This window comes from Simochromis diagramma, unplaced genomic scaffold, assembly GCF_900408965.1.
Source record: "Simochromis diagramma unplaced genomic scaffold, fSimDia1.1 OVJJ01000753.1, whole genome shotgun sequence".
In the NCBI taxonomy this organism is placed as follows: domain Eukaryota; kingdom Metazoa; phylum Chordata; class Actinopteri; order Cichliformes; family Cichlidae; genus Simochromis; species Simochromis diagramma.
The window spans coordinates 12,936,503-13,077,964 of NW_024387523.1; the positions used below are offsets into that span (position 1 = coordinate 12,936,503).

Consider the following 141,462-nt stretch of genomic DNA (forward strand, 5'->3'; position numbering starts at 1 on the left):
GTAGCTTTGCTATAGTTCGCTGATAGAAATCACTGATAAAAGCCTGACTTTAAAATGCAGAATCTAAATCCAGTGGAAAACCTCAGCATGGCTCTGTCTGTGTTTTATATGCAGGTGTGGTTTATATATGTAATTTTCTTTCTTTTTCTGGTACATTTTTAGCTGACCTTTATGGATGGAGCAAAAGCTGCGTTCGCTAAAAATGGTTCCTAAAAGTGAACATGAACCCACACAGTGTCTATTTAATTGACTGCCACCTAAAGGCAATAATTAATATCAGCACTAGTTTCTCACAGTGTTGAATTCCCCCATCATTACTCATGAAAGATTTTACCTCACAGCTTTCAAAGAAGAAAAAAAGACAAACGTAATGTCTTAGGAAACGAAAGAAATTAAAAGATACACAATCTTAGATGATGGGGAAAAAACCTTTGATAACAACTGAAATTGGAGGTTGGAGGTTAACGGGCTTCAGCCCTGCTTCAGCAGGAGTAAGGATGAGAAGGTGGGGAGACCAGCAGAGATGGAAAGTAAAGAGAAGCTGAGTTTTAGAGTAAGGAAAGAAGAGAGAGACAGAGTGCATTGTGCTGTGGATGGGGCGGGTCATCCTGGTCAGGGCAAAGAGGAAAGCCTGCTCAGATCAGCCCAGAAGCTGACAGCTCTCTGACAGGGATTAGACGACTGCCTGTAAATAATAGGGGTTCAGACCTGGGGCACTTTGCTCTTTGACAAAGTGTTCATTTCTCATCCATCACTCTTTCCTTCTCTCTGTTGCCTGTGGGGTCGAATTCTCACAGACGTTTGGTTATTCTGGGTGAGACTCAGCAGACTAAAAGCAAAAGGTGCTGTGTTAAAAGGTGCAGCACTACTCAAATACAAGAGAGTTTCCATATGGCGCATTTGGTGCTCACCTGCATCTCCTCAATGTGACACATTCAAATTTCCAGAAAAAAGAAAGGAAAGCAAAGTAGCAGACTGTGAGATAGATGACATCATTTGATTTAAACTAAACATCTGGAGGCCAGACACAGTCGGAGCCTTAAAATAGACACAATGGGCGAGAGGTAGGCGACCTGCTGTAGTTACAGTGGTGTTAAAAGAAAATGCTCTCATGCAATGACAGGCGCATGATAAATAATTCCAAATATGTTTGCTGAAGTAAATAAGTTCAGAGGAAGCCAAATCGGGAGCATTACACAAAGTCCAGGCCTCAGTGTAAACTACATGATTGTATTTGTAATGTCTGTGTATGTGAGGCCTATCTTAATAGGAGACTCACATGCAACAAAGACAGTAACTTGAATCTCTATTTTGCATGTGCATGACCCATTAACTACACTGAAATCCTCAAAGGAACTTATTATGACTTGTGGAGTAGAGGGCAATGATTCTGTAGCCTACGTAAGCACACGTGCACTGCTTTTCAGACTGACTTGGAAATATCTGGAGCCTTTAAATTAAGCAGCAGTAACAGGAGTGTCAGAGTCCTTCCAGAGACTATTCCAGACACGCCCTAACCACCACAGCTGCCAGCGCTCTGGAGAAGAGGAGGTTCGGGTGAAAGTGGAGCTGAGGGGAAGAGTGGAAACCGTGAGGGCAGGCTATGCGGGTCCGGACTCTTATTAACAGGCTGTCAGCGCAAACCGAAGGGCGCCGAGATGTCAGCGAGGGGACGAGGATGTAGCACACCTGAGGAGAGCGGCGTGTGGCGCGTTTGAGAGACGGAACTAATTCTGGATTCAATGCGTGTGCAGTTCCTCACCAGTGATGAGTTGGCTCCTGTTGTGGATTCTAACAGCAGCCGGGATTCAACAGGTGGGATGGAGGACAGATTTCCCAAAGTACCTTTTTGTCTTTTGTTTTTCTTTCTTTCTTTTAAAGTCCAGGTTGCATGTAACTCAGACGTTTAATGCAAGTTGCAGAAGACATAGGGGGTTATTTTAAAGTTAGTAAGGTAGGCTGAGATTCTAAAAAATACTCTATACGACAAGCTCATTTAAACGTAATAAACGAAATCAGTGTTTCCTCCGTTTTAGCCCCCCCCCCCCCCCCCCCCCATTTATTCGTCAGGTTATGTGGCCCTGGCAAAAAAAAAATAGTTTTTTTAACCTTTGGCTGAATAAATATTTCCATTAAAATCTGCTTAAAAACTGATTGTTGTCCTTTATTATCCTATTATCCTTTATTTATTATTATCCATGATCTGGCTTTAATTTTGCACTGTGGGATGCTCAAAGTTGTGTCTAGACTCGTTCGGTTATATTTTAGTGCCACCTGGTGGATATTTGGGGGTACTCATGTGCTTTCTTGTATCCCACTGCCTCCTCACAGCCTTTCTACTCATAAAGACACCAGTTTGTGGTCTAACCTCAGAAACTGAGTGTTTAAATGAATGATATTTTGTGTTAAACACGTTAAACACGGCGATATTCTTAGTTTTTGTAAGATTTGGGTTATTCAGCATCAATGTCAAATATACCCCTAAACAGTGTGGTTGTGAATAGTCAGTATTAAATATATTCTCATTATTGCATAATAAACTCATGTGGTTTGGAGGGAAATAACAACAACGCCTGAGTGACAGTTTCCCCTGGGAAAAGTCCTTTCTCCTCTGCTCTGAGGAAGGGTAAATCAAGCCAACACCTCCCCGCGGGTCATCTGACCTGACTGCAGGCTGACAGGAAGAAGAGATTAAGCCAGGAGTGGAGCCAGGGTCATCAGCACTTGTAATCTCTTTGTAACCAGCTGCCACAAAAATATGACAAGTATTTGAGGTTACGTTTAGAAAGCATTCAAAAAGGGGAAAAAAAGATGATGATGATAACCACAAATAGCTCACTAAATAATCTCTCTGTCTTGGTATTGTTAAATGTCCTACATGCAAAATGTGTTCATCAGAGATAAATGATTTCAATAAGATGTTTGTATCAATCCCAGCCCAGCTTTTATAATTAATTTATGAAGCACTCACATCTTGATTTCCTTTTTCTGTGTCAGGGTGATGATTTCCTTAGAGGGAACAATATGTATGCCACTTTGCAAATTAGCCTCATGGCTGCAGAATAAATTAAGTCTTTTGATAAAACAGCTTTGTGGCACGACTGTGACTAAAAGTCGTTCATCTGCATTATCTTTAATATGACCATAATTCTACTGAAGTGCTGAGAACAAGCCGAGGAAAACGGATCCACCGTGCTTAAGATGATTAAGCATCTTTTCGCACAGTTAACCGCGGACAGAGTGTGCACGCACGTGTATCTTTCAAGCTCCCATTTAAGAGCTCTGCTATAAGTATTTATGGCTGTAGAGACAATACTGGAGCTAATTTTATATGTTTCACTTCTCTCCCAGCCCCGACCACATACTGTACTTGTAATTAGGATGGACACGGTATCTGCTTCAGCTGAAGTCTTATTCATAAAGAGCCTTTGTGGTTTATTATTGCTACAAAACTGACTCATCTGCGTTTGAAGTTTTGCTCGATTTGCATCATAAATGCAACGTGACTTCACTTTCCCTGAGAGGGAAGTTTCGGTTTCTGTCACACGAAGTAACAACCTGGAGATCATTTCCTGCTCCTTTCTCAAGCACACCTCAAAACAAAAATAATTCAGTTCAGACTCAACCATTTATTATTTTTTACAAAAAACAACAACAAAAAACATTCACATTCCCAAACTTTCATCAGCTGAGGCTCATGCATTCTCTGTCCAAAGCTAACCTCTAAGCTCTGGGTTGTTAATGTGCCTTATGTGCTGCGTTGCTGTGAGAACATCTGCTTTTAAGAGCTGCAAAGCTCTTTACTGTGTGATCTTGGCTACACAGAGCAGATTGTAAGAGTCATAATGCCAAGGGAGATGAAGTTCATTTCATTGGCAGGATTTTTATAACTGTAAGTAGCACAGTTCTTGTTTGAAATATGGCGACGGAAACCAGTGTTAATACATAAGACACCAGGGCGCGATGGTGATTTAATAAGATTATCTCCACTGGGTGTTTAATTCATTTTTATAGTCTTATTTAATTTATTGCACAGCACGAACACATGTTAGCACTGAAGCAGAAGTGTACAAGTAAGGGATTTTAAACCTTTCAAGTCCATTACTTGCTGAGACATGGTTACCAAAGAGGGCTAGATGAAAAAAAAAATCACGATTAAGGGCATTAAAAATATTGCCTCCACACAAGGGGTCAAATACCTTTTGTGCAATAAAAAAAATTCCGGATAAACAGGTTGAAAGAGTAGCTGCAGATGACTTATTTTGTGCAATCACTGTAACAAAGGCTCAGGCTTGATGATGTGACATAAGCTGTACGCATGATGTGAAAGCTATTGGACATATTAGATTAATAAAATATAGAGTATATGAACTGGGAATCTCATTTTCTTTCCCCTTTCCTCTCTGCAGGCCTACTCCCTGAATTCCACCACCATGCCGCCTGCCACAGCTGTCACATCCCCATTTGTAGACCTGTACAACCGCACACAGTACTGCAAGTGGCCCTGCGAGTGTCCAGAGACCCCCCCTAAAGTGCCCGCCAGGTGTAAGCCTCCTCATGGATGGCTGCGACTGCTGCAAGACCTGCGCCCGGCAGGTGGGCGAGGTGTGCAACGAGGCAGACATGTGTGACTACCACAAGGGACTGTACTGCGACTACAGCTCAGACAAGCCTAGGTACGAAAAAGGAGTGTGTGCATGTAAGTGTCACTCACCAAAACAAACTACCGCTGTACACCGCATCAAAAGTTCATTTTTGTAATGTTGCAAGTCACGTTCATTGTCCAAACTGCACACAAACTGCAGCATAGCACAGACTTGAGTAGAGAATATTAGAAAAAGCTATTTTTGGTTTGGTTTCATGGCACAGGCAGCATGTGCACGTTCAACAAAGAGCACAGAGCACACATGGAAGAGAATTACTGACCTCAGTCTAGGGACATATCTGCAAGTTTTATATCCAAGTCTCCAACATGCAAATAACTTTTTGTGTTATTCATGTTTTCATTTTATTATTTTGCCTTTGTTCTACATCCTTGCAGACTGCGCAGACTTAATCGTTGCCTGATGTCGAGATCAAATCTATCCCAGATATTGCACAGCACTAGCTTCTAATGTAATTATTGCATTACATGTTTTTTGTATTTTAATACGTCTATGTGTTGTTATTTTCATACCATTTATCATTTTAGTTTCACTCACACCATTTTTTCCCCTTTTTTAATTATTCTCTTTTGTTCATTCGTTGCTTGTTGTGCTCACTTTTAAGGACTTTATTTTTTGGAATAAGCTGTGGAGAAATGAAATACTTACCTCCCACTAAATGATGTCTGCTGCTAAAAAAAATAGTAAAAACAGACCTATGGTGTCACAGATTTTCCATCTCTAATAGAAGTTTCATTTAAAACCTACCTACACATGATCTGATGACAGTTTGAAGATGGAATAAGAAAATAAAAAATGGAGACTAATATAACAGTTTTCAAACATTTCTGAAGTGCAAAATGTTTCATTTATCGATTGCTTTTATTTTCCAAGCTCTGCAAGACAAATGTCCTCCTAATAATGGCGGACGCAGTTCAGCAGCAACGCACAAGTCCAAGCTTTTGTGTGTTTGCCCTGCTTTTATAATATACTCCTGCTTGTCATCCCTCTCTGGCAGACATGGTGGGAATCGGCTGCGAGCACAATGGCGTGATCTACCGTAACGGGGAGAGTTTCCAGCCCAACTGTAAATACCAGTGCGTGTGTGTTAACGGTGCTATTGGCTGTGTGGGGCTGTGCACAGAGTCTCAGCCTCCCCGTGTTTGGTGCCAGACCCCACGACGAATCAAAGTCCGGGGACAGTGCTGCGAGCAGTGGATCTGTGATGAGCCCAGGAGAGGGCGCAAGACAGCGCTGCGACATGCAGTCGAGGGTAGGAAGCTTTGGATAAAAAATATTGTATGTTTTAACCCCTAAATCTAATGTTCAGAGTTGATGGCTGAGAGGTCATTTAAATGGAAGGGAATGCTTCAAGTACAAATATAGTGAACAAATTACTAGGAAGCCCTCAGTATTCTTAAAAATGTGAGGATTTTACATGACTAATTGGAGCTCTCTTGGACAGTATTGTTTGCACAGAAATGTAGACATACATACAGTACACCGTGAATATTTCTGATATTGAGTGTTATTTACACCAGTATAAGTCTTTAGAAGTAACAGAATCTGCTCTGTTTGAAACTGCATCTCACAAAGTAGCTGTGCAAGTAAAGCTGGTAGTCCAGACGCATCGTGAAGTATGTGTTTGTCGTAAGCGTGTGAGTGACAAATCAATCCTTTCCTGTGGAAGCCAGTGGAGGCAAGAATGTGAATGAAGATCTCTTTGTGGTGCATAAGGAAACAAATTAGATCCAGACTTCTAGGCAGACACAATTTAACAATTTGGATTAAAAACAGATGCGACACGAGGGGAGACAGTGCTTCTCGTGTTCTCTCCGACATTACATGTGCAGGATCTGAATGGTCTGAATGTTAAACAAGTATATTCATGTTGCTAAAAGACAACTTTAAAACAAGAGGATATATGATTGGTTGATTGAGTGGAATTGTTCTCCTGAAATTCCTTAATTGATCCGTTTATTTATTGATCCAGTTATTATAAAGCTGACTCCTGTTACATCTTTTATCACTGCTCTGTATTATGCTGGGGTCTGCCGGGGAGCCATGCTGCTAAATTTAACTGCAGTCGGAAAAACAATCCTTGTTTTGACTTTTTTTTTTGTCTCTAATAACCAAACGATTGATTGAAATATTGTGAATTTTTAATTTCATTAAAACTTTAATTAAAACTGTCTATATTTAACTCTTGGTTTGCCAAATGGAGTAGAGTTGTAGCGACCTGGAGCACTTTGACAATGAAATGGCGCTGAACGTAATGTAGTTGCACACCTCTCTGTCTATGCTGCTGTCTAGTTTTCCCAGCCGAGACCACGAGCTGGCACAAAAACTGCATTACCCAGACTACCTCATGGAGCCCGTGCTCAAAGACCTGCGGCCGCGGCCTGTCCATGAGGATCTCCAATGCCAATGAGCGATGCGAGCTGTTTAAAGAGTCTCGTCTCTGTAACCTGCGGCCGTGCGAGGTCGACATCACCAAACACATCAAGGTAGTAGTCTCACAAACACGCACAATAACTGATCAAACTGAAATGCTTTAATATTTAAAATCTTCCGGTTTCTTTGCTCCCTCAGCCAGGGAAGAAATGTCTTAATATCTACAGGGAAGATCAGCCAACAAACCTCACCATCTCCGGCTGCACCAGCAAGAAAGCGTACCGGCCCAAATACTGCGGCGTCTGCACCGACGAACGCTGCTGCATCCCCTACAAATCCAAAACCATTGACGTGGAGTTTGAGTGTCCCAACGGGACGGGATTCACCTGGAAGATGTTGTGGGTTCAGGCCTGCTTCTGCAACCTCAGCTGCAGAAGCCCCAATGACATCTTTGCTGACCTGGAGAATTATTACGGTTATCCAGAGGTTATGAACTAAGAAGCGACCTGTCGGTTTGTCCCATCTGTAAAGAGCTTTAGAACTTTTTCCTGACTTTCATTTCCTATGCAGTTTTTTTCCTTTCCTTTTTTAGTCCAATCATGTACAAGGGATTTTGTTCTGTTTTCTTTTTCCTATTGGAAAAATCTGTAAATATCACATATGTGTATTCATAAAGCATGGTGTGCTTTTGAAGACTATTTAAAGAACTGTTTGCAAAGGAAAATATTCAACAAAGCATGTGAAATACTGAAGGTTTAATTTATTTATGAGGCTTTTGGCATATGTACCGGCATGCTATGTTTTTTGGACGACGTCTCACAAGGACATTGCTTGCCTGCCTTTAAACTCCCAAATCAATGGAGGTTGTAGGTTTTTCTTCATCTATTTCATTAAATTCTCCCTATAAGTGTTAAGAGATGAACAAAGATCCCCAAGACTACATATTCATATGAAATAAGGATAATCAGGGAAGCTCTGTTACACATTTTTTTGTCATTTTTTAATAAATACAAACGGTTATGTCATTTTAATGCTTTTCTACAGCATTAGAAGGTTGTGTATTTACAAAGCTGTATGTACGTGTTCTACAGAGCCAAATGTTTTTGTAGTGCAAGTAAAATACAGAAGAAAGAGTAGAAAGTATCAGGTAAGTTCTATGGCTATCCTCGTGTTTACATGTGGACCTCTCTTTTATCACTCACTCAAGAATCCACACACATAGGAGCAGCACAATCTAACAAAGGTGAACAATTTCATGGCACATTGATTGCATAGAAATCATCATAAAAATCATTAAGCGAGAACCGTTTTTGATCCATTAATAAACCATGTGATCCTGAAGCTTTAGCATTGGTTTTTCAGTGTTTTGATTGACGACAAAGCATACAATTTAGATTCATTTTAAATTCACCTGCAAACTGCTATTTCAACAATCTTTTGGGGGAAAGAAAATTCACAGGGGGGGAAATAAATGACATTTGCAAGGTCAAACAATTTGCTGTGCATGATATACTTTGAGTCTGCCCTTTCAATTTTCAAAGATATATATGTGTAGTGCCTCCCCATTCACTCTCCACATCTACAAGTCTGCTCCTACATACGAACAATAACTCATACATGAAAAATAAACGAATAAATGATCGAACAATTACAGTGAGAACAGGAAACACATTTACAGTCGGGTAAATTTGAGAAAGCTGCGTCAGTAGGGTAAAAATGGACAAAAAAAAAATGAGGCTGGAGGGAAAGATGAAGGGGAGGTTAATTTTTTTTTTTGTATGCGAGATTATGAGGGATATATCACAAGCTGGTGTACTCTTAGCCACAGCTTTCTCCGACATTCTCTGCTTCGATGTCCCCAAATGCTGCGTTGCCTCCAATTACACTATGACCCCAAACATTTTCTGCTTGCAATCAATAAACACGACCTCAACCTTCTTACTCAAACATATTTCCAAACTAGGGCAACTCATCTGCACTGAGAAATCTGCAGGTGAGTGTGTATTGTGCGTTTTTTTATTTCTTTTTTTCCCTCTCTTTTAAACAATTGCAGGTACATGGGCCAGGTGTGAATTAGAGGTAGCGCAGCAGAGAGTGAAGGGGATCCTTGAGAGGTTTGGATGTCTGCTGAGTGGAGGGTTATTTAGCAGGACACTTCGGCGGACTTGCTCACGCCTTGGTCCACGTTGTTGTTGGCCGTGGTGTCCATGGAGCTGTCTGTGTGGGAGCGGCCGTGCGGATTCTCAGTCGTGTGGCTGCGGCTGCGGCTGCCCTCGTTGGTGTGGGAGCGGGAGCGGTTTCCCTCGCTGGTGTGGGAGCGGGAGCGGTTGCCGTCGAACGAGGTGACGCTAGAGCCAGAGGCAGTGCGGGAGCGAACAAGGCGGGTCATGCTGGCAGCAGGCACTGAGGGAAGAGGAAAAGAATTTACTGACGTCTACTTTCCCCATTGCTCTCTACCTTTCATCACAACCTTCAAGAAGATTTGCAGAATTTTGTAATAAATGTATGGCGAGCATATAAATTGCTACGTGTTGTTACAATGAAAGCAAGCCATCCAAACAGATGCAGACAATTAAAATTGGTTCTACTTTCATCAGCAAATGCAAACGTGTCCGTCAAATGAAAGTTCACACTGACACCATTTAAACTAAAGCAGCGAATACTTTATGCTTGAGAGCAGTAGTGCAAAGTTGTCAAATTCAATTCGACCTTCAGCAGGCTGTCTTGACCATGTCTACATGCCCAAATTAACTGAACTGTTCCCGTGTGATTGGCTGATTAGTTATTAAATCAGCTGAATGGCTGTGTATAATAAAGTTGCCAGTGGGTGCACATATGGTCTGTCCTTTGAGCATTAGTTACATCATAGTGAGTACATGCCCTAATCAATCATAAACACAAGGGGTGCGAAGGCTGTGTTGGGGCATTATTATAATCACCTTATATTTGTGTGTACATTGGTACAGTCAAGCATTCCTGTTCCCAAATTCATTAATCACATTACAGTCAGAAATCAAACAACTGAGTCACCTGCAAGAGTTACACAAGATCCTAAAGTATCTGAATAATCAAACATGCTTTGAACTCACTTTGTGGAGCGCATTTGACCAATTGCAAAAATTCTCAAAGGGGGCATTCTCAGTGCAGTTCATCATAAATAATTAATTTTGGCACGCAAAGAGACAAGAATGTGACACTCGAGTGCTCAGATCTTGTGCATGTCCTTCTTAGGGTAGCTGTTTGTGCTGATGTGTGGGAATATGTAAGGTTTAATGTGCTATTCTAAACTAGAAATTATATTACTGGTCTCAGCAACGTAATGAGGAGCCTAACAAAATTAATTAGTGCATTAATGTGATTTGATTTTCAACACTGGATGAGGTGAACTCGAAGGCTAAGAGATCTTTCTCTCACCACAAGGTGGCAGAATATACATCTTTTACAGAATTAAATCTGTAAGCACCGGTGATGGCAGGCATTTTTTTCTGTGTCGTTTTTATTTTCATGCACGTTGGAAGAAGAAAATTTAATCTGAACATATCTCAGCAAAACAAAGTGAAAGTATGTGATACTTACTGTATCCCATGCCCTGAATGAAGTACTTGAACGCCTCGGTCAGCTTGCCAGGCTGCAGAGAAGAACATAAAGATAATCAGTCCTCTTGTCAGTAATTATTATATTTGTTTGCATAACATTGACAGGTTCAAGCTCTCAGCCAACAGCTTACTTCCCAGGGTTTGTGATATGACAGCTGTTATGAACAGGTGCTGTGCAGTTTGGAGGATTACAACCTGACAACTGTGGTTCATGTCTGGTACTTGTTAATGCTCTTAAGTGCCACCCTCCTACACCATCCACCCCTCCACCTGACCCCGTGTGCCGATTATCCAGCCCTGTCCAGCCTGCTCTACAGCATCAATGTCTCTCATGTCATTTCCCCCTCCCTATTTTCTTTCTCACACATACACACCTGGTCAACCTGGGGCATGCCACCGCAGTCGGCCATCTGGGGAGAAGAGTAAAAGAACACAAAATTAGAATTTTGCATGTTGTCACTTGTGTATTCGTGCAGCATCGTGCACACTCCATAACCCCCCACAGCGCTCATTAAGTCCAATTTGAACACGCAGAACCGTTAACCCCAGTAAAAGGCACCACTTTAAGTCAAACAGCCTTTTGATTTGAGATGCGGTTCATAAAAAGCTCGCCACAGGCCAGCCGAAGTAGGTCAGTGAGCTCTGGGGAAACGTTCAGCTGTCATACCACTGGTTAATATATCACCAGGTAAATGCTGAGCCAATGGAATCTTATCAGCAGATGAGTTTTCATCAAGGAGGTTATAATCTGGATGAGAATAGGAGACAGGAGGTGTGGGGTAAAGGCCACAACAGAGGGAATGAGTGGGGCCCTCACCTTAAGAAGGGTGGCCTTTGTGGGGTCCAGCTTAGTGTTGCACTCAACCTGCAGGAACAAACGCAAAACATTTATTAGGCAAATGATGTGTGATGACCAACAAGTTTTTAATGTTGTGTGCTTAATCCAGTTATTCCTATGGATAATATATACTAACAAATACGTTTTGGATTTGGGACCTGTTTGCAGCTGAAAGCAGCAGCAGTCACACAAATCTCTAAACTTTAACAGATTAAAGCTGATCTGCATCACTCCGTTTCTGTTTCCAATTCGGTTCTTGCCTAAGACATGCTAAACTGTTGTCCTTAAGCACTTAGCCTTGCATATCTCTTGGGCTTAAGCAGACGACTGAAGCGAATGGAAAACACGTCCAGCACAAGTTGAACCGTGTTAACGGCAGTGGGAAGTCTAATCATTAGCACTTGAGCCGTGTGAACTCACCACGGCCTCCACGGCAGGAGAGCTATCGCCAACCACCAGCAGAGAAGGGCACCTGGATAAAGGACACACAACCACACAGTGAATGTTTCCGTGTTAGAAATAACATTGTTTCATTTAAGCTGATGCCGTTTTTGAGAACAACTTACTTGAGGGTTCTGGCATGGCTTCCAGGGACTGGCCTCTCAATTTCCAGATCCCTTCGACTGTAGACAGACACATCTGTTAGTGTGCAGAACACGCTACTTTCGGCTGCTCCCTAATTTTTGCACCCGATGGCCTCCCTGACTCAACTCCACAGGGATCGGTATCTCAAATGTGTACAGCACTACACTAAGGAGCCACCACACTTTCCATTAGAGTGTATGAACTCAAACACCAAGATTATATCGTTAGCTTCATAGCATAAGTGCCTAAGTCATTTTTTTGTGTTTTCGGAAAACAAGAAGAAACTAATTTTCTAAATTTTAGAAAATTTGTTTTTTCTTGTTTTCCGAAAACACAAAAAAATGACTTAGGCACTTATGCTATGAAGCTAACGATATCATGAAACATTTACATAAACTAGATGCTGTGCTTACCTTTCATAGGACTTGACAAAGAGATGCAGGTTAAACAGGTTCATGTCATTCATGATGTGGTGGCGGTATGTGGCAATTAGATCATGGTTGTGGTGGATTTCCTCCTGCGGTACCCAAAACAAAAGACGGGTTAAACCCATGACCTACAAATTAATCTAACTAAAATCCTAGTTTCAGTTTACAGAGATACTTTAAGCGTAATGAAGATATTAATTAATTTAATAATGAGAATTTGAATCTTTACCTTTCCAAACAGGTGGGTGATGATCATGTCGGGCTCTGCGTGAGTCCAGCCACTGATCTAAAAAACAGAAAAAGCTATTTTTAGCTTTAATGGTTCTGCAAATCCAAAAGTCAAAGTTACCACAGTTTTTGGAAATGGTTTGAACAGTTGTAGGTGCTCATATACGCGCATTACCTTGTGTGCAGCCCAGTCCATCCATCCCTCAGCACACGAGTTGATGTTGATGAGAACAAGGCCTTCTACCATATTTGGGTAATCCAGCTAAAAGATACATAAATGAACTTTAGAAATAAACCACGACACATTTCGCTAAATATGTGCCCCACAACTGATTTAAAAAAATATTTTGTATAGCCCATCTATTTATTTATTGTTGCCCAATTTGGTGAGGGTTAGGTTTTAATCTAAAGCTCTTTAATGTTATATTGTGCCCTGTTGAACAATATAGAACTAGTTAAAGTAAAGGCTGCAAAGAGTTAAATGTTGCATCTTTGCCAGCTTTGTGTCAGCGGGGAGGGGGGCTTACTATTGAGCACAGTGTTAGTGGTGAGCTGATCTTGTACATTCCTGAGGCTTTCATGGCTCTGCAGGCTCAAGCAATAAGCGGCGGTGTGTTGCCAAAAATCAGCCAAGAGCAGAAACCCATTAGCCAGCTCTGCTAATCCAAGATTGATTAATACTGAAAATATTAAGTGTGACTGAGAGAGCGTGGGGTAAACTCACAGCAAATCTGGACAGAATGTAGGCCCCGGCTCCCATGCCCATGCCAATCACACTTTTCAGGCTAGAGTGCACAAAAGTAGAGGGGTACTGTTAGAACAACCGGTTAGAAAGTGTCTCAAATATAAAGGGTGAAGTGTCAGGCTGGGAACTGGAGCTCAATTTACCCAAAATGCTTTAAGACCAGTGGGAGAGACTCAGCGAGTTGGTCCATAGAAGGGTACTCATATCTGGGGAAACAAAAAGAGTATTGTTACAGACACTATCTAATCAGCAATGGTCTTATATTACCGTTATCAACTCCTGACGGCAGTTTGTGTTCAGGTAATCTTAACATAAGGCAAAGTCTCACCATTAAAGCAGAGATTAGGCTGAACAAGAGATAATACTTGTCAAATTAGGTCACCTTAAGCACATTCGCAGTGATCTACCTGTTGATTCTGAGGTCACAGACTGCTTGACATACATTAAGTGTCTCTCTGTTTGTGACTGTGTGCGCGCATGCATGTGTGCATCTGGCTCACCCAGTGGAAAAGGTGTTTGCTCCTTCATGCTGCCCCGGGGCATCGACGTGACACACAGCAAAGTGCTGCATGATTTCCGCCATGTCCTCATGGTCGAAGAGCGTGTTCCAGCAGGTTTTGTCTGGAAAACAGTGAAAAGATGGTGGAGTTGGATGAGTGGTTCTTAATAGAGAGGGGAAGAAGAACTCAAACTCAAACAGCCTGAATAGATGAGCAAATCTCAGGTTTGGAGGTGCCGTGAGCAATCTTCTTACAAAATCTGACTTCATTACAAAAAAAAAGAAAAAATAAATCATGGAAGACTCCACGAGGAGTCTCCACACCTCCTCCTACAGATACACAAACATGACCGAGCCTAAAATGATAGCGTGGATACAAGGGTTATAAGTCCAGCTTAGACACTTAGACTTAATATAAAGGTAGTTCAGAGAAACTAATTTCATTTTAATTGGTACGATCATTCAAAACACACAAGGCCTTCGGTACCACAGCACATGTTTCACCAAGATAAAGGAAATAATGAGGTAGGCTTACAGTTCAGGCCGATGTCATGAAAGGTGAGAATGACTGGTCTGTCCCCCTTGGGAACCCCCTTCATTGTACAGTGAATTCTTCCATTAGGAGTCTCCACATCGTGCTCCTATAGATACACAAACATGACCATACTTTTATAGCTCCAGGTTACAAAAGATACATAAATATATTTATATATATTTCTTTAAAGTTACTCCTTGATGCTGGTGCAACAGGGCTGCATAGTCAATATGACAACGTAAAGCTGTTGCAGTAATATTTGAAATACTTTTGTTAAATACAACCTCCAATAATTAGCCTGTTTTTTTGATGGAAAATCTGATAGGCTCTTCACCAGGAATAATTAACCCAACCATGCCGCATCTCATTACAGAGGTTTATCATTCCATTAAATATATTAGCTTTTTATCTACTTTACCAACTGAAAAGTAAGCAAAGCCATTTCAAAAGGCTGGCCACTTTAAAACACAACGCATTTTTTCCACATGAGCCACAAAAGAAGAATATTTTTTTCCCCGTTTAGCACCTGTGCAACAACTCCAACTTTAGTATCTATTGTCCAGCAGGCAGCATAATCCCACAAATCTGCTGGAAACTACAGCAAACATTTTAATAAAGCTTTTAGTCTACTCACGCTCACTTCAATCTCAGCGACAATCATTTCCACATCAGGATCCTCCAGAACCATGTTTGCAGGAATAGAGTTAAACACCGCTTGCTACTGAAAACTGTAGTTACAGTGGCTCTCTGAGCTATAGATCCAAGAGCTGGTAAGCCTCTGAAGTCGTTCAGCCCTTCAGTGAGAACGGCGTTTTATACCCCTGCTGCTTACCAGTTGGCCTAAGCTCCTGGCCTCCCATGGTGCCTTGCAGGCTGGTCAAAACAAGCTAATTCTAGATGAAGATATCCTTAAATTGGATCAGCCAATGTCAGAGAGGGGCATCAGCTACTGCGCTGACATGATAAGTATGAGCATGTGATGAGTAGCAAAACATGATGAATAAATGAGGCAGCAGCTATTATTCAGTAATATTTAGGGGAGAAGATTTACAAAAACAAAGACTTAACTTAGTGTTGGTAATTAAATATAGATCCTGCACGATATACGGCAGCAAACAGTCTTTCGAGACTAGACTGAGCCCTTTTGATGAAAATCATTGATTCGTTTCTAAATTACACATTCAGTACTTGGTTAAAACTCACCCATAATACATTAAAAATTTAGTTAAGTAGTGAAACGAAGTTTTAAAAATTTCTCCAAACATAAATACTGCCAAAATCCATGAATAAATCAGTTTTAAGAACTAGACTAAAAAAACATTTAACTCCTTTAAAAAAAAGTTTTTTTTCTATAAAATCTAAATATGTAGAGTGATTATTAGCTAAAAATTGCTTTTACATTGTCATTCATTTCTTTATTTCTACTAATTTTAAACTTAAACTGTTTATATGAAGGTTTATTATTAACCAACAGCAGCTCTATGGTGATCCATCACCAGGTCAAGGGTATGTCACGAGACAACCTATTAGGTAGTTTGTTTTTTACCCCCAAACCAGTTCTAACTGCATGGGATCTACTTGTCAGGAACATCCAGCAAGGAGGTAAAACCTATTTACTAAATGTAATGTACAGGATTCACCACAGCTCGCTCCACCCACGCTTTGCAGGGCACACTCAAACGTGGAGACTACGCAGTGGAGATAATCCTGCAAGGCAGCGAGCATGTGTCTGTGTGTACAGACTGTTCATAAGCACACACGCACATCTGTGAAACTTACAGTGGAATTTCTTTTTTGTGTATGTGTGTGCGTCCAGGTGTCATGAATGCATTCGCTAATAAAAATCAGGAAATATCATCAGAGTCAACCAATCCTGCGCGACTGACTGTTGGAAGCTTAGTCCCCACAGAGACATCAAACACTTGCCCTGGATACTTTAGGTCAACCAATCTGTCAGTGTCACAGCAAAGAAAGTCAGAAGGACTCTGATGGAGCTCAGACTCTCAGTAAAAGAACCTCATCCACACACTGCCTGAGCACAAAACCCTTAAATTCACATGAAGTTTGAAGAAAAGATTTTTTTAAGTTGAAACCAATGCACTTCTCACACCTACTGTTATTTAAAAACAACACAGATTCAAGAGGCAGCAAATGTTTTCTGACTATAAGGAGCTCTGTACAGGGTGTTAGGATCGCCCCCAGACTCAGCAGCACCAAAACACATGCGGTTTCTCCCGATAGGCTGCATCATCAAATCCAGTTCAACATGCGTTTCATCACTTCCTGTAGCTGACTCAGTTAGTGGAACCCTAATTAGGTTTCTGTCCTAATAAAATCACAGCAGATAAAAGGTCACTGAGGTAGTGCCACAGCTATGTTAATAATTATCAAAGTATTTCATTTTATCAGCCACTAGATGGTACTATTCAAGGTAAGGTTATGAGATACCAAGCAGTGGATTTAACTGCTAAAACAAAACGTTGCAACTTGTCAGAATAATGAAGTATTTAATGTGTGTTTATGCAAACATACCTTGGTTACAAGCTGCTGCACAGCCTCTCTCAAGCCCTGGAAAGAGAGAAAAGAGGAATGAAAACATAAAAGATAACATGATTACGGTGCAACAAGCTATAATCTAATATCCCGAAGTCGGTTCCCATCACTGAACCCAACCCGAATCAAGTATAATTGTAAATAAATCAGCAAAAAGCATGCAAGGCTTGACAGCATAGAACTCCAACAGCTTAAGATTTATCTGAGAGTCACCGTTAAACAAAACTTTGCACAAAACATACCGGCAGCTCCCTGTCAACCAGCAGGGGTTTGGACTCAACAACCTGGATATCATCCATTTCAAAGAGCTGCAGAGCCTGGGAGAGATCGGAGCAATTAGTTAATGACTGGTTCAGCATATTTCTGTATACGAGGATCAAGGTTTTTATATGCATTACTGTATTTTAAAATAAAAGAGTGATTAAAGGCCTGTTAAAGTACAGTTTTCTCCCTTGCTTTTGCTCTTAAGCGTCTTTAAGGGGACTGCTGGGAGACTTTTGTCAGAATTGAGGAGTTGCAGACAATAGAATGAGGCCTGCTTGAACTTTGGCTGGGTGTGTTTCTCCACACGAAAGTAAAGAGGGCTTAAGTTTAATATAGTCCAAGACACACTCGCAACATGCAGAGGCTTGCAGCAGTTATCTGCAGTAACATGCGGCTCACATAACGGACCACACCTGCGAACCGCCTACATGAGAAACACGTGGATAACCTGAAAGACAGGGCGCAAGGTGGCTGACAGGCACAAAGCAAGGTTTGGCTGTAAGGGGAAGAGGAAGTGTGATTTTTGGGTAATTCTCACCCTGCTGAAAGATTTAAAAGAAAAAAAAGATCTACTACACATGCACTTTGAAGATTGGACTCAAGTTAATTATCCACTGAACTTAGAGCTGAAAAAGACCCTCCCTAAATCCAGGTTTCGGGATTGGGAAGACATTTCATAAAAGAACATCAAAGTGGGGCTTAATGACAACATTAAAAGGAAAAGAAAGATGAAGAGTTGTACAGAAGGGCAGAAAACTGGAAGAGAAGCCAGGCTGTGCAGATCATGATGCTGTGTTGGAATAGAGCATGTAGGCTGTGACTCTGCATGCAAATCAAATTAGCCAGTTAAGAGAGCCCTTTGTCCACTGGCCCCAGCAGGCCAGGGGCTTGCCCACTTCTCTCCCACAGCTGAAGCGGGGGGGCCATGATGACCAAGACACACATCCATATACAGGAAGCAACTGACACCCTGGTTCCCATCTAAACTTCCCAGCTTCTTTTCAGCGCCCTGCTTGCGCTTCCTGTCACTTTCTGTGTTTATCTTGGTTTCTGTTTGGGTGAAGTCTCTCCGTTTGCCATTTCCAGGCTTTGACAATGTCTTTTGTGCTCTCGTGCCTCTCTTTGTCTTAACCAACATCCCCAGCAAAAATAGAAAATAGAAAAAAAAACTTAATCACCCTTCAGAATTGCAGAGTGCTCATCAGAGCAAGTTTGCCATTTAGAGGAAGCAACTCATGTTTCAGATATGGGTGTCTGGCAGAATACGCCCTGGGTACACACAAACACCTGTATGCCTGTGTTTCTCTGATGAGGAGAACACACACCAGCGCCAGGCAGCTCTCACAGCGCCGCAGAGGAAGAGGAGTATCAAACAACAGGTTCGTTTGTTCACTGCGGCCCTTCCAAAAACATGGCTGCGGTTACACTGCAGGAGCTTTGTTGAAGAGGACAAGAGAGCAGCCCCCGCTGAGATTCCACAGCCATGTAACAGAAACCATGTTTATGATTTTCATAATATCGAAAGAAAAAGAAAATGCTCAGGCCATTTTTGATTATATAATTTGAAAAAAATGGAGGGGGGGGGGGGGTGTAATTTCCCATGTCAACATGAGCAAACCTCTCGGCCTGTTTTCTGTTTTTAAGCCTTTTTTTGCAAACAGCAAAAATAAAACCAGACAAGTAAGTTCACCCATATGGAAAAGTAACATTTATCATATCTGGTGTCTCTTTTTCTTTTTGTAAATCTTATGGGACTTACAGGTGTGCTGTACTTTGATTTACTCACTTTGGTGAGTAAATGACAACGTGGGGCCAAATGGAAAACAACAGAAACTAAATTAATGAAATAAAAGGACCCATCTCTTTTCAAGCTTGGCTACCAGTCGCTACCTGCCAGCATGTCGACATCAGAGAGAAGCTCTGACAGAGCAGCAGGCTAAGACAACTAGGTCACCTGCTGTTTACACCTGTGGTGTTAGCCAAGCTGAGCTAATGTTTCACCTCTTTGAGAGGAGTGCAGAAAGGGGAAGTGTTAGTTTACCCACGCCAGATTCTGAGCCTAAGCAACACGATAGGAGTGCTGCTGCTGTGACATGTTTTATGAAATGATTTCAAACGACTGTCATGGAAAGAGATAAATATTCAACAGTGGCCCATTACACTTAAAATGTATTTATAATGTCGATGAATAACATGAGATGGAGTGAATAACACTGAACGCAAGGCTGCTCTGCTGCTCTTAATATTGTGGCACACCGAGCACAATCGCTTCCTCAAATTTGGCCACATTGGGTAAAAGACTATTCTCAGATTTTAAGATGAGCGTGTTCCCTCACAGGAATTTTGCTGCAGCACGGTGCCTTCTTTAAAACCGGCCTCAGCACAAAGCGGTGCCAGTGGCAGCAGTTGTCCCTACATGCAAAGGCTCCTGTTAGAAAGATGTCATTGCAGAAGGAAAGAAACGAAACAAAAGCGGTAACTGAAACAGCTTCGGCTTGGCAGAAGTGAGACTGTTATGCAATCTTAAACAGGAAACAGTGGGAGGATATACGTTTCTAAGAGATGATCCTAAAAGTGTAGCTCAGAAAAAAAAAAAAAAAAAAAAAAAACACAAACTCGAAATTATTTGAAGCATTTTTATTTGTTGACAGTTTGACTTCATGTCAAGGTTTTAGTTTTTCAAGCTTCGACACCGACTGGTTTCGATGACTGATTAGGGCAGTTGTTGGCTTTCTGAATATTAAAAAATATCACCTGACAATGAGATGCTGCGGTTTGAGCTTTAGAGGAAAACAACAACTCTGGCTCAGGTCTACGTAAAACATCAGCGCTTGTTTTCCACAGTAAATCCAGGAGATGGGGTGCGCTGCTTTAAGCCACAACATCCAAGTTACAAAACAAGCATGGGCTCAAACTCTCTTTGTTCACTGACAGAAAGAAGCATATGTAGTGATTAGATTTGGACAGAGTCTCAATTTCAGAGAGCCAGAATCAAGGGCAGGTCATCCCTTCACTCCTCTGCCTCCATATACTTTTAAATCCACGAGCCTGCTGCATCCATCTGCAGAAACAATGATTGCTTCCCTAATCTTTGGGAACTCGCTTAATCTGTCAAATCCCTGGTTCTGAAATATCAGCAGAGCAGCAGCAGGCCTGCTGGACTAAGCTCATACAGACCTACATTTTCACTGTAAGAGATAGCAAATTGTGGGCGTCTTCCTCTCTAGAGTGAAGTTGGTGAGGAGGGGTCACGCAGATCTGATGGGGATCAGTCTTGTTTTTCTAGCAAAGATTTATTTATTTATGCATTTTGAACACTTGCTGTTAATACCTTAAGTCAATAAAGAAAATGTTTAATACTTCGATCAGCATCAGCCACAGCCCAGTCTCTCTCCCTCCTCCAGCCCCCACCCTCGTGCATGTTTGTTTGTTTGTTTGTTTGTTTGTTACATTAATACCAAGGCTAGAAAGCAAAGAGGATTTGTTATGCAACTATCTGGCCTCACGATGAGTGCAACATTTGACATAAAACTGCATGTTTCCCGTGTGCTCGCGTGCCACCAGTGTCACGTGTGACATGAACGTTGATCTGCGAAGATCTTTTACGCTTTGTACACATGGCACCTTCCTTGCTATGAAACACATGCCACAGATTATTTTATCTTTTTTGAGAAACATGCCCAAAAGTGCGAGAAAGCTCTCTCGGAAAATGCACGTGGACATGTAATAGAAAGCATTTTTTTAAATGTGCAAAAATAAAAATGTGGTTCCAGTTTCTATAAAGGGGTTAGAAAAAGGAAAGAAATAATGCAGCCTTAGTTTCTTATTTTAGTTGTGTTTCAGCGGTTGCGCACAGACAACGTCAATAACGGGGAAACTGAGTAGGAAGTGAGCGCACAGTTCCTTGGAACCCATAAAAAAGGAGTTCATAGTAGAGTTCATAATTCCAAAAAGAAACCTACCTGTTGGTTTAGCAGATGATTGTCCTGAAATGAAAACTTCCTGAAGAGATGGAGAAAAAAAGTCCTCAAAACTTTTGCAATCTCTCTCTCTCTCTCTCTCCTTCTTTCTCTTTGAAACAGCAGCGTTGCTTTGTTTACGTGTTGCGCCAGGCGGATGTATGAGGGAATTTTATAAAGCTTGGGGGCGTGCAGCCCGGCCCACTTTCCCCACTGCCGCCTCTATTGGGCAACACCAGCTGTGGGATTTGAGAATGCAGCTTTCCAGCTGTTGCATGACCAGGAAGCTGTGACTCTCGGGTGAGATGCACGAAAAAAGAACGCCCACCCGATTTATCCCCGGTGACAGCCGACTTTATTTTAGGACTTTTGCCTTCCTATTTTTAGGAATTTGGGGGGCTACCCCCCAGCTCGAATGTTAAAGTGACTGTGTGATATTTTATCTCCCTCTGATCTGTCCTTTGTATACATTCTCACTACGTGCAATGCAACTTCTAAAGACCCACGTTGTCCTTTAATAGTTCTGTCAAGTGCGCCCCTTTTCTCCGCTGTGCAAAGACTCTAACATGCATGCTTATATTTTATTTTTTATTTTTCTTAGACCAACCTACAAATTATCTCTACTGTAACTAAGCGAGTGTTTCCACATTCTTGCAGTCGCAGCATGTGACCGTTTTTTAAGATGTGTCTGAGCCATTGTCCGCCGAGTTAGGAAAGCAGCCAGGCCTGCAACCTTGATTTGAGGCCAAGAGGAGATAAGTCTGTACAAAGGGAAGCCCTTCCCTCTCGTTAGATCATAACGCCTTTCCTTGATAACGCATGGATGTTGACTAATCAAAGCTGGTCTGTCCTATATAATCAATAGCATAGGTGGAGGATATTTTTTTTTCTGTGTGAGTAGATGTGGAGATGTTACTTCAAGAAACTGCGTGAAACATCTTTTAAGCCCCCGATACAAATGATTTCAGACACATCTGGTGTGAAGTCTGTCTTAAAAGGTTTTTCATTCATGGAGCATAGTTAAACGTGGAGGGGTCTTTTTTTCGTGTGTGGAAATTTCCACATCTGCAAAACTGTGACTGCTATACTGTGGATCTGCTAATAAGTGCTAGTATTGGCAATGACTGTGTGAAAGGTCCTTGTCAGGATACAATAGCACTACTGTGGACTTGTAATGTGAGGCCCTCAATAGGAACACATCGGATAATAGGCGCATTGGAGGGGGGAAAAATATGAGCACTATGCTAATTTCAGGTCAGTCACTTACACTGCAAGACACCACCAAAAGTGCTGATGGGCATAGTTCAAACAAGAAAAATATATACCCGACACCTTAATGTGTATAAACAGTATGCAGCATTTCCTGTATCTGTGGAGCATCTTCCTAGTTCTGTATCTTCATCCCACTTATTATTTTGAAGCACTGACAACCTTTGAAAGACTGCTGTGAGCGATTTAGTGCAGCATATGTAGGTCGTGGTGTCTCGGTACACGATAAAACCAGTGGACTTTCACCTGGCTGTGTTTGTGGGAGCAGCTGGTGACTTCTTTCGGCAATATAAATGAAATAAAACTCTTCCAGCACGTCCTGCAACCATCCACGGGTTGTTTGAAAGGATTAAGGTAATTAAGATAAATGTTTAAAAAAAAACACTTGTTTTAACAGTCAGGTTCACTCTCTTTCCATTTTGCTGTTTGTGTTGAGTGAGTTTGTGTTCGTTCATTCTTTTTACACAGCGTTGAGGAAAGAACAATAAAACTTGAGATAGTCTAAGGAGACAGAGTGTAAGGCCTGTCATAAAGCAAAAGACTGATATGGGAATAAATAACGTAAACAAAGGAGCACTCAAGGACATTAGATCTTTCCATTCTTGTTTCTCTTTTACTTTTAGCTCTATTTCTAATACAGTAGGACTATACAGCAGTGTCATAGGGGAAATCTGTTTTGTGCCCTCTGTCTTTTTGCAAGGCTTTAATGGGTCAACGGGTTGAAGAGTACTTGATCTCTCAGTTCATGGCTGCTGTTCAGTGCAAACAGAGCAGAAAGTTAGCTTTCTGTGCTGAAAGTCAAAGATCGCCCTGACAGCTGTTGGTCAGCAGAAGTGTATTTACACCATACACAGCATGACTGTAGGCTGTTTCCTCACATCTGTTTTTCCTCTGCTTTATTCATTTCGCACACCTAAACCAGGTTGTTTGCATGACTCTGAGCTAGATTCAACTGGTCATGAAAATTGAGATGATGCAACAAGCCTGAAAAAAAAAAGGTGATTCAGACACACATGACATGTGTTTGTAGGTCACGTAGTAAGAGACTGTGAATGTGTGAGTAATGCATTATATTTTGGAGAATAATGGGTGTGGACTCGAGCGGTAAATGTTTATAAACTTTTTCTAAAATTATCAAAGTGGAAAAGTGACTTTTCAAAGTTACCAGTAGGGTGCAGATGAATCATTAAACGCAGTGTGCTGGCTACCTTTGCCTCTCGTGGGTCAAGGAGAGCTTTAAAAGAATAGTTCAATATTTGTGGAAAATACACCTGAAATAAAAAATGAAAAGATTCCACTTCAAATGTTCTGCATTTGAAGCTACGATCACTTTGGTAGCTTAGCATAAAGACTGAAAACACAGGGAAATGACTGACATACACTGCCATTAAAGTACGTATTTGCACATTTCAGTTCATATTTGGTCCACTTTTCTTTGCATAGTTGTTTTATTTTAGCCACACTTTAGGATTTCTGATCATAAACATCCTGTTAATGGTCATAGCAAAGCGTTTAAATTTGGTTTAAATCTAGACTTTGACTTGGCCACACTCACTGCTTTTGAGTGGACTTGAGGCTGAGTTTCAGATTACTGATCATCGGATTAAGTGCTTTTGAATTCAGGGCATGAACTAATAGCTGCATATACCACCACCATGTTTAGCTGTTATGATGTTCTTTTCATGAATTGCTGTGTTAGTTTTATGCCAGGTGTAAGAGGACTTGAATCTCACAAAAAGTTAAACTTTTGTCTCATCTGCACATCTGCACAGGCTTTTCCACTTTTTTGGGGAGAGATTTGAGACGAGCCTTTGTGTCCTTCTTGGTCACCTTGTTCTCTCTCGTGGATGCCATTTTTGCCCAGTATCTTTGTTATTGTTGAATCATGAACTCTGACCTTTACTGTTGTTTAAATGTTGTTCTTGGCTCTTTTGTGACCTTCTGGATGAGTCATCAATGCACTCTTAGAGTAACCGGTAGGCTGTCAACTCCCACAAGATTCACCACTGTTCCAACGTTTCGCCACTGGTGGATAATGGCTCTCACTGTGGTTCACTGGAGTCCCAGAAACTTGGAAATGGATTTGTGTTGCGTTTTCAGATCTTACAGCGTACCTTACTTAGTCACACAGATGCTTTTCAAGTGATTTGTTGATTCAACAGGTATGACAGTAATCAGGTCTGGATGTGTTTAGTGAAACTGAACTCAGCTTCCATGATAATTGACACAATCGCTCCCTGTCTAATATTAACATTTGTTTAAAGATTTGAAGCATTTAAGTGTAAAAAATGAGCAGACTTGCTTTGTGTGGTTATCGTTTGAGTCCTTTAAAGAGAGCATCCACATGTTTAGTGAATTTGTGCAACTGCTATCACACATCACACGCCAACAAACAAAACAAACTGTTGCATTTTATTTGATTGTAAAGAGATGTTATCAGTAGTCATGTTCTCATCTCTTGAATCATAAATTTGAGCCTGACCTGTATTCAATATTGATTGTCTCAATAGGGTGCAGTAAGTGCTCTGACAAGACCGTCCTCTTGATGTTGATAAGGTTGTTACTGAGTGACTAACCAAGGCAAACGTTCCTGATATATAGAATCAGGGAACATTAACATCCTAATGGCACTGTTTGTCTCTGCCTGTGACCTCCTGGGGGCAAAAGTTAAACCTTGCCCACTGAAGTATGCCTTTGTCTTCAGGTATTTATAATTGTCAGCAAATTTTATTGCAGCTTAAGAGAGAGAAGGAGCAGTCTTCTTTCACAAAAGCCGTTTGTCAGACATTGTTGAAAGTAGTTTAGTCACATAGAGAAAGTCACAACCAGACAGTCAGCTGACTCATTCTCAAAGGAGTGGGACAAACCACAATGTGTAAATATGACAGACTCTTTAAAACGGAATCAGCAACCTTTGGCTTTTATCTACACAAGCCGAAAGCACAAGACTGGTAACATATCAAGTTTAACAAATAACCAGTTATGTGCACTGCCCTTTAAAGTCAACCATAATTTCATTAAATTATTAACAAAAGGCAAAACAGTGGCCACCCAACTATGCAGCTCGTTTAAAAATCGTTTATATGAACCACAAGCACGTACCTGAGTACACTTGGTTCATATAGAACAAGATGCAAACAGTGAGCGTAATTGAGCTAACCCTAATCCCCTCAAAGCCACAGTAACTGTTCGTCAAGCTCTCCATCATAGGCCTAATATCTTTATCGCCAGCACCAAGTTTAGACACAGTAAACATGCCAGGGCACAGTGGGTACTGATGACACAGCTAAACAAAGCTGCAGTAACACTCTCAGTGGGTTTTCACACAGTGCCACACTTAAATCGCAGTTGTGTACAGGCTTAGGATTGGTGCAACCCCTTTAAAGCGTCTCTGTTGCCTCTTGCACTCTATTACATGGCGTCTCTCCCACAAATGTAACTTTTTCAGGAATGTGGAAATCCCACCTAATTCTTCTTCTTTTTCTTTTTTTTACAGTGAATCTTGGCAGCAGCATCACATTCCAGCAACAGCCACAGATCAGCCTCGACTGACAAAGTTGGACCGCTCGCTAAAGTGGAAACTGCACCTTAACCAGCCTGTGTTTTGGTTCCTGAGTAAAATACGTGAGGTCAGAATGCCAGGATATTAGCTGGCAGGCAAGACTGCACCCCACTAAAGGGATGCATGCGGACTGTTGGGCAGATATTCATTCCACTGCACAATTTAATTACTTAGTAAGTTTGCGAGTATTGTTGGAGGTAATGGCTGGAGTAATATCTTTTAATGGGAGGGTCTGTGGTCTGTGGCATACTGAGGGGAGACTGTGATAACAGCCCCTGCTGTGTTGCGGGTGGGTTTCAGCTCTAACTTGCCCTTCACACAGGAAAAGTTGATGCGCAACAGGAAAACTGTGTTTATATATAAACAGCGTGCACGGCTGCTTGGATAACTGGGTTGTGGTTAAGGTGGTGTCCAGCAATATAGATAAGGAAAGGATGGATGGGTGTAGCTGTTGATATAGGCATCAGTAGAATGGAAAGTAGGTGAGGGTCACTGGTGTGGGAATTAAAGAAATTATGGACTGCACTCACTCAAAATTGTGACTATTTAGAGAACGCACCTCATTCACCTCATGTCAAAAGTCAGAGCCGTGTTCACTATCTGCCACCACTGGAAATAGTGGACATGGCTATATAGTTTCAATGCTGTATAGGATGTAAAAGCTAAACCCAAAGTGGTCTTCCAACTCACACCTTTAAGGCTAGTCTAGTCTTGTCAGGCAACCAGTGGCAATTGCAGGAAATTTCGACTCCTCTTTAAGAAACATGTTTCGTGGGGGGTTGACAGCAAGAGTCGCTGATGAGGGGGTTTTGTTATCTTCTGACAAATGTCTGGCTGCTTTGATATATATTTAAAAAAACATCTACAAGAGATGCAATGACACTCTCACCCATCTTGCGGCATGAAAACAAAGAATATATTTCCCAACTAGCCAAACAGCTTTACAAGGTACTTAAAAGTTGATGGAAAACCTTTAAAAGGAGACTCTTGCATGGCTCTGTGTCTCTGAAGGTTGTTTTGGTTAAGCACGTGCCCTCACGCGTAATGGAAAATTTACAATTGATTAACTCGGCTCTGGCTAAATTACACATGACTACTTGAAGGAGAAAATTGTCTGCCATGTTTTCAGATCAATGATTGTCAGTTCTGGAGTGGGTAAACCAAGGAGAATGAGGAGGTGACCCAAATAGCCCAGATGTTAATGATCCCTTGTTAGGCACACGGTGAGGATAAACAAACACCGCCCTTGAAAAAAGCAGGTCATGTATTGCCAAAATATGACCGCTGTAAATCAAAGGTCAGTGCTATGCTCAGTACTGTTGATAAAAGTTATTTTAAAAGTACTATGAGGTGCAAAGGACTTGAACGTGCAATTAGCACATGGAATGGGGACTTTGTCTGAAGGTTCTCGGTTATCCAGGTCACTGTAGTTTAAGGAGACTGGAAAGAAAAGCGTCTGGACTTCTTTAAGTTTCTTGAAGACATTTCACCTCTCATCCGCGAAGCTTCTTCAGTTCTAAGAGCAACTGGTGGGGAGCTCTCCACCAGCTGGCACCAGTTGGACTTTCTTTCCAAGCTCCTGAGACAATGGGGACATTGGTTTTTCTGCTAATATGCCCCTTGCAACAGGTGTCCTCCCCAGAGCCTTTTCTCTGATAAATCAAATTTTTTTAAAAACAAAGACCCATGGAGTCATGCTTTACTTCTGCACTGGATCCACCAAACTGTAAAGTCAGACCTCAACGACTAAACTGAAACTGAAAAAGTAAAGAGGAGAAAAGTCCTGAAAAGCAGTAACACTAACACAAACATGTCCGTATAGCACGTCCCCCATGTGTTCATGAGAAAACTTTGAACTCACATAATATGTGACCTGACCCACTTGCCCACCCACCGTGGCACTCTCCACTGCTGCTGTGTGCAAGTCTGACTGAAGACATGAAAATCATTAACATGAATAAAAGGAACTTGTGTTTGAACAACATAATGCTGTAACCTTTTTTTTTTTACCACACTCATGAAGCCATGAAGTTATACATGTAATGATTTCAAGGAAAAATGTCAAATTTGGATTCATCACCCAATCAGATCTGTTGCCACTGATTTTCAGTCCAGTTCTTGTATAATGTGGAATACCTCTGCCTTTATTCCCTGTTTCCCTTCCTCAAGAATGGCATCTTTACAGCCGTCCACTGAGACCATTTTATTTATGTAGCTCAAAATCACAACCACAGTGGGCACTTTTATTGTAGGTCAAAGACCCTAAGAAATGGGGCTTCAGTGAACAGCAGATGGCTCATGTGAACGGCATTTCTTAGGTCCCATGTCAGATGTTTGTGGGATTTGTTTCCCACTTTCTTAAGGACATGACTTTCAGATACTGTTCATCTGTTGTAGGTAGTTTTTCAGGCCTAACAATTCTTCTTTTGTCCTCCACCTGCCTAGTTTCCTCATTATTTAAGCACAAACTCCACATCATGCCAAGTTTGGGTTTTTTTTTAATGTTGTTGTTGTTTTTGGCTAACAGCTCTTTAAGGATCATCTTGCTGGTTGCAAAAATACTATTTTATGCCTCTTAAACAATATATTTCTCATTTTTGTCAACAAAAAAACAGATTAGTAGAAAAACGTTTCTGAAAATACAGTTTAAAACTTGTCTTTTGCTTGTTATGTTGTCGTGTGTATCACAATGCTGGTTGGTTCCTTGAGTTGGGTGCCCTTTTTATGCTTGAATGGTTCAAAGGTCAGGGTCGATTGGCTTACCAAACAAAAACAACATACCTCTGAAATGGTCAGGTACAAGGACGGGACTGAAAAGCAGCCAATGTCGAAATAAAAAACTTTGAAAGACCTTCAGAAATCCTGAAGAACTATTGCTCAAGACAAGAAATAAAGGACTACTCAAGACTTTCACAACTTCCTGTAGTGCTAAACACTGTATTTCGTCACCGCTTTTCACACAATTCACACGGAAAAATGAAAGATTAGGAATATTTCTTTTAAAAAAATGTAGGTTAAGGCCTATTGTTTACATCTTTTTAAACGTCTGCGTAATTCTGTGTAGTCCATACAAACAAAGCTTGTGCTTGCTTCACTTTCACAAGAATCAGTGCACAACATAAGCAAACAGTCACAGGTTAAACAGGGGCATGACCAAAATATCCGCATATGGGTGTTTTGTTTTGTTTTCTACCCTGTCTGCAGCGCATCTCCGCGGGCTGATCCGACAGGATGACAAAGTGCTTCGAGGGTGACGCCAGCTGCTGTGGGCGGAGCTAGGCGTGACCCCAGACGAGGAAGACGAGTGCGACGTGACTGCCCAGCGCTGTGAAAGGATGTCTACGTTGTGCATATTTATCCTCTTACGTCAGAGTGACACACCTTCAGGAAACCTCAGTAGCTGCTTAGTCGGGACGACGAGCAGGTTCAGAGGACTCATTAGCTGCTCTCTGCTAAACTTCAGAGAGGTTCGAAAAGGGGCGAAGCTCCAGGAAAAGGCGACGCAAAACTCGAGGATTTTTTAGTCCCACACATGTGAAATCAGTGATAGTGACAGGGGTGTAATGTAGCCTCACCTAACCTCAACTTTGAAACAGCCTATCTCATGTAAAGATGCTATATGATTTGTTATTATAAACCATGGGTGTCAAAAATAAGGCCCAGGGGCCAGAATCAACCCTGCAAAAACTCCAGTCTGGCCCCTTTGCATTGCATTGCACTGTATTTTCTTTCTTGGGTTTTACAGCTTTTGCTACATTGATACTACACTGAAGTAATAAGTAACAGAAAACAATAACATTTCTGTATTTTTTTTTTTATTTTTATTATTTCTCACAACACTATAGTGCTGGTACATGTCTTTCATTTACTAAAGAAGCATTTCTTTATTATCTAGAGAAACTAGTATTAACTAATAAAAAATAATATTAACTCAGCAATTAGTTAATGTCTTTAAACTTATAGAAAGGGGGGTTTTGCTGGCTTTGAGGTTACAGTTATGATTTGTTGCTATATAAATGAAATAAAGTGAGTGGGTTGTAGTTGGCCCACAGTGAAAAATTAGTTTGACACACTATTACAGACAAACCAGTGAAAAACCCCAAAATAAAAACAAACAGCTGACTATTACAGAGCCATTTGAATGGCGTGACTGATCTGCCCAGTTAAGTAGGTTTAGTAGTCTTTAATGGAAAAACTAAGGCATTAAGCAATAATGACAGTAAAATATTTGTGTAATACACTAGAGGCAGGCAGTCTTATGAGAGGATGTGGATGTATGAGGGCTAATATTAGCTCATTTTTCCCTAGTGGAGCGGCCATGTGTCCTGGCCTACTTGTAAACAAGCGGCAGAAAAACCGTGTGGAGATTAATCCGGTGCATCCTCACACACACAGACATGCAGTTTGGTTTTGTTAGTGAAACAAGTCTTCACAGCTTGGTGGGATTGGTATGTGTGTGTGATCCGATATGTTACGTTAGTGTAAAGTAACGAAGTCCTCGACACCCAGAGATCAACGTATCAGTACTAGTTTAATATGCCGGTGAGGATTCTCTGCACGATATAGCGTTCAGGGGATTAAAGCTTGAACCAGTTTACTCAATCAGTAAACAGAAACCTGCAAGTTAATCCTTCACAGTCGACGAGCTGACGAGCTCCAGTTTCCTCTCACTGTGCACTTATAACAACAAATCTTGCCACTCCTTTTGTGTTTTGTTTTGTTTTTTTGTTTGATATTCATATGAAACTTTGCCTTTTGCTGTAAAATCCGGAGCTTAAAAACACAAAGTGCACAAAATGAAGCATAAATTAGAGAAGAGATGTGAGGCAGTGAAGAAAGAGAAATGCTGTTTTGTCTCCCGTCCCTCTGTGTGTCACTCAGTCACATGCTTAGTGATTCTGTCTGACTGCCAGGCTCATTCTCTGAGTGTAATCTCTGTTGACCAGTCAGAGGAGGGAGCGAGGGCAAAAAAAAAAGATGGAGGACTGTGTCGCAATCTAGGTCGTCCACTAGTAATCCCACAGGGTGGAGGTTCTGTTGTGGGCATTCACTGCCAAATGCTGAGCTCAGCCAACTCCTCTTCCTTGTGCCTCTGTTCGCTAAATTCTTGTCTCATGACAGACCTCCCTCAGTTTGCCCTCGACTCACATGCTCCGATGATATCTGCTAGAAATTCCCCAAGTAGGGGGTATTAGTTGATCATTCAGTCCATCTGATAAGTTTGTAATTCAAAAGTACTGCGTAAGCCCTGAAACAGAGTTCTTGCCAAGCTGATGATTCAGGATGGAGATACAAAGGTGTGAAAAAGTATATAATGCCCTTCCTGATTAGTATTTTATTTAATATTTCTCAAGTTTCATATCAACATACCCATTTAAAAATTAGACAAAGACAACCTGAGTAATAAAAAATGCAATTTTGAAATGATGCTTTCATTTACTTATTGAACCCGAAGAGTAATAACTGGTTGTGCCAGCCTTGGCAGCAAGAACTGCAATCCAACATCTGTGATAACTGACACCGATGTTTCACATCGCTGTGGAGGAATTCTGGTCCACTCTTCTTTGCAGCTACATTGGAGGGTTTGGGGCATGAACATCTGTTTAAGGTCATATTAAAGCATTTTGATTGCTTTTAAATCTGGCCTTTGACTAGGCCACTCCAAAACCTTTGTTTTGTTAGCGCTGAGCCCTTGAGAGGTGGACTTGCTGGTGCGTTTCAGATCACTTTCCTGCTGCATGACCAAGGTGCTCTTGACATTCAGGGTATGAATCCATAGCCAGATATTCATGGTAGCATCAATTACTGCAAGTCATCCTGAAGCAGCAAAGCAGCTCCAGACCCTCACATGACCACCGTGATGTTCTTTTCATGAAATGCTGTGTTAGTTTTATTTCAGATGTAACGAGACTCAAACCTTCCAAAAGGTTCAGCTTTTGTCTCTCCACAAAGTAAAGAGTCTTGGTGTTCATCAAGATGTTTTTTGGCAAACAAATAATGGAATTCTCCCATTATTGTTATTTTTTGCCCAGTCTGTTTCTTATTGATGAATCATGAGCACTGACCTTAACTGAGGTGTTGTCCTGGCTTCTTTTGTGACCTCATGGATGAGTATTCAATGTGCTCTTGGAGTAATTTAGCAGGCCGGCTAATCCCAGGAAGATTCACCACCATTCCAAGTTTTTTCAGTTGGTGAATAATGACTCTCACTGTGGTTCACTGGAGTTCCAAAGGCTTTATAACCCTTTTCATAGATGTCAATGATTGAGTTTGTTTAGATCAAGTTTGATGTGTTGCTTTTTGAGATCTTTTGTCATGCTTTGTCAGACAGGTTCTATCAGATTTGGCAATAATCAAGACTGCGTGTTTTCCAGTGAAATTGGTTTCTTGCATTCCAAGAAATGTGATTAATCATCATTTCATCATTCATCGTTTAACAGGGGGACAGTACTTTTTAACACAGGGCCAGTTAGGTTTGGATTGCTTTTTTCATTTTAAAATTGTGACAAATATGCAAAAAACTAAATCAAAATCAGGAAGAGGGCAAATACTTGTTTACTGTTTTACTTTAAAGGCTATGTCGTAAATGTTCTTCATTTGAAGAGGATGCAGTTTTTTATTGTTGACCTGATATTAAATGTTTGCTGTGTCAGGAATCTGCACAATTCTTGTGTTCCGTCATAGTTTACAGCAAAAAACTAATGTCGAAATAAAAACATCACCTTCACTACCTTCATGGTTCCATGTGGGCTTTCTTCAGTTAAAACTCAAAACATTTCTGGCAATCTCAATTGCTTGCACATCCTTTTACAGTCACGCTTCACCTGTTCCCAGAAAAAGCTGTTTGGAAGCATCGCGTTTGAGAGGGTCACGCAGCACCCGTCCTGCCTGGGCTCATGACTTGCATGATCTGCACGACTTGGTGTCCTTACAGTAGGACATGGTGGTGGAGACTGAAATACTGTCCTGCTTGACCTTCAGTTTCAATCACTAGTACAAGGATTGTGTACCCTTGAGCATTTGCACTGCACGGTTTGTGTCAAAACAATGTAGAGTAGGACACTCATAATCCCTGATTCTTTGCTTTTTATGTTCTATTGTACATGTCTGAACTAAAATCCACTCTGCAGCCCAGAGCCTGTTTGAAGCTGCAGGGTCAGGGTGAATAATGGCAAAGGGTGGATCTCTTTCCTTACCGCACTGAAAAGTATGCAAGCTGCTTGCATCATGTTGTATGCATTGATTATGTTTCGGTGATTTGTGACCGAAACACTGTTTTTCTCAAGTTTCCTCCATTAAAAGGTATAAAGCTTGACTCACTGCATGACATCTGACACATGGACACCTGCTGCAATGTAATGCATTTTCAGAGTGCAGATGCAAGGGGCTGCACCTGCACTTTTGGCCCATTCCAGAACTCTTGCCTGACGTGGACGCTAATTCACAAGTCCAAACTGACCTAAGCATGCGCTCGGCTATAGGAGAGGTTCTCAGTCCCAGACCTCAGTGACCTGATTGCTGGCTACTGACATGACTGCACAGGGCACATGCTTTCACGTTATGGTCTTTTTCCCTCTCTAAATAAAAAAAAAATAATAATAATTTCAAAGCATACTACTCTAGCAACCTCCAGTGTTAACCATGCTAATCATATTGCCAGCTAGGTTATGGTTCAGCAAGGTGCAGGTCATGTGTGCTGAAAATAGAAAAGCAAACAGATTTCATGCGCTGCATATTTGCCCAACTCAACCAACTCTGCAACCTCTGGGAACAAATGAAAGACCTGATATCTTGCATGATTAATTGTATCTAGATTTTTCCCCACTTACAGACAAAAATTTTCACAACCTAACAAAGCATTGTCTATGGTATATGCATTCTGTTAGAGTATCTTCTGTAGTGTAATAAAGACTTTTGTAATGGTCAGCAAAACTGCATTAAACACCACAAAATGGACATATATATAGGTATAAAAACAAAAAAAAAAAACAACCACACTTAATTGTGTTGATTTTAATACAAGGTAGTGCGTTTGGGAGTTCAAAGTAAAACTCTACTGCCCCCTTGTGGTCAGTCTGTAGTGACTTCAGACACATGTATAAAACGTAGTGGCCGCAATCACACAAAAAACCGTGATAAGCCACTTTTTTTCTTTTTTCTTTTTTAACTCCAGGAAACATCAGTATTTTCCCTAAACCATCAATTATCTACAACTAAAAAGTCTACAGCCAAAAATAAAGACATATTACAAACACTCGACATTAAACTACATGACCACTTTGATATAAAACTATATTTCTGTTTTTTTTTTCCCCAATAAAACTAGCATGTCCCCTTCAAAACATGAAACATGGAAGTGTATTTTAATAGGAAGATTTTTTTAACTATCAAAAACGGGGAACACCGGGGGTAAGTGCTGGGAGGGTGTAAGTGATGCCACTGCTCTGTGGGCTGGTGAACAAAGGGACAGCTCCCAGGTGAACCTGGAGCGAGGGAACAGAATACACAGGTATCCGTTTGACGGGTGTAGTAGTTCCATCAGCAGTGGCCCAGTGGTGTGTGCTGCCCCCTCCCGTGCAGACAGGAGAACATCCAGCTGAAGCTTGTAGGATGAGATGCTGATCTGTGTCCCAGCCGAAGCACCTTTTTGTCCCAGTTCGTCGCTGTGTAGGCTGAGTAAAGTGCTCCACCCGGACTGGCAGACTGAGTGTGGGAGTGTAAGCTTGAGCAGAGGTGCAGTCTCTCTTCAGGATTGAGTCAATAGAGAAAGGGCCATTAAACTTCACCTCAGGTTTGATCTGAACAGTACTGCGTGGTGCGGGCTCTAGAGAGTGGAGAGGCCTAGACGGACAGCTCAGGTTCTTGGTCTCCAGTCTGGAGGCCAGAACAGGGAAGAGATGGAGAATTTCCAAGAAGTGTTCATGCACCATCTCTGTTGTTATCTCCCTGCAGTCCAGCGTCCAGTACACAAGCTCACGATTCATTGTGCCCGGAACTAGAATCTGAAAAGCAAACAGTACACATGAGTTATATTTACAGCCCTTTGTGTGTTCGATTTAAATAAATTTTGGAAAAGATGCTTACCTTGACGAAACATTTGTAACCTGTTAAATACCAACTGATGTTGTTGTAAGCATTCCTTTCATCCTTATCAATCACTGAAATCTTGTTTTTCATCTATAAAAACATCAAGTGGAAGGCTTTAAAATGGAAACTTGTGTTTCATATTGGGTGCTTGCATTTATCATAAGGGCAGCAACAACAAACACCACACTTATTTCTTACCTGAGTAAAAGTCAGCATCTTATGTGGAGAATACTGGAGAAGGATGGCAAGCTTAGCCAGGTAAGTGGTATTTTTGCTACAGAACGCACTCAGAGGGTTAGATAGATCAGTCAGAGATTTGTCATCTCCAGACTTCTCATCTTTGTTCTGCATCTTCTTTGGAGAGTCAAGTCGAGTCCCCTTCAGTGTCGTCATAAACTTTACCAGTTTGCACCTGAAGCGGTCAGCTCTGGAACAAAAAGGGGATTTCAGAGTGGACAACTTCAGGCAAATGAGCATGTTTTTATAAGATGATAAACCAGGTCCACAAGTGCTGGAGTCTGGCTCCATGCTGAATGTTTCACTGAAGTTTAATCAACTTCAGCAAACATTTAATATTAAACTTTTCATTTACAGAACTGTTAAAACTTCAGACCTCAACCAAATCAGCAAAATTAGACAAAAGGAAAATACAATTTCTTGCCATTAGTGTAACACTGAAATTGTGCAAATAACTCAAATTCTTCTTGATAAGAAAAAACTAACTTGAAGTAATTTGTCTTGTTTTGAGGAATGTTTAATTTTGCAATGACTTAAGTGTCCAGTAACATGAAGTTAAAACCTGGCAAATCTGTTGAGTAAATTAAATTGTGAACAGAAACTGTATTGAAATGCTCTGGTTAGATTGTAACACTCTTTTTGTCTTCGCCACGTTGCGTCGCCTCAGAAGTAGCCAACCTTTTAATTAAATACAAGCCTAGCAGCACAGAACTCACTTTGAAAGTTGTTTCAACGTAGAGGAACAGCCTTCCAGCAGCTGAAGGTTAATTTCAGAAAATCTTCCCCTCACCTATAGTCGTTTCCCCTTACACTTAGTTTAGTTTCTAAAGTTGATTTGAGACACACCACATGCACGCTGGTGGTTCAATTACACAGAATACATAATCGAGTAAAGTTGTCAAACCAATAAGCAATCTATTCACATGCTAACAGTACAATTTACTGCACCTCTCATTTAAAGTCAAACCAGCAGCCTTTTGCTCCACAGCCGTTATTTAAATCAACGACCCCTTTTCAGATTCCTCCACCCATAACCTGCACTGAAAGCAGGATTACAGCTTTACTCTGGTGGATGGTTGTAAGGCTGCAACCCTGACCCATGTGTTTTCACTTGTCTCTGATTAAAGGTGTGCTATTCAGCTGCTCTGGGGTCTGGTCCAAGGAACAGACTCACCAAGGGATCTGTAAAAGCCCGCTGACCCTCAAGATTTCCACATGTATTTTAGAAAAGATAAAAAATATAATTTGGAGAAAACAAGCTTAGGTTCGACTGAAACAGTCACAATTACATGAAGGACAGCATCATACACAGACCAATTCTGATACAGCCATTCAGAGAGGGACTGAAGCATTGGGGGAAACAATAAGAGGCAATAAAATATGTCCTTCTGTTGTGAAAGAGCAATAAATATATATTGTGTATAAGTGTATAAATATACACTGAATTTAGATCTGAATTTAGGTGAAAATTTTTATCCAGGAGCTACTTTTACCATATTCAATTAAATGTAGCTTTATTTATTATAGCAATAACAGAAAGAAGCTAAAAAGGACAAAACTCTGGGGAACTTTGTGACTACCGCATTTCTTTTAACACCCACAGTGTTTCCTAATCGCTGCACCAAATCTTTGTGATTGGTGGAATCAAGTGCTGCACTGAGGTCTAACAGGACAAGCACAAAGCTGAGTCCACTGTTAAAGCCCATAGGAATATAACTTGTAACCTTTATCAGTGCTGTTTCTGGGGTGTTGATTAATTTCAACTAACATATATTCATCCAGCTATTACAAGGTCTCTGAAAGGCCAAGTAAATCACTGTGTTGATCAATTATTAAATCATATTAACACAAACTTAGACTGTGTCACGGTCCTGGGTCATTTGACCCAGTGTATTACGTTTTCTTATATTTTGATATTCATTGTTTATGTATAAGTCTCATTTAGTAATCTAAGCTCATTTCTATTTTGCCTTCCTTGCCCTGTTCTAGTTTATTATCTATTAGATTCTCCTTGTGTCTTCACCCCTTGTGTTTATGTCTTCCGTGCCCTTCATGTGTTTCAGTAATGTCGTTGTCTCCCATCTTCTCCTCTTGTTTACATGTTTTCCCTCGTGCTCCTTTCCGCCCGTCATGTGTGTTTTTCCGCAGCTATGTTCTGTTTTGGTTATGTCTGTCTCATCTCCAGTACCATTGTTTCCTCTGTGTGTTTATAGTGCATGTTTTAGTCTGCCATGTGTTTCATGTCTGCGTGTTCCATGTCTGCGTGTTCCATGTTGTCTGCCTCTCATTATGTTTCCTGTTTTATTGTGAAGAGTCTGGTGTTTCCATGTTCAGTTTCTAGTTTCACTTCCACTGTGGCGTCATTATGTTCAAGCTAATCAGCTGTTTCCACCGTGTGTTTCCACTTCCCCTGATCACCTCCTGTGTGTATTTAGTGTGTTATTTATTCCTTGTCTGTTTGTCCTGCTATTCTGCCATGCTCTCCAGGGTTTTCATGTACTCAGGCTAAGTTGTCACAGTTCATGTTGTTCCTGTCAGGATTTCCATTTCCATGTTCATGTTCAAGGTTTTTTATGTTTAGCCTTAACCTAAACTGGGTGAACTAAGTGTTTAGTTTTGCCTTTGCGTCTTGTTTCATGCAGCTAAAACCAGCCTTTAATAAATGGCTCGCTTTCAGTTAATTTTAAGTTTGTTTCTACACTTTGTTTTGTCTGTATTTGCGTCCTCTATTCTCCACTCCACACAGTCTGCATCCACTGAGTGTGACATGTTTAATACTCCACCTTTAATTTATTTAGGTGTAGTTCAGGGTATTATGAGTCTTTCTTTGTGAATTTTGAATGTTTAATTTGTTTTGCCTTTCTTTTGTTTCTATGGTGTAGTCTCTATGGTGATGAGGTTTGGGGACAATGACAGGAGAGAGAAATATTATATTAGATAATATTCTAAATGTCAAAGATAATAAATTGAATGGATTGCACAGCAGTGCACCATTTAGCACTGTTGCCACATGTTGGGAAGGTTCCAGGTTAAAACCTTAAGGCAGTCTGTGTTGACATGTATAAAAGGTTATTTGTTAATTCAAAATTTGTGAAAAATAGTGTGAAATGTTGTCTGTCTCCTTGTCTCGGCTCTGTAAAGGTATGGAAACTGCCCTGGAAGTAGCACCCCTCTCACACAGTGACAATAGGGATAAGCAGATGACTGTTATAATTATTAGTATTAGGAAAAGTTATTTAATAGTGTTAACATAATCTTTGTCATCTAACATGAATTCATGTAGAAATAAAAACTGTGTTAGTGCTGAAGAAGTCTTTTGAGTGCACCGACCTAAATGTGTCAGAGGCCCAGAATTTCTTCCCACCCGAGTCGTAAACCGCTGGAATGTAACTTTATACTCTTTCTAGTCACATTCAAATTAGACACACTGTTTGTGATAGTGAGCCATTTTAACTAATGAATACCAGTGACAGTGATATCACCTCACCCACACAGCCTCGGTCTTCCAGTGATTTTTATATTTGTTAACGAGGAGGGTTGTTTAAGCCTCTAAAGATGTAGCCTTCAGCAAACTTTGATTCAAACATTCATCATAGACGGTCTCTACTTGATGTCTTGAACAAGAAGGCCTCAAATCAGTAAGAAAATTAAGAAATCTCCTAAAACATGAACATGGACATCCTGATGGCCTTATTCACATTTAGGATTCCCGCAATGGCTGCTCCTCCAACATTAACGACTCATCTTCACATGAAAAGGCGATCGTCGGGAACACCCTAATGAATTGTTCCAGCAAGACATATAGCCTGGGCTGACCACTTCAGGGACACATCATCACCAAGTGAGGACTGCGACAACACTCTCCTGTGCAGAGCTTTACTCTCCAGCAAACGAGATGGAGAACCAGACAGGGAACTTGGGCACTCCGTTGTCTCTCTCGGATCCAGCCAGCAGTGCTCAGAAGGCTCTGCTCAGCAACACCACCACCTACCTGGCTAAGATTGCCATTGTTCTTCATGATGCTCCAGACAAGATGCTCACCTTTACTCAGGTAACAAAGATTCACAGAATTACAAAGCTATTTGCACTCTGCACCCTTTTTTTCTTCGCTATCATGTTGATTGCTGCTGTACACGGCCTGTGTGTGCTGATGTAAACAGGAAACAGAAGGGTGGTTGCTTGCAACCAGCAGTAGGAAATGCTATAAAAAAAAGAGAGTGCAATGGCAAGAAACTAGACCAGAAATTTGTTTGCTTCAAAATGAAAGTAGAACTGGAAATAGGCAAAGAGTAGCAATAAAGCTGCATGTAAATAAAACAGACGAGAGGTCGTGGATTGGCTTTTTTTCCCTCTCAATCAGTCAGACAGGAAGGGTCATTTTTTTTCTAAATACATCATGAGGAGAATCTAAAAACATAAGATAGTGGGGATTTGAAATTGCTATGCTCAACAGTAATGTCTTTCACATGTCAAGCACTAACTTGCATTGTGATGTATGTGCAGCTGATGGACAAGCTGACCCTGTTCTTCTCTGAGGATCGGAAATCTATTGAGAACAACGTCAGAGTTTGTTTATCAACAAACAAATGTTTTGTCAAGGTAAGATTTTACATATTTAATAAATGATGTTGTAAGAACTACTTCAAGAAGCAAGTTTCTGTTCAGTTGACTGAGATATTTTTTTTCAGGTTCCAATTGTGCCATATTCACTCAATAGTAAGAGAAACTACTGGAAGTTGGACTTGACTCAGATCACAGCGAAGATGATGCGCCGGCACTTCAGAGGCATCCTGCAGCTCTTCCCCGATCTGGCCTGCAAGATGCAAAAGGAGAACCTGAGCAAACAATCGCAGCATTGCGCAACTCCCAGCTCCCATGAACTTGAAGCTCGCAGATCTGTTCGTATCCAGCGTGAGGTGAAGTTCAGAGGTCCTTTCTCCATTGATTCCCTCCTAAAATCTGATGAACACTCTGCTCAGAACCCCGGAGCTTCTCCTCTCTCTGGTGTTCCTCTCAGAGTGGAACAGCCGCCTTATTATACACCGTCCAAACAAGCTGGAACAAAGAGAAGCTTCAGCTGCGACTCTGAGGAGTCTCTCACCCTAAAAACTGCAGCTGTAACTTCCCCCATCTACTTAGCTGATGGCAGAGGTTATTTTGGATGTGGAGCTGTTCACCCCATCAAGACGATGCCTACTTACCCTGAGCCCACAGCCTTCCCCAGACCCAGTGCCTCTTATTACGCCACCCCACATGGCAGTTATGCAACATCTGTACCAGCATTCATGCATGATGCTCGAGGTTTTTGGTTGTAATCCTTCTCCCCACCCTCTGTTTCTCCCTCCCTACATCTCTCCTCTTCTGTGCTCAGTCATTTGTAGATGCCTCTGGATTTGCGGTTACCAGCAAACCACTCACCTGGAATATTTAAGAAATAGTTTCTCCCCTTGATTTTCACTAGGTTGTTCTGCCCTCTCTAGCGGTCACGTTTGAAGCTAGGACAGGGACAGAAAAAAGGCAACTTCTCGTCTCCAGGAAGCTGCCGGTGTGTTGTCTGCTCAGTAGGATTTACCCAGTACCCACTTCGACTTAATTCGACTTTGATTCAGAAACCTTGGATTTCTTTCCTGCCAGCCCCATCATCCGTGAGCCTTGTAGCTCTGAAGGTAACCCCTTTGCCAAATTTCCATGTTGTAAAAAATCCTTTGAACTGCTCCTGTCTGTGTTTAGATCTTTCTGCCCTTATGAAATCATCACATTCTCAAGATTGTGCCCTGAACTCTGCCTCTCTTGATGTATGATGCAGAGGATTGTGGGTACAATTCTCAGGAAAAGGCAGGATAAGCTAGCTGGACATTGTGGTAGCGGGCATATTTTACTGTATTGTAAATACTATGTTGTGTTACTATATTTTTTTGTTCTTTACTGTACAAGTTACAAAGTATAATTATTAGGGGAATTGTAAACCATTGTTTTGAACATAGCATGTGTAGTGTACGGGAATGCCCAGCTCCCTAGAATGTCCTAGGGAGAATAGTGATTGAGAATAGTGGGCGTATTAAAGGGAAGGTGCTTGGGTAACAAAAGGCCATCCACCAGGTGTAGCAGGCTTTTGTCTTGCTCAGCGTACGGGTTGATTCAACACAGTCCTCTAAGCTATGTGCAGTAAATGTCTCTTCTAAGGCTACATGAGTCACTATAGGTGATTAACTGATAACTTGGGGGCTGTATGATTTTCTTGAAGGTATGTCATAAACTTTAAGGAAAAAAAACAAGACAAACTAGTGTCAGTAACGTACCTTTCGACTCATTGTGTTTGTATTTATACAGATCAATGTTAAAGCACTTCCTCGGGAGTCTTGACCTGTAGCTGCCTGAACTATAGGGAGTTTGTTAATTATTGAACATGTTTGATGCATTAATGCAATTCAAATTCAAATTCAATTTTTTTTTTCATGTTTGTTGTGTTAATGTTGTGCATGATTCTAACTGTTGTTTCTTTTGAAATTCCAGTCAAGTGTCGAATATTATCCACTGGAATTTTTTTTTAACTGTTTCTTTTTCCTTTTTTTCTGTGTTATTTTAGTGATTGTGTCAGTGATATTTTAACCCTGGTCATGCTGTCCCTTGTAGGTTAACTGGGAGCTTCTCTGGGAGTAGTACTGAAGTAAATGAAGTAGCTGAATTGTGTGCAGTAGAGTGGGATCACAGAATTAGAGTGTAGTAACTGAATAGTGCTCCACACTGTGCTGCAACCTCTGTCTGTCTCCTTGTTTCTTAACTGAACTTTTTAGTCGAACCAACATGTGTTTTTTGTTGGGGTTTTTTGTTTGTTTTTTAAAAAAAAAATTTCATTGATATTTTTTTGCATGGTTAATAAAGCTGCTTGTAACAGCAACTGTAGATTTCCAAATGCAGTGTTTGTCTTAATTTCAAAAAAGAAGTCACCTCTTGGCAGGGCCACACATGCATCATTCTTCTGCCAACCATTGCAGCACCACTAAGCTCTCTGGACTCCCAGAGCTATCTGTTCAGTTCAGTGGTCCTTTTCTCCAACGACTCTGCTCAGGACACCAAAGCTTGTCTTCGCTCCAGTGTTCCCCTCAGAGTGGAGCAGCAGCCTTATGCATCCTACACACAGGTCCCAACAAAGGGAAGTCTCCTGGCCCTTCCTCCTGCAGACTATAAGTGGAAAATCTTAGTCTACACAGCAGGGGTTCAGCTAATCCAGAGTCTCAAGAGGATACCTGTGTACCCTGAGCCCAGTGTCTTCCCCAGAGCCCGCACCCCTTATTTCACCAATCCACACAGCAGCTATACAACTCTGTACTAATAATTACCCAGGATGCTTTAGTCTCTTTAGTGTTTATGTCTGCAATTCCCTCACTCTTTATCATTATTGCATACTTCAGCTTCTCTATACAGCATGCACAATTCACATACTTCCTCCTAAAGTTATCCCTTTGACCTTGACTCTCTGCATCACGGATACCTGGAAGGTGTGCTTATGACTACACTTTAAAATGCAGGAAAAAAGTACACAATATCTTAGGCTTCTCAGCATATAAATCCTTTTATTTTGCTGACAGAGTGACAACATGCACCCCACCCCCAAATTTTATTTTTTTGAAAACAGACATCACAAGGATTTAGACTGATTACAAGACTCAAGAGAGGAGACACAGCAGGTACCAGGCATTAGTCCAATGATGACAGACTGGCTGATTAGCGGCTCAGAGTTGGTCCATCAAAGTGGGCTGAGTGCAGGCGTGAACAGTATGGAGGGCCACAAGTGCCAAAAGAATATAAATAAATACATCATTAAATACTAAATGTGCCATTAATAAATTGAAATTGAAAATAACTAATTAAATATAGAAATGATTAAATATGAATTAATTTCATTTTTACAATATTTGAGAACTTACAAAAACACTCTAGTCTGAATGACTGAATTGACTTTGGACTCCTGAAGGCCACAAGGATGATTGTCAAATTGTGGAGAAAAATTGAGGTATCTTTTAGGAATAGATGAAAGTGTTAACTTGTTGTATTACACTGGATGAAACTGACTTATATAATCAGAGAGCTACTTATTACTTTTAGCAAATTTTCAGATTTTCAGAGGTAACTGCTGTGTGTGGGTTGGAGAAATGCAGAGGGCAATGGAGGGGGAGGGGTCCGGGCACAGGCGTCCCCTTGGTGGGCTCCACAGCTTCACAGCAATGGGTTCCTTGTTGTGTCCTTCCATCTGCTGAGGGAATAAGGTTCACTTATTCCCTCAGCAAACTTTCCCGGCTGAAGTTTGAAGGAGCAGAGGCTCCTCAGAGTCCCAGATGAAGCGCCACGCTGCCCCGACTTGTCTGTGTGTGGGCCTCGAACAGAGCTTGCTTTGAAGTAACAATGCTGTGATCTTTGCTGTGATCTGACTAGGAGTGACTGGAGTCAAGTTTCCCACAGCTCTCTCCAGTGATTTTTGGGAGCACTATACCTGGGGGGCGGGGGGAGATCCAGTATACTTCAGCTAATACAACCGGGTCTTGGTTTTGTTGTTGTTGTTTTTTAAGCAGTTTAAATAAGAGTTAATATAGTATAAAAAAATAGAGACTCTAAGACGCAATATCAGAGATTAGCAGCTTCATCTTGTCTACTACAAAATACCAGACTGAAAATGAAAGCCTTGAAATAGTTCTTAAAGATAACTGAGATAATTAAAAGTTTCTTTTAACTCCCACCAGAGTTAAAGTTTGCATCGAGCCTGCAGCATTTTGGAAGGCTTCCAGGTGGGGTGGGGTGGGTGCTCTCTCTGAGCAGACTTAGCTGATACACCAGAGCTCCAGACTTCCTTATCTGCATCATGTTTCTTGAAGAGTGTAATTCCACAGAGTACTGCAATTACAACCTTGCTCAGTGTCCTGATGTGGACCTTACGCAGTAAACTGTGCGTATGTCCTTTGGAACAACAGGGGGATATTAAAGCTTGGAGACGGCTCAACATTTCCATGTTTTTTTTGGTCAATTTAAGTTATTTGTAAATAGAAATGATGTGATTGGAGTTCCACCTCCATTAATTATAAAAGAACAAGTCTCTGTTCTGTTCATATTTTATATTTACTTAATATGCACGTTGGAAAAAGCCAATGTGGTGGTTTAAAAAAATGCATCAACATTTAACAGAAACAAAACAAGTGACAAAGCCATTATGAGCCACTTGACTAGATCTATTATTGTCACAGGGTTAACAACTGGCTGATGGCTGATTTTTTGGGTTGTCACTGCCACATAGTACCTGAGCAAACACGCTATGTTACATTTTCTCTCTCTCTGTCACACACACATGCAGACACACACACTGTGTAAGTGCAAAAAATAACATTGTATAGGAATAATTAATATCAATATCATCACTCCAGCTTCAAGCAGCACCATGGACAGCAGGGGTCGGGGAAATGGACAAAGTTGCTTAGGTAATGACCTCAAAACAGATTTAGCCTCTCCAAAGTAACATAAAGACAAGTGTAATGTTTGTAACCATATAGGACAAAAGAAAGACGCCCATTAACAGGTCCTCACAGACTGCCTGGACGTGGTCGCCGTATAACAAGCTCACTCATCAATCGTTTTCAGTGGGCCAGCGTCTACATATATCACACGCATATTACAGTACGAGTGCGTAACAATGTTTCAATCCTTTAGAAAAACAAAGACAAAAGCCGTCAGAGCTTCACGTTTCTGGCCTTTGCTCGGCAAAGTCACTGGCAGCACTGCTTAGATCCACAGTCCTGGCAGTATACTCATCTTGCTGATAAAGTGTTTTATAGTTGATGTCAACAGGTTCCCACACAGTTTCCACAAATCACAGCAGGGTCAGGAAGTACAAGTGAGCTATCTTGGTGTTCATGATTTAAAAAGATGCCCACTGTCATTTTTTAATCAGTGGAATTTAACATAATAGAACATTTTTGCAGCTGAAATGTAATTCATAAGGAAAACATGTACTACATAAATCAAGTTAAGCTTTCACAAGAGAGAACTATGAATTCAACATATAGTGGAACTTTATAATCTGTCCAGTTTTAGGTGATGCAGTCAGTATATACATGCTTTGTCTAGGGGCACATTTGATATGTAGATTGGGTTCTTCCTGTTTTTGGGCGTTGGAGCTTTAGCACAGCTGCCCCTTCAGAAGTTAAGCCTTTGATTATGTAGATGACCCCACCCAAGGATTCAGACGTTCTCACTATCAGTACATTTCCATTAACATGGAATACACATTACAATACAATTTCAATTCAACGTTTGTCTTACTTCAGGAAGTTCGTAAAGCCAGACTTAAAAAAAAAAAACCACTGACTTTAGTCAGAGTATAAAAAGCATAGTGCATTATTCTTTAACAACTATGTTCAAACCACTAAAGCAGACCATTAAGTCGCTCCTTTGTTAGTTTTCTTCAGTGTCAAAAGCTCACAGAAAGCATTACCGGTACCCTTCCTATTGAGAAGTGAACTTCAAACATCTTTCCTCCATAATCCACCTTAAACTGCTCACTGAGCAGGGCTTTGTCATGTCTTACTCTGTGACCAGTTTATATTGATACTTTAGTTTTCTTTGCTTTTCAACTCATCGGTGCTCTTACAAAATTGTTGGCTGCATGTGAAAAGAATTTCTATTGTGATAACTGTCCTACCTTTGCTGTTTAATATATGTGAGGGCTGCTTTTACAGACTGACAACATGAGCTCATCAATTGTGTTATATACCAACTAACAAGTGAAACGCACAAGAGGGGGGAGAAAAAAAACAAAACAAAAAACTTCATTTCAGCTCATTTAATGAAAAAGGGACCATCTTTAACCAACAATATTAGCAACCGCTAATACTACAGTAGGGTAATAGCCTCAATTCTCATGAATGTGCATTCAAAAGGGATTTTTGATAATCTATAGTACTGCTTATAACATAGTACACCTTTAAATTCAATGTGGGCCAGACGTTAGCACATCTGCATTTAAAAAAAAAAAAAAATAATAATAATAAAAAAAAATAAAAAAAAAAAAAAAAAAAAAATCACATTTTCAAATAAGTGCTGATTACTGTGATTATCCAACGGACATCATTTGACGATGGTAGTCTTAACAATTGACAAAAAAACATGATGCTCTAAACTTTAAGTAAAGAAACTGAACAGACACCAGTTGAAATAAAATGTCATTTTATTGTTCAGCCGTGTCACAACCTCGTCTCCAAAATAAGCACAGCAGGACTACAACTGTTCATCAACCTAGCTACCTTTGATAGCACATAAAACCAGGTTTTATAAGACCACCAACGATAGCGTTAAACTTTTCTATCAGACAACCAATGATAGCATACAAAATAGTTGTTAACCTACCAGTGATACTGTATATAAAACACTTGTCTCTAAATTTATCCCCAACCCACCCTCAATTTCACCCGCATCCCTCTTTAGAACATTTGTGACACCGACATATTTTATGCTTAAACAAGCACATAAAGAATGCATAATTCTCCATTTTCGAGATTATAAAAAAAACTACACAATGTTACACTTTAAGTCAGAGTACAATTCAACTGATTATTAGTGTTCTACACATTCGACCATAAACCAAAGGAACATTGTATAATATCACTATAACTTAACACTACATGTAATATACGTTTAAAAAAAAAAAAAAAAAATTACAAATGATTAGCATTGAAAAGGAAATGAAGATGGCTAGTGAAGGCAAGCTGGGTCAGTACCATAACAGAATGAGTAATACAAAAAAAGAAATAAAAAATGTATAAGAAAAATAGAAACAAAAAAACAAAAAAACAAAACTGATAATACAGGCAAGGCTAAAACAATTGTGTTTCAAACTTTAAGATCCATCTCTGTTGCACTCATCCATAATGGTAACCTGCTCCAAGACCTCCAATGAGTGATTCCACATCTGATCCTTTAACGCTTCTCCCCCCCCCCCCCCCCCCACACACACACACTTTCAACTTGCTTAAACATTCCTGTGGCAACCATCTTAGTTTTCTTGTGTCAGGCACTTTCTAATACCCCTTACTCCTCTCTTTACCTTTAACACACAGGCCAATCATAATGCTGCTTCAGAAAATACAGGCCAATCACAATGCAGGTTCTATCAGAATACAACTGCAAAAAAAAGAAGCACAGGACAAAGATGATATATTAATATCGTCCTGGTGATATAAGAAGAAGCTTTACTGCTAACTGATAATCAAGTCCAACTTACCAATTCTACAGGTCTGTGTCAAACCAGGCCAGCTGGTTGCTGTCCATTAGGTCCTGGGTGTGGCCGAGGTCTGGCAATGGATCAGTGTGGTGACCCAGGTCGGGCAGAGTGTCAGCATGGTAGTCGGCACCTTCCATCATAGGGTCTAACAGGGTGTCCTGACCGTAAGCTGGTGGGTAGGCCCGGTAGGCTGCATCTGAAAAGCGAAAGAGAAAAGTACAGTAAGTGATAAAGGGTCCAAAGTATAAACACACTGCAGTTTAGTCGTTTTACTCACGTTTTACGTGAAACATTAATTTAAGGTTTGTGTTACACTATTTAGCTATAAGGCGATTTAACCACAGATAGGTCCTATAATACTATGTTGCTCCCTGGTCTGGAAAGTGCAGACCGTGCAGCTTTAGTCAGATATAACCCTCAATTATCACCTGGCAATTGTATAAATACTCAGTTACTGCAGAGTGGGGCTTAACAAACCAGCGGCTGACATCACAGAGGTCACGTCCCTCTTTTATACAACTTATTTAACACGATTTGGTAGATGTGGTTAAATGGCACTGTGGGACATAAGCAAATCTTATAATACATTAAAAATGTATTTAGTTTTTTGTCCACCAACTCTTGTTAGATCAGGAGCTGAGCAAACGCAAGTTATAACTATCAAATATTACAGCATCATGCTGCCCAGCAAGGACCCTGCAATGGGATAAAATGACCAATTTAAGCATTTATGCACCAGTAACACCTTATAAAAGCAATTTATTTTTATTTTGTAGATACAAAATAACATCTGATTTATTCCCCAGATGTGATGCCATCAACCTGCTGGGCAACCACCTATCAAGGGGATTATATACACCTTTTTTTTTTTAAATTTAAAATTCTCAGTGAGATTAAGTATCATTTGCAAACAGCATGAGCAGTCCAAACAATACTCTAGCACGGGTATGTGTGATAAATATCATGCTACTTTAAGGCCACCTTGTTTCTTATCAGCTTTTTTTGTCATGTGTCACTTGTTAAATTGTGCATTTAAATAATCTTGTTTTGAACTTCTGTCAAAGCACTTTATCTTTTCTGCCCTTCAAATTTTACTGACACACCTCAAGCATATATGCATTGCACAAAAGCAAAAAACAGAAACGGGGGGGGGGTTTAAATCTTTTTTGATCGTTTACAAGAACAGTTATTATGCAATCTTATTGCTTTTGGTCCGTTTACAAAAAACAAACAAAGAACAAAAACAATTTTCTTAGTCCAGGTTTGAGTGTCACTAATACTGGGTAAGCATTTCTAGAAATAACCAATGGTTAGAAATAACCCATTACATTTTTAGTTAAGCAAATAGTACAAGTAGAATTTCAATATGCACATGCATGCTGCAATTATAAGATTAAGTTTTGGAAGAAAAAAAATTGCTATTAATCACAGCAAGTTGTGCAATTAATATTTTAAGTCAACTTACAGAGCTGCACATAAGAAATAAACACAAATGAACAAAAATGAAGAACTCACCATCCTGCCTATAAGCAAGAGGGTCTCCCTGTGCACCTATATCCAATCCCAGGTCTCCGGTCTATAGAAAGATTAAGAATTGAGTGAGTTGTACAATTTGAGGTAAACCAGCAAAATAGATTAAGGCAAATTGATCATAAATTGCCTCATTTTCTTGTTTCAATGGGGAAAAATGCAAAAGTTAAAGATATTAATGTACACGTACATCATTCCAGGCCATAGGCTCAGTTCTGAACAAAGAGCTGGTCAGCTCCACAGAAAGGCGTTTCTTGTAGTCCTGGGGCTTATCCTCAGACATGCGGAACAGGACAGCTGCAGCATAGGTTGCTACAAGAAGAATGCACAGCAACAGTCAGAGATTTCAAGCTACCACTAGCAAAAATGTGTACAGTTTGTATTTTGTTCCTTGCACACTCACCAACTCCCTCATTACGGGAGTGCAGCAGCTCAGTGAGAGGTGCAGTGGCTCCTTCAGCTTCGATTGCCTCAGCAGCTTCTTTATCCTGGGCCAGTTCACACAGCACACCTGCTGCCACACGCTGGATATTCTCCACTGGAGAATAAAGCAACTGAAAACAAAAGCAGACAATGAACAATATAGTTAATACAATTAGTGTAAGTAGTGGACAAATGGTGCAAAAAAAAAAAAAAAAAAAACAACTAATGAGACTATAGGGGCAGAACTAAGGGATTATAGCAATGATAAGTGTAAAAAAAAAAAACAAAAAAACCAAAAAAAAAAAAAAACCCTGTCCCAGCTTCTTTTTTTTCCTCTCTTTTTTTTTTAAATTAAAAAAATAAATTAAATCTGGCATCAGGTTCAAAATAAGTATTTTGGAAATTTTTAAGTGTCACAAACATGACACTTAAAAAGATTTATTTTAAAAAACAAAACAAAACACTGGGCATGGAACTAGAAGTTGGGGTTTTATCCTCACCTGGACAAAAAGTGGAATGGTGTTGAGCCCTCTGATGACGATTCTGTTGTGCACATCTCGGGCCAAGATGTGCAGAGCTCCTGTGCAACCTTCCACTATTTCCTCCATGCGCACACCCTCCTGTATGATTCAAGTTTTCATGAGATGAAAAGGAGAAAGGGAGAGAAAAAAAACAAAACAAAAAAACACCACATTCTTGATGTTCAGATAAAGAAAACATCTAGCTTGTTACACACCACAAACTGCTGCTGGTTGCCTCCCATGCTAGTGCGCCTCTGGGTGTCCTGATGAGCTCTGACAAGCAGCTGCACCAGTCTAGGGATAGCGCCTTGCTCCCGCAAAGCACTGTGGTTGGCTGGGCAGAGAGCCAGGTTGCGAATCAGACCAACTGTGGCCTATAAGGGAAGGAATATTTGGCATATTTAGAGTTGGAATATATTTTCATGAATTCTGAGAGTGATTTTACCAGTCATCTGGAAATATGTAAAAGTAGAGGAATAACGACCTTGATTAAAGGCCAGTGGGATGGAGGGTGCAGCAATTTGACCACCACAGGCAGGCCATAGTGAAGGCGAACAGCATTCTGGGCCATCTCAGCATCCTGATGGCGGGAAGTCAGGTGACGAAGTGCACAGACCGCAGGCTCTGTGATGTCCTCTCTGTCACCAGCTCGAAGTACTGTTCGCACTAAAGCCTCAATGCCACCAACCTAACATAAGGGGGGGGGGGGGGGGGGGGGGGGGGGGGTAGTGGCAGATAAAGATTTTTTTCTTTTTTAAATTCATTTCCACACCACAGCATTTTTATATTTTCTAAGAAGCTGTGTGTTTACTTACCTGACAGACCATGAGTTTGTTACTATAATTGTTGCAGGTTAGGTTGGAGAGGATGCCTGCGGCACATGTTACGACATTGATGTCATCACTGCCCAGCAGCTGGACTAGAGTGCCCAAGAGACCTTCCATCCCCTCCTAGAGAGCAGAGGACAGGACAGAAAAGACATCAAAATAAAGTAGACTCTATCAGAATTTATGAGTTTTATTCAAGAAGTTACATTAAGTGGGATTCTTTTAAGGAGGCGGCCCTTGTATGTTTACCTGTTTAGTGGCAGCATCTGAAAGATTCCTCAGAGTCCAGAGGCAGTTCTGGACCAGACGCTGGCTGGGGTCTGTCAGATGAAGCCCCAAAGCCTGCATGCCTCCTACAAACAAGGTCAGACAACATTTTACTATTAGAAGCCCTTCTGCACTGAAGAAAAGCATAACAGTAAACAAGAGAGACCTGTAATAATGCCCACAGTTGTACTGCAATGATTTAAATACAGCATACATTTTTAATTTGTATTTAGTTTTTATTATTTTATACATACCAGCCTCTACAATGGCAGGCTTGTTGCTTGAGCAGACTGAGAGAACCTTGAGCACTCTGCTTGTGGTCCACAGCAGTTTCTCATATGTGAAGGTCCTCATGATGTTGACCAGAGCCTGGGGTCCACCGCTGGCCAGAATGATCAGCTAAGAATAAAGACAAGTTTATGTTTATACTGGCATACAAACTGCTGGTTGTTTTAGCAGACAAGTATGAAGACATAAATTAGTCAGAGCTCCAATACCTTGCTTTCCTGATTGCCATATGCCAAGATCTGCAGGCAGTCAGTAGTGATGGCCAGGAACTTGACATTAGTGTTGGACAACAGTGCCACCATCTTCTGCAATCCTCCAGCTAGGCGCACTGCCATTTTTGCCCCTTCCTGATGCAACAACAGGTTGTGGAGTGTGGTGATAGCATAGAACAAAACGCTGTCCACCGGTGAACTAAAGGGGAGGGGAAAATAAAGAAAAAGTAGTTATGGAAAAGTTGACTCATCTTCAAAGAATCTACGTAACAGTAAAATGCAAACAAGCATGCCACACATTCACACACAGAGTGCAAGTTTGTCATACACAGGGCATTATGACTCTGCTTAGATGCCAATAAAAACAAAAAAAATTAAAAGAAAAAAATAAATAAGATACACCAAGTGCCATTACACATTTTGAGTTGTTTGCATAAGCAACAGATGCAAGACCACATTTTATGAATAATCAAAATTGTTTTAACTATAACTTCCAAAGATTATACAACCATTAATAGTGCAATTCAACAACAGCAGTTTTATTAAGTCTCCAAAGCCTATTAATTGTCCAGTTAAGTTTAGCAATTGGAAATGACTCAGCAAAAAAAAAAAAAAAAAAAAAAAAAAAAAAAAAAAATTTTACCAGGACTCACATCTACTGTAAAGCCATTTGCAAATTAATGCTGATACTTAAGAGAACTGAACCAGTACATCACTTTTCCCTTTCTGTTCTCATCTCTCATCCAATCTCAAGGCAACATTTACATAATTTCAAGAGCAATAAAAGCAGTACAGAGAAATGCTCACTGCAAAATGGATAAAAACCTCACGGTCAAACCATTAAAGCCCTAAAAACTTTAAAATGGTACCTATATGCAAGTTTATTCAGCGGTTTTACAAAAAGGTGGCAGTTCCTTTCTTCTTGATGTACTGCTCCATCTTTCACTTAAACCATTAGTAATAGGATTCCAGGAACAAATTCAAACACATGTGCGCCATCCAACAGGCTGTAACTTGCCAGAGATCCAACTGTTTTGGCTGTGTGTTTAGGCTTTTCATGAAGAAACGCAAACACTAAAAGAAAGGAAGGAGGGCAGACATTTCAACTGAGTTGCAGGACCTTTTCTTTTGAAATTTGTCTGGTTGTGAATGTCTGGATTGGCTATATTGTAACACAACCAACATTTGTCAATCTGTTTAGCCCACATCAAAGTACGCGTGCTAAACTGTACATAGTTATGGAAAATTATAATAGTGCCAACATTTTCAGTGTATTTGCTTGGTCATAATTGATAAGACTTACAGCAGAACACACTGTTGCATTGTACAGACTTGCACAGCAGACTGTGGAAAGCTCAAGCATCTGAGAACAGATTATCTTAAAATAAAGATATTCTGCAAATAACTTTAGTCGTACAGGACTGAAGTAATCATCTAAAACTATACCAAGCAGACATTACAAGCTATAAAGCAGCACTACATAGCACATTGGGTAGCACTTTGTAATGTCTCACTATTAAGCATTAGTAAGGTATTAGGGATCACTAAATCCATCATTTATATATCACTACATCTCCTTAGAATGTAATTTATAAATACAGATGTAATTGTACTGATACATACAAGAACTACCCATCTATTAATGTACACTATACAGCAATCGCTGCTATTAATCAGTCATAATATATGTATATTTATAAATGCCATGTTAAGTAGGAGTAATGGTTATATAAATGATGAATTAAGCACTTGCCAATACCTTAATAGCAGGAAATTATAATAAAGGGCAACCAAAGATTTAAAGAAATGTTCTATACAATGCTGAACATCCTGGACTGGGCACTGGAACACCATCCTAGAGTGTCTTTTCTCACATATAGCAAACGCGACCAGAAACATCAAATTAGGCAAGTTGGACACATCAAGCAGAAAAGTAAGAAGTAAGAAAAGTATAACGACAACCTACTAGCTGTGAATTGAACATTTACTCAATTTCAAGAGGAATAAAAGTACAGAAAAATGCTCTGTACTTAATTTGACAATTGGAAAACCTCATTGTTAAACTATTAGCTAGCCTCTACCAATCTCACATTTGCACAACTGGACATTGCACAGAATAGGTCCAAGTGAGATAGTAGATTAACGACCTAACATCTGATGCCACTACATTTGCATTCACACATGCACCTCAACCTGTAAATGTCTGTAAAGTTCAGGACTGCAGTGCCAAGTGTGGAAATTGCTTCAGTCAGGTGTTCTGTATTCTAGTCACCAAATGTCTCATTGACATTCTCCATTACATAATCTGTACTAAAGGTTGAAGGGGCTGGCTGCAGCACATGTTACAATTTTGATTTTGTCACTAAAATCCCATTTCTTACCTCAGCATCTTGACCAGGGCAGGGATGCCTCCAGATTTGAAGATAGCAAGGAGACCCTCTCGATGGTGGGAAAGGTTGTGTAAGGTGCCAGCAGAACAACGAGCAGTCTCCACATCACCACTATTTTGCATGGCGCGAACAACTGCTGAAACCATTTGTGGTGAACGCATAAGGGCATGGCGAGATGCCTCTTTCTTTGACAACTGATGCACCATTACAGCTGCTTTATTCACAACAACCTAGGAAAGAGAATATGTTTGTTAGTGATGCCAGCTGTATTGCTACCAACTACAACGATATCAGAAGTTACCTTGTCGGCATCTGATTTTATTAACATGTTAAGCATACCTGGTCCTCATCATTAAGCAGTTTAGTGAGCTCAGGGATTGCACGAGTGGCCAGCTCAGCATCATCTTGATAGTTAATGAGGTTAACTACAGCATGCTTTAGCATTTGCGATGGCTCTGCAAGACGCTGCACAGCAGTTGGATGGGCTGCATCCAGCTGAGTAGGTGGGATCTGGATGCCCTCCTCCAAAGTCTCAGGGAACATGGCAGCGCGTACACGCTGGGCCCGGGTCATGGCATAGCCCTCAATGTCTGACAGAAATGGAAAATTACAATACAATTACGCTACAGAAATATAAAGAACAGTTTTTCTTTTAGCATTTCAATCATGTACAATCAAGCCTGCCGTTTTTATTTTAAATGAATTTTTATTAAATTAATTTATTCCTGATCAATTTTTTAAAAGAGTAGTAATTTCACAATACACAAGAGTAAAAACACCACCCGAAACCCAATCAGTGCCTAACAGTACACGCCACATAACCAAACCAGCTCAGAGCCTCAGGCATGGACACCAAAAGACCTCTGAAGGTGTCCTTTGATATCTGATACCAAGACAGTTCATAATCCTTTAAGTCCTGTAATTTCCAAGTTGTAGTTGGCATGAATCAGACTTGCCACAGCGTGAGCTTGTAGTTGGTCCTTCCTCGAATCATTGTCTGTTGGTACTCACTACAGGATAAGCCTTTATGACTCAGGACCACTACAGCCGTCTTAGCATAATTTGACTCTTCTCAAAATTGTTTGTCTTTATGTTTCCATTTTATCTTACATTCACCATATTGACTAACATATTTCATGAGTACAAATGAGTGAACATTTGAGTGGATATAATATTTTGGCTCCTGTGCCTACATTAGTATCTCATACCTGTAGCCTCTGGAGTGAAAGGCTGGTTGAACTCCCAGTCATAAAGAGTTGGATCCTCCTCTTCAGCATCTGGGTTCCCTTTACCGCTCAGGGATGGTGCTGTGGTTGTGACGCCAGACTGAATGCCTGAGTCCAGATAGGACTGCTGCTGCCACTGACTTACAACAACCTTGCTGTCACCTATTGCCATGTCCAACTCCATCAAATCAGCTGTGCAAAAAAAGGACAAAGAAAGTGAGACACAAGAAGGAATACATGAGAAAAAATATTTACTTCACCAACTTTAAGCATAGTTTTCAAATAAGATCTTTCACCAACCTTATTTATGGAAGTTTGTTGTAGGAAAATAAAGAGCGGGAAAATAAAATTGACAAGTATACATTTGTTTAACTGAAACCAAAAAGAAATATCTCTCTCTCTCTACATGTGATACTCTAGGGTACTTTGCTGGTAAATTTTAACATTTCTCGTCATACCAACTTAAGATGCATTTAGTTTACTGAAAGACAAAACTAGATGAAAGAAAAAGCTAAAAACAAATTATTTAAGATACCGTGACATCTGGTCACGCTTCTCCTTTTTCTCAAATGAGCTTTATACTGAGATCTTAAAACAAAACTCTTGAAAATGATCAGTTCTCCATACTTACACTGGGTAGCCATTGTTCTTGCCTGCCCTCAGCCCGCACAGCAGATATACCTGTAAAAAAAAAAAAAATGTTTCGAACACTCAGGAAAAACTACCAACTCAAACTCAACTTCATTTCTGGCAAAACCAAACCGTCAAGCTCTGGGTTTCTCCAGCGACCACTCAATATTAAAGCCACAGTCTACTGCTCTACCTGTATAAGTGATCGAGATGCTTGTTTGGTTTGCTATCTTAGCTTTGAGGGGAAATGCCGAGCCTCCACCTCCAAACGAGTGAGTAAAGCGGTGGGTATTTCCAGGCCAGCACGAACACAATTCACCATTCAGCGGCAAAGAACATCAAAGGCATATTTCTCCCCCTCCCCCTACCACGGCCAAGTTCCGACCTCGCAGCTTGGGTTTCCAATGAGAGAAACTACCCCCCCCCCTCCGCCCCGCAATCACTTCAATGACTCCTCCTCTCATGGTGAGTCCAACTACAAGCGTAACAAGCTGGCTAATCACAACTAATCGAGAAAAAAAACAACCCTAAATGGATGGTCTCACCAATCACCAAATATATTTTATTTGTACACAATTCAAGGACTAGCGTGTATTAGCCACCCCTATTAGCTAACAGGTTGGCTAGCTTACCTTGAAAGCTCGTTATGCTAGCCTAACGTGCGCAGCTAACCTATCCGCTAGTTAGCTAACATAAACAAACACTGTTTAGGAATTTGACCACTGGCTAAAAATGCGCATGAGCCGTCCTGAGAAGCAACCAATATTGATAGCCGTTATTTTTCACAAACAAATCCATTAGTACAATCCCGACTTTCAAGCACGCTCCCATTTTTAAATTTCTGATTTGATAAGCACAGCTAGCCAGGACGTATGAAAAGTAGTTCCAAGCGCCACCGTACAAAACCTGCTGTGCTGCCAGCCAAATCAGAAAACCCCACCGGAGCCCCCTCCCTAGCCAAAGACGATTTTCTTTGCTAAACCATAACCTGACGCACTGTACGATATTGTATAAAAGCGGTAATAAGCGTAGCATATTTACCAGAATCGAGCGGCACCTCCGTGGTTCTTGTCAGGAGAAAAAAAAATCCCCTTTCTCTTAGCTGAAAATAGGAGAAGGGCTGCTAGGTGAACCACCCGTAGAAGTCCGAACCACACCCGCTGCTGCGCCGCCGAAGATGTTGCTTCCGCCAGTGCAATCAAACATCAAGATGGCGAGCGGAGAAATACAGTATTCTTCCGCACTTGGAAAACTAGGGCCTCGGATTTAAACAAAGTTGTAGCATCAAAAATCACAGTTTTACCGTAATAGCCAGGTAGTGGTGTCTTTTTGTTTTAAGAACAAGGGCTGTGTTGGCTCTTAGGTCTTATAGCAAGGTAATGAGAGTTTTTCATGTGGGAAGCGGCGGTGGGGTAGTGGAGGGGAAGGCGAGGTGCCTTCATTAGACAGGAATGAGATTCAGCGGGTGCTAATATGACAGAGCGCTTTGATTAACATGCAGCAAATGAAAAAGGCACAAACATTTCCGCTAATAGGACTCTACATTCATTTACTTAACTCAGTGAATTAAGTCGCAGTTTTGGCAAGCATGGTCCTAGCACTTTCTACACCTGTATACAGTTAAAGAGGGATTTTGCAAATGCTTGACTGCAGTAGTTAATGGAAGAAGAGGAGGGTGGATAGGAGAGGGGATGGAGGGACAGAGTCAGCTACACGCTATATAAAATTCCTATAATAATTACATAATTAAATTGTCCACATTGTAATTTCCAGGAGGCATTAAGTGATCTTGAACTGATACATGAGGTTTACAAGTCTTAGGATCATTTAATATTTTGATTATTTAAAAATTATCGGAACATTGCTAATATGTGCATTTTGTTCTGGGCAGCTGTATATGTATTTGGTATGCACAGGCAGTGTATCAGTCTAATAGTCAAACATTCACTTATGCTTTTAATACATTCCTGCCTGTGCTTAAGCTTCTTAGGATTGCATACACACAAGCATCAAAAGAATTACAGTTAATCGACTGCAGAGCTCAATTTCCCCCATTAAAGAGTCATAAAATGAGAGAGGCTGTTGATATGAAATGAACACATGCAAAGCGCAGAGCAATGCGGACTATTTGTGCATGATCATGTGCGCCATGCATGCCTCAAGCCAGAAAAGGTCAAAGTCCAAAGTGCTATTGAGAAGCATATACCTACTGTTGTTACTACTGTTACTATAGTGACTGACAGGTACGATACTACAATGAAAAGTTTTATATTCCTGTAATTTATTTGATGATGAAAATGATGTTAGTCTGTAGTATGGCAATAAAAACATGAATTTGCATGTAGGTGTAATGATTCTCAGTGATGCAGCCAGACCAAATGAATACATGAGACTGCATTTCCATCATTTTGAGCTTTATTGTCTCAGCATGTGGAGCTAAAATCAAGAAACCAGCTCAGGCATGCATCAAAGTAACAATAATAATAATAATAATACACACTGCAAGTTATCATCTGCAGATTAGAATGTGAACCAGGCGTCTCCTGTAGCATTGTGTGTCAAACAGAAATCCACACCCTTTGCATGAATTTATCTGACATAATGTGATGTTCATATTCCTTCCAGTCTCTTATGTAAGCAGGTTTAAGAGTTTATTAAAGACATGAAACCTAGCATTTCATGTTAATCATGGGGGGAATGTAAGAATGGGAAGGACATGCAAGCTCTACAACAAGTCAGTGGATTTAAGCCCAAGACCCGGATGCTATGTGGTAACAGTGCTGACCAGTGCACCGATTCTAATAATGTGATGTGTTAAACCAACACTTTTGTGTAAGGGTTTATTCATTTGCTGTTCCTCAGAGGCTTTATAAATACTATATATTGTATAGTGTATATTCATGGTGGTCAAGGTAAAAAGTAAACCACTAGAAACACAATAAGAGCTTTTAATATGATTGTTGCTTCATGATCCCAATGGTATTTAATATTGTACTCTTTTGTTTGAGTCTTAGGACAGGCACTGCACTCAAAACAGTGTCTGAAAACACTTCTTATGTTTCATCCACTTGCAAGTCATGTGCACCAAAGGCCACAACTGATATTTTTCATTCTTCAAAACAAAGGATAATCCAAGGTCACTTGCAGGTCACTGAAGCGGGTGGGGGTGGGCTCAACCTTCAGGTACCTAACTTAAGAGACTGCAGATTTTGTCTGTCAAAAAACAAAACGGAAGCCAGGTGGATGAATCCGAATAAATACAACTTTTATTTAACTGATTGACAGATCTGATTATACAAACGTCAACACAGAGATCTGAAATAACGGGACCGATCAGCGAGACAATGACTGTACATTCTTGTTGTGACCCCCCCCCCCCCCCCAAAAGCCATTCCCCTTGCCAGCAGTAACTATGGAACTTAATTGCTAGTGTTTCTGAACAAGTAAAGCTCAGCTACACACCTACCCTCTGAAACCTTCCCTTTTTTCAGTGCACAGTCTGGTCTGTACCTCGAGGGGCAGTTTGGCCAATCGTAGGGTACCATGACAGAAGAGCTTGAGTGTCAGGTCTGTTGTTTGGTTTGTGTAGTAATGCAGACTCTGTTGCTGCAATTAGAGTTTGCACTGTTTTAAGAGTTTCTAGTGTAAGAGCATAGTAATGTTTTTGCTTTGTTTTGTCATTTGGTTGAAATGCAAACAGCCAAAAAAAAAATCTCTCGACGAAACATTTCTATTTGCCTCACTCTCATTCTCACACACACACACACACACACACACACACACACACACACACACACACACACACACACACACACACACACACACACACAAAACTAATATGTTTTTCCCCTTCATCATAAAAAACTTCTCGCAGTTTTTATGTCAGGCATTTTTCTTTTTCCTTCTTCTACACATCTTCCTCTGGCCAAGTGTGACTTACCAGACATACATTAAACCCATGAACACACACACACACATTCATCCCTATGTTATTACCTAAGTGCAGTTTCATCATCATGCGCCCTCAGCGTTTCCTACAGTAAAAACACCACCTGTACCATCACAATCAGTGGATGGATAAAACACCATTGTTGTCGTTCTTGCAATCCAACCAACTCTCATCCCAGCCTTTACACCCCCATTGCCCCCCTCCCACTAACCATGTACTTCTCATGTAACAGACCCTCTTGTATTTAAAAGAGACAAATACTTGTCCTTGGTGTAACAGCTGGGAAGAAAACAGGGAGTGAGCGGGAACAAAGTGTGGGTAAAGGGCGAGTTCGTCTCCTTTAGGAGAAAGTGAAGGAGAATGGGGGGGGGGGGGGGGGGAAGAGAGACTGGTATGTCCACCCGTTCCCTTTTCCCTGTATCTTTATGACGAGGTGGAGAGTGAGAGTGGAGGGAAGAAGGGAGGCGGACGGTGAGTGAGGTGCAGGGGATGGAGGGAAGGAGAGCAGGGTGCTGGTCTTCATGTGTCCTGCCCATCGGTGGCAGGGGTGTCGTTGGCATTGGACAAGTCAGAGTCAGTCTCTCGGCTGGCTATGCGGTCCAGCTCTGCCTGGACGTCGCTGAGGCCCAGCTTTGAACCTACAAATGTTAGCAGGGACGTACAAATCGGTGCTATGTCAGAGTACACAATCAAATAAACAAGCCGCTTAGCCAATGCAGCAAATAGCAGTGCGTTTTCACAGCACTGAGTGGTTAACAATGCACAATGCAATAGAGAGAGAAAGAGGGAGAGAGAGAGAGTAAAAAAAAAAAGCTAAGTGCACATGGTTAAAATAAGAGCTGGGTAAGAAGCTGATCGTTCATCATGGACAGTTATGAAAAGTAACATGATTTTAGTACTGTTAATGGATACTTTTCATCTATAATACAAGCAGACGACTGCACTGGTTTCAGTGGTCTCATTCTGTCTCAACTCATTTGCATGAGGAACCGCAGCGCTTCTGCTGCTCCTCAGGATAATGACAATAGGCTTATAAATTCAACAGAGGGAGCCAAGCCAACGATGCAAAGTGGTAAAATATGTTTTTCAAAGTCTTTATTAGTGCCATTCCTATCTACATATAGAAAGAGATCATTTACTTCTCTCCAGGTTTAAACATTTGTGCAATAACTGTGTGATTATATCAATCCTATTTTAAAAGACATCAAAGTACTGTATTCAACTGCCGTTGGCTCTTCTTGCATTTGTTATCTAAATTACACAGCAAAAGGCAATATATTAGAATATAAAGATTTTTATATAAATATACAATTTTTATATTACTATAAAGCTTTCATTTGAATATGAAAGTTTCCACAGTGTGTGCATGACGGCTGAAAACACCTGCATGTATGCTGGCTATACAATGTAAGCTGTTTACAGCTATCGTGTTTTTAAGCGTATTTCCTTCATATAACCCAGCCTTACTCAGAATCATGTGCACTGACTTTGGCAGATGTTAGTGAAATGCAATGCAACATGCAAACAAATCATTCAAATTATTTAAAGTGAGAGAGTAACAAGAAGACAGGGGTATTAGGGAAAAGGGAAAATAAATGGGATGCGACTGTCATTAAAATCCATTCATCCTTGTCTTCCTGGTTTACTGCTGGTAATCTTCACATTTTGTAGATGTGCTCCTAGCCACAAAAATCAGCACATTTATTCTATTACATATTCGATCATTGAGACTAATCTCTGAAGGCAAAACTTAGGCATATGGCGGAGAAGTAATTAAATAGCCATGGGATCATCTCCTGGACCCCTACTTTAGTTCTCAGCTTGGGCAAACTTATATATAGACATAACCTCCATATTGAAAGGATAGATCATAAGTAAATAAATTAACATAAACAGAAAGCCCGCAGCCCAGTCTCTGTCTTTATACGAGAAGTAAATAGTGATACAGGAGGACTGATCCCAGCAATACTCCTGCTTTCGATGCTGGAGAAGGCGTGTCAAAAGAATAAATGGGTGCTCTCGGTGTCATACACAAGCAATAATGATGAGAAATATCTTGCTCACACACACCTTAACGTGGCCAGCATCCTCTGACTAGTGCATACACACACACATTATGAATGGCGTTAACAGTGAGACTGCACACAAGACGGTGAGGGTTAGTTAAGAAGGACAAGACGTTCACACGGAGCTACAAACAGACATAGAGACGACGGTGATGGGTGTAGGTTTGTGCAACTTGTAGATGCACACAGGCCCTTTAATGACTGTCTTTATTAAGGGTTGTGTTTAAATCTGGAGTGTGAGGATGAGAGTCAAGAGGAAGGATGGCAAACAGGTGACAAAAACAAACAGAAGCTCAGGTGATGAGTACTGAATAAATATGCGATGTCTTCAAAGACAGCTGAATAACAGGTCACTTCTATTCAGGGGTACAAAAGCAGAGCGCTTCCAACGCCTCAGCGTGTTCTCACCTGACTTCCGTACAGTTCCCGGTGTATTGTTGCCACCACCTGGTGTGCCGGGCCCTGCCGTCCCCGCTTTCTTTGTCAGTAGACTGTTGAAGAAATTGGCTAGCACACCCTCACTAGTCTGACCTGCAGCATAATGAGACTCGAGTTAAAAAACATGCGCACGGACGTACAAACAGAAGCGCACTTAGAGAGAAACCGACACGCGCGTCTGTGCGCAAGGACGAAATGCCTGACATACCGGACTGTGGCATAGCATTTGCTACGTTGGCCGCTGCAGAGCGATTACTCGTCCTCGGAGAGCCCGTGGGTGCCCTGCTTGTGGTGTCCTATATTAGGGGGAAAAAAACAAAACAAGTTGATTTCACACATAAGGACACTGGAGGGAGCTTTCTGTTATCATGCGAGCCAAAACTTGGGAGGAAAAAATAAATAAATAAAATGGACCGCTCACCACTGGTCGTCCTGCTGTCACAGCGGGCTGTTTGGCGAGCAGCGACTGTAAATTAGAGCACAACATGCACACGCACTCGAATTAGCCCTTCATTAACATATTAAAACCCTCAAGTGTGAGTTAATTTGAGCACCTGCAAGCAGCAAACCCAAATAGCATCGACACCGGTGAAATGTTTTCTGACCTGCAGTTTTACCAGAAACACTTGGTCGTCTTCTGCCTGAATCTCCTTTTCGTGCACAATCTAATGAAAGGAAAGAGAAAAAAAAACAAAAAAAAACAAAAAACATGCAACATATAAATGTATCAATGTTTTTTGCTTCTTTGTAGCTCAAAAGCAACTGGATTTGACCAAAAATGATTGTGACTGCTGCAGGGACATTAAAGGTTAGTGCAACCGCTATGAACCGTAAAAATGATGGCTTGTGGTAGCATATGATATTATAATAGTAATCTAAGTGTGACTTTGTGGGATTAACTGGCATAAGAGGATGTTTCAGCATGTACCTTTCTGACTGGTGGCTTAACTATTACATCCTCGAAGCTGTCCTCTGCTTTTATTGTCTGGAAGTTCTCATGAAGTATGGCGATCTTTTTCTCGTTGTCCCAACCTGATGGACTGGTGGAGGGGGGAGACTTGGTTACAAAACAGATACAGGTGGTGCCCACAGCACTTTAAATATGCACATGTGCGCAAAACCCTGCTTACATAAAGACTGCATCTCTTTCCACCACTTGCGCAGGGCAGTGGAATGGAAAGCCATAGAGTCTGTGGACCAGGTATTTATACAGGATGTCCAGGTTCTTCATTTCCTTCACTGATGTGTAAAGCAGAGAGGCGCCGTCTGACACAGCTGTCAAGGATGTTTTCAACACTCCAATATCTAGAGTCAGAAACGATGAGAAACACTAACAAAAACTAAATTCTTTTAATAACAGTGACACTGAAAAACCCAATTCTGGCTTATAATTGCTACAGGGGCACAAAAGAACTGAGGCAGCGTGCAATTATTTTAGTCTTTGTGCTCGTTTTTAAACACAATAAACCTGAAAAATGAAATCCTGCTTTCACTCACTATTGACTGAGTGAAATTATGCAGAGAAACAAACAACTTGAAGCAATACTGGGTGAACTCTGACAATGACTGAACTCAGTTTGCAAAAATAAATGAAAACACCGTCAACAGTTCAACTTTTAACAGCTTACAGTGCCAGGGAAATCCTATGGACAAAACACCTCATAGAAGGGAACAGACAAAATGTAAAGCTCCACAGCCACATAAAGACACTGCATATGCACCACATTTTCATTATGTTCTCTACAACAGTATGACTTTTGCGTTACAGGTTGCGCTAGCCATCAGTTTGTTAAGGAAGGATACACTGCAGACAGAAACGTCTGATGTGGAACTGGATGAAATCCAGGTGTTCGTCTCTGTAGTCGTGCTCTTTTTCCAGTGTGCTGATAGCATCGCACTGAGGAACGGATAAACAGACGCCAGAGATGAATGCTTGTACAGAGATGCAAAAAATAAGCACTGTGTTGCTATGACATGAAACCTTTCTTGCTAAAAAAACCCAAAACAAACAATAGACCCAAAACTCCATCTTAAAATTACACATGCTACAACTTTTGCAGCGTGTGGAGGAAAAACAGTGTTATGTGTACCTTTGTGCAGACCACCACTACTGGTATTCCCAGGTTGTGTGTAAGTGTGTTGTCTCCTAAGGGCAGCAGCACGCTCTCTTCTTCTTCACTCCTCCTCTGCGGTGCTCCATCCTCCCCGGTACCCGGCTCTGTGTACTCCTGGAACTGCTTTACCACTGCGTGCAAATGCAAGCAAACACCGTTAAGGTGCACAGACAGATAAGCAATTATTGGGACCTTGAAGAGGTCAGTTTTTAAAAACCTCCTGTTAGAATTCTTCTAATGAACCTCTTTAGACAAACCCATTTAAGTCTTTTACAAAGATGCCACTTCTCTGAGTAACATTTTATATTTCTAAGATCAATTTTTGTGAAGAAATTATGATTTATCTACTTCTAAGTCTGACTGCTGTCAGTATGACTCACGTCTGTGCTCCAGCTCCCGCAGCTTTTCTGGGGGGACTCGGAGTTTGTCAATGTGTTCCCTAGCAACGGCGGCCCACTTCTGGAGAGAGTCCAGAGCGTTCCAAGGCCGCGACATGTCAACCGTTATCAGGAGCAACGTGTTGTCGATAGAGTCCACCGGTACAGCTACTCCCTGTAGACCCTTATGGTAAAGGTCTCCGTCTAACACCCAGGCATTACATCTAGTGTGGTCTAAATACACACACAAACACACACAAAGCAGGTTTAAGTAAACATTCCGATACAGCCTCCTGATATATTCAGCGCTCGAGTTTACTCTGCAGTCACAAAAACAGAAGCACAGTAAGACTCTGTAATTTGTTTTGTGAACAGCAGGCGTTTGCAGGTTACCATCAATGTCATCGTCGTGAACACTGAAGTAGAGATATTCCAGGCCACGGCCTTTCATGTACTCTTCAACCCCTTGTAGCTTTGCAACCAAAGTGGTCTTTCCCGAGCCCACCTCACCTAAACACACATAAAGTCAGTACATAACATACAGTAAATATAACCAGTCAAACACAATATGCACCCCGCCAATCAGATACAACAACACAAGAACAAAAAATAAATAAATAAATTTGGAAAAAGCATTTTAAGTGGCATGAAAACTGAGGTCTACCAATACACTACAGCCCTGTTTCAGGTATACAATTTGATAATTAACCTCCATCTGGTGTTATGAGCTGCACATAATTCAAAGGTAATACCTATAATATTAATATATAGGAAGCATTTTCCCTATAGGAAAGGTGTGCCACAAAAATTGTTTTCTTTGCCTAACCAGCAAACTTCAAATGTATTATTAATAAGACAGGCGACAGGGTGGTTAGCACAGTCTCCTCACAGCAAGAAGCTCCTGGATTCTAGGGCCTTTCTGTGTGGAGTTTAGACTCACCGGTGTGTCTGTGTCTATGTTAGCCCTGTGACAGACTGGCAGGCTGCCCAGGGCATACCTTGCCTCTCGCCCTATGACAGCTGGGATAGGCTCCAGCCTCCCTGCAACCCTGACTCTAATAGGTGGAAGAAAATGAATGGATAGATGTTACAGAAAAGACAAAACGCATCAGCCTGATTAGAACACATTATATAGATTATGTGTTTTATGGTTCTTTTCTGCATGTTTACTACTAGTTTTAGTTTATTCCTCGAATGTGCCCCTCACTTCTGACTATGATCCCAACAATGTCTTATTGAAAGGATCACTGCATATAAACAGGTATGAATGATATATGATTACATTTGTGTCCTTTATATCACGATATATACACTTATATTTAATGTGTGTTTTATGCAAATTGTGAAGAACTATGAAACTGTGTTTTTAAAAAAAAATACTGTAAAAAATTAAATCCTTTTTTTAGCGTTTAAAATGTAATTTAACAATAACAGACACGAAATGGCATTAGCTATGACCTTCATCAAATTAGTCTTTTTTTGTCATACATTTTCACTACGTTTTGTCTGGTAAATAAATAAATGCATAAAAATTCAATGGCACAAATAAGCTTCCATTGAAACTACATTTAGAAAACTGAATTGAAACAAAAAAAACTGTCTATGGTTAATATATATGTATTTTTTGCTTATGTCACAGAGGTTATTGTTTTAAAGAGCGATTTAAGGACGATACAATATGCTGTGCATATGTGGAGACATTTAAGCAGTTCCTGCTATCCTCTTAGCTGACACAAAAGCATTGTTATTGTATGTGATTAGGTCAGAGCTGCATCCATTCCTGCTCGCTGCCATATTAACTTACACCGACAGGGGGACTCAACGCATCACAAAGCAGTGCTGATGATGTTGTCACAGGTAGCATTATAGTCAAATGGCCTCTCGCCGTCATTGTACACGGGTATAGCTGTCTGATTAGCTGGAATGGGTGTGCGGGCTGCGGATTATCCCGGGCGGATGTGCCGACAGTGTGTTTTGTGTCGTGGAGCGAGACAGGGAGGCACCCTGTCCGCTTCACCCACGCGGAGCTCTGTGGTCCTGCACAATAAAACAACAACACAGTCCGCTGGTCTGTCCCGTCCACTCACAATCATCTCTGCCTAGCTGCTGCTAGCATCGCTGACTGCTAGAATGACTTGCAGGCTTTCAAAGCGGCTGTATTAGCTTACATATCATCGTGAGCGTGTGTGTGTGTGTGTGCGTGCGCGCGCGCACACATGACCGCGCGCCAGTGCAGGCGCTCACAAAATACACCTGTCTCCACCTCTCCTCAGCTAGCCCACGCATCAACAACAAAGCCTCATCAGTCCAAAGAGATGCTAGCTTAGCAGGAAAATTAAGTCTAACTGCTCGGATGAGGTGATCACCAGCTCCTTGGCTGTTGGCGCTAACGGTGCCTACTGGTTAGCCAGGAGAGTGCAGACAAACACAGATACCCACCCATGACCAGGACATTTTTCCCAGACGGTAGCTTTGATCTTGAATGGGTTGACACTTCGCTCAGGATTGTGGACCTGCACACAGAGCATCCCCGTTACAACACGCCCAAACATGCTTGTTCATTCATTCACAAACAAACGACTGACAGCGAGAAGCTAAAACAAGCTAGTAGTAATGCTGCTGCTGCTGCTGCTGTGTCACCAGTGCCCAATCAGTCTGGTGCTGATGCTAGCTAGCCTCGTTAGCAGGCTAGCTGTCAAACCATCCTTATCCCAGCACAGTGGACTCTCCGCGCCCCCAAATTCTGCTCCCAATAAACCAGCTCTAATCAGCCATCGCCCACCATAAGTTCTGCCCATCATCCTCTTCTGGATTGGAGTTCTCCAGTGTGCTCCTAGGTCCAGTTGAATTGGAGGATAATAGTGCACTCCTCCCTGAAGTCGCCATCTTCGCAGGGCTTGGAAACCGAACGGAGCGCCCGGATGTAGCAGCAGAGCGCTAACCTAGCCCGGGCCGGGGCGTGGTCCGCCCGCACAAAGCTGCTGTCCCTGCTCCAGACATGAAATGATCTCAGCCACAGGGCAGTGTGACACAACCCCACACAAAGTCCACATGCAGTGTTTCTTCATTATTCAAAAATAAATCTGTGTAAAACCAACACAACACACATAATAATAATAATAATAATAATAATAATAATAATAATAATAATAATACAAGTGTGGGCTGTATGGAAATAACTGGGTTTCTTTTTCTCGTCATTTTGTTCCAAATAAATAATCGTGTTTCCAAAAGAAGCTAAAAAAAAAATCCGTCTTTTAGACAAAATATCCTCTTAAATGTGCTGCATCCAGAATCAGTGCCTTGATTTGTGAATATTGGGGCATCAGGCCTAAGCCTATAAGGAGATAAAGCGATAATTCCGTGTAGGAATTGGATGGACTTCAAATCGACAGTTCAGGCCTTTAAAAGCTGTACAGCACAAAAATGAGCTAAACTAAACTAAACTAAGTTAAAACGACTTAGAGCTTATTATTTAAAATGTTCTTTTTAAATTTAATTTCACATAACACTTAAAAGCTAAAGTAATCGTGGGGATTTCTGCGTGCAATTCCCAGCAGGGAGAAGCAATAGTGGCCTGAATATAAAATGTGATTATTAGCAGCCAAATAGGGCTCACGCAGATTGAACGGCTCTCTGCTGGGCTCAGAGTGAACCTTCGACTGCCAAGCTGTCTCAGGTGTGTGGTCACCGCCACAACAAAACCAGCGAGGCGCATCAGAGCTGAGAACCGCGCTTGCAGTTCACGAGTGCTGCAGTTCATCACAGCCACCGCAAGATGGCGCTGACACACTGCGGTGGAAAGCCGCAGATCCCCGGGCACGGCGCTCTCTCAGTGGCCCCCGATGGAGCCAACGGATTACAAACTCCTGTTAAGTGGCGCACCGTCCTCCTCCTCCCCATCTTTCACCTAGAGTAAAGCCAGGCGGACGGAGCGCCTCCTTACCGAGCTCGAACTGTGGGAACTGGGAATCAGCGTTGACTGTCAGCGACCAGCCGGTCGAGCTCTGCAGTGTAGGGGGATAGAGAAGGAGGTGGTGTGAGGAGGAGAACATTATAGACAAAGACAGTGAGATGGGTCCGGAGGCTGTGAGGTATTCGTGATTGTCAAGTAAACGGCGGTGAAGTTCTCCTGCTCCGCACGGATCTTTTCTTCAGGTGAGGTGAGTTTTCTCTCTCTGCCGGAGCACCCGGGTGGTTAATGTCTCACTCACGGGTGGTGTGTGTTACAAATATCCGCCCCCGAATAATTTTCTGTATTGTCCTGCAAGTGACATATACGATGCATGTGTTGGTGTTATAGAAAGAGGAGAAAATGAACAGCTTGCGGGACTTTGTGCGTGCATGAATTTGTTCTGAAGAATGAAACAACCCAGGGAGAAACTAATAAACCTACAAATCCTATTCATTTTTTAACAAAATTGTTATTCTGAAAAAGGGAGTTGGGGTATTCTCTCTTTGAAATAGTGGAAACCACGGTGCAGGCTTCACTTATAAGCCTCTGCTTTAATTGTATTCTCCTGGTGTGCTATATGAGAAGATAACCTCTGTAAGAGGAAAAGATCCATCTCATTCCCCAGTCCCTCTCAATTTTCCTCTCTCCCCTCTGCTTCATTCTTCCTCACTTGCCTGCCTCACCATAGTTATTTCCCTCACTCCATCCCTCTAATCCTCCCCCCTTCTCACAACCTCTGTCTCCCTCACTCTCCCTAGTCCTCCTTCTCTGCCGGCTCTAATAACACTGCAAGTTTGCAGCACCAGAAATCTTCACTAGACTATAGCTTTTCCCAGTCCCAGCCAGCTTTTAGTTGAAAATATCCCCTTCACCTCCAATGGCCGATGGTCTTTAATTGGTTGCATAACATGCCACATGCCTCTTTAGGTTGTGTTGCTTGTGCAGTGGCTGTTACTCCCTTTGCTTGATAATCGATACGTAACGGAGCAATTACAGCACTTGAGTGTCAGGGACCTTTATGTGACTGAATCATTGATGCCACATCAGTCACAGTCACTGTACACATGTGCATTTGTGGTGAGCAGCTACATGCACAGAGTCAAGAGTCATCAAGGCGCAAGCTCTAACGATGTTACTGTACATGCAGAAAAAGAGCTCGGAGTTCAAGGCTGCTATAAGTTAGGTCATTTTTGCTCATGTGCTTTCTGTTAAATATTTGAAACAAGTTTCAAATTCTTTATTTGAACAAACATGAAAAATATATTACTGTATTCAAAGTGGGCTCCGTAACACATAAACCTTGACAAAAACATTTGTATCACTCTGTGTTACCTATCGCTGTAAAAAAAAAAGATGGCAAATCATCCAAGCCATACTGAAAAATCTTGAGGTGTGATATGAAAATTTGCTGTCACCTCTGGATATGTGCAACGCATGTGACAAGTGAGGCAGATTCTGCACGCCGCCCTCATACAGTGGATCTTGCTGAAGAAGTCTTCCACATCCACACTTCACTATCAGTGTCATCTGCTGTCAACCGGAACAGAGAGACATCTGCTCTTTCCCCCTCCCACACACACACACACACACACACACACACACACACACACACACACACACACACACACACACACACACACACACACATTATCAGCCGGTTATACATACACAAATGTATGCCAGTGCACGCGGGCACGTACAGCTGACTACATGCCACTCACTCACGGGTCTGTTGTAAGTCACACACCTGCCCTTTGGCTCCCTCCTCCGTCCATTTGTCTGTGTACAGCCCATTCGCTGCACTCAGCTAAAAATAATCAGCACCACACACATGGAACATGAATTATGGAAGAAACGAAGGCAAGAGAGAGAGACATTCAGGTCAGAGTCAGACCCAATTCCAACAGCTTCACTCCCCAAGGACGACACTAGACCACTCCATTAATATGCAGTTTGTATCATCTACCGTATCAGACCTGTGGTTATCCTTTAGTTTGGACTAAGTGGACCGAGGCTGCCCAACGGTTCGCCCTAAAGCTTTATGCACATTACAGGCTGCGAAGCTGGATCCATACAGTTTCATGAGATTAATTATGCATGTGATGCAGTGTTTCCAATATAGCAGTCATAAATCTAAAGTTTATTATAAATAAGTGTTAGCTTTACAACCAACATCAGCTGCTGTAACCTTTGAATAAAGAGCTTATATTGCTGCTTTGCATTTTCAATATGCTTGCTATTCTGTATATATATGTATATATGTATATCAAGAATGATTGAAGATTTTCAGAAACACTTTTCTTAAAAAAGTTGCCCTCCTACTGTATATCCCTATATAATGCGTGGGCTTAATAAAGATGATATAATGGGAGCTTCATTGCTTCATTGCTAAGGTAAGGTTGACCTGCCCTGGTTGTAGCTTAAAAGAGTGGTATTGATCCTCTCATCGGACTATTGACAGGAAGGCAATTAGTTCCCAATATGTTGAAGTACTCCTTTAAAGACTCGGAAATGGTGGAAATGGGTGAAGAAATGCAGGGGAGTAAAGCCCACCATATCCCAATATGCATACAGTACTGCAGGTTAGGTGTATTTGAAAGATGAGAGGGTTGTCATTTATTTAGTTATTTATTTACTAAACTACTGAGTACAGCTGTTTATTCTGCTTCTTGTGCCAGAGACAGTGTTGGCATTTCAACCAGTATAGTCAAAGCACTTATCCCGATCATCTTTTTCCACATTATCTTATGTAGAAAGTGAGAAAGTGCATATCAAACAGCACACATAAATGCTAGTGTGGATATATGTGACATGCCAAATCAAGCCTCACTGATTTTGACTTTACAAGCTTTTACTTTAAGAACTTTAAAGGTGTAATTCCTCAAACAGGTTCAACACACTAATAAGGAGAGGCAAATCGAGTCTGCAGAACCCACACAGTCCTGAGAGTAACTTTAAACAAAACACTTATGTGGGTGGTTGATTGATGCGTAGAGTTATCCCTTTGAACATGTTAAATATTATTCAGATCATTGCTGGTGTTGGAATAGAATAACTCACCTTGACTAAATGGAAGGTGGCAGATATATTTGGGCATTTTTTATTTATTTCTTTTTTTTTGGCGTAATGATGTGTCACATTCTTGCAGAGTGTAACTATAAGATGTGATTCATTATGAATGGTTCGTTTCACATGACTATGGCAAAAAAAGTTAAAAAAATCTCTGTGTCACAGTAATTAGATACTTGACAATATTCTATTTAGGGATGTGAACATTATACACGCGGCGGAAACCTGAGGAGAAACCCGGCAATATATTCTGGTTACTCAGCATAGCTCACTGTATTCCTGTGAGCGTGCACACCGGTTTGTTTGCATGCATGTGCTTCCTTGTGTTCCTCAACATTATGCATACATACATACATACATACATACATAACGTTTGCATTAACATTTGTAAATGGACTTCCGTGCAAATGTGTGTTAATGCTACACAATATATGTGCATTTGTGTACATTTGTGGACCTTGCCTGTAATTCAGATGTTTAGAGTCCCTGACCTTGAACGGTTTGAGAGCTGTTTGCTTAGTCAGGGCCACTGCATCTGCTCATGTCAAGGCAAAACAACAGTGATAATGCTCTGCAGTGCACGTGATTTTTTCCCCATCTATCTATCTATCTATCTATCTATCTATCTATCTATCTATCTATCTAGATCTAGATCTAGTTACAAAGTACAAATCAACCCCATCTTTTCTTCTCTTTCTCTTTCATTTCAGTGTGTGATTGCGCGTTCAGCATGAGTAACATCTATGAGTCTGCAGAGGCCACGCTGGGCTTCATCAGCTCTCCGTGCCTGACCAAAGTGGAGCTGAGAGTGGCCTGTCGGGGCATCTCGGATCGTGACGCCCTTTCCAAACCCGACCCGTGTGTGGTGTTGAAGATGCAGTCACACGGCCAGTGGTTTGAGGTACAGTAATTGGATGGGAGGAGGGGTGAGAGGTACAGCGTGTAAATGTTTGATAGTCAGAAAATAGAGGTTTAATGGTCGGGCGGAGCCATCTGTGGAGTGTTTATTATTCTGAAGTGTCCTCTCTCGTGATGCTGATTCTACCCAGGGTAAGACACTCTGGTAAGAGCTGCAGGTGTCCGAGAGTCTGTACGAGTCTGTACGTGGGCGCAGTTTCATATCTCATTGTTGTTCTGTTATAAATTAGATCGCTATTTCAACTATTGCTTTGGTGGATTATTTTCCTTTTACTCTTGTCGTGGGGGTCCACAGAGATGATTGAACAGCCCAATGTTATTCACCTAGTAATATAACATTGTGACCTCTATATTTGGGCTTTGAACACTTTCACAAATACTTTAACTTTGGTCTCTGTACAATTTTCTTTTGCTTCTAATATACACTTGACACATTTTTCATTTTCAGTAAAAGCCATGGCACACTCTATGCAATTTGCCCATGACCTGATGTGTGTGACTGTGGGGCTCAAGTGCATTCATCATCTTTTCAGGTTCTGTGGCAAACAATTCCTTGTGAATTTCTCCGCAGACAGCACTTGAAATTACTCAAGCACGTAATTGAATTCATGTTTGACTAAATGATTGCGTGTAATCAAGAACCCGAGCTATCGTGCAGAGCTGTGATTGTGTCGCTAACCTTCCTCCTACTAAACTGAGAGTTATGTTTGGTTCTTATAAATTATGGATGTTAATCGTCGAAGAGGTCACCAGAAAGCATGACTATTGTCGGCTGGGCTAAAGAGTTTATTTATCTATCCAAATATTTCTGTCATCTAGGAATTGAAAGCATGATCTTAAAGCACACTTTTTGCAGCATTTCCCAAAACAGCTCATACATGGAGCAACGTAATTAACCTTTAAAAGGCCGTATGTCATGGTTTGTCTGGCCGGACTCAAACGTAGGACTCAGGAATGAAAGTTCATTGAGTTTATTTCCAGTTTTGGTGCAGCTAATGTTACATACAAAGTCTGTTTGAAGTGCTCAGTTCAAAAGTCCAATACGTAAAAAATCAAATGGAAGAAGGTTTCCGTGAATCCAAGGCCATCCTAAGAAGAGACACATTAGAAAGCTTTGGCAAGTAAAGTGAAACAGAGACTTACAGCAAAGCCACATGCAAGCTACTGCCTTTATAACGCTCAGGCGAAGACTGATTGTCAGGTCACAGCTTAAATAGCAAACAGCTGATTGCTAGATGATCCAGGAGGATCCTGTAAGGCAGGTAAACACACTCACACACAGAGGAGCAAGCACACAGACAGAGAGTGAGAACAAAGGGGAGAAACAGTGGAGACGCAGAGGAGGACTGGAGGACCATGACACCGTAACTCACCCACAGCCTTTAATACATGTGTCAAAATGAGGCTTTTGTGTCAGTGAATGAGTCATCGCTACCAAAATAAAAAAGTTCTTTTGACAATGTGGACAGCAAGGCGGTGAGAAGTTTAGATATTTTGTCAGGATGACGGTGGCCTTAAGAGGTGTCTTTTTCTCACCTTCACATTTCCTAACTGCCTGATTTTTTAAAAATATTTTCACATATCTTGACGTTGAAGGGCCACTGATAGAAACTTCTTGTTGCCAAAATGAATGCAGGTGACGAGAGCACAGGTTTTACGTTCATTGTAAAATACATGTAATGTGAGAGGAAACATATGTTGTATTAATGTGGGGTCTTTATCTTACAATATAAAAGGCACCTTGAGGCAACTGTTGTTGTGATTTGGCCCTATACACATATGATTGGTGTGAAGTGTACAAAAATGAGACAAACTACGATGACAGTAACGGAAAAAAATGAACATTTACACAAAGCTGCACAGATTAAAACATGTAAACTGTCTTTAAGTCTCAGCATGTCTTGCCAATTAAATAAACAATTCTGCATGTAATGACTTTTACAATCATACAATTTGATCAAACTGTAGAACAAATAGTGTACTATTTGTGTACTGCTAAAAAAAATTAATGCAACTCTCTATTATTGAAGTACAAGACAATTCTGGGAAGCATAAACCATTAAAACATTAAAACCATTTTACATGCTTCAGTGCAAATGAAAGTGACAACAGGTTTGCACCTGTTGGAGACACAACAAGAAGACCATTAAATGTAGCAGGAGGTAGCCACAGACTATTGCTCCCTTGTTATTCTTCCTGACTGATTTTTAGCTAGTTTTAAGTCCATCTCCTCTAGGATGGCACATTTAAGTTCATCCCTCAGCACAGTCTCAAGAGTGAGGAGGCGATAGCAGGAGACAGGCTGTTACATGAGGAGAGCTGGCCAGGGCTGTAAAAGGGCATAAATCTAACCTTTGTGCACGGAGGACCATGAGGAGCACTGCCAGAGCCCTACAAAATGACCTCCAGTCAGGTACTCATGGATGTTTCTGACCAAACTGTCAGAAACAGACTACTTTTTTGTGGGAACTGTGCTCTCAGCCCAGCACTGTGCTGCTGGACAGCCCTTTTCAGCACTCCTCTTGTAATGGTCTGTCTCCTGTTATCGCTTCCACTCTCTTGAGATTGTACCGGAAAATGCAGGAAACTTGGCATACATGTATGTGCCATCCCGAAGGACTACCTGTTCCTGAAGTTATGGGCAGTTTTGCTCGTCTCTTTTACAGTAAGAAAAAAAAAAGGATTGTTTAACTTTATGCTTTAAAGTGTTTTTTCTTTTCCCCCTCACGACTCAGATGCTTTTCAAGCCTTTCAAATGCCATCTCATACTCGCACACAAAGCACTTCTACTGAAGCCAAAGACATGTTGAAGACTCACAAGCGGCGGCATCAGCGTTGAGAATGAGGAATCAGGGCGATGTTGCAAAAAAGAGGATCTTTGGTTATTTTTAGTTTTCTTTCCTCTGCCTTTGGGATGGACAGACATACAGTATATGGAGTGAACAGTGTTCCTTTTAAATATGTAGCTACGCACACCCACACATCCGTGCAGATCCTTCCACATTTAGTGCTACACTGTCCCACTCAGCAGATGTACGTTTACGTATGTAAATCCACACGTGTAACTCGTTTGCACAAACTGTCAGCGACACGGAAGCTGCACTCCCACACACACACATATACACCACTTTCCATTTCCACAGGGGCTCAAGATCGAGCGCTCTGAAAGTAGTGCAGCATTATTCCTCCTTTGGAGACGCCACAAAAAGCTTTTGTACGACACAGTGCTGCGTTTTTTGTGTCATGTCTGCGCGTCTGTGTCTTCATGAGTGAGTGTATGCGTTACAGTAAGCCCCTTTTGCAGAAGTGTGGGAATGGGCCGGGGGTATCATTGCCCATCAGATCCAGAGTGTCTTAATTGGATAATTGTTGCGAGAGAGCGTGTTTAGGCCGCTTGGCTAGTGTGTGTTTATGTATTCATGTCTCTCGATGCTTTAATGAGTTGCCAGCCTATTGAGAAAAGCATCAGGATAAGGCCAGCATTTGTGTGTCTGTCGAGCCTGCTGGTGCGCTCTTCACTTTTGTCTGTGTTTGCGTGCGTTCGTGTGCCAGAGGGTTATCAGCCATAAAAGGGAGCCAGTCATTGCTGCTAGTGTTAGATAGGTTTTGTTGACAACGTCGCAACATACTTTTCTTTTTGCTTCCTAATCCTTTGAGCAGTCAGAGGGCTTAAAATTTGAGATCAATGTTACAGCTGCAGTCAAATCTCTGTGCAATCAAACAGCTCGGGTGATTTTTAGTCATCACGAAAAATCAATAGCCGCAGTTCTCAAGTTGATAAGTGTAAACAATGTGGTAATGGCTATTTGTGGTTATTGCCGCAATTCTGAAAAGTCTGTTGAGGTTCGCAATCAATGCTCAGCGGCAGTGTTTCTGATGTACAATTTTCATACTTTAGTTCACTTTGGAAAGAGCATAAAAAATCCATTTAAAGTCAGACTGCCTGTAGTAAAAAGCACAGTGTTATGAAACTGCTTTTTCAGAAGAACCATAAATGATGTTCTTTAATGAAATTTCGTGAAAACTTGAATCCAGTGTCCACGTGAAGAAGAATAATCAGGTTTTGCCGAACGTCTTGATATTGGATTTCTTTTTTCACCAACGCACATAAAAGATCTCAGTGATATTGCTAAAGGTTACGAAGAGTTCATCAATTCTGATTCTGCAGTTTGAATAAACAAGTACTTATATAACTGAATCTGTAAAAAGGGGTACAACAAATATAAAAATCAGTAAATAGTGGTTCCAGAGTTGCTATTTATTGTTTATCGTGATAAAAATACTTGTGCAGATAATGATAACCTAATAAAATGATCATTAATTTTTTTTTTTTTTAACAGGGGAAGTATTTTTCTATTTTGTCTTGCCTTTTCTCTTTACCAGCTCTTTTTTTAATTTATGCAGCCCTCTGGGTTCTTGCTGTGGCAAACATTTGCCAAGCATCTGTGTGGTTTTTACTATAACCACTCTGGTGGGCTGCAGTGATTTTTACAGGAATCATTGCAGTCCATGATGATGTTTCTGAAACCAACTGAATTACCAAGTTTTCTGTTCTAAAGAAATTTGGAACCACCAGAAGTAGAAGTTAAATGCCTTAAGCTTTGTTCTTTTAGGTGCCACAGATACTTTAAACGTAGCGTTGTGAAGCTGTTTGTATCTGTTTGCAGGTGGACCGCACAGAGGTCATCCGCAGCAGCAGCAGCCCGGTTTTCTCCAAGATTTTCTTGGTGGATTATTACTTTGAGGAGGTCCAGAGGCTCCGCTTTGAACTTCACGACATCAGCTCCGGCAACAATGGCCTCCGTGATGCTGACTTCTTGGGAGCCATGGAGTGTACCCTAGGACAGGTCAGTGAGTCTCTTGATTGGATTGTGCACTCTAAAGGAAGAGCATGCACGAAGCAAACAGGTCGATTGGGAAATCGGTGTGACTGATGAGTGCAAACATAAGTGAAACAGTCACAATACTTTACAAACTGTTATTCCTACTCTCACCCCCACGGAAGTTAAAAAAATAACACATAGCTCCTATAAGTCAAGCTTAAATTAACTGAAAATTAAAGAGTGTGAGGTAGGTCAGTGAATGTGAGAGGAGTTCAGAAACAATCAGAAATGTGTGTGATGTGAGTGTTTCTGGAGGCGAAAGCATGACAGAAATGCGCTTGTAACCTCCGAACTGGATTCACCTTGTGCATTGCAAACAGTAGGTGCAGTAAAAAAGCATACAAATCTTCCTCAGAGCAGCATGCTGTTGGGATAAGAATCGTCTACTTCAGTATGCTCAGTCAGCTACTTCGTTAAAACCACGGCAGGTGAAGTAAATAATACTGATGATATCGTAATAAGGCTATTTTTTCTCAGGAAACCTCAGGCCTTGGCATTTATGTGAGTGTAACTAAATAAGATTATTATTTTAGACCAAGGACGCCCACAGTGTCGGCAGCACTTCTTCCCCCCAGAGGACAATTGCCCCAAACGCACCACAAAACCTGCTTAGAAACAGTTAAAGGAACAAAACAAAGAGCCTTAGACATTGACCTGGCATCCAAAACTCCCCAGATCCCAATCCAATTGGGCAGCCATGGCATACATATGGAGGTCAAACTCAGCACACAACCTGCATGGCGCTAAAGATACGCTGCCTACACTTTGGCGCCAGATGCCGCAGGCCATCCTTACAGGTCCTGTATGCATGCCACAAAGAGTGGCAGCTGTTTTGGAGGCACGAGGGAGACCTACACAGTATTAGGTTTCAATGACTAAAAAACAACTTCAGTTGTGGAAGGATGTCAGCTTTCAGCCTGAGTTCAGTTGATGCACTGTCTGCATTAACATGCTTTCTCCGTCCATGAGTGCTTCTGATAAAAAGCCCTGAGGGTGCCTGAACTGTTTTCAAAGCCTTTATATGTGCTTGTGCTAAACTGTATAGCCTTGTTATTCACTTAATGGATTTGTGCCTCTTTAATGAAGAAGTTTTAATCAATATTTAAAGATTTGGTTTATTTACATTTTTCACTCAATATCCAAGAGCATTTAAAAGAAAATTGTTATTGCACTACTACTCATTAACAATTTGAATAAGTGCATTTGAGGGAATTGCTATCTAATGTAATATTGAATGAAAGGAAATAGGATGCGCAGCCCAGTGTTTCCCTGATCTTTAATGTCAGGTCTGCAGTTAAAGGAAGTGTTTACTTTTTACTACTCATCAGAGACAGCACAGAGCTGGTGGATGTATAACACTGACTTAAGGGTGTGAAAGCTTCTTGGAGAGGTTTTTTGGAAGCTATTGTTTATATAATCATATTATAACTCTGTTAATAACTGTATTTGAAAAAATAGAGGTTATGTTTATCTTACATCATATCATTTGAAGCAATAGTGTGATCATTTTCCTTTTTCTGTGTACGATAGAAGCCCTGAATAGTTGCTAGAGGAAACGCTTGTTGCAGATGCATTGCATCAGTAATATTGTAACAGATATTGACATGTTGCATGTAAGCACTTATACCTGCTGTAAGACTTAATTCTGTTATAATCAATGTTGTTGTTTTTTTCTGCTTTATTGGCAGAACAAAAAAACAAAACACAAAAACAGAAACCGTGACAGCACATTGTAGGGAAACGGAAGCAATGAATAAATAAGGACAATGAATGAGATTCTAATTACTAAATGCCTCAGTAGTGCCAGTTAATGGTGTCTAAGGATCAGACCAAACGTCCGAGTGCATGCCAATAATTTTCAGTAGACTCACAATGGACACACCGGCATTGCACATAAATGCCGTGTAGGTGTCACACAGGCGTGGATGGTTTCTTTAGTTGTGGCATTAGCATGCAGTGACAGTGTGATTGCAGTAGGTTGTCCACCTGATTTAATGCATTATATTTCATACCAGTCTATATGTCTATACGTCTGTACACGCTGCACCTCCATTAATATCTACAACAGTGCCTGTGTGTAGTCGTGCATCAGGGTATTTGATGTAAGTGCAGCGCCTATTATATTAGGTGCAGTAATCACCTGCGTGCCTAAAATATAATTTACTTTTTATCAACAATTCAGAGGAAGTCTGGGGTTTGACAAAAACACGAGCTGAAGTTTTGTTTGTTGTTTCCAGCTGCGAAGCAGTCTTTCCTCTGAGTTTATTAACAGCTTCATCCCGGCACCAGATTGGTCACGTCAGTGATTACTTATAATCATCTGTTACCCCTGACATGGAGATAGGATCTGCCAGGATCTATGTGAACCTTCTTTGTCAGCAACACAGACAGACTACATGGTCTACTTGCATTGGGAACACACAATAAGCTTTCTTGATACAAAGGAAATTCTAAGTTGGGGATGTAGATGTTTTCTAATGCGCGTACATGTACGTGTACAAATGCCTTAGCTGTAGCAGGAAGGGGCTGTGTGTTAGTCGGTTGGTGTGTTTGACACATCATCGTGAGTGTGCATGCACTTGTCTGCCTGTGTAGCACGTTGTCAGGCTATGAAAGAGACTATGAAGTGCAGCTGAAGTAGAAAAAGGGAGAAATTGTGGTACCTTTGAAAGTCCTTGACAAAATAACACTACTATAAGATTTTCTGCTGGTATTACGACCACCATCATCGCCATCTTCACCACAGCAAATAACAATAAGGATAAATTGGTCTGGGAGAGTGCAAGCAGCAATCACTGCCACTTGCAGTGAAGCGGCGACAGAGCACCACCCAGGAGGCTCCAGAACTGGCCGGCAAAGTCAGTCACCCCAGGTCGACAGTATGTCTTTTGTCACCTTGTAATATTTTAATCATGAATACTATTCATATTACCATAGTTTAATCCTTTCATCTTGTTACTTCGTTTAATTTTTTAAACATTTTAATTTATTGCACCAGATGTTGGTCCTGTTGTGAATCATCCCCACACCCTGGAGGTTTGCTCGATGTCACTTTGCTCCTGTTCTTAAATGCTCTGAGATCCTGAGCAGTGAGGTTATTTTCTAGGGCTAAATTTATACGAAATAGCCAGATTAAGTTGATAACTATGGTTTAAGGGGAGCAACATGGTGGCACAACCTTGTGAAGCCTATGAACAAAAAAAAAAAATAGTTAATGTACAATATATCGACAGTTTAATAATATTAGTGCCAAATGGGGCAGCTGTGGTTCAGGCGGTAGAGAAAGTCATCCAATAATCAGAAGCTTGCTGGCTTAATCCCCAGCTCCTCTAGTCTCCATGTGGATGCGTCCCAAATTGCCCCTGGTACATTCACTGGCGTCTGAGTGCGTATGTGTAATAAATCAAACTGTATGGGTGTGTGTGAAAATTGGAAAATGTGGGTTATAGTGTAAAGCGAGTGGAAAAGCAGAATATAAATGCCAGCCAGATAAAAAGTCAGATGTTTCAGTTTTTAGAGACTAAAGTCAGTGTAGAGTAGAGTGAATATTTGACTTGGGTTCTCCAGACAGATGCAAACTCTAAGTGGAGGCTGGAACATCTGAGGTGATTTTTTCTTTCTTTTTGTTTCAGATTGTTTCACAGAGGAAACTGACTAAAGCTCTTCTCAAACAGGGAAACACTGCTGGAAAGTCTTCTATCACGGTACGGTATGGCACGGGTTCCAAAGTCAACCGAACCACGTTAAACACTCCTACACATGCAAAAATCACACACACACATAGACGCGCACACACACACACACCACCTCTGTGCACTCAGACATCCTGAAGATAATTAATTTGATGATGTTGCCTGTTCAATCTGTGCTGTAGCTCATTTCCATCTCATTTTCTCTCACCTCCTTCTTACATCTCCGTGTCGATCTCTCTCGCTCTCCCTGTCTGTCTCCTTTCGCCTCCCAACCTTCCCTCTCCACCCTCACTCTCTGCCCCGCTGTATAGGTGACAGCTGAGGAATTGTCTGGAAATGACGATTACGTTGAACTCTCATTCAGTGCACGTAAGCTGGACGATAAGGTTTGTGCACTTTCAAAAATACTCAGAAATGTTGAAGTTTTCCTTAAGATATGAGGGTAATTAATACTGAAGATGTGGGTCTGTGTGTGCATGCTGCCTGGTTGGTGTGTTTGTGTGTGCGTGTGCTTGGAGAAGTATGTGGGCAGAGCTGTGGGACTTGATTATGAAGAAACTCGCACAATACACACTAGTACAAGCTGGTATTAAAGGAGGCCTGCTGAGATAGGTGGGCACCCCCTTTCCCAATAACCCTCTTTTATCTCACCACCCCAACCACACACACCGATAACTGTATTAATTTTCCAGCCGGCACATGTGCGCGCACACACACACACACACACACAGACATGGATGACTAATCCAAACAAGTAGTGCCCTGGGGAAAAGATGGAAGAAAGCATGGGAGTGGTGGATAAATTGGAGAGGACAGGAAAGGGATAGGTGGAAGAAACAAAGAAGAAAAGGAGTTTAAAGGGGGCGAAATAATGATTCTGTTAGTGTTCGAATGATTTATGGTGATCAAAGGGAGTTCTGAGGGAATGCCTCACATGCGTGTTTTCTCTCTGAAGGATTTCTTCAGCAAGTCAGACCCTTTCCTGGAGATTTTTAGAATAAATGATGACGGCACTGAGTCGCTTGTGCACAGAACCGAGGTAACTGCGCTCGCACATCCGTGGAGATGTAGGCAGCTGTTTTAGTTTGGAAATAAACAACAAGCGTGAACTGTCTTTGTATTTATTGTGCACAGACGGTCATGAACAACCTGAGCCCAGTTTGGAAATCCTTCAAAGTTTCCTTAAACACACTCTGCAGTGGAGACCACGACAGGGAGCTTAAGGTGAGTCTGGGAATATTTTTTCTGCAACAATCATAGTGGCAATGCAACTATTTAAGTTCCTCCAGTAAAATGCAAGGCTCATTAAGAGGGCCGAAGCCAAGCAGCACCCGAGTGCTTGCACAGCATCATCACCAGCCTCCATTTTATTTATTTAAAACATAAAAAGAGAAATGCCGTTCATTCAATAAATGCTGACAAAAACTTAAAATGACAATAAATAAAATAGTTTTACCCTTTTTCACCTACATACAAAACATGACATTAATGCAAAGGACAGCGGCACGTACAAAAAGCCTTTGTCCCTTTCTCTTTTCAGTTCCAGGAGTTAAGTTCAGGTCAGGCGTTTTTATGATATCATTGTGCTATTTAAAAAGTCAGATGGGCGTTAAGGAGCTCAGTGGTTATCTTAAACTCTCGCCTTTACTTGTCAGAGGAGATCTCTTCGCCTTTTTGGAAGCAGTGGCTGCCACGTTCGCAGCGAACAGTTATTCTTTGGCATGAATAAACATGAGATTGTTCATTAAATATTCAGAGGTATCTTAACTCTGCGTGGCTCCTGACAGCGGGAGAAAGGGCTCGCACGCGCACGCACGCCGTCGGCTATGGTTTCCAGGGCTACCTGTTTCGAACAGTCAGAGCTTTAGTGAGAAATGGCAGGGCAGAGATTTCTATTCAGACAAGTGCTTTCTTTTCACCAGACTCTTAACTGACCAATGCATAAATGCATAACCCTCCTCTGCAGTGTCTCGCCGTCTCTTCCTTTGTACTTGCAATCGGCAAGGAGCCCATTTCTCCACCTCTTTACTTTTCTTTCTGTCCTTTCGCTGGTCTCTCTCTCTCTTTGTCAAACAGTTAGTATTCAGTGAATGGAACAGAGCTTCTTAATTTTTTCACTACTCTCTAGCACAGCTCTCAGCAGTTTGAAGTGGAAGCAAGGCTGAAAAAGCGAGCGCTCGCTACCTCGCGCGCGCACAAATTACTTTCACAAACACAAACATGCATGCGGTCCGCAAACGATCACACGCAAACATGCACGCACGCTTTAGGTGCGGGCTGTGAACAGCTTAAGTGGGAGACAGGAAATTAGGGGATTACAGTGAGTCATTGTTTTTAATCAAGCATTGCTGGATTGCTTCTGATCGCTAGTTGCTGGGGTGACCTCATGCAAGGAGGTTACAATGCAAAACTGCACCGCTGAAGGACTCGTTCACAGGCATTAGAGCTTCACAAAAGACCCGATTTTTTTTCAGTCCGTGTTAACATGTGTCTCTATTGACAAACCTTTTTGAATATCATTGATTGTAGTGACTTTGCAGGACAGCCTACATATGAGAGCCTTGTGCCATCCTTTGAAATGAAAGGACTGAGTCTTTATGATGTGCTTAGCTTTGCCCCGCTGACCCTCACTTGATTGAGGCAATTTGTCTTGCTTACTAGCTCCCAAGAGCGAGTCAAACTATTATGTCGAAAAACACACACACAAGCGTAAAGCTGTCGCTTAAGCCGCGTACCTCTCAGCATCCTCAGATTAATATTTCACCGCTCCGTTGCCCCCCCACCAACACCACCTTATCAATCATTCAGCATGGCATTTCTCTGCATGCCTGCGAGTGCCTGTGTGTGTTCGTTTAGGTAACGGTGTTGCAGCTGTGCTCTAAATGAGTGAACGTATGTGTGTCTCTTCCAGTGCACAGTTTGGGACTGGGACTCCAATGGAAAACATGACTTCATCGGGGAGTTTCATACCACGTTTAAGGAGATGAGGGTAGAGCAGGAGGGCAAACAGGTGAGAAAATGCGCGCTCGAGCTTCTGCACATGCTCGCACGAGAGGAATAAAACAAGTAATGTTTACTCACTGACTCAGGGCCATAAATTCATTTATGCACTGTGAGCCCATTTGCATCTCTGTCAGTGCTTTTATTCACATATCCAAAATAATCCTCATTTAAATAAAAGCAGAGCTCCTTTTTAATAGCTTTGCATCATTATGTAGCAAATACATAACGAGTCAAGCAAATTTCTTCTGTGCTCCCTTGATACCATCTGCATAACTTGTGTGTATCTGTGCGCCTAGATCCAATGGGAATGCATCAACCCTAAATATCAGATGAAGAAGAAGAATTACAGAAACTCTGGCGTTGTCATTCTCAACCACTGTAAGGTGAGGTAAAGCTTTTTCTGTCTGCGTTCCTTCTTTTTTGTGCAACAAAACAACAACAACAAATGGTTATTTTCATTGTTAATTTAAATCTCAACTGACTGTTTGGGGGATTAATTGTTTGACTTCTAAAGCATGAGATAACAGTGAAAAAAAAGGCGTGCCTTCTAATTGCTACTTTTGTCCCATTAATATTCATAGACCTAAATACACTATTTTTTACAATTACATTAAACAGAGAAAAGAACGATAAATGCACAAACCTTATTATCATTGTGTTTCTGACTATAAATACATTTTATTTTGCTAGGAAAACGGGAAAAGTGAGCAGCAATTTATTGAAATTTGCAAATATACGTGGAAATGCACATATAAAGCAAAAACAGAGTTTGTGCTATTCAATATTTGACCATCTTTTTTTCCTTTAACACAGCCTGAACTCTCTTAGACAAGCTTTCTTGTCATTTCTTTAAGTAGTCTTCAGGAATAGCTCTTCTTCTTCTTCTTGAAGGGCATTTCAAAGCTCTTCTTTGGATGTTGACTGCCTTTTATTCCGTTCTCTGTCAAGATGATCCCACACTGCTTCAGTAATGTTGAGGTCTGGGCACTGGAGGCCAGTTCATAACTGATGGTGCTTTATTGTGTGTTTCTACCCTTGTATCCTTTACTGCATTAACAGTGTGTTTTGGATCATTGACATGCTGACAAATAAAACTGTTACCAATCAAATATTTTGATGGCACTCTTCTGTGTTCATAATTCCTTGAATTTTGATTCTCGATGCCACTGGCTGAATGTAGTGCTAAGCCATGAAAGAGCCTCCTCCATGTTTTACAGAGGGTTGTAAACACTCACTGTTGTACCTCTCACTTGGCCTGATTACTTGAACTAAAACCTTCCAATCTGAATTCATCACTTGAACCTGTTGCCACTGATTTTCAATCTACTTCTTTTGTAATTTGGCATAACTCAGCCTTTTCACCCTATTTTGCTTCCTTAAGTTCGGCTTCTTGGCAGTGATCCTTCCACTTAGACCATTTCTGATGAGGTCTAAGTGAACATTAGATGGATCAACCACAGGGCCAGATGCATTTTTTTGGTCCTGGGTCAGGTCTTTGCTGGATTTTTTCATACTTTTTAAAGACAAGAATTTTAGATACTGTTCATATGCAGATAGTTTTAATGCCTCTTTGAAAAGCCTGGAGAAGTGTGAGAGAAACACATAAGAAAGTCTGGCTACTTGAAACAAAATATATAGAAATGACAGGTGGCTCCAGACTTTTGCACAGTACTGTAACTATACAGGCAAATGTCATCGAAATTGCTATATTTATATATAAAATGTATTTGTTTATTTATTTTTTTCCCATTTAACAGCACTGACTGCATTATGTCCAATAATTTCTGTAGTGATCACCTGACTGTAGGTAGCACTTTCTGTCATAATCGGGCTGTCAGTTCACTAATATAGGAAAAGGGCCCATTACATACTTAATAAGAAGCTTTTTGTTCAATATAAATTAAAAAAAAAAAAACCCCAAAAGAAATAACTGGAAAATGGGTGGGAAAAATGGAAAAATGGGTAAATCCGATGGAGAAATTACTAGAAAAGTAAATAAATAGTATTAGTAAACTAGTAATCAATAATATTATGGGTTCTTTTTTTCCTGACAGATTATTAAAATGTATTCCTTCCTGGATTACATCATGGGAGGCTGCCAGATTCAGTTCACAGTAAGTTCCCTCAAATGTAGTCTCTTTAATGTTGACACCAATGTGCCTGTTTGTGTCCGTCCATGCTGTGTGAGCGTACATGTTTCCATCTCAGGTGGCGATAGATTTTACAGCATCCAATGGAGATCCTAGAAACAGCTGCTCCCTCCACTACATCCACCCCTACCAGCCCAATGAGTACCTCAAAGCGCTGGTGGCTGTTGGAGAGATATGCCAAGACTATGACAGGTAGAATCCACTCCATCAATCATCGTTCCACCTAATGCTGACACAAGGGCACGCATCCAAACACAGACACACTCTGGATTTTCCCTCTGAGAATCAAATCCTTCCACAAAAGTCAGCATGAAAAAAAACCTCTTCCTTTGCTTTATGAGCCTCACAAAGCTTTTGTCCATTATTTTTACCCGTCTCTTTTTTCCTTATATTTATTTCTTTTTCCCAATGAAATATGTCTGTCTCTTTTTCTCCAGTGATAAGATGTTCCCTGCATTTGGATTTGGAGCTCTGATACCCCCTGACTTCAAGGTAGGACATTTGGGAGCATGCACATGTGTGCAAAAGCAAAGGGCAGAGTGGGTGGGGTGGGTCTGGAGAATTTATATTTAGATTTGAGATCTTTTTGGAGGCTCAGCTTGCTTTTGATCAACATGAAAGGGGAATACATCTGTCAACCTGTAAATTGGACTGAATGCATCGTGCTGAGTGTGAGTGGTTTGTTGTGGCAGTAAAAAGGCCTTGTCTTTTCTGCCCTGCCTGAAGGTTTCACACGATTTTGCTGTGAACTTTGATGAGGACAACCCTGAATGTGCAGGTGAGCTACCCACACCCTTCCCCTCCCCCAAACTCGGACACAGAGACATACACACGCTACTTCGCTTACTCAGGCTCGCGCAAACATTCGCATGCACAACCAAAGCAGTCCCCTGCATGCCTCTCATATCTCCCTTGCTGTCGGTCCCATATTCCACCCTTTATATTTTTTCCTGATTTTTTTTTTTACCCTGTTTTTGCTCCTCACAAATATGCACAGACATACGCACGCGTTCGAACACGCACGGACGCACACGCAGCTGGGAGGTTTGTCACTATGCTGCTGGAAGTATTTCAGGCTCGCGTACACAGAGAAAAACAACACTAATCTGTATGTGTGAAATGGGCTTCTGTGCTCCTCTCTTCACATAGCTGACGTTCCCGCCGTGACGGCGTGTGTGTGTGAGGATAATACGGGAATATTTTGCACAAAATGCTCGGTCACCTCACAGTGCGGTCACATACACAGACTCTGATTCATCTTAGCAGATGCTTTTGCAAGTATGAGAACTTTTGGCTCTCCAGGGTCAGGCAATAAACAGAAAAATGGCAGCAAAAACAACCCACGTGTGTGTGTGTGTGTGTGTGTGTGTGTGTTGCAGGGATCCAAGGTGTGGTGGAGGCCTATCAAAATTGCCTCCCTAAGATCCAGCTGTACGGGCCCACCAACATCGCTCCAATCATTCAGAAAGTGGCCTCCTCTGCCTCAGAGGAAATGCACACCAAAGAAGCCATGGTGAGAGAGAGAAAGATGGAGAAAAAAAACAAACTCATCTGGTCTTGTTATTGTGTCTGTTGATGTTTGCACTGGCACACATGGAGAGAAGCAAAAGACAAATAGTAATAAAAAGACAAAAAGAACTTAAAGGATGAATCAAAAAAGAAAAAAAAGATGAATTGAAAAGAACTTGGAGCGATTGATATTAATTTAATTCTGGTCATAAATTTTAGAGCAGAAATTCGTCTCTGACTTAATGCCTACTGCTTCTCTCTGGTGGATTAAAATGAGTTTTATTCAAATTAGCCCCTGACAAGAAGCCATTTTTAAAACACAAATTTAATTGAACATGTATTCTTCATTTCTCCCCCTTCCACCCACAAATACCCCTCCTTCCCCTCACCCCCTTTACCTATGTCCCACCAGGAATACTTCATCCTGCTGATCCTGACGGACGGCGTCATCACTGACATGGCCGACACGCGAGAGGCCATCGTGCACGCCTCTCACCTGCCCATGTCTGTCATCATTGTTGGTGTGGGCAACGCAGACTTCACAGACATGCAGATCCTGGATGGCGATGACGGGATTCTGCGTTCGCCCAAGGGCGAGCCTGTCCTCCGCGACATCGTCCAGTTTGTCCCTTTCAAGGACTTTAAGCATGTAGGTGGTGGTTGGGAGGGTTTTGGTCACAAAGCTCTGACTGGTTAATTTAGTACACAGGTGTCAAACTCCAGTCCTCGAGGACCGTTGTCCTGAAACCTTAACATGTGTCCCTGCTGCAGCACTCCTGAATAAAATTAGTAGGTCATTGGCAACTTGACTCCACGCTGAGGTGGCATGCAGTCAACCCTAGTCAAGTAAATTCAAATACATGTATAAATGTAAGTGTTTGGAAAATTGTACTGCTAAAAGGATTTTTATTGCACCATGTTCATTCACTCATGAGCTGATGTAACATGAATCAAATTGCTGAATTGCCACCTCAGCATGCAGTCAAGTTCTACAGTCTTGCTAATGAACTGCTAATTTTATTCAGGTGTGTTGCAGCAGGGACACGTGTAAAAGTTTGAGGACAACGACCCTCGAGGACTGGAGTTTGACGCCCCTGATTTAGCACATTAAAGCTTTCTCAGCAACATTAAAGCACTGGAAATTTAAGGAGGTTACTGACATGGAGGGAAGATGTTTTGATCACTACTAAAAAGGCTATAACTATCACTCAGCTGGATATCCAGCTGTACTACTCCAACATTCAGTTAACCACAAGTCCCATTCAATTTCACGCCTCGTGTCTAAAAGATCTTAATTATGATAGGGCTGTTTTACAGCAGACATTTAGAAAAAGAAACAGCAAGGAAGCACTAATGAGATTAATGGTAGTTTTGTTGTATTTGGGCACAGAGCCTTAATGTGATTAGTAACACCTGTGTATCCCTACTATTTCAAGTCAAAACGGTTGCTTTGACGAGGGCCTATTTAAAGCACTGATGTTTTTTTTAATTTGTTTTTGTTTTTGTTTTGTACATTGCGAGGTATACGGGTCAGTCATGTCACATGCAGTATTAAATTAATGACTTGTAACAGTTTATTCTATAAAAGCTTTTAAGTTTAAAGACATTTCGGTGGTGGCACGTCGATGTTTAGCGGTTTACCGCTCACCTCACAGCAAGAAGGTCCTGGCCTGGAATCCTGGGGCCTTTGTGTGGATTGTAGACATGTTCTCCTCACATCAGCATGGGCTTCCTCCCACAGTTCAAAGACATGCCTGGGGTTAGGCTAATTGGTGATTCTAAACTGGCTGTAGGTTGTTTATCTCTGACTGCGCTGCAACAGACTGTGCTACCTGTCCAGGAAGTACACCCCTCTCACCCGATGACAGACTACAGCCCCTAGATTCCATCCAGGGAGTCTAGGGTTCAATACATTTCCAGTGCATTTAAATAATATATAATATAATATATATAATATGCTATCTAAAACTCAAAATTAAGTATTTTAAGAAGATTTAAAAAATGTTGTTTAAACTCTGGCAGAATTTTCTTTTTAGCTGTTGAAATAATCAAATACATAAATATCTTCTACTGAATATGCGCATATTTGATGTGGCAAATTTTTACACTGGATGCCCTTCCTCTCTTCCTAACCCTCCAAGGGATTTGTACCTCCTCTGGGTGTTAGGTAAATGTGTTAACCTCTGCACTACAGTGCCACTCAGCATACGTAATTACCAAAAGTTTGCTGTTGAGACAAGTAAAACTGTTTTGACCATCCAGTTTTATTGTTCTCAAATCCCAGGGTGTGCACAGTCTGGCATATTTCATCGAACACAGGATCGAACAGAAAGAAATGTCACTTATTTTTATTTTATTAGTTAATACATTCAATTAACTTATTGTTATAAATTCTATAAATTTTATTTAAACATATTAAGAGTGTGTGTGTGTGTGTGTATGTATGTATATATATATATATATATATATATATATATATATATATATATATATATATATATATATATATATATATACTGAAATATGCATGTCACGTCACTGACCTACATATGCATGTTTTTAAAGTAGATATAAGTACTGAATTGGTCTCAAGACACATTAATACTAAAAGATTTGGATCATGGCAATAAAAAAAAACCTGTTTGGGATATCACTAATTATCCCCACATGAAGACAAGCTTCAGAACCTCAGCAGCTGTGCCTCCTTCTGAATAAATTATAGTTAATAAACATTTCCACTTCATTCCAATGAAAATGAATTCAATTCATAGTTCTGTTATATTGCTGTATTCGATCTGACCAAAACAGACTTGAGACTCAAAAACAAATATACGGTAAATGGCAATTAATCTCAAATAGCATGCAGAATGCAACAGTAACTTTCAAATAAAATCAGACGTCTCTCCCACTTTATGTGGTTTAAAAAAGCGAGGGGATATAAAATTCTCATATTACATTATATTTTATGTAGTATAATATGCAAGGGCAAGTGCAAACTGAGAAAGCATGACAAGTAACAAAATCGCACAATAATAAAATGTAATTTAAGACTAAACAAAACAAAAACACAATCAGAAGAACACAAATGTTGTGTATATATTTGCGAACACCAATTTCAGTGTTAGGTGTTGGGATTTTATTTGTACTCTGAATTTCTGTCTTGTGTGTGGGGGATATGATTACAGTATTCAGGGGATTGAAAGTGTGACTGTGTGGGCGTAACGTGCTCGGTTTGCTCGTCAGAACTCATCAACTATTGGCTATCGGCCCTCTCTGTGTGTTTGTATGTGCGTGTTTGTGTGTGTCTCTGTCTTGGCATTAATTTTGCCTGCCTTTGACCAGATGTGTTTGGCTGGGTTCGTTATGGTGAGCTTGATCTATGACAAGTCAGGAAATTAAACAATTACGCAGTAATAGAAAGGGGGGAAGGAGTAGGAACATGCCGCACGGACGCGTATGAAGACAGACAGAGACATACTGAGAGGAGAAGGAAGGGTGATGAAGAGTGGAGGATGTGAGACAGCCCATGGGTGGTGGTGCTGGTGTTGGGAGGAGGTCAGCAGGAGACCGGAGCTAAAGACAAAAGGGAGCGAGGGAGTGTGTGACAGAGGTGGAGAGGTGATTTTCTGCTCTGTCGTTTCTTTTCAGAGGGGATTAGCAGGACGGAGCTGCTGGGTGACAGGCAGAGTGGGGGATAACAGGTAGATAGGAGCAGAGAGGAGAAAGCATGAGGCAGGGTGGAAATGAGAGGAGGAGGAGGAAGGGTGAGGAGGTTGGGGTGGGAGCACTTTGATGATGCATTGTCTCGGGGAATTATGTGAGACGGAGTAGGACAGACTCTCTGACTTTGAGGATTCTGAAGTGTGAGTGCTGTGGCAGTATGTGTGTGTGCCTGTGTGTAACAATGTGTGTTAATACATGTGCTGGAGGAAAGGATAAGGACTTCTTTTCATTCTTTCTTCAGTAATATACACGACTATTGTATATTTTACACATTTTTAAAAGACTTAGTCAACTATCTATTCTTGTCATTCTTTATTAAGCATCTTCTTAATCTTTTTAATTTAGGGATTCACTTAATTAGACACAACCATGTAACTGTTGGTTAACACGAATATCTAATCGGCCAATCACATAGCAGCAACCCAATGCATTTACGCATGTAAACATGGTCAAGACAGCTTGCTGAAGTACAAACTGAGCATCAGAATGTGGGGAAAAAAGGTGACTTTGAACCTGGCAAGGTTGTTGGTGCCAGACGGGCTGGTCTGAGTATTTTGGAAACTGCTCATCTTCTGGGGTTTACTTGCACAGCGATCTCTAGGGTTTACAGAGAATAGTCTGAAAAAGAGAAAATATTCAGAACGGCCACAATGCTTCGAACCGAGATGAACGTAACTTAAATAAGCACTTGTTACAGAACAGGTCTGCAGAAGAACGGTGTTCATTTTGATTTAGTTTTATTCATATTCTTTTGAGTATTAAGCTATTTAGTTTTAGTCATAATTTAGTCTATTTTTCTTATAGTCTTAGTCTAGTTTTAGTCAACTAAATATCATATGGTTATTGTAGACTAACTGTAAAGTGGATTCAGTTGACTAAAATATAAAGTGTAAAAGTTTGTCATGCTGTTGCTGTGAAAGTTGCTCCACACGGTTTACAAAGCGTCTTATTTTCCTTGACATTAAATGCTTAATACCGACTGTGCACCATTTAAATACCGAAGCCTGCCTGGTCTCCAGTAGAGCACCTTTGGGATGTGGTGCAACAGGATATTTGTATCATGGATGTATAACCCACAAATCTGCAGTAACTGTTTCATGTCAATACAGACCAAAATGTCTGAAGAATGTTTTCAGCACCTTGTTGAGTCCACGCCATTGAGAATTAAGACAATTCTGAAGGAAAAATGGGGTTTCAACCCAGTACTAGCACAATGTACCTAATGAAGTGGAATTAAGAGTGTATATGTTGAGCAGTAAGTAAAAAGGTCAAATAGAGATTTAAAAGCGCTGTCAATAGCTGACATGTCATGAACTACTCACCAAATCCCTTCATATAACCTAACATCCCATCTAATCCCCACTTTGAATTTGGAGAAAATAAGATGATGACAGTCACGGTTTGACTTTTATGACTTTTACAGCAGGCATCTTCACAGCTCACATTAATTTAATAATGTCAAGTAAGTGAATTTGGCTTTGTTTGAAAATGTATTTCCACTCATATTTTTAAAGTGCTTCTCAGGAAGTTGCCACAGACTTTTGTCAGCCGACCCAAATTTAAAAAAAAAAGTAATTAAATCACAACATTGGAACAACTGGACTGTTTTCCACTGATGTACTTAGCAAGGTCTAATGCAAATAGCTGCTTATTGTTGCAGCCTACTGAGTGCTTTTGTACAGGATGTGATGTACTTGCCTCTTAGGCGTTTTACAGCATGGATGCAGAAAATATAAACCAGGCCAGGGTGTAATGGAACAGAAAGGTGAGGAGGGATGTTTTGAGGTTTTCAGATGAGCTTGTCTGGTCACATCAGTCTCACTGGTCTAAACCTTTGGCAGCATCAAACTCAGCAGCATCCTCGACTCAGGCATGCGTGGTGTTACTGGTGTATTAGTGACCTGTCTCCTCTTGTGTCTCTGTTTGTTTTTCCAGGCCTCCCCTGCTGCCCTCGCTAAGAGTGTTTTGGCAGAAGTCCCTAACCAGGTGGTAGATTACTACAACGCGAAAGGAATTAAACCCAAGTGCATGTCAGATTATGAGTCCACAAGAGCCTTCAGCCCCTGACAATGGACTGCATGCACACATACATACAATTACATATACATGTATGAATCCTATATCTACATTTAAGTACTGTATAAAACGTATACATGTCCAAAAGCACAAGCACACACATACGCAAACAAACATGTACACAAAACAATACTACATACAGTAGACTAGCTCAGAGAATTAGCTCGTTCTGGTGATACAAATTGAACTACTCTATTGGTGACTATTGCATGTTTGGCCACAGTGGCATCACCTGGGAAATTAACTACTGTATTATCTACTGTACATTAAAAAAGGTATTTATAGAAATAAGAACAGTCTTCTGAAACAGCATGCATATGCAGACCTTAGCTCACTGGGGGAAAGAATGACACTCTTACCTTATTTAGATAACTAGCAAGTGCATAGACCAAACTATCTGTCAGCATAGAACCTAATATGTGCGATGCATAACCCGAAATGCTTAGAATTAGCATTGCAAATGTTATTTATAGGATTGATAGCATTTCTGTTTGTGTACTGCATAAATGCATGCATTATTCAGCTCCTGTTAATTCCCCTTTTCTAGTAGTTGCTTGCTAGTTATGAAATAAAGTATCTTGTCATTTGTGTGAGATTTGGGGTTGTCTTTGGTGTTTGGGGTTCTTTTCTACAGATTTGTTTGACATTTTGCTAAATGGAATGAACAACTGAATAATTGTAATAATTTCTTAATAACCTTCTTACATTGTAAAGAGTTTTGGGAGGATAGAAACGCTTGTGTGGTAGATACTCATCTGTGAGCTGAAAATGTTTTTTTCTTCTGTATTCTGCATGTTGATTATAATAAAGACCCTTTGGTTTTCTCATTTTAGTGTGATCTTTTATGACGGGATGTCTTCCTTATAGTGACAAAAAACAAGAACATATGGTGTAAATGTCAAATACTATGTAGCAGTTCTGATAGCCCCTGCCAAAGATCTGAATTTATAATAAAATCCACATGGCCAGCCGTGTTATTAAATTAGCTCGTACTCCACAACAGCTCCAAATGCCACACACTTTTCACACACTGATAAAAACCATCAGCCCACAGACACCTACACTGACATGTCTGCCTTTCCTTCACTCGTTCCTAGACAGACATTAAAATGCTAGAATAAATTATTTCACTAATCTCCATACAGTTTAATTAATGTGAGCCAAAGTTGGGCTGTCCTAAGAGGACACTCCAAGCGTGCCTCGGGCTCTGGTAGTCAGATCTGTATTCAGCTCATGAACCTTTAATATCTCTTTCCCTATCATAGATAAGCCCCATCAGAAGAGACCAGAAATATCAGCTTCACAGCATAGGAGTCACATAAAAACTTCTTTTTTCCTTGGCATTTTGCCTGTCTGTTAGACTTCCAGTGAAGTAAGACGGGAAATTTGGAAAAGACAGCACGGGAATGACAAACAGCAGCGGTTCAGCTCCGCTTAACCAGGGAGTCTGCAGCCATGGACAATCAACAACAACTGTGGTATTGGCTTCTGAAAGTAACCACTTAAAAATGTCTAGTCTAGTACTTTAGCTGACCTGAATTATAACAAGTAGCAATACTGCTACTACTACTACTACTAATAATAATAATAATAATTATTATTATTATTATTTGATATTTTTGCACTTCACTGAGCATCAACATTTAAATGAAAACTAGACAAAACCTGCTAGCATAACTGAACAACTATGTAAGGTGAAAGTGAAATTTAGCATTTAAAAAAAATTATCTTTATTATTATTATTTTGTCCTGTATTCATGTTCATTCTTCAACAGGTGGGATATTAAAGAGATATCCACATATCAGTGAATCAGTAATTATCCATCCATTCATTTCCTTCATAGTCCTCATCTATATCACACATTGGTTTGGTTTTGGTTTCATGACTATCACCTTCAAGCCTATCTCAGCTGTCAGACTGCGAGAGGCGGGCTACACTCTGGACAGTTAGTCAAGGATAAATAATTATGATCCAATAATAAATACAGTATATAAATGGCACTGTATGGTTACTTTAGCTACTTTAACATAACTTTTAATTTTACTTGAAGCCTGAATACTTGTTTTTTCCACTTGCCACCCAAATAAAATAAATAAATAACAATTAATCTGGATACGCCCCTGTTTATTGTGTTATCCCGTTAGGATGGCTGCCATGAGCGGAACCTTTGCCCTGAGCACCGGTTCTACGGAGCTGTTATGATTGAGCACCGGAAGTATGCAGGGTGACATTTACACAGAAAACTAAGGCGTGTATGAGAGTCCTCAGTGAAGGCTTGTCATCCTTCTGTAGGTTTAATTTTATATGTATAAGTGTGTAGTTTAGAGAGCGCAATGGCCGTGTGGAGCTGCCGGTTTCTTTTTCTTCTGCGGGGTACTCGTGTCATCCCTCCTCGTGCAACAGCAGAACGGTAAGGATGCTAACGGGCTAGCCATGCTAACATAAGCTGCAGTTTGAAGCTTGGACACCACAGGGTGACATTGCTGTTTAATTTTGCAATTTCATAAGCTTTAAGCTTAATATCTCGAGTTTGTCTCTTTAAAATAGTAACGTAATAAACCGCCTCTGTTCCTAGTAGAGGAATGAGATTTATCATCTGTCGTTTCTGAGATTCCCCCGTTTGATCTAACATACTGTTTGACTTTCACTTAATGGTTTATAAAGAAAGTAGTCTTTTCCCATCTTTAATGCTCTACATGACATGCTTGATAATGAGCGGTTGTTATAGAGAGCATAAAATTACTTCACAGTCCCAGCCAGTACAGTAACATATTCATCAACATTGTAAGGCAAGGCAAGTTTATTTGTATAGCACAATTCAGCAACAAGGTGATTCAAAGTGCTTTACAGAGACATTAGAAACAAAAACAAATAAAAAGCATGATTTAAAATTGATTAAAACAAGCAAACAAACAAACTAACTAATTAACAAACAGAACAGTATATAAAATCAAAACAGATAAAATCAGTAGTTAAAATGTTAGTTTTGTAGTTGTAAAAACACTAAATTCACTCTCTGTATGAAGTTAAAGTATTAATATCCTCAGTATTTTACTTTTGTGATGCTCCTGTAGCGCCTTTTTACTCATGTTGAGCACTCAATGCGTTTCATATTACAAATAATATTCACCCAGTCACACAAACATTCAGACAGCGATTTTTTTCTAACACTCACACACACACAACGTAGAATATGTAAGACATCCATACTGAAGGACCTCCTCACCACCTCTGCCACAACTGCCATAACTGCCATCACCTGAAATTAAACCCCAATAAACAGAAACATGTCAATAGAGACACCTGCCTACTTTACAGAGCAGGGAATTTCTAGGCAATACAGCTATTGTACTGTTTGTTTGTTTGTTTTTGTTTTTTTGTGATATCTTGGTATTCGTTCCTCCTTATGTGCCAGAGGAATAAAGTAATCTTATTTATAGATAAATATCAAGAGTCTGGTTATTTAGCAGTGGTTAACAAAGATGTCTGATACCAACCTTTGTTTGAAATATTATATTTAATACAAAAAAGCAAAGTTTAAGGAAATATCAACATTTCCTTTATTCTGTATGATGCTATAAGCCTCTTCATTTTGCTTTTGTCCTTTTTTCCTATGAAAGTGCAGGTTTCAAGAAGACCTTCTGTAAAAATATACCTTTTTTGATTAATAGCTATGTTATGTGATTGCTGAATTTGGGAACAAAAGTCTTTTATGACTGTTAGAGACAGATTTCATCATTACAGTTGCACATTAACCTGTAACACTGCAGATCAGGAATATTGATGTCCCTCTGCAGGCAGGCAAGAATACTTTGAAATAGCAACGAGCCACCAGGCTTCACTCAGTCCCACGTGACACTTAATATTCTCAAACTGTCCATGTAAATGTCCGGACCTGTTTGTTAATGCATCAGCAAGGACACTGCAATGACCCGACTCACTGCAGCAGCAGACTGATGAGTGTTTTTTGTTGTTTTTTTTTTAGCTAAGTAAACTAAAATTGAGGAGTAGTTTGAGATCTGAAGCAGTGAGGCAAATTTCAGTGTAGATTATCCAGTGGTGCTTTAAGGATTTTCAGTGCATTAATGTGGATCTATTGTGGACCTATTTCTATCAGAGAAGCTTTGAATGAATCATTGTTTTGTATGTACTGGGCTTTGGTGCTGTCCCAGTTCATCCATTGTCAGAAGCAAGTCATTTAGTTCTTTTTTCCTTAAACCAGCTTTCTTCTTGTTGGCTGCACCTCACAAACAGAAAGTCTGAGCAGAAGACAGGTGGACATTTTTTTTTTCTGCCACTAAAAGTTTTTTATTTTTTTTAGCATTCATAAGTCAGAGTTTGGGGTTTTCCAAAAATTTCAGCTTATTAATGCAAACCTGAGGAAAAAACTTGAAATCTTGAGTTATCAAGTTGAAATTTTGAGATAGCGATTCAGAAATTAAACTAAAACTTAAAATGATTTTTCAGTGGCATAGGGTGGGACGTTTATGCTCAGAGTTAGTGCTGATTGCCTGAGATGACTTTATTAGGGATATGTGCTATTGCTGAAATCGTACAGGGCCAAGTGTGGAGAAAATTGAGTGTTTAGGGCAATCTGAATCCTGAGGGTCTTTTTTCCTTACAGGGATTACTTGTAGATCTTGTCGCGTCTCATGGTTTGAGACTCATGGATGTTGAGTCTCAAACCATGAGATGCACCTGGCCAATCATGGTTTGAGACTCAATATCAAGAAGACCGAATACATGGAAGCTGGCCCCCAAACTGATGGCACCATTAACATCGACGGGGAAGACCTGAAGAAGGCCGACCGATTCAAGTACTTGGGATCAATGATCAGTGGCGACGGGGATATTCTTCCAGACGTGCAAGCTGGGGTCAATGCCGCATGGATGAAGTGGCGTCAAGTGACGGATGTGCTATGCAACCGTCGAATGCCAGACCATCTCAAGGTGAAGATTTACAAGACTGTAGTCCGCCCAGTTGCCCTGTATGGATGGTGTCAAGGCCTCGCGCGTTGGACCAAGTCATGAATGAAGACGTCAGAAAGCGGCTCGGCATCGCACCAATCACGGAGAAAATGCGCAAGGCACAGCTACGGTGGTACGGACACGTATTACGCTCAGGTGACAGCTCAGTGGCAAAAACGGCAATGAGGCTTGAGCCCGGTGGCCAGCGACCCCGTGGCAGGCCGAAGAAACGGTGGATGGATAGAATAAAGGAAGACGCCCACGGTCGTGCCAAATGGAGACGGATTTGCCGCAAAGCGGACCCTGCCATGCGGGACAAACGCTAGAAGGAAGAGGATTACTTGTAGATCTTGTCATTTAAAGCTTAATACAGTTACTGCTTAATATGAGCATACACCAACATAGCAGTATTAAAATGATTATTTTCTTGCTATTTTAAAATATTTGGCTGTGGTAATGTTGTTTGGAAGCAAGTGTGTCTGACCATTGTTGTTCTAACTGTGGGCGTTACATGGTTTGTTTTCTCTTTCAGTCCTGCCCTGCTGGTTGGTTGTATCAGGACAGTGAAAACCACAACATGGTTTGAGGAAAACCTAACAGAGGACAACCAGGAGTACATGAGAAAGAGCATGGCAGAGGAATACAGACTGCAAACGGCTGAAAAGCTCAACCCACTCAAAGACGAGCCGTGGCCTCGACATGAGTGGACAGAAGGTGGGTGCAACCATTAGTTAGAGCCGTGTCCGTTATGGTTCTCGTTTCCATCCACTTGCAACTTCAGCACGTTTTCCTCTGTTCTCTCACCAGGGAGCCGAAGAGTCGGGTTAGTTGCTGTGAAGTTGGGGATGGTGCCTGTCTGGACGAAAACAGGCGAAAGACATGTAGTCACCATGTTACAGGTATCACACTTCCGCTGTGGCTTAGCTTTGATCCATAATAGCTGCAGATAGTCTTCAGGTGTTCAGGAGTGATAACGGGCATTTATGTTTATTATGTATGTATGAACTTAATAAATTGGATTATTCAATATAGTGGAGAGAAAGAATAGCAAAGTTAGGACACAAAATCTCACCTTCAGACTTTGATGTTACATTTAAAACAAGCTCGTCCTCTTTTACAGCAAGGTGTGAGGAGCAGATACTAGATGTTTGCTTTATTCAGACCACGTTTTATTCCCATCGATTTATCTGTCATTAAAGTAAACTGAAGCGACCACTGGCTGCTTGTGCTCATTTTGCTCTTTATTGATCACGACTTGCATTTTACTTTCAGTGAAATGTCAGTGGTAACAGTTGGACAGATATTTGAATTTTGTCATCGCCTCTCTTTAATATGAGATTCAAGGCAATCAAGAAACTCATATCCCCATCTGCTGACTCACTTCGGTCACAGTTAGTCATTTTCTCTTCAGCTGAAATGTTAATGGTCTACACAAAAAAAGAGAAGATGACAAGTTGAATATTGAAATTACTCCCACCACTTTAGCTTTTGGGTTCATGTTTTTATCTGAACTGAAGCTGAAGGCTCGTCATAACAAATGTAACGAGAGCAGGAGGGCAGGTTAAAATGGTGGGTTTTAAAAGAAGTTATGAAACTTTAACGTGGTGTATGTCCTTCATCAGTTGTGGAGACATCGCACACACTGTACAATGTGTGTAATGATGCAAAGTTGTTGTTACAGTAATGTATCTTGATGAATTTATCTCTTTGCTGATTGTTATTATTATATTGCACCAGACTCTTCCACCATCTATTTCTATCATCGTTCATCACGACTGTGGCCCTGGCTCTTATTAGATTAAGTACAGCGGCAGCGCTGTCTACCTGATTGATAATGCAGCATCTGTTTTCTCCAGGTGCAGGATTGTCACATAATAAAGTACCTGTCCAAAGAAGAATACGATGGACACTCTGCTGCTCTCATTGTAGGAGGAAAAAATGTGTCCCCATTCCACGTAAGTAGAAGAAGTGTGGTTGAATTTGTGCATTTGACAGCGCTTCACGCTGGTTGTGCTTTCGAAGAACAATCCTGCAAAGATGGCCACTGGCCTTTAAAAACGGCAATTCATGTTAAGTGTTTCGTACTTTTCACAAAGCATATTTTTTTCATTCTGTCAAGCTGTGGTGAGTGTTCACACGAGGCCTGAGCTGGTGATAAAGTGTTGAGTTTGTACTGAATTGCAACACCAGCCTCTGCTGCCAAACACTTTATCCTGTCAAAGTGTTGAGTGTCCACGACTGAACGATGTGTGCCACATGCAGCTGACTCACGAGTCAAAAACATCGCTCAGCCATACTGTACAGACCTAACGCATATTTGTTCTCGCTATATTTCATCAGTGCGACAGCTTTATGGATGCATAACTTTGTCCTCCCCTTCCCCCCCCAAATGGAAATGAATTGGTAATTTCATATGGAAATTCCAGTTAACAATCAATGATTGTATTTTGCACCCATCAAACACATTATTAATAAACAAGATGGGTGTAAATGAGTGACATCACTCACCTCATTACTATGCAGTGTTCTGCTGGCGAGAGAACGCTAAACTTTGCTTTAGACTGTGTGTTGACACTTCCGGATGTGTTGCCATCATGGCGTAAAGAGGACACACAGCAGGGATTTTCATGGTGATTCATTTCTTAGTCGACTAAACAAGGAAACATTTAGACTAACAGACTAGTTTAAAGGTAAGAAACGCTGAAAAGTATGACGCATTACAAATGACGCATTGTTTTACGATTCATGACAGCCATCTCAGTCAAAGTTAAAATCTTCTATCCATAATTTCTTCCGCTTATCCCGTGGCAGCAACCTAAACAGAGAGCCCAGACCTCCATCTCCCCAGCCACATCTTCCAGCTTATCCGGGGTAACACCAATGCCCCCTAGTTACTCCAGTGTGTCCTGGGTCTACCGTGTGGCCTTCTCCCCATAGGACCTGCCTCCTTTCGATGTGGAGGAGCAGCTATACTTGAGTTCCTCCTAAATAACTGCACTCTTCACTCTATATCAGACAGAGTTTTCAACAATGATGTCGGGGCTGCAGCTACATGTGGTTGAAGATGGCTGCATAACATCAATTAAACTGTTAACAATTAAATTAAATGACAATTATCGCTGGTAACAACTAGTGTAATAAACTTTAAGGCCCCATGACTGTTCTCAGAAGTCAATAATACGATTAATTGAAAAGCAAGACAGCATAACTGGCTGATAAACATATACTGCAATCTAACCTGCCTCCTACAAAACAGGTTTAAAAAGAATCTCCTCTTAAGGAGGATTTTGGCTTTAAAATGCTCGAAATGTTCCTTCTTTTAAATGAAAAACAAAGGAACAAGTGTGGATACATTAGGGTGTCATTTATTTTTCTGGGCCTCAGTACATGCTCAATGGGCCGGTGTCAGGATTTCACTTGTCCAACGTGAAGTTGTTTTTGAATCCTTTTCACACAGCCACATCACTCTTTATTCAGAAGCAGAGTTTGTTGGAGTGAGAGGCTTTGGCAGACGGATTTTCAGTCAACAGAAGGGGGGGAGAGAGAGAGAGTTTAGAGTGACTGGAGGCGCTAAGATGAGAGCGAGCCGAGTGAAAGCAAATGTCAAAGACTCTCAGTGCCAAGTGTGTGCGCGTACGCTTGTTAGAGTGCGTTTTGTGTGCGAGTGTGTTTGGCTCCCATACAGTCATAACAGGCCCGTGATTAATTTGAAAACGCTAAAGTCCAGCTGCTTCTTACTGCATTTACTTCTTTTAACACCTTATTTTCTTGCTTCTTATTTTTCTCTTGCACTCCGTCACTATGCCTGACAGAGGTCTGAAAAACAAATGGAGGCATTCAGGAACGCAGGAGTGCCTCCAAAGCAGAAAGTCACTGCCTTTAAAGTCTCCGACAGTGCCATCATCAAGCCAGGTATGAAATGACATTGAATTTTGCAAAGAAAGATCACTTATTAGGTTTTTGTGCATGATTGGTAATGCAGGCTTGTTTGTTGCGTGTTCAGGCACTCCTCTGTATGCAGCACATTTCCGTCCTGGCCAGTATGTGGACGTCACGGGCAAATCGTAAGTTATGTTCTGCCAGCTCCTCATTGGCGCTCCTCTGCTTGGCTCCTGTTCCTGCTTCTTACCCTTTCCCAGCGTCACGTTTTGAAGAGAGTTCAGTTTTTGACTTTACAAGAAATTCCACGTCTGTCCTTTTTTCTTTCCTTTTTTAAATATTGTTACCTTCTGGAGAAACATGTCAACATAGAAGTAATCTGGAAATCTGAGCGTGTGTAAATAAACTTTGTGGTGCATGTTTGTTTGTAGAATCGGTAAGGGTTTTCAAGGTGTAATGAAGAGATGGGGATTTAAAGGTCAACCAGCCACCCACGGCCAAACCAAAACTCATCGCAGACCGGGAGCTTCTGGACCAGGAGGGGTTAGACAAACACACACACGCTTGTTAAGATGTTCATCCATGCCAAACGTGAACATTTGGTTCCCCAAAATCCATTAATATGAACATGTGTGATATTCATCGTCTGCTTCCAGGATCCAGCTAAAGTTTTCAAAGGGAAGAAGATGCCCGGCCAAATGGGCAACAGCTACATCACTGCTTATGGACTGAAGGTACGTGCGCACACACACACACACACACACACACACACACACACACACACACACACACACACACACACACACACACACACACACACACACACACACACAAACTTAAAGAGCCTTAGTTTTAAACTTGGTTGTCCTTGCCTGCAATTTCAGCTCAATATTCTTTCATCTGCCTCTTCTCTATCCCGCTTCCAGATATGGAGGGTCAATACCAAGTACAATGTGCTGTACGTTAACGGCTCTGTCCCCGGGCACAAGAACTGCTTACTGAAGGTAAATATAATCATACACAGTCAAAGTGGAGTGTGAAGTCGAAGGTCAACCCCAGCATGCTTAGTGTTCATACAGAGACAAGTGACCTTGCACCTGTAAAACACCGTCACACCTGCAAGACGGTGTGATCAGTCTTCATCGACGCAGTGCTGGATCAGCAGTGTGTGTGTTGTGTGTGTGTGTGTGTGTGTGTGTGTGTGTGTGTTTTGTGGGGGAATGGGAGCATGCTCCTTAACGATGTTAGGATTACCCAAAGCATCCATCTCCATACTCAGCATGTTGTGCTTTCTGTGTGTGTGTGTGTGTGTGTGTGTGTGTGTGTGTGTGTGTGTGTGTGTGTGTGTGTGTGTGTGTGTGTGTGTGTGTGTGTGTATTGCTGAAACATAGATGCAGGCTATTATTTGTTTTGCAGACAAGCGATAATGAATACAAATGCGTGTTGCATTTCACCCAGCTCAGCTGTGTGCAACACAAACACACGCCTGGATTCATTATAGATTATAGAGCCCCAAAGGACACACATGCAGGTTATTAATGCTTGTTCATTGTTTTTTTTAATCATTCAGAGGGGCCCTAATGTCCCTTTGTACATGAGGACCAGTCATTGTTTATTAATTTAAATTAAATCTATGTCTGCAATTAGTGATAATTTTTATTATTGGTTTCAGTGCTGACTGTTTGATTAATCACTTAGGACACTGGTTTCTATGTTGGGGTCAGGAGAGTAGGGGGTGGAGGGATGGAAAGGTGCTGTCAAAAAGTTTTGTGGCTGCAGGAAATTTTAAATTTTGGCAACTGCAAAGTGCTGTGAGCATTTCAGCATTCCTGTTCACTCCGAGGAAATCCCGTTCTGACCACCTGCATGAGTTCATCTGCGGCGTGACTATCAATGCAGACTTCCAAGCTGGGGTGTGTGAGGACAACATCTGCCCATTCACATTGCATTGAAAAGTTTTTGTCCACATCTGCACAATCAGTGCTCACCACCTACTGTACTTTGTAGATCTGGATCCCCATGATTGTCCTTTTTACCTAAATAGTTTTAAAGTGAAACTTTTATGTAACACACTTAAGGGAGATCCAGTGTGTAAAAACCATGCACAGGTGAATGTGGAGTAGGAGACTGACAGATGTTTTGGTGCATCACCAGCTGTGATGCAAATGTCTGCTGGTCTGTGGTGGTGAAGACAGCTGAGCTTAAAAGTGAAGCTGTGATTTACCGGTCAGTCTGTGTTTCCACTCTCACCAAAGGCCGTGACCTCTAGTTAGTGACAGGAAAGTATGAGATCACGAATACAAGCGATAAAAACAAGTTTCCTTCAAAGGGTTGCTTTGAAGAGCCGATATTGAGCCAGTGGAGGTGATTCAGGGATCTTACTAGAATACTTCCTGAATGCCTCCTAAACGAGGTATTTCAGGCTTGTACTACAGGGAGGGAGTTTTGTGGCAAACGCAGGACACACTGGAGAGATTTTATTTCTCAGCTGGCTTGGAAATCACTCACTGTACCACCAGATGAGATGGAAGAGGTGACGGAGGAAGAGTGGGTTTCTTGATGGATGAATGCGGTTGGAACGCGACTAGAAGTGATGTGAAGGTGCACAATGACGTGATCTTAAAGGGGAGATCAAGGCATAGTTTTTGATTTTTATGGGCACAGGTGCCGAAGTCTTTGATTGCAATTCGTACATCTGTATACACACTGTGTTTCAGGGTTCAGTGAGACTGATGGTAAACACTAAATAGAACAACTAGTCAGTCAGAAATAATTCCAAGCGTGATTTATTTAATGCTCCTCGTGGAGCAAATTGTTTTCAAGCAGAGTACATGACCGACCGCCAATTATAAATGACTAAAGGAGGTAATTTGTACAGCGGTGTATTAGCTCCAGTCTAGGTGAAATTAAAAAAAAAAAAAAGGTTGAAGAGCCAGGGGAGAAAAGTTATGTTCTGAGGAACAACAATGAATTTAAAACTAGTAATACATTCGCCCCGATATTTTCAGAGTAAAAAAGCATGGAAGGACACTGCCATGAGCTGAGATGATGGCGTTTGTGTATGAGTTACTGATGCACTTCCTCTTGCACGTGTGCTGTTTCATGTTTTAACCTCACATCTCTCCCTAGCTCAGTTTCGACGATCATCTGTGAAAGCTCGTGCATTCTGGTAGCGTGGTGTTTACTTGCATAAAGTAAAAAAAACAGGAGGATACAAAATAACTGGCCATCTTTAAAAACGAGGAAGAGACTTTGAAACTAGCGATTATTGATCTAGAATGGAGACCCATTCGATAACTACATGGCTTATTACTCTCCTCAAATGCTTTCATTTTACGGGACTAGTTTTGAAAGTTTCAGGAGAAGCTGCCATGTTGGTTTCAGTTAAAGATCAAGGAGCAGACAGCCCACGCGAGGCATTTGTCCAGTCTGTCTTTGCACAGTTTCAGGAGGCTGGAGGAGAAGATAAGAGACTCTAAATCACGTATCGGATACCGTCGTGCAGCTCGTCCATCACACTAAGAAGCTGCTCGATCGCTCACAAAACAAAACACCTCACTGCACGTGTAACGTTATCTTCAGTAGCCTGACTTTTGCTTTTTTATATATATTTATATTTTTGCTTCATAAATAAGTTTTTAGTCACTAAGAAAATTAAGTAGCGGTGTTTCTATGTGTTCCAGGTAAGAGACACTGTGCTACCGAGCAGAAGGTCCACCCTGCTCAACCCTCCTTTTCCGACCTACTTCACAGAAGAGGACGGTGACCTGGACGAAGACCTGTACGACGAAGACTTGTTCGTTCACACAGAGCCATCGTTAACACTGACCTGACCTCTCACACACACAACTGTTTCACACAAACCTGCTAACTGTACCTTGATCCTGTAATAAAAGAGTATTTCCTTGTATTCTCTCCAGCCTTGTCTTTGTGTGTGAGTGTGTGTGAGAGAGAGAGATGCGCTGGCACAAAGAATGTCTGTCTGATCCAAACAGTTATTACATCTCTCTTGGTTTTTTTTTTTTCTCCTCTCAGAAACCATGGTAACTGTAGGAGTGATGATGTCACTAGAGGATCCCCAAGTAGAGAGAGGGAGAGAAATGGGGAGGGAAAAAAGACAATGAAACAAAAACAAGGGAGAAGTGAGGCAGGCCTGCTGGAGAACTGTGCAATATCTATGCAGAGGAGGAGGAGGAGGGAGGGATGGAAATGAGTGTGTGAAACAGTGAGGGGAATACAGACGTGAGGCAAGGAATAGGCTGGTATGGGAGAAGTAATGAATTGGGTATAAAGCAGGGAAGCAAATACAAAGGAGTTTTATTTTTGTTTTGTTTTTTTTTTAGGTGGGGATGAGCCAGTGAAGGAGTGGAGGGCAGCTAAAGGTGGCAGAGAGGGAGAGGCAGGGATGAAGGCTAACAAAGGTTGACATTTGTGCATAAGAGGATAAATGAGGACATTAATGTTGCAGGAGGAACTGCTGGGTGCTTAAGCCTGTGCTTGTGTGTTTGTGTTCAGCAGTATTTAAATGAGGCAGACTGTTTGTGGGTTAACGGAGCTCCTTAGGCACAGTGTGGACGCCTCTTTTTGTGGGTAGCAAGTTATCAGATGAAAATCATGTCCTCCTAACTGTTTGACTGTTGTTTAGTGTGTATCTTCAGAGGCCTGTAGTCCTTCTCTGCTCCATATCTGCCATGTAATTGACAACAGCAGAAAAAAAACAAAACAGGGTTTTGTTTGAAACACTGACAAGAAGCAGCGATGCTTCACAGGATCCGCTGCAACAATTGCGGATGCACACAGCATCGATTTCTTTTCCCTAATTGCAACACTGCACTGCCCTCCCACTGTCTGACATGTGTAACATGCAGGCGCTGGCCATCATTTAGCTATAAAATAGTACAAAGTGATGACGCAGTTTGTGGCAATAGCTATAGCATACCACGGCTTGTAGGTCTGTAAGACAGCGGCAGGTTCTTTGAAATGGTAATGATATCGTTTGAAAGTCCTGCTCTGTGGAGCCTGCACATCATCTGGCTTTTGTGGGGGTGGACGAGAGGAGAGCAGAGCGGGGAGGGAAAGAAAAAGGGTGGGGTGGTCTTTGCCTGTCAAAGCAGCAGAGCAGAAAGAGAAGACGATGAAGTCCGGCCAGGATTGGGAAGCCGCAGCCTCCCCTGACTTTCACAAGACTCTTCCTTCACCTGAGGAGGTGTGCTGGACTGTAAACTGCTTGTTTATGCAGAGCTTTGCCTGTGAAACAAGACCAGGCTGTTTTTCACATGGTAAGCAGTCCAATAAGTCAGCAACCCTATTAAAACTATATTAGAATTTATGTATTAAAAAAGACCTCCAGTATATGATTATGTATTTTGAATAGTCAATAAATATGCCCGGACTGTGTTGCAAAAAAAATAACATCCACACTATTACACCAACTCCAGCCTGAACCAGTCGTACGAGGCGGGATGGATCCATGCTTTCACGTTATTTATTCCAAATTCTGACCCTAACATCTGAACATTTCAGCAGAAATCAAGACTCATCAGACCAAACAATGTTTTTCCAGTCTCCTGTTAAGTTCTGGTGAGCCCGTGTGTATTGTAGGTTCAGTTTCTTGTTCTAAGGTGACAGGAGTGACACCCAGTGTGATCTTCTGCTGCCGTAACCTGTCATCTTCAAGTCGATGTGTTGTGCATCCAGAGACGTACTTTGGCTGTAACAAGTGGTTATTTTAGTTCCAATCTGCTTGAGGTAATCTGGCCATTCTCCTCTGACTCCTGATATTAAGAGGGCATAGAACTGCCACTCGCTGGGTATTTTCTCTTTCATAGATCATTCTCTGTAAACCTTAGAGATGGATGTATGAGAAGATCCCAGGAGATCAACATTTTATGAATAGATCAGCTGACCAGGCACTAACAACCATGCCACACAAGTTTGAACTTCCAGAGATTGTCTTGTCTACATGCCTAAATGCATTGAGCTGCTGCCGTGTGATTGGCTGATTACATATTTGCCTTAATAAAGGGGTGGATAAATGCACATATTGCACTGTGCTGTCTTAGACTGATCTTTCAATAAGCCTTCCAAGCTCCAAGCTTTAACTATTTTTTGCTATTTCTGAGCATCTTTTTCTTTTACAACACAAAAACCTTGAAACTTGAAATCTGTCATCTATGCAGGAAAAACGTGAGATGGGTTATTCACCGAAAACCAATATTTCCAAGTTGTTTTCGATCATAACTGATGGAGTCACTCCACGAATACAGAATAATCTGCTCAGCACTTTTTGTTATTTCACAAATCCCTAATTTATATGAACACATTTGTTGTATTATTAGTACTAAATATTTACTAGAGCAATAATGAAAAATGTAGAAGACTTCTAGAGGCTTTCAGTCACAAGAAAGCACTTTAAAAATGACTTGGACCTGAATTTATTGAGATTTACTGCTAAACTACGACTTAGCTTATGAGTAGAAAATGTGACCTTAAAAAAAGACAGAGAAAAAAAGACAGCCAAGCCCTGAAAACTTGTCAGTAAATAATGCAATTGGCCTCGGGCTGCAGCGAAATAATTTCACGAGTGATATTTCTACAAGTTTGTTTGATTCATCCCAGAAAACTGTGGGAAAGTTGCACTGTTAGATTTTGAGAGGGCATGCATAACCAAAAATCACTTGGGACCAAAAATAGTATTCATTCAAATCAGAATAGTTTCTATAATTGATTAGCGCTGAAAGAGTCGTTGACCGTGCATGTAACTTTGACTGATGAAGAAATAGTGCTCAATTCCACTTTGCTAATCAGGACTTTTGTCTTTATTTGGACTCGATTCAAGACTTATTATTCAACGACTCTCTTAAAACAGCGTACAGGACTGTAGCTATCGCTGGGGAGAAAAGCACAAGTTTGCAAATGTAGATATTTAAGTGCTCTGACCAGCCACGCTCACCAGTTTTCTTGCCTGTGTAACAATCTTGAATCTGATCTCAAAATGCACTTCTATTAGTTAATTAAAGAGCTGAGTTTTGGCTGAATCTAAACATTTCGGGGAAATTACTTGGAGAGTGTGTGAGAGGTTTGGCCTGCTACTTTGACCCGGGTCTGACATGATGGATCTCCTGCTCTACTTCTGCTGGCTCAACACATGAGAGATCTGATTTCCATTAGTAAAGAGGGCACACGCACACGCACACACAGCCTCTCCTTGTATACACACCTAAAGTGACCATCACTATCTCTTTTGCACAAACACACACACAAACACACACTTTTAATGCCTCCTTAGCGAGCAAAGATTCCCTCTCCTAGGCTGGTCAGCACTTATGTTGTTGCCTCCTTGCCGAGTTTACACACAAACTCCGGGTCTGACCTGCATCTTAACAACACGCGCATGCAGCGAGTATGTGTGTGGTGGTGTGCGCCGCGCAATATGAATTATTGAGTGTGTTATTTGAGGGACAGCTGGCTCTTGAGCACATTAAGTGCCTCAGTTAGACAGCCAGTTACAGCAGTCTACAGTGACAGCAGTGAAGAGTCACTAAACAGAAGTGAAGAGGGGAAAGAAAGAATGCTAATGCAATTTCACACCGGCTTGTATCAGCAGGCAATTATAAAAGTGTTTATATAAGCTCTCGCGTCAGGGATAAAACAAATGAATCTTTTAAACAGAAACAGAGCAGTAAAATCATTTTCTAATAGTCTAGCTACCATCCTAGTCTGCAAATATATGCATCTAAATGACATTTGAACTTTACAGAGGAAATCATCTGAGCACTGTATCATGGACATCTTGGCACATTTACTGAGAGAAAACTGCACCAGTTGCTCAGCCTACATTTGGCAGCGTCGTGCAGAACTTCTAAATATAAATATTTGTATATGTGTTGTTAATTATAATTTGATCCAATAAGAATTGATGGCTAAATGTGGAAAGAGAGACGCACCCTGCTAGTAATTTCACATGCACAATTATCGCCGCACATCCCTTTAAGCCGCTCTGCTGGTGGTCCTGCTGGTGCGGGCCCCTCCCAGTTGTGCACACCTGGGTCTCAGGGGTGTGTGTGTGTGATGATTCCCACCCGTGTAGGTAAATTTGGGTTCCTTCCTTCCAGCACCACTGGGTGAGAGCAGGGTGCATCCTTTGTGTCCCCGCCTTCCCTCTCCACAGGTGTTCCTATCCTGCTTTTAGATGTGATCGTGTGTGTGTGTGTGTGTGTTGCAGTTATGATCCCACAAAGCAGTGTTTATAACTGCCTTTCACCATTCCTTGCTTAGTTTCCCTCAATTCTTTTTAAGGATTCATGGAGGAATGATGGAGACAGAAGGGAAGAGTGGGGAGAGATTTTGGTACTCTGTGTCAACATGTAGCAAAGGGAATACGCCGACAGCATCAGCATTTTGTGTGCCATCGGTTAAAACCTTAGCAGTGTGCTCGACCACTCAAAATGCAGTATCCTAAGAAAGTTTAAGTTGAGAAACCAGTTACATAAAAGTAAAACTTTGAATTTAATTATTAATTAGATTCTCCTTTATGCTGATTTTGTTAGTGTTCATTAAATAAATATTTACATTTACAGCTCGTCTACAGTTCTGAAACGGCAAAATGTCTTGCTGCGTCTCAAGGACTGAGATAAACGCAGAACAAGAAGATGCAGTAGTTTTAACTTAAGTGGAAACTTTTGATGAAACATTAATATCCACAGATCACAGGAAAGAGATTTACAGAGGAATTAAAACCAAAGGTTCAACACAACTGCTGGAAATTATATTTGGCAAAAGATTATCTGACTATACTGCTTAAAAGCCACAAATTAAAACAATTAAATAATTAGAATTCATCATTGGGTTACAACATATTCTTAGATGAACATCTTGTTTACCCCCCAAGGTTCTAGCTAATTTTGCCCAAAAACTGTAAATAAAAGATGAACACAGCCACCATGCTATCATCTGGTGACCTCTGAGTCTGAACTATTGCCACGCTGTTTTGTTGGGGTTTTCCCTCCCTCTTGCTCTCTCTCAGAGACACAGACTATCAACTATCAGCTAACAAAACCAGGCTGAATACTGAATTCTGTTTTCAACATTTTTTCACATTGGAGTCTGTGGGAATTGACTCACTTTTGTAGTCAGTCTCAAGTGGCCATTGGAGAAGGTGCAGATTCTGGCACTTCCATCTTGGCTTAGTTTCTCAGCTCGAGATGTTGCTGTTTGATTTTAACTGAGAACATAATATAAAGGCAAAAATCCCAAAAAACAAAATACAAATAAAATAGAATTGAATAGAATTCCTTTTATTGTCACTATACACATGTACAATGAGATACAGAGCATCTCCTTCCTTCTGCAGACATGTGGGAAAAGAAAAGGGTGGGGGGGGGGTGCACAGTTCTGCAGTACTATATATATATTACTACTATATACTATATTATACTATACTATACTATATACATGGTATTCAAAAAATATAAGCTGCATTCAAAAAACATCAAATGTCCAAATATACAATTGGGAAAAAAAATTATGCTTCACCCATCCGGTTCTTCCTTTTACAGCAAAGTGAAAATCTAAACTCCAACATTAGGGTCACAAACTGTGAGTGGTTGCCCGGATACAGGAGATGGCTTATCGTCAAAGCATTCAGCCTTTTGCCTCACTTTTCACATATAGGTAAGTGGTTCGTTAGCCCGTTCCCTGTTAAAATGTCTGACATCATCCTGTACATTTCACAGCCACTGCAGGTACCCTAAATGTGTGCACTTCTGTGGGGCTTAAATGAGCCATGTTGAGACTGGGAGGTAAATGTCAGCGGTTTTCAGCCGGAAACCTTCGCCACAAGAATGTGACCACGGGATATCGAGTAAATCAATATGAAAGCCGAGGGAGAGGGCTGAGAGCGGGGGGAGGGACGTTACTGCAAAATTATCACTGCAAAACCAAAGAAAATGAGAAGGGGAAGCGGAGACTGATGAAGGAAGTGAAAGTTGATTTTCAGAGGTTAATTTAACTTCTTTCCTGACTTTGAGGTTAATCTGTGACATTATACTGTGCGTGTAGGTGTGTAGATGTGTAAGTGCCCTAAAGGACAAGGCTGCTGATAACTCACGACTTTGTTATCCCATGAAAAGCAAACAAACCCAGCAATATGTCAGACTATTTTCTCTGGGGACCATTTTCTGGGAACATTTTGTACATTGTGAGTATAATAGACTGTATATAAAAGGTGGATGTAGCTACTGTGATGTCACGCATTAATCGGTCTGTGGATGCACACTTTCAATCCTTCACTTTAGCTTTATGGCCTTTGGCATCTTGTTTTTTTTTCTGAAAACAAAAGTAAGCATATTCACAGAGAGAGGGTTGAGCGTTAAGTTAACAGCTAACTATAGCTTGTATATAAAAGATGGATGTAGCTTCGGGGTCTGAAAAGCCTTTTAAGCTATGGTGGAAGTGCCTTAAACAGCCATTCTTCCCGACAGCTGGCAGGGATATTTTCTCTGGTTCCAAGTCCTATGATTTATGACTTAAGTTACCAATTTACTGATATGGTGGTGTGGTGGTTAGCACAGCAGGAAAGTCCTGGTTTTATACACATTTTTGTCCAAAGACATGCATATAGGTTAACTAGTGATTCTAAATGAATGGATGATGTGTGTGTTAATTTCAAACAAGGTGATGTCATTAGAGTGAAAACAGATGACATAACAGGGTATGCATTAGTGTGGGTCTGACTTGCAAAGTCACCACCACACGGTCTGCTCTCAGTTCATCAGTCAGATCCACTCCACGCAAAGAACACGAAAACATAATTTTATTGCCAGTTTGTGCCAATAAAAATAATTTGGCAGTTTGTGCTGCTCAGATTTCTGTCATCACCCCCTAACAGTGTGGAGATGAAGAGGATTTCATGTGTGTGTGTGTGTATGTGTGTTGCTCAGAGCATCACATGAACTGCATGGCTGGACACCACATGGATAGTTTAAATGGGAACGTTTTTATTTTTTTACAATTTGGATGCAATTACCCTTTATGTGGTCGTTTCTCGGAGAGTACGCACTTCTTCTCTCGCGCACACCCACGAGTGCACACAAAGTGATGACATTTCTTACTCCTGAATAGAAAGCCATTTAACCTGACTCACAAGAAGCCGAAGGACACAAAAGCAATGGCACAAAGCGAGCGGGAGAAAGACTGCGAGTAGGGGGTCTCATAATACAGTGGAGGCTTAACACATTAGAAGGCATCATTTTAGAAACTTTAAAAACAGACGTGCGCCGCTTCTGTTGTGGACGGACAACACATGCAATAACTCTGTGTCTTTGTCCAGATTTGTGATTATTAATGTGCGTCAGTTTTCTGTGAAAATACAGTCACTGCATTGTACTCCTCTAATTATAAAAACCTTCATCTGCAGTGGAGGCATCTCAGGAGACCTGTGTGTGTGTTTGTGTGTGTGTACATTACATGCAGAGGGATGAGCAGAGTGGGAGTAAGACAGAGGGACTTACATCTGTTTTGGGTCAGCAAAAATACTTTATAGCCCTACTTAAAGAGGCAGTGATGATGCTGCCAAAAAGCAATACATCCAAGTGGTTCACCCACACACACCCCTGCACACAAAAACACACAATCCACCCTCCCAGTGTGCTGACATATCAACTGATCGGCCCCGCACAGCATTAACTGCAAAGTATCCTATCCTGCACACACCCGGACACACACACACCTGTGCACTATCCTGGCCCTCATCTCCTCTCTTTGCAAAGCCGGAGATCATCAGATATCGCCCCAAAATCTACACGGTAACAAGAATCAATTATCACAGCATCGTGTTGAATCAGCACACATTCCTTCACTCGACACAGAGTGAATGCAAATGGAGATGCAGATCAGCGGTTTCAAAGTGCCAGCGGGTCTTCGGTGGCGGCGGAGCGCGTCGGATTGCGGGGCAAGGCTGCCGCTCGGTGGATCGAGCAGGAGCTGCGTGCACGCAGAGAAGTGGGGCGTGCTGGTTGAGGAGGTTGTGCAAGGTAAAATCTCAGAGGAGTTAACTGTACAGAGATGAGATGAGATGGGTCCCTCAAGTACAACCCCAGTGCTATTTTTCTAAACACGAAATGCTGACGTTTCTTTTTTTTGTGTGTGTGTGTAGTCGTACGTTGTGGACGGAAAACATGAAATCAAACTCTCAGCTCAGCTTGTTACAAAAGAAAAACTGGGGAGCGCTCATGAAGGGCCTGTTGTAAATATTTTATGGACCCTCTCTGTAAGACACAGAGCAAGCTTGAGAGGTTATTTTAAAGGAGTCTTTTCAGTCTGTTCAAGCAGATTGTAATGCTCCCACATCTGGCTTTGACAGCTGACCTTTTAATAGGACAAAAACTGTATAGTGGAAAAAGGTCTCTGATCACTCTTTTGACCTGCACTCTAATCAAGTCATGCAGAGAAATCATTACCAGGCTGACCTTCAACTGTACACCCTGCTAAGATAATAGAATAAGCGTTTGCAGCCAGCCAGATACTTAAGTGTATTGCTGGATTAGAAATGAACCCAGGATTCTCCTCTGAGGTGGGAGATTTGCGGTGTGAATAACTCACACAGTGGCAGGAGGACTATCTCCTGCACTTGTACCTTTAATAGCTTCACTTTATTATCCTGTAGTGTCTGATTCTGGGGTCATTACTTCCCTAACTCTCATTTCTTAATAAATCATCTTATAGAAGCAATGCAGCTTAAATTAAACATTAAGGAAAATAACAGTAAAATAAGAAAGTTAACTTGACCTAAAACGCAGCGCTATCTGACCTCATATGTTTAAGCCTGTTAGTGCTTGGGTGGGTTCCACCACAACTGTGACCATGCCCGGTACAGACCATACAGTGAGGCCTGGTGTCTCCACTAGAGGTCAGCAAAAACTTGTGAGCTTGTGCTAGGTTCAAAGGTACAGACGTTTTTTGAAGTCATTAAATAGAAAAAAATAGTATTGTACTCATTAATGTGTAAATACATCTTCCAATAAATTAATGCATTCTCATAAACTTAGAATTACATACATAATACGCCAAAGGCGATGGAGAAGAGAACTCCCTGCATCTTCAGACTCAAGATATGAAGGATCATACATGTTTTATCAGCAGAGATGGGGTCCTCTTCACCAAGGGAGCAAAAACGTCAAAACAAAAGAGAGCACGACTGGCATCTGGATGAAATTGAATCTTCTTCCTCCTCATTGCGACCCCTTATTTCCTGAACTTAAGTCAGGGGTCTAACATACAGAAACGTGCATAAACATGTTTATTTCTTCCTGATATTGTCAGAATGACTTATTGTCAGGACATTAGACGTGACCATCTCATTTTTGGACAGCTGACAATGAACTGGCTAAACAAAAGTTTCTAAGCTAACATTATGCTAATGTAGCTAATGTTAAGCGTGAATGTCTTAAAAAATCACACTTTCTCTCCGTTAAACAGTTTGAATTCATTCATCACATCATACATCACAATATATGAGTTTATTCACTAAGTTCAGCAATTTCAGTTCCACTTCAAAGTAAATTTCACTAACGCTAGCAAACAGCAGCTAACAGCACCTAACGGGGCTAACAGCAGCGCTTAGCCACAGAAAAGTTTAGGATATCCTCAACAACTCAGTATTGGTGTCACCGATCTGAAGTGAGCTTCAGTGACTCATCGACTCATATCAGACTGTTTTCAGTCTTTTACAGCCTCCTTCAAAGTAAATAAAGGTGGATGCTTCTCACCTGGTATATTGACAGCTAAGATAAACAGTGGACTGACAGTCTGTACAGATAGCAAAACTCTCCAGGGCCACTTCCGTCACTTTGCTATCTGAGTACTTTTCAGACCTGTGACCGGCGTTTTTAAGGCGATTCTGGGGTAAAAACATAAAATGCGCCAAAATATTTAATTGATATAGATCTGTGTTTTATTCCTGTTTGATTGCTAAGTGTCGATAGACTTATATGTTAAAATATAATGTGTGTGTGTGGCGGGGTGCTGGGTTGTTTTTCTTAACACAAACAGCAGTAGAAATATCCTATCTAAATTTAATGTTTTGATATCTCCTGGCTGACTAAAATATGTTTTTCCTACAGCCACTGTAGCTAGGATTATGCACTAGAATTGAAAGGGGTAAGAAAAAAGACCTCAGTTGTCTGCAAAATTTACTGACATCTAGATATTTAACACACTGTAACTTTAAAGTTCTATCAACTCCAAATAAAACCATCATATCAGTTTTCTTAATTCTTTCACTCATTCTGTGTTTAAATGACCCATGTTCTGAAATATGGTCCAGATCAATGTATCTGAGTGTATTCACTTTTAAGGATGAAGAATTAGCCACTCGGTGTTTTATGTGGCGCTAACTTTGAACCTTCAGCATTAACATTTTGGCCCATTTTGTTCATTTTTGGAGCCTTAAGTAAGCATATTTGGGCAAGTGGTTGCTAGTTTTCAACTAATGCTGGCAAGCTTGATGAGCAAGTCCATCTATGTGGCTGCATGTGGAGTGTATGGATACATTGCACAGATGCAGACGCCTGCTAATTAGAGCTGCTATGTGCAGCTGATATTAGAATTTTACTAACCATCACTGCAGCACAGACCTCTTGGACCATCTGTACCTCACAGCAATGCAAATTATTTGTCAAATTATTCAGTTAAAAATGTTCCAAACACCACAAATGAGCAGAGGTGAAACCTAGCTGACAGTTCGAGCCTTGTTTGGAACTACTTTGAAGTTCCACTTTCACATCCTTTAGCTTTAATTTATTCCTGGAGTTCAGCTGCATTTAGGCACAACAGAAAGCTACTCAGCAAGGGTTCATTTGAATTTTTCTGTAGAGTTTTCATCATATCTAAATGTAAGGGCAGCTGCTGATATTCTTAAAAGCACTTCTTCATGTGGATGGTTAAGGTCACTCTACTTTAAAGCTGAAATGCAGCTTGTAATAACAGCTGTCTGGTGGTTTGTGGAGGTCAGACTCTTTGGAGTAAAAGACTGCATTAAAGACAGGGAGGAACATGTGAATATGACCATGTAGTCAGTTACCTTCAACCATCCACCTGAGGTATTTCACCATAGCAAAATGCTTTTCTGTCCATGGTTTATGTGATTTTTTTGTATAAGTGCAGAAAAACATTGAAGGTTTCCTTGGTAAGAGAAATTCTTCTTATTGTATTTTCACACTCTCACCTTTTAAGTGTCCTTGTAGAAAAAACTCTCAGAAAATCCTAAATACTTCAAGAGCAAATTAAAAAGTGGAAACCGAGGACGTACAAAGGACACACTGTGGGCACCTTGGAGGCTTCTGAAAATTATTCATTCTGTGCCCATTTCTGACAAATAGAAAAAGAAGGAAGAATAACTTCTCTTTCACCTTCTCCATCTGGAACCAGAAGGTGGTCTTCATCCTTGAGAAACATCAGAGAAGAGTAAAGCTGAGTCGCTGCAGCCTGCAGCTGTTAACTGCTGCTGCAGAAGAGGTCACATTGTGGGAAATTGTAATCTGAATCACCCGAAGAAACAAAAGTACTGCTACTGGAGATGATTGGGCTTGCATCCTGAACATTACAGGGGTGCTCACTTAAACAGCTGAAGCCTATCCCAGCCGGAAAAAGTGCAATACTAAATAAATTTCTAAATTTTAAGGGGAACATCACACCCTCTCATTCTGTGTTTGTTTTGAAAATGATATAGACAGAATAAAAGTGTTTAAACTGCTATTTAAGTGCTTTTTTTCACTATATACATAACTGTAGTCTAAATCACAAATATGAGCTGGTTTTAATGCATATTTAGATGCATTTTAATACTCTGGTTAAACACATCTTTTTCTTTTGTCTTTTTTTGTCATCATTTAAACAAACTGTTCATTTATGTTTTTCTCCTAATCCTGACATAAGCTGTTCTTAATGCATAAAAAAGGCAGTGTCATTACCCTCTATATCTGCCATATGTATTGACTTTAGTTTGTATTATTTTTATTAAAAAACAACAAAAACAACCACAGCTTTATTCACAGCACGAGTCTCCTTATGTAAATGTATAATATCAAGAGTGATAACAATAACCATCCAGTGGTACAAATGCTACTAAGGCTATGTACTGGTTTGCAAACTATCTACTAACTTTCTACTCATGCAGCACCTTAAATATCAGGAAGCTTAACTGGTGTCATATAAATTTTCGGTTATATGCTCTCTTTATGAGCATGGACACCAACACACCACTTCAGAGAACTATATAGCCTCTCTCACCCCGGTTTCATTTAAAATAATTTTTAAAAAGTAATATTTTGAATATTTCAAACAATTTCAAATAATTTGAAATATTTTTACACATCAAAGAAATTGTAATTTTTCTGGGGTTCATTCAAAAACATGAGATTTCCCTGACAGGATCATTTTAATTCTCAAACAAATATTTCTGTATTATACCTTCTTAGAGCTTTTTCTCACATTTATAATGTGCATATTATTTAATAATGCAAACTGCACTATTATAATGCACAATATCGGTCTTACTCTTTGAATAACCTCGTTTTATTTTTATTTTATTTTTGTTGTTTATATAAAACATGTGGCAGTGTCTCATAGTATAAGGATCTATCTAACCACTCCCAAAGACCGTTCGTTGCAATGTTTGCATTGTCCACAAGGGGGCAGCAGAGCCCCTCATATTTCATGAACAGCCACCACACAGAAAGTTTCTCCATCTTCAGAAAACAGTACTGCATGATTTGTTGTATCCTATTTATTAAGGATTAGAAACACTGAAAAAGACACTCAAAACACCTATGAAAACATGAAAAAATACACATCGAATAGCAAAAGATTTGTATAAACTGCTGATAACACTAAGGCTATGAAACCTTTTATTGACAATATCGTCAGCTGTCGCTGATGTTGGCACCATGCTAAGATAGTGTTGTTCACATATAGGAGTTTATTCTGTGAGCAGAAACCTGAGCCTTGAGATGTTGGGCTTTTTTTTTTTTACAGAGAGGTGTGAATATGCAGCTGGAGCAACCATGCAGTGATTTATTGGTGTATTTTTGGTCCATCCATGTTTCAGTTTCAGTGAATGTGGTCTGTGCAGGGTTGTCCCAGTTATTTAGTTTCCTAGAACAGGTTTAGGTGCCTTCCTTATCCTAAGGGTATAAAAGTGGGGAAACAGGGTGCAAAGATGGACAGGTGGATGAAAAAACTATAAATAGCTAATTAAAAAAAAAAAGTTAGAGACATGATGGACACAGATCACTGGACAGAGTAGATCATGACAGATGTTTGTGCGTTTAAAGGGCTGGACTGAGCAAAGGCCTGGTCAGGAGAGTGGTGGCAGGGATCGGGTACTGACCGGGCAGTACTTCCCCCTGGATGGTGATGGAGGAGGCTGGGTAAGATGTGGTGATGATGGGAATGGGCGGATGTGTCCTCCATAGTACTCTCGCCCAGTCTCTGAGGCCTCATCTTCCAGATCCTGAGACCGACCTCTGGGCCTGCGTAGCTGAGGGGGAGTGGGTGAGCAGGTGGGCATGCACCGGAAATGAGAGGGAGAGTGGTGGGAAGACATACGGCAGATAGGGGAAGAATAACACCCTGGAGCTGAGTGGCGACTTGGTGATGGATGGCGACCGGGTGAGCGGTGCCGGCCAGGTGAAGAGTGCCTCCCTCTCAGCGGTTCCTTGGTCTGTTTGGGGGATTTGTTTGACTTAGGAACCTTGGATGTCTTAGGTGTATTGGGTGATCTGGGAATGGGATGAGTGGTGGGGTAAGAACTGGATGAGTGAGAGGTGAGGCCTTGGCTGGGAGAGGCAGAGTCTCCATTGTTGGCAACCTTGTAGAGGAAGACATCATACTGAAGGGGCGGGTTGTTCTCTGGGTGAAGCTTGGCCTCTTTGGGGAGAAGCACTTCCAGGCCAATAGTCACTCCATCCTGATGTTGAAATATGGTAAGTGGAGAAGATTGCAACAATGCAGGAAGAGTCATGAAGGCAAAAACATGAAATCAAATTACATTGACAAGCACAGGGGTGACACTGGGCCCCTGGGATAGCTGAAAGCTACAGTATTGATTTTTAGCTTCTTGGTGTAATTAGCTTTTGGGGGAAAATGATGAGAAATACCAAATGACAAATACTGTACTGATTTACATGTCCGGCAACTACAGAGCAACATTCAATTAATATTCACTCTCAAACTCCTGTGGCTGGTGTTCCCGATAACTCCTGAATAAGATCAGTGTCTATTTGCTGAAGAAGGGTGTAAGAGGCAGTAGCTCCAAAGAGTTACAGACTAGCTAGCTAAGCAGTGAGCTGAGAGACGCTTTGAGCTTCATGGAGTTAAGGGAAACTGCACAGTTAGGTAATAATTTCCATTAGATACATAATAGAAATATAATGATTATAGCATAAACTGAAATAAAATTTGAGACTAAGTGGCTATAAATGTTGAGAATTTAGTTTAAACTGTTCTGAATATCAATATTCTTTTTCATAATGATGACATATATACTCACTGGCCACTTTATACAGGTACACTGCAGCAGTTCAGTGCATTTATGCATGAAGACAAGGTCTGCTGAGTTTCAAACAGAGCATCAGAATGGGGATGAACAGAAGTTTAAGTGACTTTGAATGTGGCATTGTTTGTTGGTGAACTGGTCTGACTCTTTTACAAACTGATGATTTGCTGGGATTTTCACATACAACCATCCTTGTTGATGTTCTCGGATGTTGGAGGAGAATTGCGAGACCGCTTTGAAGTTACATGAAGATAAAAGTAATTCAAATAACCACCCGTTACCACCCATTATCTCTGAACTTTATGTTAAAGCTTGAAGCAGGTGGGTCAGCAGAAGACCACACTGGGTGCCACTCCTGTCACCTAAGAACAGGATACTGAAGCTACAATTCAAAGAGCTCACCATTATTGGACAACAGAAGATTAGACCAGCGTTGTCTGGTCTGATGAGTCTTTCTGCTGCGACATTCAGATTAGAGGGTCAAAATTTTGTGTAATCAACATGAAAGCATTGCTCTATCCTGCCTTGGATCAATAGCTGAGGCTGGTGGTGGTGCTGTAACAGTGTGGGAGATTTACTTTTGGTTGCTGACCATGTCCATCCTTGTTATCCTGAAGTGTAACACACCATGTCACAAAGCTCAATCATCTCTAACTGGTTTCTTGAACATGACATGACTTCGCAAATAGTTGCCACAGTCACCAGATCTGAATACAACAGAGCACCTTAGGGATGCTGTCATTTCAATATGGACCAAAATCTCTGAGAAATGTTTCAGCACCTCGTTGAATCTATACGACGAAGAATTAAAGCAGGGGCTCCAACCTGGCACTAGCAAGGTGTACCTAAAAAACTGTCAGGTGAGTGTATATGATACTTAAAAACACTGCTGTCAGAAGAGGTGTTTAGCGTAGATGAATAAAAATAACTATGGCGAATTAAATTCTCATCAGTGTAAGTACAGAGTGGAGGTTGGAATTTGGGGGGTATTCAAACAGGAACATGTGTACTTCTTAATACATGGAAAGTACAGATAAAGGAGCATACTACATCAAAAATTAAAAAAACAAAAGAAAACTCAGAAATCCTGTTTCCCTCTGCCAGTCTGGTTAAAAAGCCTGTGTTAAATTTCTTCATATTGAACAAAACATGTTTCATTTGAACCTGTTATTGCGGTTTCTATTCATTTGAGGGAGCTGTCCATGGTTCTGAATGGGCAGTCACCATTGTGTGTGTGGACGGTGCAATCTGTGAGGAGCCTACTGTAGCACAAAAGCAGGGTCAGCCGAGCATTCAGTTATTATTAGCGGGAGAGCAGCTGGGCAGTAGTTAGCTTCATCATAGGCAGACATGCAGAGAAAGAAAGAAAGAAAGAAAAAGAAAGAGCTAGACAGAGAGATACAGTCTGGAGGAAAGCTCACAACAACACACGGGGACAAGCTGGGTAAATTAAAAAGATTTATTCCAACAACCGTGAACTGCAATCCTCCATGTATACCAAAAAAAGTACAAAAGAATAGCAAGGTACATTAAAGCATTATAAATCACACTGAAAATCAAGACACAGCGTGTGTAATATATCTATTGTATATAGTATATCAACTCCGAGCAGTTACTTTGACCTCATGTAATCTAGACATATCCACTTATTAGCAAACATTAATATTTCGCAAATACAGATCCACTTAATTTCCATGTACTTCTTTTTATTTTATTTTTTGTTGCAAATATTATGTTTTCAGACACTTTTCATTGATAACACCAATGCATGCGGGCAGAGAGCGACAATAAGGCGGGGCAAGCAGAGGTAAGGGGAAGGAGGGGCTGGGGAAATGTGAGAAAAGACAGCAAAGGATTTCATTGGCCAAAGACCAAGGCAGGGCATCAGCAGAAAGGAAAGTCAGTCAATAGTTGGTCCAAGCCAGAGGTTTTAGTCCAGCATAAGGGGCGGATATGAAAGGAAGGAGGAGGCGGCACCACTATGTGATCAGTGTTGGCATGGTAGCCTTGTAAACAAGACTATTGTGCTTTTCAAGTTGTATCTTTAATTCATGTTGTGCTTACTTTTTACATTAGGTCTCATCAGACTGCTAGAAATGCACAGTATGCACTTTGCATGGTGTAAACGATGTTAGCCTCGGCGCTATGTCGTTTGTGTGTGTGTGTGTGAGTGTGTGTGCACACTTTAACAGAAGGTGAAGCTTTATACCAGGTTGTTCTGGAGCATGTTTACCTCGGCTTTTTCCTCCGTGTTGTTAGGAGTGAGGCCGTGGTCGTGGACGGCGGAGGCCGGGCGGTTGTTCTCATGCTTCGGGGAGTGAGAGTTGAGGATGTTCATAGACCCCTCCTCCTTGGGCTGCGGGGACTTGGCTTGGTTCTCCTGCTTCTGCGGCTCATCCTGCAGAGAAAGTTGGTTACGCTTCACAGATGCTTCATATGCAGAGAAAACGAAATTTTAATGATGAGGTACAAAACTATTCTGGGAAATACAACAACACTTCCATGGTGCCAGTCTTACAACTTACAACTCAAAGCTTTATCCATCTCACATCTGCACCTACAGGCACCTTAAAATCCCCAATTAACCTGACGCACATGTATTTGGACTGTGGGAGGACAATCCAGCATGCAAGGTGAGAACAAAAGCCTCGGGAAACTTCCAAACCAGACTTTTTCTTTGCTGTAAGAGAAAACCTTTACACCAGTGTGCTGCTGATATGCAAGACATGCACAGAGAGACTTACCAGAATGTAGTAAATGTGTTTTATCTAACTTAAATCATCAAGTAATTAGTGGAACCTTAAAAATCTACAAGTTCTTTTTATTTTGGGGGGAATTTGGTGAAACATTTGAACAATTTTGGAGGATTTGCTTTTAAAAAAGTTATGTCAAGTGGTTCCATACAACTCTTTTAGGTAGCTCCTAAGAAACTGTTTAAGTTTATCTGAGTCATTTGCTTGTGAAATACTCGTCTTATGTAGATACATTTTTTTGAGTGCACAGTATTTTGTTGAAAAATCACAAACACACTCAAGTACATTTTTTAAAAAACTATTTTGGTCAGTAAATCCAGCTAAACAGAATTCTTGTAAAATAATAATAGTGAGATTTCCTTTTTAAATTACTCTTTTTACTCTCTTAGCTGTGCAGATATGCATCTTTTACTGCTTGGGAATATAGATATGTGTACACTTTTTCCCCTGGCGAAGGTAAAGTTATGTTGAGGTCTAATAATCATCCTCAGGGGGGTCTATTTTGTGTAAGATTGCACCTTTAATTACAGAACTGAACTTTTACTGTACTGTTGTTTGCAAGAGTGTGCAATCACTTGCTCAGGCAGTCATTTAACAGGGAAAAACTGCTTAGTGTGTGCTGGGGAAAGATCTAATATAGTGGCGCATCGCTGTGCATTACGATTTTGCAGAGACAACTTAATCTGAACTGGCAGAAATACACTGCCAGACTAGGAGAGACAGACATCGCAGAGTAACTGGCCTAACTGAACTTAAAGATGATATTTATAAGTGGTTAAAACAAAAAACACACAAAAAACCCTTCCAGAAAACCCTTCCCCTCTTGCTTGCTCGAGATAATCATTCTTGAAAGTCACGGAAAAACCACCACCACCTTCACATCCAGGCCTTTATCTAATCAGCTAATCATACCGCAGCATAAAAAAAAAAAAACCTGTTGGACCTATGACATTTAAAAGAAATTGCAATACAGGACATGTACCTGCAGGGGCTTTTTAACCCCCCGACCTGACATTTAGAGGATCCGGAAGATACCGAAAAGTAGCTATAATCACTACACTGAAATGCCAGCACTGCTCTCAGAGCAGCAGCTTATTATTTTAAAAAAAATCCTAATTTGATCACTTCAGGTAGTTCAGCTAAGTGTCGCTAATGGACTGAGAATCAGAATTCATTTCTGCAGATCAAATGTGAAGTCAGTCCCAGAGACTTGTTTTTGTAAGAATGCAAATCTATTGTGTTTCGTGTCCGTGTGTCAGGCTCGTAATTGTTCAAGCTATCCATTGATTGGCTTTTCACCAACATCTGAAGGTCAAAGTCACATCAGGCGGTAAGTAGGGCACAATCGATCAGTTTCACTGGCTACTGTTGTACGCAATTCGCCGAACGCCCTTTCACATCAAAACAGGTTCCGAAAATTTAAAGTCGTGCTGTTGCTGTTGATCTCCTACACCCCCTACGCCGTTTAAGTTATTCTCCTATTATATCCGTCTTTATTCACAAGAATCCACACTGAATTTTAAGTATGAATTTACTCATGCATCAGTAACCTTCTCTATTGCCTTAGTAACCCAGCAGGCGATTGATGGATGAAAACAGGGGAACAAACACATCTTCCTGCAAACACAACACCCCCACAACACACACGCACACACACACACACACACAAAAGAATTGTGGACAGAAATTAATGCATTACTGCATGCTACAGAATGCACAACCTGTGGAAGGGTACTGGGGAGAAAAGAGGAAACCTGCTGCAGGGGGACCCAAAATGGCTGTTTGAGCTGCATGGAGAGCAAGCAGCTGAGACAAAATGGTGGCTCAATTTCCTCAGCGAGCTTCTCAGGAAGCTGCAGAGGCGCAGGTAGGAGAGGCAGCAAATGTATGAACTCGCTGTTTCTCCACACAGCGATGCCTACATATCTGAACAATTGGCTGCGGGATGCCTGGCAGGGTGTGATTAATCATTACACCTACATGGAATTCAGCTGATACGAGATCAGGTGCGGGAAAAGGTCGTGGAAGTGACAGCTTGCAGCGTATAAAGTGCAAAAGATTTACAGTACTGTGCAAAAGTCTTGAGCTGCATCTCTTTTCTTGATATTTTGCTGAGATAATGAGAAATAGATGTGGCGATTTATTAAAATGTGCAAGTATTCATGCATATAAGGCAAAAAAAGGAGTTTGTATAATTCTACCTTTAATCCACCTTTATTGTTCAACACAGCCTGAACTCTTTTAGTCAAGCTTTCTTGTAATTTCTTTAAGTAATCTTCAGAAATAGTTCTCTAGGTTTCTTGAAGGACATTCAAAGCTTTTCTTTGGAAGAGAGTTATTTAGGGAGGCCAATCCATGACTGATAGTTCTTCACCGTGTGTTTGTCTATTTCAGGCATTTACTGCATTGGAAGTGTGGTCATTGTCATGGTAAAAAAAAAAAAATGAAGCTGTTGCCGATCTAATGCTTTCCAGATGGTTTTGCATGATGAATTCTGTGTTTGGAATTTCATCAGTTTTTACAACAATTCCAACACCACTGGCTGAAATTAATATGCAACCCCTGACGGAGCCTCCACCATGATTTACAGATGGCTGTAGACATTGTTGTACCTCTCTCCTGACCTACTCTGTACATGCTGATGAAGGTTTGAACCCCCCAAAAAATGCAATTGATCCAACATGATGGGTTTTGTGACAGGCTGCTAGTAACAAAGTGCCCATACAGATACAATTTAAAACTGGTTCTTTGCTAATTGTCTATGTGTTGAATCAGGTCTCTTTTTTACACTTGAATGCCTCTGAAAATGGTCAGATCCAAGGATTGGACTGAAAATGGGTGAAAACGCAGCCAAATGGAAAAACTCTGAATGACCCTCACAAAGCCTGAGGAACTATTGTTCAAGAAAACTTTAAAACACATGGGAATGTCTGGCTACTTGAAACAAAATATAAAGGAGTAATGGGTGGCTCGAGATTTTTGCACAATACTGTAAGTTTCTAGCAGTTGCACAGTCGGGGACTTTAAAGCAAAGCCAGGGAGGAAGACTAATGTAGGCAATGTGGACATCTCCTTTGTGCTTACCTGGAGCTGATTATAAGAATTTCTGGGTTTATAGTCCCAGGTAAAGCTGGCTGTTGATGGCCTCTGAGGGGAATCGGTCAGGGTGAAAAACATTAAACACAGACATACGCTACATTTTCATCTATGTCTTGATGTAACAGGACAACATTATGGTGCGTTTTGGTGTGCCTGCAAACTTCAGATGGCAGTTTAATAACAAGAACAGTGCAGCAGAAACATACAGTAGACTGAATCATCAAGCGAAGCTGGCAGGGAGACAACACAGGAGAGAACACAATGAGGTGGGAAGGGGGAAAAATATATAGAAAAATGAAATAAAAACTAAGAAAAAGGGGGGAAAGGGGCCAAACATGAGGAGAGCTGGGCATACCTGACAGATAATGTTGTCATAGTACGCCAGGTTGTGAGTATGAGCTTGGGGAGCGGGCGGAGGGGTGTCACACAGTTTCCTTACGTTTGGCTGTGAGCCGTCAGCTGTTGTGGAAACTGAGAGGCCGTCCGTCTGTGGCTCGCTGCTCTGTGGGCGGTACTTACTGCAGGATGGCAGAGAGAGAGATTTGTGTGGTAAATATTTGGAGTAATATGGTTGTTTTTTGCATTCATATCTTTAAGAGCTGCATTTTTTCTCCACTACGTATACCAGCTCGCACAAAACACATGTCACTTCTGTGAAAACCGAATAATTTAGCAGACTGACTATAGACTTCCTTTCACATGTGCTCTGCTTTGACTGCCATGTGCTTGTAATAAGGTTGTCACCTCGCTTTGCACCGACCAAACTGTGAGTCACAGCTCTCTTTTCAAAAATATTTTCTCACTTCCCGGTCATACGCACACACCTGCGTTTGCGAAGGCGCTTGTTCTCGTTCTTGAGGTGGTGCAGCCTCTTGGCAAAGAATACGATGATCATAAAAAGCAGCAGGAGGACCACGGAGGACACGCCCACCACCGCGCACAGCACCTGGAACTCGGTGACGGCCCAGTCGCAACGCGCACCTTTGTTCCACACGTAGTCCTGCACATTGCACCTGGATAAAGAAGGAATATAAAGAGACCATATTAATTTATTATTATTAACTTTCTGTCTTTCTTTCTATCCTCAAAATAAAAAAGCCAAATGCCCAAGAAGGTGTGTGCCTGTGTGCCAGAATTATGCCTACAATGTGTAAGTGTAAACTTGTACTCAGAGCTGTTGACATGCTGTCCTGAGGTCTTTCCAGCAAAGCAGGGATTTGGCCTGCAGCCTAGCCCCTTAATGAGATCAAAGGATCAGAACACGTGTGTGTGTGTGTGTGTGTGTGTGTGTGTGTGTGTGTGTGTGTGTGTGTGTGTGTGTGTGTGTGTGTGTGCGTTTTCCATATTCCTGATCTTTTTCTGTCAAACTACTTACAACTTTTTCACTGCTGTTTGAGCATATGTAAGTGTGTGTGTCCATATGCATGTGTGTGTGTGTGTGTGTGTGCATATTACTCAGCAGGTATGATAAGATAAGCAACAGTTTGCCTCCAGGCTTACAGAGAGGCTGCAGGAGAGGGCAGATGGTGCCATCAAGGCGTGAATGAATGCGTGTGCATTTGCATGAGCAGTGTGCGAGCGCGCGAGTTTGTGTGACCTCAGTGTATTGTCATCTTTCTCGTACTTTCTATTTGTGCATGCTGTGTGTCTCTGTCAGCTGCCAGCAGCCTAACAACACACACACCCTCTTTTACGCCCTGCCTCCAAAACCCAAAACTGAGATTATCTCTTGGGGACCCTGCTGTGATCTTGACAAACCCTTGTGACACATCAGGCCAGCCTTCTGTTTCCGTGTTTGTGCGTGCGTGTGTGTGTCTGTGTTTCCAGTGTTCATGCTACATCTTTTCAATTGTGTGGGAGAACAAGCATATTGGAAATTATCCCAAGAAGACAAATTAAAAAGGGGAATATTTTAGCACCCAACGACCCTCTCGGGCACCCCTGCTGCCATGCACATAATGTGCACACACAAATGCCAGTTACTCACCAAAAACTCACATCCTGCCTTTAAATTACTATGCATGATGGAAAAAGGAAGACTGTATGATCCTGTGTTTGCATAGCTCTCACCTGCAGAAGGCTCCCATTCCTGGCACTACGGTGCACACCCCTTGATTGAAGCAGAAATTGGGTTTGACGTCACACTGAGATACACACACCCCGGGCCCAGACTGCACAAAGCCCAGCCTGCAGCCACCCTCCCCCATGGCACCTCCTAAGCCTAGCCCCTCATCCTGGTCTTGCCCTGACATGGGAGGAGCTGGTAAGGGTGGCCTGCTGTCCACGTTAGGCTTGACCTTGTCGGGAACAGCAGGAGAACCAGCAAGGAGCGGATTCTCATCCTCCATTTCTGCTGGAGGTGACGGGGAGGGTTCGGGTTCTGGGGTTGTATCGACTGCCGAGGGGTCGTCATCATCAGGGGATAGATAGTCGTAAAAATCAGAAAGGGTCCATGATGTAGGGTCGCCTGCCTTCTGCTTTTGGGGCTTGGGGGCTTTCGCCCATCCCAGAGCAGCATCGGAGGGCACGACGTCGGGGGCAGGACTGTGAAACTCCACGGTGATGACGTCATCGGATAAGGGGTTCCCGGGCTGATCTGGACCCCCACCTCCTGCGGTTAGCTCCTCCGCCACAGGTGGGTCCTCCTCTACAAAATCCAAGTGGACGCGCTTATGTGAGTGGTGGTGTTTGGTGGAGCTGAGTGGGAGTTTGGCACCAAACACAAGGCCTGCTCCAATCAGATGGTCTCTCTCTGCTGAGTCATCACTTAGCACCATCCTGGTGTTCAAGGCCTCCTTGTTGACAGATGAATGGTTGCGATGATGGTGGTGTTTGCCAATTGAATGCCTCCCTGTCAATCACACACAACAAGGGTTAAGAGCTCAACTTTTGACTTTTAACTCTGGAAACTGTGAAGCATGCAGTTCATGCTTTCCATTAAAATATGTAGCCTCTAGACCCAAGCCATCGCAGCAGCCAAAGAAGACATTAAACAGCTGCTTTAAAAGCCTTTTATTGGGTGATCCTACTTTGATGTGTGAAACTGAGGAACCCTGACATAATTACAAATCATAACACCAAAGAATAACAGAAAACTGAATTGCTTTGGCTTTTATTTGCTGTGGTCTTACTCTTCACAAAAAGTACACACAAAGGTTTTTATATATAGATTTAACCAGTCCGAAGGTGCTGAGTCTAGTTTTGTATGATAAAGACTGAGGCCCAAGGATAAAGTGTGAATGGCTTTGGTAGATCCACTGCAGTCTCCACCACAGCCTTGTGCAGAGGTGCTTTAGAGTTGTATTAGCCTGGTTTTCTAAGATAATTCACCATCTCCCTGACTATTAACTCCTCTGAGCTTTAAAATATTATTCAATTATAAACCAAAAAATACAAAATCTATTCAGTGTGAGTGAAAGTGTTACTAAAAACTTGGCTCCACTTTCCCTTTGAAAAGCCAACTGATTACTTGTCAAAGAAATGTCAACAAGAGCTGAAGACTGCATGATGTAGGATTAGCGCCTGAGTCATGTGCTCTAGTGACCGAGACCGGGTGAGGATTAGATTAGGGGTTAGAGTTGTAGGTTAGAAGCCGCCTGGCTGGAAACTTCTCTTGCTTTTAGCAATCTACAGAGAAAGACGCACACTCATAGGCAGAAAGGCGAAGATATCACCAGAAAAGTCTTAAAATCTTCCAGCAGGCAGCAGACTGCTAATTGGCCCCTCACTGCATGCTCATTCTCGGCAGCCACACATAATTAAAACCCACAGAACTCTCTTTTAAATTCAAGCGGAGACAAGTATTTCCAAAAGAATTTGGTAACACTGCAAAAAAAATGCACTTGATATCTTGACAAATTTCCACTTGGTGAAATGGTGCAGCTATAAAACGCAGAGTCTCTGTGATTTATGCCAGCGTGAGCATTATATCGCCTCAGTAAATCTGGCAAATAGTTTAAGCAAGATAAGGAAATAACAGGATACTATCAAAGGCAGTTTCAGCCTCCTATTTTTGGGCATCTAGGAATAATAAGTGGGTAAAAAGGAAGGTAGGTGTAGTAATAGCTCAGAGGTTAGGAAAGCAGGCTTTTAGTTTGAAGATTAGAGGCCAGCTGCTGGGATCTCCTCCTGCCTGTGCGATTCAGTTTGGGGTTGGGGGGTTTTTGTACATGATGTCTGACTAGACTAAGGTTATTACACAAAAACTTAATTTAGACATTACAAGATTAATTTGTTTTATTCCATAAAAGTTGGAGTGATTTTTAGAGTGCAGTATGACTGTGTGTGGAGTCCACTTCAGAGCTGTCTTTCTAAAACACAGTGAAACTATAGGGTGGGCACTGGATGTGTGGAAGGTGGGTTGCAGGCTACCCAGTACTTCTTCTTCTTTCTAAGTGATTCCCTGGCTCCTGCTAAGAAATTAGAAACAGCACGGTGCTATTTTTCCATTGGCTGAAAAAATGTCACTTTTTGATTGGGTGAGGAGCACACATGCCTCAGTGAGCTCAGCTACTCCCTGTCTGGCATATGATGCTGTGTTCATACATTTAGATTTTCTTTCTTGCCAGGACTCAAATGATACCCCTCCCACACTGAAGACACTCGGGCCAAATTTTAAGGATATCTGTTTAAACTGAAACATTTTTAAAGCATTATTTATACTAATTTGTAACGTTGTCAGCTTGGCATTCATTTGGGCACAGGGAGAGAAATCAAGCCTGACATCCAAATGCAAAAATTCCCCAAATGTGAAATTCACAAATTAGCACATAACAAGGAGGCGCTGCTGATTGCTGCTGGAAACACACCTGACCAAGAACTGTTTGAGCACTTAAAAAAAAACACAACATATCGTTTTTACACATATGTTTTACTGCAATTAAACAAACGAGATACCGTAATTTGTTCCCAGAGTTCATAAATGTGTATTTTTTCTGCAGCTGGACAATAACAGGTGAGCTGATGTTTATCATTTTTGTTCTGAGTTAAACTAAAAGCTTTAGCTTTTAAGTTTTAAACAGGCATAAAAGAGCACTAAACGAATCCTGAAGCATATCAGAGGATTGTGCAACAGCATTAATGATGTAGAAGTATAACTTTTACAGAATTAAAAAAAAAACACTTTTCTGGATGTAAAGCAAAAAAACTTTTTAAGTGGTTTTCCTGAGATTTTACTGGTGATCCTGTATATAAAGTTTCTATGTGTTGGACACTACTAAAGTTAATGTAGATGGTGGTTCAAAGTATTTCTTTCGTTAAAGAAAGAAAGAAAGAAAGAACTGGCTGCAGTGTTCCCACAGTTCACTACATTTCAAGAAGCCATTTCTTCACACTTTTCCACTGGTTCGTACATCTGCAAATGGCCAAACTTGGCTGGGCTGGACAGCTTCTCTCCCACCAACACCCTGAGATCAACGTGTCCAATGAGATCCCTGCTTTCAGTGTCTGGCACTTCATTCAGGACTAATACAAAAACCATCTGAACGTGCCTCGAGTCACGGAGACTAGCGGTGGCTGAGGAACCATGAGATTCACCTCACACACACATACACACACACACAGTGCAGTTGCCATGGTGAGATGTAAAGAGGTGCCAGGTTGAAAGGAGGAATGGAGCGAGGGAGTTGCAGTGGAAACAGAGAATCTAGTGTTGGTGCTCTCTCTTGTTTTTCGATCAATCAGCCAGCCAGTCACTCTGCGTTTTATGCCAGCTCCATCTCTGGGAAAACTCAGGTGGCAAGGATTGCAATGCCTCACACTTTGGAGGAGAGACAGGCTCCACCGGCTAAATCTGATTACAATGAATTCTGCTTTCATTTAAAGGTTCAGTCTGCCGATTTGTTCTCTGTTGAGATGCGGATGCTGCGTATCCTGTTAGCAGCTGGCAGTCTTCGTGGAGATTACAAGAGCAAAGGGGCACAGGGGAAACAGTGCGATTTGTGCCTTTAGCTGCCGCTCGGCTCTTAACCTCTGGCATCACACGGAGCATGTCACCATGGTAACAAGTTTTACCTGAAGTCACTGTGATTGGTTGGAGTGCAGACTCCCAGCGGCCTTACCATCAGGGCACAGTGGGAAGGAACCCTGCACACAAGTACATTGTAACCACCTTTGACCACCAATATAAACCTAAAAGATGCTGACTACAGCTATTATTTTCACAGTCAGCAGTCATGTAAAGGTGCCTACTGAGCAAAACTGCAACATCCAAATTTAAGAATGTATTAATACTTGAGCCTTATTGATTTATTTTACAATCAAACATTCATTTATGATGAAAACCTGCAGCCTCCGCCCATTGATCCGTGGGCATTCAAGATTTTTTTCCTCCTCCCCATCTCTGCGAAGGAAAGAAAATCAAGGAGATGCTGATGATCTGATGTATTCTGACATATCATGAGCTTTCTGGGGCTACGGGGCAGATGGACCTCACATTATGCACTGGATACACAGAAGCACACACATACTCACATGGAGGAATGCTGGGGTTCTGGATTCAGTCCACATTGTTTTACCGGCATGGCCAACAAGAGAAATCTATTCCCGCAGGAGTGTTTGTGTGTGTGTGGATTGACCAGCTTTGAGCTCAAAATGATTAGCCAATTAATCAATCAGCTGACTGCAAGAATAATCTCCAGTTTATATTTGATAATTTATTAAAATCAAGTAAAAGTGACAGACTTTTTTGGGGTGTGACTTTGTATCTTATGATGGTAACTCACCACCACCACATCCCCGTTAGACAAAAATACCTTGACTAAAGGCAGCACTGAACTTGTGAACATTTTATAGACTAAATAAATAAAAACCAATGAAGTCAAATTACCCAGTCATGAAAAAAAAACGTATATTATAAAGACATTAGTCTGCTGAAGCAAACCTCTCTGCGTGAGTAAAAGAACGTATTAAATTTGAGCTGAAAATGACGTTATGACAGCAGGTGCTGCATGTTAAGGGACTCTGCAGGAATACTAAAGCAGTAGTGAATCACTTTACTTGTTTCTTCGTTTTATGTGATGAGCAGGTTACTGTTTAGTGAAAAGCAAAATATCTAAAAGATTTGCATCTCCCCAGGCAGCCAGTGAAATAAGAATCCCCTGTAGGCCCCTGGTACTCTTAATTAAACAAATATCCCCTGGCAAGTGGTCTGCGGGCTTTAAACATGGGGGACAGGATGCCAGGCATATATTTACCGGTCAATATGACATAGAGTTAACGCCTCGCTATCCACTGAGGGCGCGAGACAAGGCTGCATGGGGGGGGGGGGGGGGGGGGGGAATACAGCTGATGCGCGTGCTCGTGTGAACCCCAACGACCCTCTGCGTGCACAACCCACCCTGTTGCTGGGCAGCGACAGCAGTAGCGCTCATTTTTTATATTTCCAGGATTTTTCACATTTCCACCACTCGGGGGGAGCACGCGGGCGCGTGTCTATGCCACACAGATACACAGACAGACACACGCACAGAGCAGGAACCGTCTGTGTCAGATTTGTGTTCCCACAAATCCCATGGGATGGACAGTAAACGAGAAGGAGGAGAGGGGAGCGGGGTTGGCCTGTCCAGTCGTCTCGCCCCCCACCCCTCCTTCTCCTCAATGTCTGGAGGAATTCAGTCCTTTCAGCACCATGAATGGGCCTCCTGTAGCCCGGCCACGGTGCACCTAATCCCGCCTTTGTCTGGGGAACGCACCGGCACGGCGGGTCGCAGCTGCAGTGCTGAACTGTAAAATGTGTCTGTCGCTGTGATCGTCCACAGACATCTCATTATTTTTCATTAAAAAAATGTACAGCCGGGTAGTAGATCTTACATCTTTGAATTAACATAATTACAGGCAGGGGGAGGTTACCCCTCCTACCCGCCTTTCACACGCTTAATGAACCTGATACTGGCTGAACCCTGCCCACAGCCACTGGTTCAAGTGTCACTAGTGATCAGTACATATAGCAGCCAATAGGATGAGAGACAAAAAATATAAGGTTTATCTGCAGAATGTAGTGATTGGTTGGACTGAGAATCCAATTTTGTTCGTGCTATAAAAATGTGGACATTTGGGCATTTCTAATGGCGAATGGCCAAACTAATCAATGCATTAAAAATGTGTCCTCACAAAACAGAATTACCAAGCAAAGGCTTAATAATCATAATGGATAATGCCAACAGTGCCCACATTTTAAATGGCATCTATATTTCCATGGCGCATGCACGGACAATTGGATTTGTCATTATTTCTAATCTATGCCAAAGCAAGTGTGATTTGGATTCACGCACGTGCGCGTGCTTCCTTACAGAAATAATTAAAGGCAGCACGCACGCACAGGGTGGGACACGGTAGATCCGCGGACTTACCGTGAGCAGACACAGGGAGGATGACCATTGAGATGGTCAGGAGCACCTGCCAGGTCCCCAAACGGCTGTCAGCGCGCGCCATAACGTGGGCTTATTCCCTTGGATACAGTGATGCAAACTCTGGTCCTCGTTTCGCCGGTCAGACCGTGGACTGTACAATAATCCTCACAGCAGAACCTCCAAACTTCAGAGCTTGTCTGTTTTCGCCATGTCGCCTTTATCCTTCCAAACGCCTGATCTCTCTCTCAGCTGCAGTGTGTGCGCGCGCGTGCGTGTGTGTCAACTGTTTAACGGCTAGGGTTCGGTTCCATTGTCCCGGGCGGGTGTCCTCTTCTCCACAGCTTTTGCGCGCGTGCCACTCCGTCGACAGCTGAAGCGTCACCGCGAGGAGTTGTAGTAGTAAAATGCGCGCGACCAGCGAAGGGTCTGCAGACTAGATTCTAATGAGACTGGGTCGTCGAACTGATACGCCTTTTCACAGCTTTTGGTTACACCGGCGAAGAACGCGCGCGCACAGTGCGCCTCGGTGTCAGAGTGCCAGGCCGCACGCGCACAGACAATCACTCGAGCAAATGCTCCCGGTGTCCAGTCTCAGCTTGCTGTCGCTCGTGCAGAATGGGGGTGAGTGGGGGATTTAAACAGCGTCTGCTGTCACTGGAAGTCAATATGCTCCAGTTTACGCCACAGCTAATGTGTGTGTGAGCTTCGGTCCAAGAGTCTCTCTCTCTCTCTCTCTCTCTCTCTCTCTCTCTCTCCCTGTGTGGTTTTTATATGTCACCGGGTTATTTGGGCACATAATGCCTTTGGCCAACAGACAGAGGAGAGAGGTTTGTTCTTCTTTAAGAGTGTGCGTTTAGATAATCCTCTTAGTCTTATATTGAGATATAGACTCCAGACAATAGCAGCTGCTGGTGAACAGCCCCCCCCCCTCAACACACACACACACTCTGACCAAACCAACATACCCCCTTTGGATCTCCTAAAGTATGATTTTCATAATCCCTCCCAATTGTATCGCTTTCCCCCTCTATCTTCCTAAATCAGTTGCTTCCTAAAACAGTGTAATCACTGCTCTGTCACACGAATCCCTTCTCCCATCTCTGTGTCTGCACTACAGTCACCAACAGCTCACGAAATGGCCTGCGGAGGGCAGAGTATCTGCTCTACTCCTAAATGGGATTATGTCAAATACATTATGAAATAATTAGGACCAAATGCTCTGTTCCTAGTGAACAAATTACACTTTTCCTCATTACTCATTAAATCAGGAGTGAATTGATCCCAGCCAACACTGTGCGCTCCCTCCTGCTGTTCACTATCAATTACCCTAAAAAACACTAAAATCTAAAAAGTCCAAACACAATCAGTCTACACTCCTGACAACAGAACAGTAGAGTTTTTTTTTTGTTTATTTATTTTTATTTATTTATTTTTTTTATATGAGATGGTGCTAGCAGGGTGGAGGGACAGCCACACAAGAGGATGACAGAGAAAGAGAGAGACATGAGGATTCAGGGGCTGGACAGAGATGTGTGTGCATAGAAAAGGGGCGAACCTTTGGTGGTGGAAATCGAGAAACAGAAAAATGTTCACAGATGCACTGCCAAACAGAGCAGAACAAAATTGCTTCCGCACCCAACTACTGCCCCTGCAAACACACACACACACACACACACACACACACACACACACACACACACACACACACATAGATAGATAGATAGATAGATAGATAGATAGATAGATAGATAGATAGATAGATCAAAATAAATGTACACAAGCACATGCATGTCATCTTTCAGTTGTCCCTCTTTCTTTGGTGATTGAATTCATTCGACTGTTTGGATATTTGCAGGGAGAGCTGTTTGGGGACCAAAAGGAAAGGAGTGTATTACTGTGCAGGGTGAACAGATGGATCTTACTGAGAAACAGAATGGAAGAATAACACACCTTAGTCGACGCCAAGCTCTGTGCGTGCATGTTGCGTTCGCTCCACGTTGCTTTTTCCATCCTGTTCCTGGGCTGAACAGTGAGGGGTGAACAGGATGTCCAAAACACTCTCCAAGTGCATATTCTGCGTGTCACTGTAGATGCTGCAACAACCAGTCTACACAGGGCGAAGACAAGACTGCTTTTTGAATTGCATCCACACCCATAAAGCCTTGGGCTTGGTAAGTAACAGTGTGTGGTCCTTTCAGTGAAGCAGTGTTTTTGTCCTATAGAAACTCATCTATTCAGAAAAACTGGGACCTTCATTATATTACCAACACCTTTGTCATCCATGTTATGATCTGGCTCAAAGAAGTTTCACAAAGAAGAGGTTTTATTTTAAATTACATAATAAATTTGCTAAAACTGTTGGTACCGACAAGAGCATAATGAAAAAATCTGGTGTGCCTCTCCAAAGTCAGCCTCAGGCATGCATTTATCTACGCCACACCAGGTGTGGTCAGTTTAGCCCAGTAACACCTGCAGACTCTTGCACTGCCACTGCAAAGAGAATAGGGGTTTCAGAGGGGTGTAACATCCATAATCTATTAAATTGTATCACGAAAAGAAGAAAGCTCTAACTTTTACCACATTTTCAATGTTTATTGACCTTGACACGGATAGCCAGCTAAGTCATTCAATGCGAAATCAGTAAAATCTGACAGTTCCCACCTGAACTTTGCACACGTTGTGCATTTGTATAAGGCTCACTTGTTTTATTGTACAAAAATCAGCTGACTCTGCAGGGGCTAGGAAGGAGGCACTCATTTGTTTTGCTTGGAACATCCCAGCTCTGTAACCTGAATGCACTAATAACAATGCAGAGATACAGAAACGTGTCTCATGAATACCACCGAACGGGCAGTGAAGGCTGCCCAGCGACATCCTTTAATTGGGTGGCTTTCTTGCTGAGCTGGAGTCCTGGACTTTACATTTTGGCTTGCTTTTCATTTTTTATTTCTCCTACCTTGAGAAACAGCTTATGCCAAATCAAATCACGTCGCATACCCAGGAATTCATTAGCGCCCCTCCTTTTGCTCCAACAAATTGTTCTTCTGATGCATCGTGCTGAGCGTAAGGGGAATAGGAACATGAGATGAACAAGCTACACATTTTACAGCTCAGTATGCAAAGCTTATAATTTGTGGCCCAGCATAACCGTCACATATTCATCAGAATATTGTTTGAAGGGATAAGAGATAATAAAGGGTAACAACAGGCGTAGTAAATAAAAAAGCACTCACTGACCTGGTTTCTGTGCATAATGATTGGCTTTAAACGACTTCTTAAACAATGTTGTCAAGAATTTATTAGAGATGAGTTTGAATAATATTGGAAAAATGATTTCTATCATGGCATAAACATTGTATAACCGCTATAACCTTATAGATTTATCAAGATCTATAAAAATATACATACAAACCACTTCTGATGCTCATACTTAGTAACACAGGCCTCTTTCCCACTGATGCAGTGCAGGTGCCAGTTCTGCCCCGTTGCCCTTTTAGAAGCGGCCCTGATTTCAGGGGGCCAAACATCACACAGTTTTATGTCGGGGAAGCTGGAGTAATGTCAGTAGTAAAAGAATTCATGCAGACAGATTCTGAGAGCATCTGTGAGTCATTGGTGAAATTCTTGCAGTACTGTACCTCCGCCCTTCAAGATTTCCAGCCTTTGGCCCAGCACTTTGAATGCACAGCATTTTCTTGAATTAACTCTTTTTATGCCTTCAAATGCCAGGAATTTATACAGGAAAGGAGAAAATGTTAATTCAAACATCACATGAATTTGAACCATATTCCTAGAAGGAGAAAAAAACAGAGATTTGCAGGATGCCTGGGGCTGTGTCACCATGTATGTGGTCTACCATATATTTTTAAACATTGTGTGTGTTGGTTGGATTATTAACAGATGATGTTTTTTTTAAAAGAAGCTTTCATGCTGTGCCTTGCCATTTTGAACTGGATGGATGGTTGGACATCATTCACTTCAATCAATCAACTTGAAATGATGAACATACTCTTTGCCACAGGACATAAATTGTGTCAGTTATCATTAAGAACATTGCTCAAAGAAAACAGAGAAAATTAGAGTATAGAATCTCTATCTCTTGGTGCTTTTTTTTTTAAAGACGAAAAAGAATTTGGCATATTTGTGCACTTGTGTGGGGCTTCATTATTCAGAGTAGGAAAAAAATCTAATACATTTACATTTACATAGATGCACTTGCTGTAGTAAAGAAAGTACTTCCTCCATTTCAACCTGCAGTGGCAATTTTCAAAGAGCAATACATATATATATTTTGCATGTTCTCCCTGTCAGGGCCTAGGTCTAGGGACCCAGGGCTCATGGATTTCTGTATTTATGTTTATTTTTCCATGTGTAGTGTGTAACAGTTGCTGTTGTAATGCAGTGTATCACCACATGGCGGCACCTCCTGTCTCATGACTGGTGTATCACCCCCTTTTTGTTCTTCTTCGTGCTCTCCCTGTAATGGATGCTCCCGTGTGTACGTGGACTAGTGTGCTCTCGAGTAATGTGTGGTAGAGGTAACACTTTTATTTTTGATATTCTAAATAAATTAGTACTTTTGGAAAGTCAGAAGCTGTTGCTCATTCGCTATCCACCTGCACACCTCCGCAGCTGTTCCCAGCACTGCGCTCTTCTGGACAGAGATTTCGGATGTTGTTCCTGGGATCTGCTGGAGCCACTCTCCTCCCTTGGGAGTCATTGTACCTAGTGCTCTGATTACCACTGGAAAGACTGTTACCTTCACACTCCGCATCTTCACGACCTCTTCTCAGAGCCCTTGGTACTTCTCCAGCTTCTTGTGTTCCTTCTTCCTGATGGTGCTGTCATTCGGTATTGCTACATCTATCACTATGGCCATCTACTTCTGCTTGTCTACCACCACTATGTCCAGTTGGTTAGCCACCACCAGTTTGTCTATCTGTATCTGAAAGTCCAACAGGATCTTAGCTCGGCCATTCTCCACAACACTAGAGGCCATCTTCCATTTTGACCAGTTTCTGAAATACTCAGACCAGTCTGTCTGGCAACAACAACAATGCCACATTCAAAGTTATTTAATCACCTTTCATCCCCATTCTGGTGCTCAGTTTGAACTTCAGCAGATTGCCTTGACATGCACTGAGCTACTGCTGTGTGATTGGGCGATTAGTTGAGGAGGTCTACCTAATAAAGTGACTAGTGAGTATGTATACGTAAATTTATTTCATTTTCAGTCAGATGTATAATAATGATAATATAATGATTATATGGTAAGTTTTGTTAACAAGCAAGTCACAGGGCCTCTCAGGTAGACTGAAAGAAACCTAAAAAAAAAAAAAAAAAGGCAGAGAGGAAAGAAAACTACTGGTTGATGGAGACACACACCTGCATCATGTCATCAGTCTATAAAATAATAAAATTGACCCCACCCAAAGATCAATAATGTCACGTTCGATTGCAGGGACTCAAGCGCAGAGGAGGTTGACGTTTCTAAACACAGAGTTTATTTACAACACCAGTGCAGAATATATACAGTGAGAGGGGAAAATCCGGGGTTCCGTGGGTCCAAGGGGAAACTCTCTCTCGCACACGTTCACGTCTTCTTGTCCACACACTTACACATCCATACAGTGGGAAAGTCACAGGTCCGAGAAGTGAAACTGTCACACAGGAGAGGAAAATTACTCACAGTCTCAAAAACAAGCACAAATTCACGGGAGCTGAGAGGATCACTAACGTGTCAAGCACAATCATCCAGCGATGAGAAGCACAGCGTCCCAGCCTTAAATGGTGGGCATACAATGGCAACTTAATCGCGCACAGGTGTGTGTGGACCAAGGGCGGGAGCCCGCAGTGAGCTCCACCCAGGCAGAGCGGTGAAGAAAGAGCGAGAGAGAAACAATACACATGTAGCCTTGCGGAGCCGGCTAGGTAGACA

The 141,462-nt window shown here is 41.4% G+C and overlaps 9 protein-coding genes across 15 annotated transcripts; 4 read left to right on the top strand and 5 right to left on the bottom strand.

Moving 5' to 3' along the window:
• Positions 1-1,271: 1,271 nt before the first annotated feature.
• Positions 1,272-8,573, top strand: ccn4a (cellular communication network factor 4a). Its single transcript, XM_040020542.1, is given in 6 exon segments — positions 1,272-1,815; positions 4,410-4,529; positions 4,531-4,699; positions 5,662-5,916; positions 6,957-7,150; positions 7,236-8,573. Coding segments are annotated over 6 exon segments (1,086 nt in total). The 5' UTR covers positions 1,272-1,767; the 3' UTR covers positions 7,536-8,573.
• ndrg1a (N-myc downstream regulated 1a) lies at positions 8,016-21,429 on the bottom strand. Of its 2 annotated transcripts, XM_040020540.1 has the most exons (16): positions 21,271-21,429; positions 17,287-17,361; positions 17,024-17,059; positions 14,492-14,597; positions 13,958-14,078; positions 13,601-13,663; positions 13,437-13,497; positions 12,888-12,974; positions 12,714-12,770; positions 12,470-12,573; positions 12,038-12,094; positions 11,892-11,943; positions 11,451-11,498; positions 11,008-11,043; positions 10,614-10,665; positions 8,016-9,440 (listed from the first exon to the last, which is right to left on the bottom strand). In XM_040020540.1, the coding sequence occupies exons 2-16, from the start codon at positions 17,341-17,343 to the stop codon at positions 9,181-9,183; spliced, it is 1,197 nt and encodes a 398-aa protein (XP_039876474.1). In that variant the 5' UTR covers positions 17,344-17,361; positions 21,271-21,429; the 3' UTR covers positions 8,016-9,180. The 2 variants fall into 2 exon arrangements, with proteins under 2 accessions (XP_039876474.1, XP_039876475.1); XM_040020541.1 differs by lacking the exons at positions 17,024-17,059; positions 17,287-17,361; positions 21,271-21,429 and adding an exon at positions 15,126-15,710 and having other exon boundaries at positions 9,049-9,440.
• Positions 21,430-33,770: 12,341 nt separating this feature from the next.
• LOC120727196 lies at positions 33,771-36,511 on the bottom strand. 2 transcript variants are annotated; one of them, XM_040021397.1, is made up of 5 exons: positions 36,371-36,509; positions 36,139-36,246; positions 35,384-35,612; positions 35,183-35,275; positions 33,771-35,100 (listed from the first exon to the last, which is right to left on the bottom strand). In XM_040021397.1, the coding sequence occupies exons 3-5, from the start codon at positions 35,576-35,578 to the stop codon at positions 34,486-34,488; spliced, it is 903 nt and encodes a 300-aa protein (XP_039877331.1). In that variant the 5' UTR covers positions 35,579-35,612; positions 36,139-36,246; positions 36,371-36,509; the 3' UTR covers positions 33,771-34,485. The 2 variants fall into 2 exon arrangements, with proteins under 2 accessions (XP_039877331.1, XP_039877332.1); XM_040021398.1 differs by lacking the exon at positions 36,139-36,246 and having other exon boundaries at positions 36,371-36,511.
• Positions 36,512-37,522: 1,011 nt separating this feature from the next.
• Positions 37,523-42,325, top strand: LOC120726775 (forkhead box protein C1-A-like). The gene is made up of 3 exons (XM_040020708.1): positions 37,523-39,473; positions 39,926-40,021; positions 40,111-42,325. The coding sequence occupies exons 1-3, from the start codon at positions 39,318-39,320 to the stop codon at positions 40,735-40,737; spliced, it is 879 nt and encodes a 292-aa protein (XP_039876642.1). The 5' UTR covers positions 37,523-39,317; the 3' UTR covers positions 40,738-42,325.
• Positions 42,326-46,616: 4,291 nt separating this feature from the next.
• Positions 46,617-57,390, bottom strand: LOC120726773 (catenin beta-1-like). 3 transcript variants are annotated; one of them, XM_040020704.1, is made up of 17 exons: positions 57,043-57,390; positions 56,003-56,052; positions 55,354-55,563; positions 54,485-54,735; positions 54,137-54,375; positions 51,753-51,954; positions 51,510-51,654; positions 51,238-51,341; positions 50,977-51,111; positions 50,646-50,849; positions 50,377-50,535; positions 50,141-50,260; positions 49,621-49,771; positions 49,408-49,529; positions 49,203-49,263; positions 47,688-47,883; positions 46,617-47,587 (listed from the first exon to the last, which is right to left on the bottom strand). In XM_040020704.1, the coding sequence occupies exons 2-16, from the start codon at positions 56,013-56,015 to the stop codon at positions 47,693-47,695; spliced, it is 2,307 nt and encodes a 768-aa protein (XP_039876638.1). In that variant the 5' UTR covers positions 56,016-56,052; positions 57,043-57,390; the 3' UTR covers positions 46,617-47,587; positions 47,688-47,692. The 3 variants fall into 3 exon arrangements, with proteins under 3 accessions (XP_039876638.1, XP_039876640.1, XP_039876639.1); XM_040020706.1 differs by lacking the exon at positions 57,043-57,390 and adding an exon at positions 56,634-56,652; XM_040020705.1 differs by lacking the exon at positions 57,043-57,390 and adding an exon at positions 56,195-56,312.
• A 1,851-nt stretch (positions 57,391-59,241) lies between these two features.
• On the bottom strand, positions 59,242-67,896 carry dync1li1 (dynein, cytoplasmic 1, light intermediate chain 1). Its single transcript, XM_040020707.1, has 13 exons — positions 67,728-67,896; positions 67,385-67,458; positions 65,339-65,455; positions 64,949-65,179; positions 64,545-64,699; positions 64,258-64,351; positions 63,585-63,720; positions 63,383-63,494; positions 63,060-63,119; positions 62,876-62,920; positions 62,663-62,750; positions 62,425-62,547; positions 59,242-60,588 (listed from the first exon to the last, which is right to left on the bottom strand). The coding sequence occupies exons 1-13, from the start codon at positions 67,829-67,831 to the stop codon at positions 60,470-60,472; spliced, it is 1,458 nt and encodes a 485-aa protein (XP_039876641.1). The 5' UTR covers positions 67,832-67,896; the 3' UTR covers positions 59,242-60,469.
• Positions 67,897-68,753: 857 nt separating this feature from the next.
• cpne4b (copine IVb) lies at positions 68,754-95,035 on the top strand. 2 transcript variants are annotated; one of them, XM_040021288.1, is made up of 16 exons: positions 68,754-69,108; positions 72,680-72,870; positions 77,555-77,734; positions 81,403-81,474; positions 81,774-81,848; positions 82,418-82,501; positions 82,597-82,686; positions 84,374-84,472; positions 84,762-84,848; positions 86,520-86,579; positions 86,674-86,807; positions 87,053-87,107; positions 87,342-87,393; positions 87,995-88,128; positions 88,537-88,773; positions 93,783-95,035. In XM_040021288.1, exons 2-16 carry the CDS (start codon positions 72,700-72,702, stop codon positions 93,912-93,914), a joined length of 1,662 nt encoding a protein of 553 aa, XP_039877222.1. In that variant the 5' UTR covers positions 68,754-69,108; positions 72,680-72,699; the 3' UTR covers positions 93,915-95,035. The 2 variants fall into 2 exon arrangements, with proteins under 2 accessions (XP_039877222.1, XP_039877223.1); XM_040021289.1 differs by having other exon boundaries at positions 68,754-69,103.
• Positions 95,036-96,104: 1,069 nt separating this feature from the next.
• On the top strand, positions 96,105-106,681 carry mrpl3 (mitochondrial ribosomal protein L3). Its single transcript, XM_040021197.1, has 10 exons — positions 96,105-96,334; positions 99,425-99,606; positions 99,700-99,791; positions 100,749-100,847; positions 102,705-102,804; positions 102,896-102,956; positions 103,203-103,314; positions 103,428-103,505; positions 103,698-103,775; positions 106,455-106,681. The coding sequence occupies exons 1-10, from the start codon at positions 96,258-96,260 to the stop codon at positions 106,602-106,604; spliced, it is 1,029 nt and encodes a 342-aa protein (XP_039877131.1). The 5' UTR covers positions 96,105-96,257; the 3' UTR covers positions 106,605-106,681.
• A 16,364-nt stretch (positions 106,682-123,045) lies between these two features.
• On the bottom strand, positions 123,046-136,668 carry cspg5b (chondroitin sulfate proteoglycan 5b). Of its 2 annotated transcripts, none has more exons than XM_040021103.1 (5): positions 135,525-136,668; positions 129,247-130,027; positions 128,001-128,189; positions 127,532-127,694; positions 123,046-123,722 (listed from the first exon to the last, which is right to left on the bottom strand). In XM_040021103.1, exons 1-5 carry the CDS (start codon positions 135,604-135,606, stop codon positions 123,528-123,530), a joined length of 1,410 nt encoding a protein of 469 aa, XP_039877037.1. In that variant the 5' UTR covers positions 135,607-136,668; the 3' UTR covers positions 123,046-123,527. The 2 variants fall into 2 exon arrangements, with proteins under 2 accessions (XP_039877037.1, XP_039877038.1); XM_040021104.1 differs by having other exon boundaries at positions 127,616-127,694; positions 135,525-136,664.
• Positions 136,669-141,462: the final 4,794 nt, after the last annotated feature.

What these genes read in the sequence shown, in the direction of transcription:
- ndrg1a (XM_040020540.1), bottom strand. Translation starts at nt 17,343, where the DNA reads ATGGATGATATCCAGGTTGTTGAGTCCAAACCCCTGCTGGTTGACAGG. An exon ending in CTGGTCTTAAAGCATTTTGG is followed by an intron (nt 13,498 to 13,600) that starts GTAAATTGAGCT and finishes TGTGCACTCTAG; the next exon opens with CCTGAAAAGTGTGATTGGCA. An exon ending in TGGACTGGGCTGCACACAAG is followed by an intron (nt 12,771 to 12,887) that starts GTAATGCGCGTA and finishes TCTGTTTTTTAG; the next exon opens with ATCAGTGGCTGGACTCACGC.
- LOC120727196 (XM_040021398.1), bottom strand. Translation starts at nt 35,578, where the DNA reads ATGACGACACTGAAGGGGACTCGACTTGACTCTCCAAAGAAGATGCAG. An exon ending in AGATGCTGACTTTTACTCAG is followed by an intron (nt 35,276 to 35,383) that starts GTAAGAAATAAG and finishes ATGTTTTTATAG; the next exon opens with ATGAAAAACAAGATTTCAGT. An exon ending in GTTACAAATGTTTCGTCAAG is followed by an intron (nt 35,101 to 35,182) that starts GTAAGCATCTTT and finishes TTTGCTTTTCAG; the next exon opens with ATTCTAGTTCCGGGCACAAT.
- LOC120726775 (XM_040020708.1), top strand. Translation starts at nt 39,318, where the DNA reads ATGGAGAACCAGACAGGGAACTTGGGCACTCCGTTGTCTCTCTCGGAT. An exon ending in AGATGCTCACCTTTACTCAG is followed by an intron (nt 39,474 to 39,925) that starts GTAACAAAGATT and finishes ATGTATGTGCAG; the next exon opens with CTGATGGACAAGCTGACCCT. An exon ending in CAAACAAATGTTTTGTCAAG is followed by an intron (nt 40,022 to 40,110) that starts GTAAGATTTTAC and finishes ATTTTTTTTCAG; the next exon opens with GTTCCAATTGTGCCATATTC.
- LOC120726773 (XM_040020704.1), bottom strand. An exon ending in CAGATGCTGCCACTAAACAG is followed by an intron (nt 51,112 to 51,237) that starts GTAAACATACAA and finishes TCTGCTCTCTAG; the next exon opens with GAGGGGATGGAAGGTCTCTT. An exon ending in CCATTCCACTTTTTGTCCAG is followed by an intron (nt 49,772 to 50,140) that starts GTGAGGATAAAA and finishes TTTTGTTTTCAG; the next exon opens with TTGCTTTATTCTCCAGTGGA.
- dync1li1 (XM_040020707.1), bottom strand. Translation starts at nt 67,831, where the DNA reads ATGGCGACTTCAGGGAGGAGTGCACTATTATCCTCCAATTCAACTGGA. An exon ending in TGTTTCTGGTAAAACTGCAG is followed by an intron (nt 62,921 to 63,059) that starts GTCAGAAAACAT and finishes TCTAATTTACAG; the next exon opens with TCGCTGCTCGCCAAACAGCC. An exon ending in GGGAACTGTACGGAAGTCAG is followed by an intron (nt 60,589 to 62,424) that starts GTGAGAACACGC and finishes TAACATTTGTAG; the next exon opens with GTTCAAAGCTGGGCCTCAGC.
- cpne4b (XM_040021288.1), top strand. Translation starts at nt 72,700, where the DNA reads ATGAGTAACATCTATGAGTCTGCAGAGGCCACGCTGGGCTTCATCAGC. An exon ending in GCTGCCAGATTCAGTTCACA is followed by an intron (nt 86,580 to 86,673) that starts GTAAGTTCCCTC and finishes TTTCCATCTCAG; the next exon opens with GTGGCGATAGATTTTACAGC. An exon ending in ATATGCCAAGACTATGACAG is followed by an intron (nt 86,808 to 87,052) that starts GTAGAATCCACT and finishes CTTTTTCTCCAG; the next exon opens with TGATAAGATGTTCCCTGCAT.
- mrpl3 (XM_040021197.1), top strand. Translation starts at nt 96,258, where the DNA reads ATGGCCGTGTGGAGCTGCCGGTTTCTTTTTCTTCTGCGGGGTACTCGT. An exon ending in CCTCGTGCAACAGCAGAACG is followed by an intron (nt 96,335 to 99,424) that starts GTAAGGATGCTA and finishes TTTCTCTTTCAG; the next exon opens with TCCTGCCCTGCTGGTTGGTT. An exon ending in ATGTAGTCACCATGTTACAG is followed by an intron (nt 99,792 to 100,748) that starts GTATCACACTTC and finishes TGTTTTCTCCAG; the next exon opens with GTGCAGGATTGTCACATAAT.
- cspg5b (XM_040021103.1), bottom strand. Translation starts at nt 135,606, where the DNA reads ATGGCGCGCGCTGACAGCCGTTTGGGGACCTGGCAGGTGCTCCTGACC. An exon ending in CCTCCCTGTGTCTGCTCACG is followed by an intron (nt 130,028 to 135,524) that starts GTAAGTCCGCGG and finishes TGTGATTGACAG; the next exon opens with GGAGGCATTCAATTGGCAAA. An exon ending in ATGACAACATTATCTGTCAG is followed by an intron (nt 123,723 to 127,531) that starts GTATGCCCAGCT and finishes CTTTCTCTGCAG; the next exon opens with GATGAGCCGCAGAAGCAGGA.